At 38.3% G+C, this 128,268-nt stretch overlaps 6 protein-coding genes, 3 long non-coding RNA genes and 1 other non-coding gene across 20 annotated transcripts; 6 read left to right on the forward strand and 4 right to left on the reverse strand.

Moving 5' to 3' along the window:
• Positions 1-27,378: 27,378 nt before the first annotated feature.
• Positions 27,379-29,329, forward strand: LOC110931122 (uncharacterized membrane protein YuiD). The gene is made up of 3 exons (XM_022174529.2): positions 27,379-27,800; positions 28,019-28,330; positions 28,962-29,329. The coding sequence occupies exons 1-3, from the start codon at positions 27,540-27,542 to the stop codon at positions 29,121-29,123; spliced, it is 735 nt and encodes a 244-aa protein (XP_022030221.1). The 5' UTR covers positions 27,379-27,539; the 3' UTR covers positions 29,124-29,329.
• Positions 29,330-30,675: 1,346 nt separating this feature from the next.
• Positions 30,676-32,929, reverse strand: LOC110931121. Its single transcript, XM_022174528.2, has 2 exons — positions 32,585-32,929; positions 30,676-32,000 (listed from the first exon to the last, which is right to left on the reverse strand). The coding sequence occupies exons 1-2, from the start codon at positions 32,813-32,815 to the stop codon at positions 31,668-31,670; spliced, it is 564 nt and encodes a 187-aa protein (XP_022030220.1). The 5' UTR covers positions 32,816-32,929; the 3' UTR covers positions 30,676-31,667.
• Positions 32,930-36,930: 4,001 nt separating this feature from the next.
• Positions 36,931-40,280, forward strand: LOC118490293. Of its 10 annotated transcripts, none has more exons than XR_004889015.1 (7): positions 36,931-37,143; positions 37,234-37,328; positions 37,742-38,064; positions 38,220-38,275; positions 38,546-39,220; positions 39,733-39,828; positions 40,108-40,280. It is a non-coding gene; the product is annotated as an uncharacterized LOC118490293 (long non-coding RNA). The 10 variants fall into 10 exon arrangements; XR_004889016.1 differs by having other exon boundaries at positions 38,639-39,220; XR_004889014.1 differs by having other exon boundaries at positions 37,742-39,044; positions 39,127-39,220.
• A 1,108-nt stretch (positions 40,281-41,388) lies between these two features.
• Positions 41,389-43,654, forward strand: LOC110931120. 2 transcript variants are annotated; one of them, XM_035987821.1, is made up of 4 exons: positions 41,389-41,905; positions 42,030-42,189; positions 42,267-42,488; positions 42,613-43,654. In XM_035987821.1, exons 1-3 carry the CDS (start codon positions 41,435-41,437, stop codon positions 42,443-42,445), a joined length of 810 nt encoding a protein of 269 aa, XP_035843714.1. In that variant the 5' UTR covers positions 41,389-41,434; the 3' UTR covers positions 42,446-42,488; positions 42,613-43,654. The 2 variants fall into 2 exon arrangements, with proteins under 2 accessions (XP_035843714.1, XP_022030218.1); XM_022174526.2 differs by lacking the exon at positions 42,613-43,654 and having other exon boundaries at positions 42,267-42,587.
• On the reverse strand, positions 42,780-43,517 carry LOC110932670 (formin-like protein 20). Its single transcript, XM_022175990.1, has one exon. The coding sequence runs from the start codon at positions 43,515-43,517 to the stop codon at positions 42,780-42,782; it is 738 nt and encodes a 245-aa protein (XP_022031682.1).
• Positions 43,655-48,229: 4,575 nt separating the features above from the next.
• On the forward strand, positions 48,230-57,876 carry LOC110928392. Its single transcript, XR_002586338.2, has 3 exons — positions 48,230-48,291; positions 49,282-49,365; positions 57,535-57,876. It is a non-coding gene; the product is annotated as an uncharacterized LOC110928392 (long non-coding RNA).
• On the forward strand, positions 54,275-54,380 carry LOC118490952. Its single transcript, XR_004890177.1, has one exon. It is a non-coding gene; the product is annotated as a small nucleolar RNA R71 (small nucleolar RNA).
• A 6,178-nt stretch (positions 57,877-64,054) lies between the features above and the next one.
• On the forward strand, positions 64,055-66,050 carry LOC110931119 (cytochrome B5). Its single transcript, XM_022174525.2, has 4 exons — positions 64,055-64,195; positions 64,315-64,408; positions 64,571-64,637; positions 65,631-66,050. The coding sequence occupies exons 2-4, from the start codon at positions 64,322-64,324 to the stop codon at positions 65,873-65,875; spliced, it is 399 nt and encodes a 132-aa protein (XP_022030217.1). The 5' UTR covers positions 64,055-64,195; positions 64,315-64,321; the 3' UTR covers positions 65,876-66,050.
• A 191-nt stretch (positions 66,051-66,241) lies between these two features.
• On the reverse strand, positions 66,242-70,182 carry LOC110931118 (outer envelope pore protein 37, chloroplastic). The gene is made up of 8 exons (XM_022174523.2): positions 70,053-70,182; positions 69,899-69,924; positions 69,301-69,656; positions 67,413-67,499; positions 67,154-67,348; positions 66,975-67,069; positions 66,746-66,866; positions 66,242-66,615 (listed from the first exon to the last, which is right to left on the reverse strand). Exons 3-8 carry the CDS (start codon positions 69,643-69,645, stop codon positions 66,484-66,486), a joined length of 975 nt encoding a protein of 324 aa, XP_022030215.1. The 5' UTR covers positions 69,646-69,656; positions 69,899-69,924; positions 70,053-70,182; the 3' UTR covers positions 66,242-66,483.
• Positions 70,183-77,473: 7,291 nt separating this feature from the next.
• LOC110931117 lies at positions 77,474-91,261 on the reverse strand. Its single transcript, XR_002588185.2, has 2 exons — positions 91,219-91,261; positions 77,474-77,808 (listed from the first exon to the last, which is right to left on the reverse strand). It is a non-coding gene; the product is annotated as an uncharacterized LOC110931117 (long non-coding RNA).
• Between the last annotated feature and the right edge of the window lie 37,007 nt (positions 91,262-128,268).

Genomic DNA, 128,268 nt, shown 5'->3' on the forward strand with positions numbered 1-128,268 from the left:
TAGGTTAATTATAAACCTTTGTTCCAGATTAGGAAGCCCGGTAAAAGCTACCACCACTTATCGTTTGTGACTTATACTTACTCAGGTAAATACATTTTGACTTATTTTCCCTATACGGGCTTGGGGTACGGTATTTAAAATACCGCTTGATCGGGCGCACAAGTCCTGCTCCTTATAGGTGTTCAGTCTTGAATAGCTTGTGCGACTTCGTTTAAACAGTTTTGTCTTACTTAAAGGCTTTGGGGGGTTGTTGACCATGTCCCGGATATCCTTGGCATTATCTTACGAGATGGCCACGACCAGAGCACGGGGTGTAGGCGTACACCCGTCGTGTATAACTCTTTAATGTGGTGTGTCGATTAAATCTCTAGCCCGGACAGTAGATCCCGGGCCACCGGAGATATAAGTACATGTAATTCGTTCACAAGTTCATATTAAATGATTATCCCAAGTTAATAAAAATATTTATGCCTTGTGCATTTAAATCAATTTTCAATCATTTTCAAAATGAGTCAGTCGATTTGTATTTACCAGTGTAAACTGACGTATTTTTCCCAAAAGATTAAGTGCAGGTACTATACGGAAATAGGCTGGCTGTTTCCTAGAGAGCGTCCACAATAGTCTCGCAAACTCGGACGACATTTATCTGTTGAACTATTTATTTCTATTTTTATTTGATCCGCCTGTGGATCCATTTCAACTACTGTGATATTTATTATTACACTTTATTTAAAAGTTGAAATGTTTCTATTCTGCTTCCGCTGTGCATTATTATATTGTGTTGATTGTCTATGACGATGCCAACTACGTCACTGTACCCCACACCGGGCCCACCGGTGACACGTGGAAAATGGGGGTGTGACAACAACCTTCTTTCATCCCTCTCCAGCGGTCCAACTCTCACCATTCCTTCAATGACCCGACACCTTTCTTCCAAAGCCGGTTCAACCCGGCAAACTACATTGAAGAACCAGTGGGTTTTAACCCACTAGGACCTGAAGACCACTTTTCTGGCGACCATGCGATGGACATGGACGAAGACACGGATCCCACCGAGCCTCCAACCGGGACTCCTACTCACCCCATCGAGATCTCTGATGGGTCATCTTTCCATGGATCACCATATCGTGGTCCAGACAGTTACCAGGCGAGATTCGCCCAATATGATTCGGTGTTTACCCCTTCTTACCACTCCTCGCCTCACCACCAGCAGCAGCAGCAACAACAGCAGTAGGATCCCTCTGAGGATTCTCGTTTTGTCGCGGTCACTCCACCGCCACCACCACCAGTTCAACAGCCGCCTCCGGAGCCACCGAGGCGAAGAAGATCTATGACACCCCAGGAAAACCAGGAAACCAACGCAACATAACTAGCTTCCTCAGTAACCACGAGCTAAATTTCGGGACAAAATTTTCTTAACAGGGGGAGAATGTGACAACCCTCATAATTCCATGTATTCGTACAATTTATTAATGATAATTAAAGTGCTTGATGACTGTGCTGAATCATTTAACTGCTTTCTGATTTCTGTGTTATACTTACATGTGCTTGTTAACATACTAGTAGTGTACGAAAAGTTACTAAATAGTCCGGTATGCTTTCCTCAGTGTTGAAAAATAAAAATGTCACTAAAAATATTATAAGAGACACCTTACGGATTAATTAAGCACTTTAACGGAACAACACCCAACCGAACAACCGGACTTTACCCAGAACAAAAAAATATTGTCAAACACATTGTTCTTATTTTTCTGAGCTAGTTAGGGTCCCCGAACACCCTAACACGCTATATATTTAATAACACACCATAACACACTAACTAAACACTTGATTTCCAACTATATCCCTAACTACCCATTACTACCCAACTAGACACCCCCCTTGGGACAGTCACATGGGGTCTCACACCCCTTTGATTTCTTTGATTATTTAAATGGATTGTGTTGGATCATTAGGAGACACAAAGACCACTAGGTAATACCATGTTGGGGGATTATAAGAATGACCTTAAGTTTGGAACTAACACCTCACATCCTCATATCAACAAACACAAGAACTCTCTCCCTCTTCCTTGAGTTTGGCCGAAACCATCCACCACCCTACCACCATCATTCGACTTTGTTTCATCCATTCTATTACTATACAAGGGTGTAAGGAGGCATATAAGGAAGCTTGGTGTTCTCGGAAGTTGAAGGACCTCCTCTACTTGCTATTAACCACCACTTTTCCTCTCTTGAACTTCCCTAGTCTTGAACTAGTGGTAAGAGCTTAGATCCTTGCATTTTACATGTTGTTTAAGTGGTTAAAGTAGGTTACTTGATGATAAACTTAAAGAACACTAAGAAACTTGAACTTGAAACATGAACATAAGCTAAAGTTATGATGAAATCATGTTCTTTAGTGTTGATATGCTGGTTGATCATTGTTTGTTAGTAGAAATGATGTGAATCACCATGTAGTCTTGCTAGATCATGATTAAAAACATGATCTAGCAAGATGAGAAAGTTAGAAATGTGTAGGATGATGGAATCATCCACACATAAACTATGAACTTGAATAAAGAAATGTTTTCTTGAAAAATAAAGATCAAAGTAGGTTATAATCATACAGATCTAAAGGTCCATGAGTGGTTTCTCAAAAGAACCAAGTGAAAAATATAAGTTTCATTAAATATTGGACCTTACAAAAACTAATCACATTTTTTATGGATAAACAAGTGTAGAAACACTTGTGTAACTAGAAACTTTCATGAAGAAATATTTTTAGAAAATATGGTGGAAGTTGTAAACACTTAAAGTCTTTAAAAATAAAGTTTTTAAAGAACTAATCACATTTTAAAAGGTAACAAGACTTACTAAGTATGCTAGTAAGTTACTACATACTTTTATAAATTTTCAAGTTCATAAGTTTATAGTTTATGCTTGTTTTTGACAAGTTGGGTAAATAGAGATTGTATGTTGATGATTGAGAATTGTTCGAATGAATTTTTGAAAAGAAAATGATATGCTAGTAAGCATGGACACCTCTATTTACAAAGGAAACTCTAGCGAAATTTTCTAAAATCCCAACACTTAGAAAATATTTTTCTAAAACAAGCGTTACGAGTGTATTTTATAACTTGCTTTTCGAATATAAACTTCGCCATTATTTTTGTAACAAAACACCAAGTATCGGAGGTTGACTTTCGTAAATAAATTTTGATAAATATATATTTAAAATATATATTGTATACTAAAACCCTTGTGTGAATATTTGTTTATCTTACCGTTATATTATTTTAGGGTAAAATAATATATAACTTAACAAAGTGTGTTAACGTTTAAATTGTGTGATATATGATAAAAGTAATGGGTAGATAAACCATACGTGTTGTGCATGAGAAATTGATTGTTATCTGTACCTTATTAGGACGTGCTTGATTTTCTAATTATTAGAGTAACTAATCTAACCGAGCAAACCGAGGTGAGTTCACACTTTTCTACAAAGCATGGTAATTCCCGGTGGGAATGGGAATGGGTTCAAGAATAGGGATTCCTCGTCCTTGGGACGTGTTCAGGAATGAGAATTCCTTGTCCTGTTGAGAAGGAATTAGACTTACTGGATTAGAACTCTATCATCGAAGTCCCTCCCTTTATATCGACTTAATCGCCGAGGCTATGGCGAGCGGGTCATTAGTTAATAGCGCTATTAGGTTTAACAAACCTCACACCGTGCCAGTCGGACGGGCGTGTACTAATGGACTATGGCACGTCGGTGATGATAGACACCGACGCTAGGGCACAATTAATTTTCGTTAGCAGTCGATATGATAAACGAGTCTGGTAGTTTAAATAATGGGGTAGCCCCCACAGCCGGAGTGCCGGGCTGGATAGCCAGGGAAGGTGGACATGGGATGGTTAACTGATAATGTGACACCCCAGGAAAATCAGTGAACAGTACAGTTTACCTAGCTTCCTCAGTGAGTGCATACCAAATTTCGGGACGAAATTTCCAATTAGTTGGGGATAATGTGACAACTCGTACTTTACCGTCTCGTACATTACGTGTAACCATTGAACTAGTGTGATTACGTGATTACATTTATTGAATGAATGTTGTGTTATGTGCTTGATGTTTACTAAATTGTACATGTATGAATCGGACCGCACAACACACCCACACTCGCACAAGCCCATTCGGGCCTTATGCTTTGCACACGGGTTATTAGGGCAGCCCATGTGGGTTCGGCCCACTCCCCACTCGCAACACAAAACCGGAACAAGGGGCTTGTTTCACCACTTTTGCAAAACACAAACACACACAAGAAAACCCTAGCTAGTTTCCTCTCTCTCTCGGCTTGTTTAGAACTCGACGGCAGGACCATCACCTCGATCGGATCACACTCTCGTTACTTGTAATCGGTTAGTATATTATCTATGATTATGTGTTTTATGCTTAGGTGATGCCATGATAAATCGGATTGTATGATTTAGTATTCGGTTGGTATGAGTTATTTGATTGTGCTCTTGTTAATCGGTTTCTGTGAATGATGATCATGTTTTCATACGAAATAGGTTGCATGAGTGATTTGTTAATTGGTCCGAGTTGATGTTTGTAATCGGCTGAGATGATTCTGTTTGTACATGCGAATTAGGGTGCATGCTAGGATGGTGTTATGATTAGGATTCGGTTTAGTGTTGGTTGATAATCCGATTATTGATTTGATACGGTTATGAATTTGCTAAATGATGAAGGTTTGAAGACATTATGAATATGATTGAATGTTGTTTAATCCTTGTTTGATCTGATTTCCGAAACTGCCTAAGTGTTTGCTGAAATCACGGAGTTTAATTGACTAGAATTATGGAAACCAGTTACACAGCCGGTTGCGACTCAGATTGCGAGTCGAAACCTCCCCGTCTCGACTCGAAACCACAAACAGCACCAGCCGAAACCACGGTTGCGAGTCCCGTTGCGACTCGTAACCAGACCATGATGAACCGAGATCTCCGTTGCGACTCGCAACCAGCTGTTGCGACTCGTAATCTCCGGTTGCGACTCGAGATCTCCGTTGCGACTCGAGACCACCCTTTACACGCACACTGTTGGGCCTTCACTGTCACGGGCCCAATCTATTGAGCCCAACGATTTGAATTGTGGACTGTTTATTAATGAACTTGTATGCGTTTGCTATTTGGGCCGATTGAGAATCTGGACTGTTTTGTTATTGGGCTGCTTATGTTATTGGGCCGGGTATTGTTGGACTTAGACAATTGGACCCTCACATGCTATGTCTTATCTGCTGACGTGCGTACATGTTTGCCATGATTATACGTGATTACTATATACGTACTATATACGAACCTGACTCGTATAATAACCATGATAGGACGTGAGTGATCATTTACTTGCTACTTGTACTTTCTGTGTATCTGCCGAGCAAACCAAGGTGAGTTCACACAGCCAAGGCATGGGATTCCCGGGTTGGGAATTGGGTTGGATATGTTATTGTAAAAGGAAATTACTCGTACTTACGCATATACCAGACTATAGACCATCGTCCTCAGGATAGTCAGGACACGTTACGTAAAGCCTACGTAACCCAGTATATTTGCCATATGTCTCCCGGGTCGGGAGGACACGTTACGTAAAGCCTACGTAACCCAATACCATCCACTGGCTTCCAGATCGGAAGGCCACGCTGCGTAAAGCCTACGTAGCCCTCACGCGTACCACTGTCCTCGGGGAAGGGCACGTCACGTAAAGCCTACGTGACCCTGTACGTTTTCCTGTTCTCGGTAAAGAAGAACACATGGTCGGAAGTTAGTCTAGTAAGTACCGTTAATGAGAAGCCCTCATTAGCCAGGATGAACATGGGAAGCCCCCACCTTTAGTACACACTAGTATGGGAAGCCCCCACTAGCCATTCTTATGCATTACGTTATGAACTTACTTTCTGTGAACTCGCTCAACTAGTTTGTTGATTATTTGCTGCATGCCTTGCAGGACCTTAGGTATACTTGGAGCTTGCACCAGAGGAGAAGCGGGTCGTTGTGGACAAGAACTCGTGAATGCTTATTAAACACTTTTACATTCACACATTGATACTTATGTTTTGGGTTTTACATTTAATGCTTCCGCTACTTAAACAGTGTTTGGTTTTGAACATCAATTATGTCTTTGATTTCTATTAAATGCTATGTTTGATATAATTGGTGGCTTGATCCTGGTCAGTCACGCCTCCAAGCGGTGGTACTCCGCGTGTGGGATTTTGGGGGTGTGACAGATAAACATTTTCGAACTATGGGGTAACCCCCATAGCTGGATAGCTGATTAAGATTAAACTACGTTTTTTGGAAACAACTCTAAAATGGACAACCAATCGTGGACTCACTCAACTTTGTTGTTGACTCGTTGTTACATGCTTTGAAGGTCGCTAGATGCTATGGGGCTTGCACATGGAGGTGGTCGTTGTGGGATGCGAACTACTATGTCCCGTACTTAATAAATAAACTTTATGATCTTATGAAACTTATGTTTTGGGAACTACGAACTTATGTTTTGTTTTAACGTCTTAAGCTTCTGCTGTTTAAATTGAACTTGGTTAACTTCCTTGTGGTCACCAAATTGTATTGTGGTTGGTCTCATTTACTTAAATACGTTGTTCAATATGATTGGTGGCTCGATCCTGGTCATGTCACGCCTCCAAGCGGTGATACTCCGCATGGTAGATTTTGGGGGTGTGACAAGATCAAACGCACGGATGTCCGTGCGAGTAGGAGTGCGCAACAGCACCCCTCAACCTTCAAGTGGCAGCCACTACCCGCCACTCCATGAAGACCCGTAGATGGGTGGGCCTTCAAACCCCGCCTCCGAGGTAGACTCCGCGCCTGTCGCGCCACCACGGTTGGGTTATGATAACCCAATTCCTGCATACGCCGGCTCAGCGGCGTATAATCGCTTTGAGCAGTCGGCCCACACCAACTACAATTATGCTGAGGTTGACCCATACCAGGCAGCATGGGACTACAATGCTCTCCACCCTGAGGGGCCCTATGGAGCTCCCTGGGGAGTTGGATACCCAGCTTATGGGTACCAACAACCGCCGCCTCCTCAACCTCCACATCAGCAACCACCGCAGCCGCAATTGATACCACCAGAACGACAACAGGAGGTCCTCGAAAGGTTGAGCCAGGTAGAGCGGGAAGTCCAAGAAGAACGCAGAACAACCGCGGATTCTTCAAAGGTTTGGCAAGCCTAATCAAGGGGAAGACCAAGAGAAGGGATTTTTGAAGATCCTTGTTTATTTATTTATGTTGTAATCAAGTCCCTGCGTGGACATCTGTTTCTGTATTCAGCCCTTGCGTGGGCATGTCTTTCTGTTTAACCCGTACGTGGGTATGTTATGTTTGTTTAGCCCTTGCGCGGGCGAGTTATTTCTCTTCAAGTCCCGTTTAGGGCAAATCTGTACTTTTAATTTTTGTAGCGGAATGATTAAATTTAAATTTTCATTTTTAATTATATGCATAAACATAAAATATGAAATAAATGGAAAATAACATTCCTTTTATAAGATCTACCATTATAATAAAATGACAAATTCTAAAAAGGACAAGACCTAGCCCATGTGTCATTTTAAGACAGGGCCAAGATGGTAGTTCCTCAATTAGATTCAGATCCTTATTAATATCTCAATTTAGGATTGTTCTGCGTTAAATATTAAAAAAATAATATTAAAGGTAAAACCTAGCCTATATGTCATTTCAGACATGGCCAAGATGGTAAAACCTATTCAAAAGATTCAAATCCTTGTTAACATCTGAAAACATGTTAACATTCTTGGCAAAATGTGATTCGATAAAATCACATAAGTCATCCTTAAATTGGGTTATTCCAATTTCCCTTATTTATATAATCATCCATTAGGGATGAAGTGCCTAAGGGCCATAATTAATGTCCTTTGAGACTAAAGACAGTAGTGGTCTACGACTCTCTATCAAGAAAAGGTAATGAACTTTGATTCAAGCCTTAATGCCTTGATTCTATAAAATCCTGGCTTATAAATTAAATCTGTCCATGTGACTTGGCCTTTTGTGCTATTATTAAATTATAACTAGGGATTATAATAAAGATCCTGAATATATATATACTTAACAAATTAACCAAAATGGTTATTAATACCATGGTTAATAAATCGTCAAGAACGATAGTACTGTATAAGCTTCTAAATAAACCTTGTCATTATTTTTCTTTTATGTAGCATTTAAGCTACATGGCTGGGTCAGAAGAAGTAAACAGTCATCCCCTGGAAAACCATGAGAATACTAGGATTAATATAACCAGGGAAGAGCTCCGAACACTGATTGATACAACTATATATAAAGCTGTGGATAGGCAATTCAGGGAATCTAGTGGGACGCAGATAATCACTTTTTCATCCAAACACTTTTTTTAGATTATTTATGTTTTACAAATGCAATAATCAAAAAATCACTTCAAAATGTAATCCCAAACACCCTCTTAATCATTGTAATTACAACTTTGAAAACAAGTAGGGTTTTGAAAGCAATTTGATAAAAAGAATAATGACTCACATTGTAACTTTAGGGTTTAACTACAAGCCTCCTGGTATAATCTTTGGTATAACTCCTGATCTCTTAATAAAATATACAATGCACTCGTGTTAGTGTAATAATCCAATTCAACTTTATCAATAAATCATGAGATCAGAACCCCAACGTAGTTAGCAAAGCATAGCCTTATTCAGGCATCGCCTTGACATCTGTTTGCTGGGTTCAAGATCAATCGGACAGGGTATCAAATCAGTGATCAGGGGTTAAAATACTTACAACGGGGCAGAGCTTTGTAGGATTTATGGGGGTAATACTAAAGAAAAATAGAGGTATAATATAGCAGAGAGAGAGGGGGTGAGAGAGAAAGAAACAGGTGTGAGCAGTTTGAAAGGCATCACAACTGCTTCTATTTACAGTGAATTGGGAAACTTGGAGATCACGAAGGAAATTTATTCCTTCTGATCTTGTAAGACACGTACACAATTTACATTTTGTATGTAAGTTTTAATTTATTATTATTTTTATTATTATAATTAATTCAGCTACTTCACTCATTTATCGTTTATAACTTCTAAAATATGACGTTTTATAAAACAATGAATATGTCATCAGAACGAGCATATTTTTATCTATATTTTGACCTAAGTTTCGTTAAAAACGGAGTAAGGTCAATTATAATGTATTTTTATTATTTAATTATTAAACGGTTCCTATGTTCGTCTAAATATCTCATATTTCTAACAGTCAACTTACTCGTAATCTACCTGTTTAATAATATATAAGTTTTTTTATATTTGTTTTAATTTATAAGAAAAAAATTTGGAAATGTTACAGGTATTATTATTATAACACCTAAATAGTTTAAACCAGTGGCTCTGTGTTACGTATCTTATTTATTTTATATTTTAGTTTTATTATTATTGTTAAGTCAAGGAATTAGGATGTTATTTTGGTTTAGTTTGGGGGTGTCTTGTGTAAGTGTCTTGTTTATTTAATTGGTTTACGTATGGAATGGAAATCAGCCAGAATTTGAGTCAAATTTCCTTCTATCTCTTAGCTTTCTTCTTCCCCAAGGTTTAAACACTATCAAGGGTATCAGAGCATTCCAGTCGATCCTTATCGGAAAAATTCCAATCACCATGACGAACACCAGGAACCAAGAGGTCGACAAAGCAATCAAGGATCATGGCAAGGCCATATCCGAACTTCAAGCAACATTAGCGACAATGATGAGCCAACAAGAACAGATTCTAAAGGCGCTGAACGAGAATAAGACCATAACAATCGACCCTTCTGGTTCTGGAAAGAAGATTGAAGGGGATGAACGTTTTGGCAACCGGCTGATGCGGATCGGGAAAGTCGAGTTCCCTCGGTTCAACGGTGAGAATGTTGAAGGGTGGATCTACCGTTGTGAGCACTTCTTCAACATCGACGAGACCCCCGACAATCTTAAACTCAGGCACGCGACCATACATCTCGAGGGAGATGCGATCGAGTGGCATCAATCATTTATGAAAACAAAGGGTGTTACTGTGGCTGAATTTCCATGGCCATTACTTCCCGTTTTTCCAATGCCATGTTTGAAGACGCAATGGAAGAAATCGCATCGCTTACCTAGATAGGTTCATTGAAAGAGTATAATAGTTCCTTCGATAGTTTACTGAATAAGGTGAGTATTTGCGAAGCTTATGCTGTTAGCTTGTATCTAAAAGGGCTGAAACCTGAAATCAAAGGACCCGTAAAGATGTTCAAGCCACAAACTTTGCATAAGGCGTATGGCTTAGCAAGAATCCAAGATATTAACAATAAGAACTTGATGAATCAACTCACTGGTTTGGAGGATGGGTCGCGAATTGTCAAGAATGGGAATGAATCTGAGAAGATTACACCTCCGGTGAATGCTGCCAAACTTTCGTTGCTTCCAGATCCAACAGGAGTCCCTGGGCCACCAGCTTATAAACCAGCAACTATTAACGCGAAGCGCTTGTCAGGTGAGGAACTCGAGTTAAAAAGGTCAAAAGGAGAATGCTTTTGGTGCACTGAAAAGTTCGTTCCAGGACACAAGTGCAAAAAGAAACAACTTTTTGTGATTAATGTGGAAGGCGATGAGGAGACTGAACAAGACGACAATGGTTAAGGATGGAATTGAAGAGCTTACTTTTTAAGGGCAAAAAGTAGGTTAAGGGGGGAGTATTGTTACGTATCTTATTTATTTTATATTTTAGTTTTATTATTATTGTTAACTCAAGGGATTAGGATGTTATTTTGGTTTAGTTTGGGGGTGTCTTGTGTAAGTGTCTTGTTTATTTAATTGGTTTACGTATGGAATGGAAATCAGCCAGAATTTGAGTCAAATTTCCTTCTATCTCTTAGCTTTCTTCTTCCCCAAGGTTTAAACCCTATCACTCTGATACCACCTTTTGTCACAACCCTCGACCCGACCTTAGGCGAGTGCCGTGTGCAGATACAACAGTGGTACCGGTGTTTATTAAATTTGTAGCGAAAAATTTTCATCAGGACCGTAGTTAGGAAAAATATGAGAGTTATAAAACACCGAACTTTTATATATTAAACAGTTGGGATAAAACCCACATTACATCAAAAGGTTTTTATAGGGGTAAACCCTGGTTTTACAAAACACATTTTCTTTTCTTTATTTTGATGACATAGCCACTTTATTTAAGCTTCTGGTGCTTCGTAGCATTTTCCTTTCTTTCACAGTAAGTCACTTGAAACACATTTAAAACCTTTTTATCAGTGAAAAATACTGATGAGATCATTTATTTGTATAAAAAGACATCTTCTTATAATTACACCATTCAGGGTTTTTATATTTGTTTATATCTTACAAAATTACTATTGGCTAACTCATTGTCCAATAGCAAAGAAACCACTTTTAATAGTATTTGTCACTCGACAGTTCCTGTGACTGTGGTCATATCTCCGTTTGGCTAACTCGTTGTCCAAATAGCAACACTTATCAAGTAATGTATACAAAACCACACACACCGGCAGTAATTTCTAAGTAAGAATGTGAAGACTTAATCACTGCAATATAAGTAACCAGGGGTGTGCAAAAAACCGAATTAACCGAACCATAACCTAATTAACCGACAAAACCGAACCGAAAAAACGGAACCAAATAAAAAACCGGTGGGTCGTTTAATGGTTTTTTTGAAAACCGAAAGTAGCGGGTCGGTTATGGTTATCATTCTTTCCATACCCACCATAACTGAACCGAACCGACACGTAATAAATCTTTGTAGGATTTAGGACTTTTCACCATATTTTAAATATTTGATGTTTTTGACTGAAGATTTTTAGTACTTATGGGTTTTTCATATCATTTTGTGGTTTTGGTTGAATGTTTATTTGAATTTATGAAATGTATTATATCACTTTATTGGAATAGTCGATAATAATTAGTATTAATATTATAGATTATATGTATTTTTTAATACTATGTAATATACTAATATATACAAATATGTATTAACAATTTATTCCATGTAAAAAAAATTAAGCTATTCTTAGCTAAGCTAAGCTAAGCTAAATACACGGTTAACCACCCATAACCGACCCGCTATAACCATCAAAACCGAATAACCATAACCGATCGGTTATGGTTATGGTTATTCAATAACCGATATCGCGGTTATGGTTATGATTTTTGGTCAAAACCGACCCAAACCGACCCATGCACTCCCCTATAAGTAACCATTAGAAAACGTTTAGGGTTTTGAAAACATTTAAGTATCACATAATGTGAAGAAAAAGAGAATGTCTCACACTGCAGAATTAGGGTTTTGATTTTATAGCTTCCTGGTATTAAGCTTGGATTCCTAGTTAAACATACAATGCAACACGTATTAGTGTAAGAAACCCAATTCAAACTTTAATGATAATCACGAGATCAAAATCTCAATGTAGCTAACAAAGTATAGCCTTATTTAGGCAACATTTTAGCATCCATTGATTGGTTTTATGATCAATCGGATAGGGTATCGTACCAGTGATCAGGATTTAGTACACTTCCTACGAAGCAGGGTTTCGAGTTTTAGTGATTCAGGTATTTGAACGACATAATGAGAGAGAGATGTTGATTTTTTCGTCGATCAGGTACGACTGAACTCATCCCACCCTTCCCCTTATATAGCCCAGTCTAGACTCCCAGGCGCGTCACCGGAGAGGTACCCTGTAACACCTCGAATTTTTGTGTCCAATGATGTGTTAACACGTGTCGTTTGTTTACACGTGGCATCTATAATAAATAAAGGACTAATTTTGACAAACCTTGAAAGTATATAAATTCGAGGGTTATAAATGTCAACAAGGGTAAATATACTGTATAGTATCCCTAAATAATGCTTAAACCTTCAAACGAATAAATTATAGATCGTACAAATATAAAACGCGGAAGAAAGTGAGAGATTACAAACTACAGGGGTTAACTGTGTCAACATGTTTAATAATACCTCTGAGTGACCCTTTAACGTTCCAAAGACTTTGTAACGGTATTATACCCTCACTAAAATAATATATATGAATTTCGCGAAGTTTCGATATGAAACGAGGAAGTTACGATCGAATTCGTAGAAGAAGGGTTAAAAGCGTCAACAGTGAAAGTTAAGGCTTTCCAATATAATAAATAAATAAACCGGGGACTTAATAATGCGGGTAAATAACACGAGGCCCCTATCGGTAAATAACCGAGGGCCAAACCGCAAAGTTACCCCTTCAAACCCGAAAGGTCAGGCAAATCATTACGAAAGATTTCGTTATTAATGGCCCGATTCTGTAATCATTATAAAAGATTTGAAAAATTCAGAAAATATAACCTCACGCGACCCGCGTAAGGTTTAAACATAAGTTGAGGCGGGCCGCGAGCCTCCTCTATTACGCGTCTAATTTTCTGATCCCAGGCGACCCGCGTAAGAGTTGCATGGAATGTCCATGCGGGTCGCGTACGACGCCCAGATGCAGAAAGTTGTAGTTTCTTGACTTTTGGAGCTTGTGAACGATCATGCACATAATTATGGGGCATGGGCACCCTATGCTCAACCCATACACTTAGGGGACATCTACCCATCAGCTCTGGACTGATTGTAGTGCTTGTAATGATCATAAGTTGCTTCCTTTGGCTATAAATAGCCACACCTTGTGCATAACAAATCACACAACACAAAACACTTACAACTGATCATTTCAAGAGCTCCCTAGCATTCTCTTCTGTTCTCTAAATCAAGAGTTAACTTCTGTAAGTCGTTCATAACCATTTTGGTTTCACATTTCCATAGTTATAGCCTATAAACGCAACCGTCGTAACTAACGGTTGTCATTGCAATATCTTGCAAATGGTTCAGTCTTATGACGAATCAAAAATGGTTATGAGTTGGTATTTATGTGGGTATTAAACCTCTAAAATGGTTCCCCCTGATCACCACTCTAACTATGTCAATTATCGAGTCAAACGTGCGGTTAAAAAGTCAACAGAAAGCTATTTTAGCGATTTAAGCACAATCTGTAATGTATATGTTATGGAACCTGTTTTGACAATCATAAAACATGATAATAAGTATATAAACTTGTTTGCGCTCGTTTGAATCGATCATTTACTATGTAGAACCGGTTCGGAGCCGAAAGTCGCAAAAGTTTGACTTTTGCTTTGACTTCAGTTCTGACCCGTTTTAGTGAGGTATAAATATACCTTAGGACTCTCTTAGGACCAGGTCACATGTTGGTATAAGCCTCTGTGGTCGGTTCATGAGTTATCCGAGTCTTTAGCGCATTTCCGTCATTCGCCTAAAAGTTGACCGTAACGGCCTTTTAAAATTAAAGCAAGTATTTCGGACACGTGAACGGACCAGAACCTTGCTTGTTAAATTATAAGCATGTCCCTAAAGTTTCACGTCAATCCGAGGTCTAGAATGAGAGTTATGCTAAAAGGCGCACTTTTAAGAAAGTTTTGTAATTAACGGCGCAATTAGCATAACGCTCATCTAACCCAAGTTTTCGGCACCAAAACTTTTACCCACTGTGGTAAAATAATATTTTGGGAATTTTAAAGATTTTTAATAATTTTTACCTTGCTCATAACCTGCGGTTATGGCTACGGTTCGGTAAATACCGAATATGCCCTTTTTGGCCAAAACGGGAGTTCTACAAGGTCTTTTGACCCGATTCCAGTTGCTACTGATTTTAAATAATAAATAAAGTATTTTAAGCTTTATAAACTGTTCGGGAAACTCAGATTTCCTGTAGAACTCGAAAATCCCTTTTAAAGTCTTTAAAATGACCGAAAAGCCCCTACGGGGCATAATATTAACCTAAACTCGTTACGGGCGTCACGGAAGGTATCCTACTGATACCACAACCCATTTAAGGCATATTGACTTAGGAAATAAGCGTACGACTCTCATGGTTAACCGTTTCGCCTATTGCGCGCACGGTTCGGCCTATGAAACTAGTTTTCATACATTAGCCAATACGGGTCAAATTATGTTATTTGAACCCCAAAATCCAGAGTATGAACTATAAACCCATATAAAACAAGTCACTGAACTTGTTGGGTCCAAATCATACTCCATTCTCGGTTTTCGCCTTTTCGTGCGAATTAACCATATCTATATATCGGAATCAACCGGTTTAAGCTACGGCTAATACAAGGACCGTTAGGATTCTAAGAGGTTAATTAAAACCTTCGTTCCAGATTAGGAGCCCCAGTAAAAGCTATCGGTGACTTGATCTAAATTAAGGATTAATACTTGCAAAGGTAAATACTTTTGACTTATTTCCCCTATATGGGCTTGGGTTACGGTATACTAATACCGCTTGATTGAGCATTATATACTTCCATCGCTTAGGTGGTTAATTGATTAAATATGATTGGCTCATTTAAACAGTTTTGTTGCTTATAAGCCTTTGGGGGGTTTAATGACCGTTGTCCCGGATATCCTCGGCATCATTTTACGAAATGGCCACGACCATCGACATCCCGGTGTAGGCGTACACCCGGTATAAAGTGTCGACATTAAAACTAAAAGACGTAGCCGTTGGTTTTCATACTACGGTTTTACGCAAACGTGGTGTGTCTATAAATCTTTAACCCGGCACGACCCGGGCTACTGAACGCATAAAAGAACATGTAAAACGTTCACAAGATCATTATGAATTTTCCCAAGTTATAAAAGAGTTTGTGCCTTGTGCATTCAAATCAATTTTAATAAACATTTTCAAATGTGTCAGTTGAATGTATTTACCAGTGTAAACTGACGTATTTTCCCCAAAAAGATTAAGTGCAGGTACCTAAACGTAATTGGCTGGTATTAGCTCCCTAGCGTCGGGATAAGCCTCGCAAGCTTGATTGCAGTATCTAATGGAACAATACTTTATCTGTATTTACGATCCACTGTGGATATTCAACTTCTGTAATACGTTTTGATATTACAATCAGAGGTTGAAATTATATATTTAAATTATGCTTCCGCTGTGCATTATATAATTGTGTGGTTTGACTATATTATTGCCAACATCGTCACGGTAATCCCCCACCGGGCCCACCGGTGAGACACGTGGAAATCGGGGTGTGACAGGTTGGTATCAGAGCCAACATTGAGTGAATTAAACACTATCCTATTGTGTTTAATCTCAGTGACACAATTGCACATACTTGAGTCTAGACAAGAACTTAGGACAAATTCGGATTAATACTCCTTTTTGTCTTTATCTTTCGATTTGATTTTTAATAAGTTTTGGAGCAGGAAAATGCCACCTGTTATATTCCGAGGAAGAGGAAGGGGAAGAAGAGGCCGAGGAGAAATCGTGACACATCACGATCAAGAAGCTGGACCATCTGGTACAAGACATCCTTCGATGACAAGGAGCGAAGAGCCACAACGACGAAGAGATCTTTACGAACCCGCGAGGCATTCCACTTCGCACAGCTCAACGCCATCCTACCGGCACTCCTTTGGGCCAGATTCAGAAAATAATCCCAACAACCCACAACCTTCCTTCATACCTCTACAACGTTCGGTTTCGCACCGGAACTACGACGACCCTATTCCATACTACGTAGCTCAGTTTAATCCGGCTGACTACATACAGGAACCTTCAGGTTTTGTTCCACTAGGGCCTCAAGACCATTTTTCTGAAGATCCCATGGAGGAAGATGAGGATCCAACTGAACCAGCTCGTGGTACGCCCACGCATCCGATAGAAGTATCTGATGGATCTTCATATCATGGTCCGCAGTATCAAGGCCCAGACAGCTTTATGGCCTTGTTTGACCGACATGAGTGGTACAACACTCCATCTCATCAGACACAACAACCGAGACATCCACAGGATCCCTCTGAGGATTCACGCTTTGAGGCAGTTACGCCACCACCTCCGCCACCGGCACAACCAGTTATACCTGATCCGCCGAGGCGTAGGAGGACCAATGCTCGTATGTCTACACGAGGAGGAGGGGGTAACCACTTCAGCACTCCTCGACATTCTAGTAGTAGCCACTATCCGCCACTACATGAAGAAGGACCTTCAAGTCCTATACAAGAAGCGAACTCCGCACCTACTGCACGAAATTCGCCACCATTTGGGTATGACCAACCCATACCAGCTTACACAGGTCCAACGGCTTACAACCCGTTTGAACCGTCACAAGCACAATACAACTACGGCTATGAGCGCGACCCATATGTGGTGTCGGCTAGATATAATGCGCGCTACCCTGACGGGGCACATGGAAACATGGGACCACCGGACTACTCAGCTCATGGGTATCCAATACCTCCCAGACCTCCCGTTCCGCATCAAGCGCAACAACCACGTTTTTCTCCTCCTGAACAGGAAGAAATACTCCATCGACTAGATCGTGTGGAGAGAGAGTTCGAGGAAGAGAAGAAAAGCCACCGAGGATTTCTCAAGGGCTTGGCGAACCTACTAAAGGGCAAAAAGAAGAAACGTGACCACTAGCCCTTAATAGTAGTACGAATGTAATTTCTACTTTAAAAATAAGTCCCTGTGTGGACAACTTATCGTATTTCAGTCCCTACGTGGACTTATCTTTAGTCCTTGCATGGACACTTATCTTATATTAGTCCCTGCGTGGACTTGTCACTTATTTTAAAACCTCTCTGGAGGTATGTATTATTTGAAAGACCCGTTTAGGGCAATATGTAATTGTATTTGAGATTTTGGAATGTATGTTATGAGTTTTGTTTTAATATATATAAAAATAAATCAAAACTATTCCTTTTATATTGATCTGCCTAATAAAGAATCTTAAGGGGGTGAAACCTAGCTTGGGGTCTTTTAAGATCAGTCAAGATGGTACGACCTAGCTGAAAAAGATTCTGATTCCCTGTTAACCTCTGTACGCATGTTAACATTCATGGCAGATGTGATTCGTTATAATCACGCACGTCATCCTTATACAATAATCCTTTGAGGATTTCAAAACCCAACTAAATGATATATAGATCGTGGGTTAAATCACCAATGAAGGTGATCAATATTATAAAGACATCCATTTAGTGATGCAATGCCTACGGGCCAGTACTATAAAGACATCCATTTAGTGATGCAATGCCTACGGGCCAGTACTATAAAGACATCCATTTAGCGATGCAATGCCTACGGGCCAGTATTATAAAGACATCCATTTAGTGATGCAATGCCTACGGGCCAGTACTATAAAGACATCCATTTAGCGATGCAATGCCTACGGGCCAGTACTATAAAGACATCCATTTAGTGATGCAATGCCTACGGGCCAGTACTATAAAGACATCCATTTAGTGATGCAATGCCTACGGGCCAGTATTATAAAAACATCCATTAGTGATGCAGTGCCTACGGGCCAGTATTAATAAAACATCCATTAGTGATGCAGTGCCTACGGGCCAGAATTATTAAAACATCCATTAGTGATGTAGTGCCTACGGGCCAATATTATCAAAACATCCATTAGTGATGTAGTGCCTACGGGCCAACCATATTAAGACATCCATTAGAGGTGTAGTGCCTATGGGCCATAATAATTGTCTTATAACGACAAAAGACAGTGGTGGTCTATGACTCCCTGTCAGAAAGAGATAAAAGAACTACGGTTCAATTCTCTATGCCTGTGATTCTATGAAATCTCGGCTAATATTATAAAACATCATCATGATTAGGCTTTATGCCGCCAATACTATTTATATAGTTGAAATAGGAGATATTCAAATCCTAATATATAATGAATTAAAAAGTTAACCAAATATGGTCTCTGTACCATGGTTGACAAATTGTCATAAAAGACAATTATATAATAATCTCCTAAATTAAAATTTTGTTATCTTCTGTAACAGATTCAAGTTACAATGGCGGATCCCAACGGAGAAAACAGCCACACAAACGAAGATGACTATGACAATGCGTCAGTACATTTGACAGGCGCACAGCTAAAGGCTCTGATCAACAATGCTGTCCAGGCAGCTATTGATCGTCAACATACTGAGTCTCAAGGCAGATCTGTGTCAAAACCACCCTCTAAACCAAAGACACACTCCAAACCACCCTCTGAACCCAAGAAAGATGACGACAAGCATTCGTCTACTGAGCACAGCGTTCACCGCGATAGAGAATATACTGATGCGTCCAGTGCTAAGGGTTGCACCTACAAATACTTTGTAGCATGTAAGCCCCGTGAATTCACAGGGGAGAAAGGTGCGGTTGATTGTATCACCTGGCTGGACGAGATGGACACGATTGTGGACATCAGCGGGTGCGCTGAGAGGGACGTGGTTAAGTTTGTGTCCCAGTCATTCAAGGGCGAGGCCCTGGCGTGGTGGAGAGCTCTGGTGCAGGCTTCAGGTAAGTCTGCCTTGTACAAAATGTCATGGGGGGAGTTTATTACCCTCATAAAAGAAAACTACTGCCCTCAGCACGAGGTTGAGAAGATTGAGGCTGATTTTGTCTCACTAGTGATGACAAACCTGGATTGTCAAGCTTATCTGACAAGCTTTAACACTATGTCACGCCTGGTGCCATATCTTGTGACACCAGAACCACGAAGGATTGCCCGATTCATTGGGGGCTTAGAGCCGGCGATTAAGGCCAGCGTAAAAGCCTCTAGGCCAACGACCTTCAGGTCAGTTACTGACCTCTCCTTGTCTCTTACACTTGATGCTGTCCGTCTGAGGGCACAAAGGAGCAAGGAGGCTGAGAAGCGAAAGCGTGAGGATGATACCTCACGAAAGTCCGGTAAAAAGCACCGTGGAAACGGTGAGGGCAAGAAAGGGTCGGAGGCAAGGAAGGAGGGGCAAGCTGATGGAAGACCTTACTGCAAGGTCTGCAAGAAACCTCACTCCGGGAAGTGTAGGTTTGCGTCTGGTTCACAGTCGCAACAAAGGACTCCACCCTGTGGGCTATGCAAGTCCAAGGATCATAAGACAGTGGAGTGCAAAAAGATAAAGGACGCAACCTGCTTTAATTGCAATGAAAAGGGGCACATAAAGAGTAATTGCCCGAAGTATGCCAAGAAGGCAGAAGAGACTAAGAAGACAAATGCGAGAGTTTTTCGCTTGGATGCAAAGGAAGCGGTCAAGGACGACAATGTGCTTACAGGTACTTTTCTCGTAAATAATATATTTGCAAGAGTACTGTTCGATTCTGGCGCTGACAAGTCCTTTGTAGACCAGAAATTTTGCCAACTACTAAATATGCCAATCAAAACCCTAGACGTAAATTACGAAGTAGAGTTGGCAGACGGCACGATAGAAACCGTCTCTACCGTTCTAGAAGGATGTGAAATATCCATTAGGAACCATTCTTTTCCTTTATCTCTACTTCCTTTCAAACTTGCGGGTTTTGACATCGTGCTAGGCATGGACTGGTTATCCCATAACCAGGCCCAAATCATTTGCGGCAAGAGGCAAATAGTTTTAAAGACTCCGAGTGGTGAATCTCTTACCATTCGAGGGGATACGCATTACGGATTGCCCGAAGACGTATCTATGCTGAAAGCTTCAAGGTGTTTGAACAGAGGCTGTGTAATTTACATGGCTCAGGTGACAATTGAAGAACCAAAGCCGAAGATCGAGGATCTTCCGGTCATTTCTGAATACCCCGAGGTTTTTCCTGAAGAACTACCTGGTTTGCCACCAGATAGACAAGTGGAGTTCAGAATTGACATCATTCCTGGAGCGGCTCCGATAGCAAGAGCACCTTACAGATTAGCGCCAACGGAAATGAAAGAACTGAGAACCCAGTTGGATGAACTGCTGGCGAAAGGTTTTATCAGACCTAGTTCATCTCCCTGGGGAGCTCCTGTCCTATTTGTAAAGAAGAAGGACGGATCGATGCGGTTGTGCATCGACTATAGAGAGCTGAATAAAGTTACCATAAAGAATAGATATCCTTTACCAAGGATCGATGATCTATTCGATCAGCTGCAAGGAGCAAGCTACTTCTCCAAGATCGACTTAAGGTCGGGTTATCATCAACTAAGGGTCAGAGATGAAGATGTACACAAGACTGCATTTAGGACTCGCTATGGTCATTACGAGTTCCTAGTGATGCCTTTTGGGCTCACAAATGCACCGGCTGCGTTCATGGACCTCATGAATCGCGTTTGCAAGCCATACTTGGATAAATTCGTCATAGTCTTCATCGACGATATCCTTATCTATTCTAAAAGCCAAGATGACCACGAGAAGCACCTTCGTTGCATTCTCGAATTACTACAGCGTGAGAAACTCTACGCCAAATTCTCGAAATGTGAATTCTGGCTACGAGAAGTTCAGTTTTTAGGACACGTTGTGAGTGAGCGTGGTATCCAAGTGGATCCCGCTAAGGTAGAGGCAGTCATGAACTGGCAAGAGCCAAAGACGCCTACCGAAATCCGTAGTTTCCTCGGATTAGCAGGATATTACCGGAGATTTATTGAAAATTTTTCAAGGATTGCTGCGCCCTTGACTTCCTTGACCAAGAAGAAAGAAAAGTACATTTGGGGCCCGAAGCAGCAAGAGTCCTTCGAAATACTGAAGCAAAAGCTAAGCAACGCACCTGTGTTGACATTACCGGAAGGTACAGATGAATTCGTAGTTTACTGCGATGCATCACATACAGGCATGGGGTGTGTGCTTATGCAGAAGGGCAAAGTGATTGCCTATGCTTCAAGGCAATTAAAGGTGCATGAAAAGAATTACACCACCCATGATTTGGAGTTGGGTGCTGTTGTATTTGCACTAAAGTTGTGGAGGCACTACCTTTATGGTATTAAATTTGTGATTTATTCTGATCACAAAAGTCTCCAGCACTTGTTCAACCAGAAGGAGTTGAACATGAGACAGCGCCGTTGGATGGAAACCCTGAATGATTATGACTGTGAAATCAGGTACCATCCTGGCAAGGCGAATGTGGTCGCCGATGCATTGAGCAGGAAAGAAAGGGTAAAACCCATTCGAGTCAATGCCAAGAGCATTGAAGTTAAAAATAATTTGATTGAAAGGATATTGGCTGCACAGCGAGAGGCTGTGTTGGAAGCTAATTATCCTAATGAAAAGCTGGGAGTAACTGAGGAGCAGTTGACTCTTAGCAAGGATGGAATTCTTAGGCTGAATGGACGTATATGGGTTCCGATTTATGGGGGACTACGAGATGTTGTTCTCCAGGAAGCCCATAGTTCCAAATACTCAGTCCATCCTGGTGCTGATAAAATGTACCAAGACTTAAAGGCGAATTATTGGTGGATAGGCTTGAAAAAGTCTGTAGCCGCCCATGTAGCAAAGTGCTTGACTTGTGCTCAGGTCAAAGCCGAGCACCAAAAGCCGTCTGGTTTGCTACAACAGCCTGAACTTCCCGAGTGGAAGTGGGAATGCGTAACTATGGACTTCATAACCAAGTTACCCAAGACCAGGAAAGGAAACGATACAATATGGGTCATAGTCGATAGGCTGACTAAATCAGCTCATTTTCTACCCATCAAGGAGACGTATAGCTCCGATATGTTAGCCCAACTTTATGTTGATAAGATTGTAGCCTTACACGGCATACCTGTGTCTATTATTTCCGACAGGGATACTAGATACACATCTCACTTCTGGAAGAGTTTCCAGCAATCTTTGGGCACGCGTTTAAATTTTAGTACGGCTTACCATCCACAGACGGACGGTCAAAGTGAGCGTACTATCCAAACGCTAGAAGACATGCTTCGTGCATGTGCAATCGATTTAGGCGGTAACTGGGATAAGAACCTACCCCTGATCGAGTTCTCCTACAATAATAGCTACCACACCAGCATAAAGGCTGCGCCTTTTGAGGCATTATATGGTAGGAAATGCAGATCGCCTGTTTGTTGGGCGGAAGTAGGAGAGGTCCAATTATCGGGACCAGAGATTGTTTTCCAGACAACGGACAAGATTGTCCAGATCCGGGAACGTCTCAAGGCTGCCCGCGATAGGCAGAAGAGCTACGCTGATCCAAAGCGTAAGGATTTTCACTTCGAAGTGGGTGAAAAGGTATTACTTAAGGTGTCACCCTGGAAGGGGGTGATGCGTTTCGGCAAGAAGGGCAAGCTGAGTCCGAGATACATAGGGCCTTTTGAGGTCATTGAACGAGTCGGATCAGTTGCCTATAAACTAAACTTGCCTGAAGAGCTCAATGGAATTCACAATGTGTTCCACATCTGCAATCTCAAAAAGTGCTTCGCCGACGAGTCGTTGGTGATTCCACACAAAGATGTGCATATAGATGAGAGCTTAAAGTTCATAGAAAAACCTTTGTCGATTGAAGATCGACAGGTGAAGAAGCTCCGCAGAAAGCACGTACCGATTGTAAAAGTCAAATGGGATGCTCGTAGAGGTCCTGAATATACGTGGGAAGTCGAAGCTACAATGAAAGAAAAATACCCCTATTTATTTGAGTAAATCTCGGGTCGAGATTTATTTTAAGGGGGTGAGGATGTAACACCTCGAATTTTTGTGTCCAATGATGTGTTAACACGTGTCGTTTGTTTACACGTGGCATCTATAATAAATAAAGGACTAATTTTGACAAACCTTGAAAGTATATAAATTCGAGGGTTATAAATGTCAACAAGGGTAAATATACTGTATAGTATCCCTAAATAATGCTTAAACCTTCAAACGAATAAATTATAGATCGTACAAATATAAAACGCGGAAGAAAGTGAGAGATTACAAACTACAGGGGTTAACTGTGTCAACATGTTTAATAATACCTCTGAGTGACCCTTTAACGTTCCAAAGACTTTGTAACGGTATTATACCCTCACTAAAATAATATATATGAATTTCGCGAAGTTTCGATATGAAACGAGGAAGTTACGATCGAATTCGTAGAAGAAGGGTTAAAAGCGTCAACAGTGAAAGTTAAGGCTTTCCAATATAATAAATAAATAAACCGGGGACTTAATAATGCGGGTAAATAACACGAGGCCCCTATCGGTAAATAACCGAGGGCCAAACCGCAAAGTTACCCCTTCAAACCCGAAAGGTCAGGCAAATCATTACGAAAGATTTCGTTATTAATGGCCCGATTCTGTAATCATTATAAAAGATTTGAAAAATTCAGAAAATATAACCTCACGCGACCCGCGTAAGGTTTAAACATAAGTTGAGGCGGGCCGCGAGCCTCCTCTATTACGCGTCTGATTTTCTGATCCCAGGCGACCCGCGTAAGAGTTGCATGGAATGTCCATGCGGGTCGCGTACGACGCCCAGATGCAGAAAGTTGTAGTTTCTTGACTTTTGGAGCTTGTGAACGATCATGCACATAATTATGGGGCATGGGCACCCTATGCTCAACCCATACACTTAGGGGACATCTACCCATCAGCTCTGGACTGATTGTAGTGCTTGTAATGATCATAAGTTGCTTCCTTTGGCTATAAATAGCCACACCTTGTGCATAACAAATCACACAACACAAAACACTTACAACTGATCATTTCAAGAGCTCCCTAGCATTCTCTTCTGTTCTCTAAATCAAGAGTTAACTTCTGTAAGTCGTTCATAACCATTTTGGTTTCACATTTCCATAGTTATAGCCTATAAACGCAACCGTCGTAACTAACGGTTGTCATTGCAATATCTTGCAAATGGTTCAGTCTTATGACGAATCAAAAATGGTTATGAGTTGGTATTTATGTGGGTATTAAACCTCTAAAATGGTTCCCCCTGATCACCACTCTAACTATGTCAATTATCGAGTCAAACGTGCGGTTAAAAAGTCAACAGAAAGCTATTTTAGCGATTTAAGCACAATCTGTAATGTATATGTTATGGAACCTGTTTTGACAATCATAAAACATGATAATAAGTATATAAACTTGTTTGCGCTCGTTTGAATCGATCATTTACTATGTAGAACCGGTTCGGAGCCGAAAGTCGCAAAAGTTTGACTTTTGCTTTGACTTCAGTTCTGACCCGTTTTAGTGAGGTATAAATATACCTTAGGACTCTCTTAGGACCAGGTCACATGTTGGTATAAGCCTCTGTGGTCGGTTCATGAGTTATCCGAGTCTTTAGCGCATTTCCGTCATTCGCCTAAAAGTTGACCGTAACGGCCTTTTAAAATTAAAGCAAGTATTTCGGACACGTGAACGGACCAGAACCTTGCTTGTTAAATTATAAGCATGTCCCTAAAGTTTCACGTCAATCCGAGGTCTAGAATGAGAGTTATGCTAAAAGGCGCACTTTTAAGAAAGTTTTGTAATTAACGGCGCAATTAGCATAACGCTCATCTAACCCAAGTTTTCGGCACCAAAACTTTTACCCACTGTGGTAAAATAATATTTTGGGAATTTTAAAGATTTTTAATAATTTTTACCTTGCTCATAACCTGCGGTTATGGCTACGGTTCGGTAAATACCGAATATGTCCTTTTTGGCCAAAACGGGAGTTCTACAAGGTCTTTTGACCCGATTCCAGTTGCTACTGATTTTAAATAATAAATAAAGTATTTTAAGCTTTATAAACTGTTCTCGAAACTCAGATTTCCTGTAGAACTCGAAAATCCCTTTTAAAGTCTTTAAAATGACCGAAAAGCCCCTACGGGGCATAATATTAACCTAAACTCGTTACGGGCGTCACGGAAGGTATCCTACTGATACCACAACCCATTTAAGGCATATTGACTTAGGAAATAAGCGTACGACTCTCATGGTTAACCGTTTCGCCTATTGCGCGCACGGTTCGGCCTATGAAACTAGTTTTCATAAATTAGCCAATACGGGTCAAATTATGTTATTTGAACCCCAAAATCCAGAGTATGAACTATAAACCCATATAAAACAAGTCACTGAACTTGTTGGGTCCAAATCATACTCCATTCTCGGTTTTCGCCTTTTCGTGCGAATTAACCATATCTATATATCGGAATCAACCGGTTTAAGCTACGGCTAATACAAGGACCGTTAGGATTCTAAGAGGTTAATTAAAACCTTCGTTCCAGATTAGGAGCCCCAGTAAAAGCTATCGGTGACTTGATCTAAATTAAGGATTAATACTTGCAAAGGTAAATACTTTTGACTTATTTCCCCTATATGGGCTTGGGTTACGGTATACTAATACCGCTTGATTGAGCATTATATACTTCCATCGCTTAGGTGGTTAATTGATTAAATATGATTGGCTCATTTAAACAGTTTTGTTGCTTATAAGCCTTTGGGGGGTTTAATGACCGTTGTCCCGGATATCCTCGGCATCATTTTACGAAATGGCCACGACCATCGACATCCCGGTGTAGGCGTACACCCGGTATAAAGTGTCGACATTAAAACTAAAAGACGTAGCCGTTGGTTTTCATACTACGGTTTTACGCAAACGTGGTGTGTCTATAAATCTTTAACCCGGCACGACCCGGGCTACTGAACGCATAAAAGAACATGTAAAACGTTCACAAGATCATTATGAATTTTCCCAAGTTATAAAAGAGTTTGTGCCTTGTGCATTCAAATCAATTTTAATAAACATTTTCAAATGTGTCAGTTGAATGTATTTACCAGTGTAAACTGACGTATTTTCCCCAAAAAGATTAAGTGCAGGTACCTAAACGTAATTGGCTGGTATTAGCTCCCTAGCATCGGGATAAGCCTCGCAAGCTTGATTGCAGTATCTAATGGAACAATACTTTATCTGTATTTACGATCCACTGTGAATATTCAACTTCTGTAATACGTTTTGATATTACAATCAGAGGTTGAAATTATATATTTAAATTATGCTTCCGCTGTGCATTATATAATTGTGTGGTTTGACTATATTATTGCCAACATCGTCACGGTAATCCCCCACCGGGCCCACCGGTGAGACACGTGGAAATCGGGGTGTGACATACCCCCCCCTCCTGCGTGGCGCCTGAGAAGCTGGTTATGGCTAGGTCAGCTTTGTCACATGTATAGCCTTGTTGTGCAACAGTGCCACATGTCTCGGTACCCTCTCGCGCGTCGCGAGAGAACAGGGGGTATCCCCCATGTGGCGCCTGAGAAGCCTGGTTTCAAAATTTTCATTTATCGTGTTGGGTTTCGTTGTGCATGTTCGGGGTTTCGCTTATGTTTCTTCAAAGGGTCTTTTCGGAGTTGTTACACAAGCCCCAACCTGTCCAAACACAACCACCGTATTAATTAGTTTTAAAATTTCATTTTTATTTTTAGAATATTTAAATAAAAAAATGTATAATTATTCAATTATTAGGTAATGATCGATGGGGCTTGAGATGGGGAATGGACACTTTTCTTTTAGTTATCGAAAAGAAAAGTCTTGCTCGGCCAAGTGAAAAAGAAAAAAAAACGCTGAATACAATAGTTAAAAAGAGGTTTGGGAACGGCGGAGGAGGTAGGAGGTGGGAGTCAAAGATAAGGTCTGAAGCATAAACCCGAAGGCATTCCAGGATATTCGTTCTTTCTTTCTCCCGCTGTTTCTTCTTTCTTATATCAATCCCTCTCTTTCTTTCTTTCTTTCTTTCGATGCAGAAGGTTTCATGGACCCTCTCATCATAACATACCGCCACACCCCCCTATCCCTGTCTCCCATCAACAAACTCTCTCTTTCTTCTTCTTCTTCTTCAAACCCCCCTACTACATCTTTATGTCAAAAATCCATCCAAAAGTTGGGATCCTTCCTACACGGGTTAAAAACTTCCATGAATCAATGGGGGGCTGAGGCTGATGGACCACCTTACCTCCTCAATGGAGGCGCCCTCGGTATGGCTCTCTTGAGTAGTGTAACCTCAAATGCAAAGGTTAGCTTAGCTTAGCTTAGCTTAGCTTGCTTCCATCTAATTAATGTTTTGTTTTGTATATAATATTCCCCTCCCTGGCTGCAACCTAAGCTTGGAATGTATTGTATTAGCTACTTATATATATATATACACACACGACACGCTGGCTTTGTATCCATAAACACTACATCTTTCATTTTCTATTTCATTTCTTCAAACGAAATGTTTGATTTTTGAAGGTTCGTATTAGCCCCTTTGTCGCAACACTAGCTGCAAATCCAACTTTTGTTTCTGGGTTTTTTGCCTGGCTCATGGCACAGTCTTTCAAAGTGGTGTTGCATTTTTGCTTTGAGAAGAAATTGGATTTACGAATAATGTGTTCGTCTGGGGGTATGCCCTCCTCGCATTCATCTTTGTGCACAGCTTTGACTACTTCCGTCGCAATATGCCATGGAGTGGCGGATTCTTTATTTCCTGTCTCTTTGGGGTTCAGTTTAATTGTCATGTATGATGCCATCGGCGTTCGCCGTCATGCTGGGATGCAAGCAGAGGTAAGTAAGAAAGATCAGCCATTTATGTAGCTAGCTAGTTTTTATTGATATCAACCTCAAAATGAAATTGACTTGGTTACAAACGGTTTGCCCGTTTAGTGATTGCTATGATCGTAAAGCTGATGTTAGTGTCATAATTTTCAATAGCGATTGCTACATAGCGTATAGGTCCAGTGTCGCTATTTGGGTTGTAGCGATGGATAGCGAGAAAAGGGAAATAGATGGTTCTTGTACTTTGTGACCCAATACGAGGGATATAAATAGGTTTCGTTAACATAAAAACCGTTGGCTTACTTTTGTCTTAAATAGCATGAACCATTCACATGTGAACAGATCATATCACATATGAACTAAACTGTAATTCTGTGGTTTTTAAGTTTTTGGTGCTTTTCATTGGACTCTTCCAATATATCAAGTCATTCATTCTTATTTATTAAACCTCCCCATATGTGTGTGCTAGCATAGCATAGCATAGCATTACTTTGATGTATGCATAAACAGGGTAGTAGGAAAATTCATATGCTACAGTGGAGGGATATTCATAGTATGTCTTCAACATGATAAGAAACCGTAGCCTGAGTTTTGCTGTATTCTGTGTTATATATAATTAAAATTGGTATGGCCCATTCAGGTTCTGAATCTGATAGTCGAGGACTTGTTCCAAGGCCATCCCATCAGTAAGAGGAAGCTGAAGGAGCTACTTGGACACACCCCATCACAGGTTATTGCCGGGGCATTACTTGGGATCCTGGTTGCTTGTTTTTGTTGTCAAGGTTGCTTCGGTGCGACCTGATGCCGCCTGCCATCTAGATAGCAAATAGCGAGTGTTATGCTCCTTTTATTTACACCACCCATTGCAATGTACAACTTCTTTTTGTACAAGGGACATTCATGCTTTAGTAAGCGAATTTATACGACACTCGTTGTATCACACTCTTAATGTGAAAAGCTGTTACATTATATAGGAAGCTGTAACGGTCTGGTTTGGTTCGGTTGCGACTTGCGCTATTTATATAATAATACTAGTGGGAAAGCCCGTGCGTTGCTACGGGTACTTATTTGTTAATATCAATTTGCTAAGACAACTAATGTATCAATTCACAAACAACAATCAAGTATAAACAAAAAATATTTACATAATAAAAAACAATATAAGAGATGGTAGACTACGTTACTGAAATATCTTTAAGAGACTATAAAAATGGCAAGAGTTTGCATTGAGAGGTGATGTTTAGCGTAGATTACGTTAAGAACTCTTCAAATGGGCTTCTTTTTACTCACGAGCTTATAGAAAACTCAGCTATTTCATATTATTAAAAGCGTTATCTTAAAACAAGTGATACCTGTGAAAGACAAATTGCATCAATTAAAAAGTATTGAAGAATAGTAAGTGTTAATTCTAGAGATTTAAAAGGGACGGGTTGAGCGACGAATCAATTGTGGTAACTTTATATTATAGGTAGCCTTTGTTTGACCCAAGAACAATTTGTATCCGTTATTAAGAGCATTAAATATGATGGTAAAGGATCAAATAGAAATAAAATTAACGTACGAATTAAGAGCATTAAATATGATGGTAAAGGATCAAATAAAAATAAAATTAACGTACGAATTGGGGGAAAAAGCAAAAAAGTGGCGGTGTCATTTTGGTAATTATCAGCAACTTCAATATTACTGGGGAAAAAGCAAAAGGTGTCTTGTAGAGTAATTTTGAGCATCTATAGAGTAATTTTGGGAAATGTAGGGTAATTATCAAATTACTCTAGTAGAGTAATTTTGACAATTTTGGAAAATGTCTTGTAGAGTTATTTTGTTAGCATTTAGTTATGGGGTTTAGCTTTATGGTTTAGTTTTTAGCTTTTAGTTGGGGGGGGGGGGGGGGGGTTAGTGTAATTTTGATAATTACCCTACAGTTTTGATAATTACCCTACATGACCAAAATTACTCTACATGAACATTTACAATGGTTTAGGTTTTTGGGGGGTGGGGGGTGGTTTAGTTTTTTTTTTTTTTTTTTTTTTGGGGGGGGGGGGGAGGGTTGTGTAATTTTGATAATTACCCTACACGACCAAAATTACTCTACATGAACATTTATAAAATTACTCTACAGAAGCTCAAAATGACTCTACTAGAGTAATTTTGAAGTTGCTGATAATTACCAAAATGACACCGCCACGTTTTGCTTTTTCCCCCAATTCGTACGTTTCGTACGTTTACTTTATTTTTACAAGAACTTTAACTCTAAATATGATTACAAAATTGATATTAGTGATAGTAATCTAATACTTTACACTATTTCCATGTAGATAGAAAAAAAATTATTCACCAATTTGACCCGTTTGAAATTACAAATAACATCTTCTTGATCGTCTATTGTTACCAATATTCATATTTGGAGATGACAAACAATTTTGGTTCGAAATATAAATTATCAAATGATTAGCCCAAACATGACCAATAACACAAAATAAAACACGAAAACCAAAATTGCTTATGACTTTCCTGTTGCCATTGGGCCTGGACTGCAGTTGTTTCAATAAGCAAAACCGCACCCATTCATGGGCCTTCAACATCCTACGAAATGGATCCCGACAAAACAAACCCATCTGATCGAGGTCTTTATCTAATAAGAGAGAGGCAGCCCAGCGCAACAGCATTTTCAGCGATAATAAACCTGGAGCCAAACCTCGAAGACTATACTTGAAAATTAACCCGGTAACAACATAGCATGGACCCAATCCCCGGAACCAGCACCGCTGCAACTACATGGATAACAAACCCGGGACCAAATCACAGCAACTAAACTCGGCAACCAAGACCCGGCACAACAAACCCGAAACCCAAACGCAGCTAAGCCAAGCATCCGGCATAGCCAGTACTGAGTCACCCTATTAATGTAGCTTATGAATCCTGTCAACATGCAAAACCCGGACCCTAAGCATAGTCACACTCACACAGCCCAGATTGGCACCAGCAAAACGGGCCACGATCATCAAGATTTTATAGTTCACCTGGGCCATAAAGCTTAAATAGAAAATGACCAGCACTATAACCATCTTATGGCAACAGACACAGCAGATCCAAACTATAAAATCAGGCCAGATCCCTACTCTGCAGAACTTCTGATGACGCCAGCTCTCCGAGTAAAAAACGGAGACCAAGATCCACCAACATCAAACTGAAACACTTGTCCCTAACCAGCCTATTTGCAGCAGCCCAAACCTTTTTTACCCCTATACCCGCTGGTAAATCTTTACAACTGTAACCCCTATGATGCATACGCCAAACATGATGCTTCCAGCTCTCACGGGTCCAGTCTTTGTACATCAGCCACCTTCTAAGAGACCGATACATCAAATGCCGATTCTGCCACCATTTTATCCAACTTTGACCAGGGGTATTTGCGGAAGACTTGTACCATGGACAATACATAGGGACCAAGAAACTTGTGACTGTTCCGGACTGCCAGCACAGAATCCAAAACCCCCGAACATCTGCCATATCCCCAGCCTTTTAGCAGAGGACCAGTAGACAGATTCACAACATATATTCCTTTCAACCACGTGTTATTCCACTCCGATGTATTCTCATTGCCCACAGATTCCAAATGATCAAGTCTGACCCAACACCATTGTGCTTGAAGACGCTTAGCCTTACTCCCATCTTCCAACTGATTTGTTGCAAATTAAAACACACTGATTATCTAAACATTTTCCGATAAAAAAAAATTCCAATCAATCAACATAATAACAATCAAGTACTGCATTTATATAATTAGAACCCTAACAAACTAAATTCAAATTAAAACACACTGACTAACAAAATTATTTCCTATAAAACAACTTATACCGTTCCAATCAATACAATAACAATCAAGCAAACTAACTGCAAAGTAAAAGACACTGATTAACATATTATTTACCGTTTTCATTGCCGGAATCCATTTGTTTACCAATTCCCTGCATTACAATTATTAAAGGCATGCGAACTAATTTCACTTTCAACTGAAAGTGAACAACAAAACTGAAACAATCCATACTCCTGAGGTAAGAACATCTCAATTTCAAATGGATAGGAACACAAGATCGAAATCAAATAGCTAGCTGATAACTAATTAGAATTCAATTTGCAAGGATCACAATCATTTATGTTTCAAAACTGAATATCTGGTGATATATTAGATAGTTTTTAAGAAATTTTTGAAAGACTGAACAATAAAAACCTTAATTCACAAATCTGAACACAAACACATACCTTCTCGTATAGATTGTAATTGTTGTATGACACTGGTGATTTATCTGGCCAACAGTTTGGTTGCCCAGATAAATGGAATAAGATTTTTGTTGATCTTTCAAAAAAAAAAAAAACCTTCTCGTATAGATTCTCACGTGCACGTTCTTCAATTCGAGTGTGTGATCTTGATTTCCGATGCAGAGTTCTTAAGAAGGGGTTCTGGAAACGGAACAGGCGATTCAGGTGATACATGGAAGAGACAAGGGCAACGTTTCGATTACCTTATTCATCAATCCCAATACATTCTTGAAACTGTCTAAACCGTCACGACCTTCACATTACTGAACCGTCCATTTGAATGGCAGATTTAATTGTATCATTGGTGCCATTGTCTTTAGAGTTAAATGCTTGGTTTGCAAAAATTTCAGACTTGGTCCTAGTGGTTTACTATTTACACGCGTGGTCCCAAAACTTGTCAAAAATGCACTCGGTTGGTCCCCAGCTCTAACCTCAGTTAAATTTCTCAGTTAACTATGTGTGAATTGACTATATTACCCTTAGAACAATTAAGAGAAATAAAAATATATAAAAAACAATATATCTCCTGCCTCCTTCTTCTTCTACCCTAAACCACCACCACCATCTCTCCTGCACCACCACCGAACACCCACCACCATCTCACCTTCACCACCATTGAACACCCACCACCACCACCTTCCCTCCACCTCCAATACGTCGTCCATCGTAAGATTCATAACCCCCAAATCAACAATCGAACCCTGCTTAAAGTCTCCGAGCTCACATCCCTCTCTCAAATCGACCCAATCAACCTCTTATCTGCCAACTCAATCGATATTTCCCAACCTGTTCTTGCATCGACAGTCTTCGCAAATCTGTAACAACCCATCACAAAACAAGACCTTCTGATACGTTATCCAACATCGCGGATGCTGTGTATGGTGGATCGGGGAACAATCGGCTCCACCGGCTCCAGAGGCCCAATCGATGGCGGATTGAAGGGCGGAATCTTCAGTGTTGTTCTTGGCTACACACCAGAGGTTGAGTGAAACGCCGTGGTGTAGAGTGGTGGCGGTGGAGAGAGGGAGTGCGGCGGAGGAGGGTGAGAGATGATGATGGTGATGAAGACATTATTGAAGTGGAGACATTGTTGAAGTGTGTGGGGGTAGGGTTTTTGTGAGGGTGGGAGATGATGATGGTGATGAAGATGATGTAGTGGGTTTTGTTAATAATCAAGGGTATTTTGGTCATTTAACATGGACTTAACTGAAAAATTTAACTGATGTTAGGGCTGGGGACCAACCGAGTACATTTTTGACAAGTTTTGAGACCACGCGTGTAATTAGTAAACCACTAGGACCAAGTCTGCAATTTTGAAAAACCACAAGGACCTTTGTGAGGGTGGGAGATGATGATGGTGATGAAGATGATGTAGTGGGTTTTGTTAATAATCAAGGGTATTTTGGTCATTTAACATGGACTTAACTGAAAAATTTAACTGATGTTAGGGCTGGGGACCAACCGAGTACATTTTTGACAAGTTTTGAGACCACGCGTGTAATTAGTAAACCACTAGGACCAAGTCTGCAATTTTGAAAAACCACAAGGACCAACCAAGCATTTAACTCTTGTCTTTATTATCTATGTTTATGTCCCTTACGATTAATATCATAAATCATTTCTAATTTATTAAATGGATTTATGCCTACTTAATAAGAAGGACAATTATGCCCCCGACTAAGGTAATTAAGTGTTGTATCATAAGCACTATAAATTGTAATTACTTAATTTTTACAGGTATCCTAGGTAAATGTTTTATAATATAGTATAGATATTATTACATAGCAAATATAACACACCAATATATTTGTGCTAACTACAAAATAGATATATAAAATGGAGTTTGAGCGTATAAAGTTATTCATGGACAAGTATAGGGATGGCAATGGGTCGGGTATTGGTAATCCGATACCCATACCCATACAAAATCGCATCCCATACCCGCCCCAATACCCGTCGGGTAATTACCCGTCGGGTATTAGGTATATCCACGAGTATCGGGTATACCTATTAGTTTGTGAAAAGATATACATTGGGATTTCTAAACATATTTTTTTTACTATTATAATTATTATATTATTTTATTTATACAACTATTATAAATTAAAAATTTACATTACATACATATAAGTTTTATCATAAATTAATAATAATTTTATAAAACTTATAAACTTACGTGTATATAGTTCACAACATACAAAATATAAATATTATTATCAAATGCATATACAAAAGAAAAGTTATTTTTTCACATTATAATCGCACTAAAATAAATCACTAATGGACAAGGGATAATGGAAAATAAAATTTTAAAAAAATCGGGTATATAGTTCGGGTAAACGGGTATGTGGTTTCGGGTAATCGGGTCGGGTATCACCTAATCCCATAACCGACCCATACCCGAGAAAATTTTTAAAACTAATCCCATACCCGGCCCAATACCCGTTGGGTATCGGGTATACCCGTCCCATTTGTGTCGGATTTCGGGTATACCCGTCGGGCTCGGGTATTTTTGCCATCTCTAGACAAGTATTTCATGTTTATAGGTAAAAGATCAAATACAAATAAAGTTAACGTACAAAACGTACGAACTGAAGGAAAAGACAAAAAAACGCGGTGGCATTTTTGTAATAATCAGAAACTATCAAACTTACTCTACAAATGATCCTGTAGAGTAATTTTGATCTTTTAGAGTAATTTTGTTCTTGTAGGGTAATTATCAAAATTACTCTACAAGTGTATCAAAATTACTCTGCATCAAAATTACTTTACAAGTGAATCAAAATTACCCTTCAAGATTATCAAACAACATACAATTCAAAATTACTCTACAAATGATCCTGTAGAGTAATTTTGATATTGTAGAGTAATTTTGTAAAATGATCCTGTAGAGTAATTTTGATCTTGTAGAGTAATTTTGTAAAATGATCATGTAGAGTAATTTTGTTAGCATTTAGTTATGGGGTATAGCTTTATGGTTTAGTTTTAGCTTTTAGTTTAGGTGGGGGTAGATTTTTTTTTTTTGGGAGGGGGGAGGTAGTGTAATTTTGATAATTACCCTACAAGATCAAAATTACTCTACAAGAACATTTTACAAAATTACTCTACAAGTAATTTTGATAATTACTCTACAAGCAGATAATTACAAAAAATACCACCGTGTGCTTTTTGCTTTTTCATGCTATTCGTACGTTTAGTACGTTAACTTTATTTGTACAGTAACTTTCCCCATGTTTATAATATGAATTAATAGTAAGTCTTCCTTTTTGGCTTGAGCTTTGAGTTAAAGGTTCCCATGGCCATACTTTTGTAAACCCGACAAATCTCATGTATATGAATGTTAGGGGTGTGCACGGTTCGGTCCGGTTCGGTTTTTGGGTAAAACCAAAACCGTAACCAAAAGTCCGGTTTTTGGTTTTTAAAAACCGTTCGGTTTCGGTTTTTTCGGTTTCAATTATTTCGGTTTTAGCAACGGTTCGGTTCGGTTTTTCGGTTTTTGAAACAAATTATGTAAGAGTCAAAACTTAAAAGTATAATTCAAAGTTTAAGAATCTTTCTTAAATGTTTACATTTAAGTTAATATACTTAGTCTTTTAATTTATTATTATTCACATTAACCTAACCTTTTAATCTATTTTAATGTTTCTCTAAATTTTTTGTTAAGACGTTTTCTTTTATAATACTTTGAAAACCATTTAACTTTTATATTAAACTTTGTTAGTTCTTGTAAACAATAGATAATTTTAATGATAAATAAACATGATAATTTTCTTATTATAAATATTTAACAAACAAGAATAAAATTAATAATTCTTAGTAGTATGGGTAAACACTTAAACATAAAAATATATAGATTTGGTATACTATTAAAATTTATCGGTTCAGTTCGGTTATTTTCGGTTATTGAAGATGATTATCCGAAAACCGAACCGAAAGTTTCGGTTATTAAAAATCTGAAAACCGAAACGTCGGTTTTTGTCTCGGTTCGAATTTTTTTTTGTTATACGAGAGAATATATTGAGAGAGAGAGAGAATACATGGAGAGAATCTCGAACGGACTAATCTATATATATTAATAAATGAAAAGAATTTGCGCCACGTGGCATGTTATGGTGGAGCTATAGGCTGACATGGCATGTTATGGTCAAACATTTAGGTGGGAAGCTATCTCATTGTTCCTTTCTCTATTTGGACGCGGGATCCGCCAAGGGATCCATTTTGTAGTTCGGGTTGTATGATGGATTCGGATCCTTTATATATTATTTTAACGCTTTCTTCCTTCACCCAGTTCCAAATTTTCACAAACCCTAAATCTGTGCTCTTCATCTGCTTCTCTTTTCTTTGCAATCTTATACTCTATCCTCCACCGCTTCATCGCAATCCTCACAAACTTTGTTTCTTTTTGATCGAAGTATGGAAGACAATGATGGTGGTGTTTAGGTTGGAGAAACGACGATGTGAGCAATGGTCGGAGACGAAGGGGATTCATATCACTCGATTATGTTAGTTTTGGATGATGCTTTTGTAATAGTTCTTTTGGTTTTCACCTCTTCGAAACCCTTTTCAAAATTGTTATTATATTTTATTTATAGGGTTTTGTATTGGTACACATTGGATACGGGAGCAGCACAAGCGATGAAGAGAATTCCACAAATCAAGTTTGTACAACATCATTCTAAGCCTTTTGGTTTGTATTCTTTTTTATCTTCTCATTTTTTTGTTAAGACGTTTGATTTGTTTGTGTTAATGTGTGGATAAGTTATTTATTGTTAGTTTAGGTTTCTGATTATTATTTTTTTAGATAAGATTTCAGAAAAAATGTGTTATTTGTTAAGTTAGGGTTAATGACTTAGGGTTGGAATAAGAGAATTAGATTTGCTAATCTGATTCGGTAAGAATTGATTTGAAGAACATGATACATGACCTGAACCGTTTGAAAACAAGGCTTAGACGGTTCACCAGAACATTGCTCTGTCAGCCACGGCTCGCTTGCTTCTACACATTATGTGCTTTTAACTTGTGCTTTGGATTTGGTTAATATGAATAACAATTTAAAAATGGAAGATATTTTGACTTGATAGTTAATTTTTGTTATGGCAGGTGCTACTTAATGTATGGGTACTTAGAGAGCTTAGATGAAGAAACAAAAAGGAGCTGTAACTTGCATCTGTTGAAGGAATTGGAGCCAAATTATGTTGAAAAGATAGTTTAAGGATTATTTGATTATTGTATGTAAGGCATGTAAAAACGGGTCGAGTCAAATAAATTTGATTATTTTGTTTTTCTGAATGCATGCAGGTTCCAGAAACATTGAATGAAGAAGTTCTTGGGAAAATGATTACGCCACCAAAGTGTGACGTACCGGTAATTACAAGAAATGATCTCTTTGAAGGGAAATGTTTTCTGGTTGCCAACAAGATTTGGTATGATGTCTGGTATTCCTTTTATTTTCTAATTAAAATTACATAAAGAACCAGTGAATCGAACATGTTTAAAGTATATCACAAGCACGTCTCTGCATTGTTGTCAACATTCTACTATGGTAAAAACCGATACCGGTGGTCGTTTTAATATGCAGCCATGTATATTACATGCATGGAGATGCATACAAGGAAGGCAGAATTGATGCTACAGGTAAGCATTCATTATACTTATCCTTAATTAAGAACGACCTCTTTTGAAATATATTGAAGTTTTGAGGATCAACTACAGTTTTAGCATTTCGAACAAATTAAACCATTGATTGAAAATTTAGTTTAACAAAACTAACCATCAATTGAGCAATGGGTCTGAGTATTTGAACAAATCAGATCATTGATTGGGCAAATTTGACCAGAGATGATGAAAACATCTTTTTTCACAGTGTTTAAAAGTTATTGAGTTAAATATTATCTCATTTTTTAGTATTCTTAACAATGAAGACCCTTGCATATGCGATACGTGTATATTGCGCATTGGATTTTGGTTATCAGCGAATTGAGGTTTTGATGAATGTAGAGCACTCGAGCATATTAGCAAATCAAATTATTCGTTTGTCCCAATAACAAATATCCTGGATCATATATCTGGTTTCCTCAATGCTGGCATGTCTGGTATGTTTTTCTATTGTTCCTGTGTTTGTGGCATGGCTTTTGTATTCGAGGTAATCACACGAAGATCATTGAGCTGGATCATAGCTTTGTTTTACGTTTATTAAAAGTTTTGTTTTACAATTGGATAAAGGTTTGTTTAAATGTCAGAAGCCTCCTTCTTTTCATGAACGATTAGAGTCATGGATCTTTTTGTGGAGATCTCTCTACGACTATGGAATATATAGCACGAGATGATGTAATTCCAAGAGCTTATTCCATCAGGCCATCTTAAGAACTTTAAGCACATTGCTTGCCTAAATCGGCTTTTCCAGGTGATTAAAGAACACTGATACTGAGTCAAATGTTTAAAAGAATTTATAATACAACATGAACTGTTATTCTGCATGTTGCAAGCATTCAGAAAGTTTACTCAGGGGACGTTAAAGATGATGAGACAGAGTAGAAGAAGATCGTTGTTTTCCCTAATGAGCTGGGGAAAGTTTATGAGGTAACTATAAACTTAATTGCACCTAAATCATCTCTAAATGAAACCAAAAAGCACGCTCATACTATGTTCACATACTATTTTGAGGTTTATACGGCCTGGTTCATGGATTTCGGTTTTGAAAATCGTGTTTAACGTATAGGCTCACATTTTGAAATTTGAAACTATATTTATCTTTATTGTTATTTTTTTGCACTTTTGGAGTATGTGGTTATGCATGAGCCGCTTCTAACCATCCCAACTATTTTGGTCGGTTCGCCTGACCCATCCCGATCGATTTGCTTTGCCTTATTTGAAAATTGTAATTAGCATAACAAAGAACAAATTATTGATGCCGCTCACCTTAATCGCTCCAACAAGGTTTAGTTTTCGTTACTTCCTCATCTAATTGGTTCAAGATCTTAAACTGCATCTCATTAGTTCGATATCATGTTATTGTTTTGTTCGTTGTTGTTTGATGGATATGATTTGTTATATATTTGGTCAACAATCTCCCTATGAACATGTATTTGCAGCCCTGAAGTTATGCATTTGTCACATTGACACTAACGTCTACGGTATGAAGGTTTGGGATTCCGGCGAGACTTCAATTAATTCCGACGAGTTCTACGGTATTCCCCGTTTTTCTTCCCTGTTTTACTTTTGGTTAGATTGGCTCCTCACGAGTTTTAATCCATGGAATGTATACTTAAAGTCATACAAAAGGTATGGCATTAAATAACTTGAATATAGATTTTGCACTTTTGAATTAGAACATACATGTGAATATTAGGAAAATATCCACATCTTATTAGTGAACCTGCTTTTTTTTATACTTTTTGTGAACATATCTTTCACTAGGAGCTTTGTTACCTTGTGTTGTTATTTAATGTTTGTCTTTTAATTTGCAGATCTATAATGATGGCTATAGCAGGAAAAATTCTAGATGGCCATAGCAAGTAATCTATGTAATGTGTTACTTTTGTATTTATATTATTTATACACTTATTGATAATGTAGATTAACTTTTCTAACCCGCGAAGTTCGCGGGTGATAACCTAGTATATATATATATATATATATATATATATATATATATATATATATATATATATATATATATAGAGAGAGAGAGAGAGAGAGAGAAACAATACATGGAGAGCATCTTCAATGGCTAGTCTGTTGGAGAGGTTTGCTCAACAAACCACAACTCAAACAAACCTTCTTGTTGGAGGTGGTGGTCTGCTCAACCGGACAGGTATGGTTTGGAATGAGTGGGGACTAGCCATTACTTTCTTTCGTGTAAAAAAATAGGGTGTGATGTATTTATGTGGAGGTTTGATATGGTTTATTATTGGAGAAAAAAATGGAGTTTGAAATGATAGGGATTGCTGATTAGGCACTTTGGAGTTTGAGCTTAGTCGGTTGTGTGGATGCTCTTATTAAATAATAACACCGTAAGTGTGTAATGATTTATTTTTTTTAACTTTCATATCATAAAGTGTCCTGGTATTGCTTGTCCATCATCCATTAAAAAAATATTTAAATTATATAAATTTAAAAACTTAAAAAAGATGGTGGGCTGTTTCGGCCGGCCCTGAGAATTCATATACCCTGTTTGAGCTCGAAAAAACGTGTTCTTAGGCCTTAACGAAATTGAGTATTGGGCTCACTAAAGGTCTAAACCTAATGCCAATGAGCTAATAACTAATCTAAATCATAAAAATAGTTTTGTAAGTGGGCCTATGTTGGTGTTTGTATGGGTACACCCTATTAATTTATTTATTTTTACATATACATATAGGAGTTTTTTAAAAAATAAAGTACCCTTCGAAATATTGGGCCCTGGCCGGTGATCCGCCCCACCACCTTCAATAAGGCCGGCCATGCTGTTTCCTTTTCAACCCATCAAACATTTTATTTTTAATTTATTAAATTTAAATACTACGTTAATGAATGATTGGTAGTGGAAATTTGTGACATGAAATGTAACACATACTCTAGGAAGGAAGGAGAGCGTTCATAAGCAGGTGTGTGTGCGAGCGAAAGAAAGAAAGAAAAAAAGAAAAAGTGAATGTATGTATGTATGTATGTATGCGTGTATAACGTAATCCAGATAAGCCAATCAGAAGATGATCCCTATCATCCTCACATCTTTCATTACCTCCTCCTCCTTATCTCCTCATTCTACTCTACTCTCTCAAAAACAAACAAACACCAGAGAGAGTGAGAGAGAATATGGCAGCCACACTCGCTTTTCTTCAAATCCCTACTACAATAGTAATTCCCAGCTCTAAATCATCATCATCATCATCACAGCCTCAGCTATTCATTCCCAGCTCTAAATCATCATCATCACATTCACAGCTATTCATTTCCACCACCAAAAGCCTTTCTCTCCCTCTGGCAGCAGCAGTGACGTTGTTAAACCCACAAGATGCCCTTGCTGCCGGTGGTGAATTCGGGATTTTGGAGGGGAGATCACTCGCCTTGATCCATCCCATTGTCATGGGCGGTCTCTTCCTTTACACACTCTATGCTGGCTATTTGGGATGGCAATGGAGGCGGGTCAGAACCCTACAGGATGAGATTAATGACTTGAAGAAGCAAGAAAAACCTGTTGCTGTTGCTACTGCCGTTCCTGCTCCTGAAGGAACTCCACAAGTTGCCCCCTCCCCAATTCAACTCAAGATTCAGCAACTGTCTGAGGTAGGTTCTATATATATATATTACTACTATTACTCTCTTTTAGCCCATCACCTTCTCCACCTCCTCTGAAATGTTGTTTTTTGAATTGAAACCAATTATCCTACCTACCACCATATATTTGCAGGAGAGGAAAGAGTTGATCAAGGGGCAATACAAGGACAAACACTTCAATGCAGGTTCAATTTTGCTGGCCTTTGGTGTCTTCGAGTCCATTGGTGGGGGAGTCAACACTTATCTCAGGACAGGAAAACTATTTCCGGGGCCCCATCTATTTGCTGGCGCAGGTAACTTCAAACAAAGTGAGTCTTTGTTTAATCCCCTGTTAGTTTTAACTGAACCCATATGTTGTGGACTGGAACAGCAATAACGGTGCTCTGGGCCACAGCTGCTGCACTAGTACCCCCTATGCAGAAAGGAAATGAAACTGCTAGAAGCCTTCATATTGCGTTGAACGCCATAAATGTTCTCCTTTTTATATGGCAGATCCCAACCGGTTGGGATATCGTTCTTAAGGTCTTTGAGTTCACAAAATGGCCCTGAACAACTAGTTATTATCTTGATCATCCATTCTTTTGTATTCTAGGTATCATTTAATTCTACTCATACTAATAATAAATACATAATGAAGCATGTTTGACTAGTCACAAAGATATATAAATCAAGTATTATTGTTTGTTATTCATCTTGAACATATATCATATATATAGGGACTGGACTGGACTGGACTGGACCTAAAAAGAATCAGAATCCATGCCTTTTAAGTAGACCGTTGACTGACTGGTCATATTATTCACTCTCTCACAATAATACTAATACCATTACCTAAATGATGACATGATAAAGGAACACAACAAGCAGTTGATGGTTTATTTGCTCACTGAGTTGGGCTGGGCTTTCTCGAGAAAGAAAGATGAACGCCAGGGTCATGATGATTGGTGGAGCTATTCAAGAGAATCGAATTGTTTACACCCTGGACATTGCTATTCATGATTGCCCTCATCAGTGGCGACTTCAATTTCTGATCCTTCTTCCTTGCGTTTGATTTTCCTTCCGAATTGCTTCCTGACTTGTTTTCATCGCCGCTTGAAGGTGTAGGGTTGTCTTTCTTTTTGCCCAAGTCCATGATGGCTCCTTTGTTTTCACCTGCAATTGTTATAATCTTCATTCCCACATCATCAGAATCCGAGGCATTGGTGGTATCTTTTGGGTTACGGGAACCCCAGCCCACATGCCTACCACTGCCCAAACCTTTTGTTTCTTGCGTGATCACGGCCTTCTCCTCATATTTAGGCTGTGGTGGAGGGAGAACCAATGGAGATTGAGGCTTAGAGATGGTAGGCGGAGTGGAAACACGTGCGGCTTTTGGTGTGGCTTTAGCCACGGGCGGTGATGTTGGGGTGGAAACACGAGTCGTGGGTGATGTCGGCGCTGCAGCATTGGGAGGACGTGGCACAGGTGGTGGGGCTTGACTAAATGCTGGGAGGATAAATGCTGGCCTTGGTGGAGGCGGGGCCTGATCAGGCTGTTGAGTTGGGGGTGGGGGTGGGGGTGGGCGAACCATAGTGGCTAAGCGGAACCATGGACGAGACGGGGCTCCTTGCTGGGTTGCCATTGTACTGGTAAAGGCCAATGCTTGCAATCAAAGTAGTAGAGAGAGACATTGTTTATATAGAGTAGAATAAAAAAAAAAAAAAACTCACTCAGGGACAGGGAAAGAATCAGATTCTGAAAGTTGGCATTTTTTTACTACGACTACTACTACTACTAATAAGTAGTAGCACATGAATTAAGATTGGTATCAAATCCCAATTGCTACTGCAGGTTGTTCTCTCATGACGAATGGCGGACAAGTTTTATGGCAACACTCATTGGTGACCGTGGATGTTCATCAGAAAGAATATATGTTTCTTCACGCTGACATCTGAAACAATTAATTCATATTCACAAAACAAGCTTTAATTCTTTCTTTCTTTCTTTTTTTCTTAACCGAAGTTGCACTCAGTTTAGAATATGTAAAAGTCAAGCCCACTGCAAAAAGAAAAAAAAAATTCTATTTGTTTTGCCAAACTTCAGCCGCACTTTTCCATTTTCTATCAAATCATACGTACGCTGAAACTACTGTTCCATTTGCAACTACAAGATTCCCAAGGAATTTTAGTTTAAACAAACATGTGGAGTAATAGTTTTAAGCATGTTTCCCTAGCTAGTTTCAACTAAGTCAACTTCTATGGTGTATATGTATGTTGCATCAACTAGTCTGAAAAGCTTCTCAAGTGCATTATCAATATATTGTTTTTTCTTTTCTTTTTTTTTTTTTTATAAAAATGAATTAGTAAACCCCAAGTGCATATCACTATATTGTTTTTTTTTCTCTTTTTCATAAAAAAAAAGAATTAGTAAACATTTTCTTAAATGTATCGTGTTCTAAAATATTTTGTAACCCCATGTTTTACCAAGATTATGAATATGAAAGCATTTGATCCATTAATTAGAGAATTTGCATCATCAACTTTCTCATAAGTTTAGAAGTCACACGAACATACAATTGCATGTTCAACTTTGTCATAAATTTCAATAATAACAACTGTTGTTTATGATGTTTTTTTATAACCGATTCAAAAATATATCTTGATGAGGCATGGAAAATCAAATCCATAATAATTTGGTTTCTAGAAATAAAAGTTATTAGAATCTTAATTAAATGATTAAAATATATATAGGGAAATAAAGTAATGACAATCTAATATGTGGTCATAGTATTTAAAATAAATATATTAAATAACAAACATTTAGAAAAATAGTTGTAACAACTCATATTTACAGGCCTAGGATCATATACAAACATCATTTTTCATAAAAACTCTAATAATTAATTAGAGTTTGACACATGTTATAAATTAATAAATCTCAATGAGGATAATTTAGTTATTGCCAACATTTAATATTTATATATAATCTATACATATAATAAAGGAAACCACTTTGAGGACACTTGTCATCATATTAAGCCATGTCTTAGAGATAATTATAATTTTAGTTTAATCTCTTCTAATTAATTATAGATAATCTTCCTACTAAATATTATTTACTAAATATTATTACTTTTATATTTATCTATTTACTTTAAATTCAAACTTAGTTATCTAATTTGATAATAGAGTAATTTACGATTTTGGCCCCTGTGGTTATATCACTTTTACCCTTTTAACCCAAAAAGGATTTTTTTTTAACATCTGAACCCTCAACGTATTTTTTCTAACCCTTTTGGACCCCAACGTCTTTTTTTCTAACCCTTTTGGTAGGGGACAAAAGGTTAGAAAAAAGACGTTGTGGGCTCAGATGTTAAAAGATTCATTTTTTTGGCTAAAAGGGTAAAAGTGATATCACCATAAGGGCCAAAATCGTAATTTACTCTTGATATTAACTATATATTTGAACGTTTTGTTTAGTTTGGTATCAAATAGATTTTACGAAACTTGAAATAAAATTAACTAATATTATTTATCATTTCTACATTTACAAGTTTTAAATAAATGGTTAAATTTATTGAGTATTTGAACGTTTTGTTTAGTTTGGTATCAAATAGATTTTACGAAACTTGAAATAAAATTAACTAATATTATTTATCATTTCTACATTTACAAGTTTTAAATAAATGGTTAAATTTATTGAGACTTCGTTACATTTACAAGTTTTAAATAAATGGTTAAATTTATTGAGGCTTTATTAACAAATTTTACTACAATATAATAATCTATTTATATCAATATAAATATATATTTATACTATACTATATAATAAAACAATAATATGTAACACCTATCATTCATTGTAAGCATTTATTTTATGCTTTTCTCGCCTCACTTCCAAACTTATCTTATATTAGTTAAATAAATGAATAATGAGCTAATATTAAATTTCATCCTACTTTAAAATTTGAATACCATTCTTCTATTTTTCTATTAAAATATTATTCTAAAATTTAAATTGTTAATTTAGGATATTTTTAAATAAAACAAATTATTTATCACGAAAACCAAACTTTGTATCAATATATGAAATCTTACATAATTTATAAATCAATTTGTCGGAATTGGTACCAACATTTTATCACTCAAATAGATGTTGATTTGCTTCTTGAATAACATATCTTCTTTTCAAGAACCATCTTCACAATCACCATATCCATCGCGTATCGAGTATTATCCATTAGTATATTGAAAGATATGACTTTTTTTATTATTGATATATAAAATTAGATTTATTATACCCATTTAATACACGTGGTTTTTTATAGATATACCCTTTTTATTATTTACTATACAAAATTACATTTATTCGACTCGTGTAATAGAGGAGGTTTTTTAAGATATAACTTTTTTGTTATTTGATATATAAAATTAGAATTTATTCAATTCGTACAATACATGAGGTTTTTTGAGGATATATACTTTTTATTATTTACTAAAGGAAATTACATTTATTCAACCCGTGTAATACACATATTTTTAAAGATGTAACTTTTTTATTATTTGGTATATAAAATTACATTTATTCAACCCGTGTAATAAAGGAGGTTTCTTAAAGATGTATTATTTTATTATTTAATAAACAATATTACATTTATTCAACTCGTGTAAAACAAGTGGTTTTAAAGTTATAACTTTTTTTTATTTGGTATATAAAATTATATTTATTCAACCCGTGCAATAAAAGAGGGTTTTTAAAGATATATTGTTTTACTATTTAGTATATAAAATTCATTTATTCGACCCTGTAATACACAGGGTTATAACTTAGTTTCTTTAATATAACAATCATAAAATTAGTTAGATTATCCCTACTTTCGAGCACTTTAGATTTTATATATATGGAAAGCTTTGAGTAAATGGATGTGTTGATATCACATATATGGTCGTGCTGATTATAAAAATATATTTGTTTTTAATAAGTTGATGTGCTGATTATACATGCATGTTTATAATTTATGCCAACAAATATAATTAACAATTTTAGTTGATTGTGTTGATGTGTTAATTAGAACAAACAAAACTAACACAAACATGTTCGAAATTAGCACAAACACTATTGAAACCAGCACACTGAGCTTCGAAATCAGTACATACAAAATCAGCACAAAACAAACTTGAAACTAATACTGAAGTAGCCAACAAAATCAAAATCAGCACAACAACTTTGAAGTGCTAATTTTAGTACTTTTTAAAACTATCATTTTTGAAAAAAAAATACATATAATAATATTATACTCATATTAAAGATAAAAAAAATTTTAATTTATGGTGTATTTTTAAATAATAAAGTATATTTATTTTATTTTTAAAAAATATTGGTGAAACTAGTTGGAAAAAGTAAACATAACTAAATTGTAGTTTTAATCCTTATATTTAATATAATTAGTTAACTTACTAAACTATCCTTAAAACTACTAATTGATATAAATAATATTAAGGACTTATATGTAATCAGTAACATCCATTAATTACAAATTTACATGGCTTCTTACAGTTTTTATATTAGTATAGTTTGTACCGGCATAACTCCGTATTTACATGCTATTAATTAGCAAATTATACCTCATGCGTTGGGGGTTTATAAAAAAAAAGTTGGAGAAAATTACGAAAATAGCCAAGACCAGGGTTGAATTACGAAAAATAGCCACCTCATGCGTCCTTGGAGTGGCGCATCACGGATTCAAATGCGTGGGATGCGTCTGGAAGTCTTGGGATGCGTCTTTGGAGCGAAACCCAATAGAAAATGGACATGTGGCGGCAGACTCATGCGTCCTTGGAGTGGCGCATCACGGATTCAAATGCGTGGGATGCGTCTGGAAGTCTCGGGATGCGTCTTTGGAGCGAAACCCAATAGAAAATGGACACGTGGCGGCAGACTCTTCCAAGGGGTCAGGCCTGACGCCTTGGATCTCACACTCGGAGGAGTCTGCCTGACTCATTGGAGGAGTCTGTCTGACCCCTTGGAGGAGTCTGTCTGTAACGCCCCAAAATCCCTTTATCGACCCAAGTGGGTGTTTAAATAATTTAACATGATGTTGGATAACTAGGAACAAATAACCTAGTTAAATGCAATGTTAACTTTTAAGAGTAAGGAAGAAAATTATGGGAGAAGAGATAAGATGGCAAACTAGAGGGACTAAATTGTAACACGGGAAAACCCATGTTTTATAAAACATGAATTTAACACACAACACACACATCGTGTGTGTGTGTGTGTGTGTGTCTGGAATGTTCAGAAGAACACAAGGGGAGCCAAACCCTAGTTATGAAAGATCTTCAAATTGAACGGTGAATCAAAGCTCAAACCTATAAATGAACATGAATTAATGATCACCTACACAAGGGGATCATGAGGTATGTCTTGAAACTTAGATTGATGATCTTGTATGAAGTGGGTTATGTTTAATCCGCGAATTAGTATGAAATTGATCATGTATAGGTGTTGGAATCACCATACAGAACATGAATTATGCATGATTTTGCTTAATTTGATGTTTTAAGGTGAAACCCAATTGTTATGGTGAAGATTGTGACATGGATATATCATCCATGTCCAATTCTTGTTCAATATTGATGTATCATGTTATGTATGATGGATTCTTGTTAGATGAACTGAAAGAAATTGGTGTTTGATATGATGTCTATGTGTGAATGATACTTATTGATTAGTAAGAAGATTTTATGAACTAAGTAAGAGCTTAGAAGATTATGCGTGAATTAGTTGTACATTGTGCTTAGATAGCAGTGTGCACACCAGGTGTATGATGAAATGTCTAAGTGAAGTTAGGATGCGAAATTGTATGAAACGACTTGATATATATATATATATATATGAATGATATATGATAATGATGCTGAGATTATGTTAAATTACTAGTTTGAATGTGGTTGTAATCACATTTGCGTCGTGAATATGAAATGTATATAACGTCATTTCTATAGCCTATTATGATGTCACGGATGTATGAGGTTAAGTGAAAGTTCATATGATAAACTGTTGACTTCTGAAAGTCAACTGCGCATAAGAAGCATGGTTGGACTTGTTGTCACAATTGTAAGATTATAGAAAGTTATATGGTACGTGTTATATCAATGTGTGTTATATGCGATGACGTGATGAATTATATGAGTTGAAGAGATATGATTGTGGGAATATGCCGTATGTTTGTTAGAATTGACTAGTGAAGGTCAAATGTGGAATATGAATTTGATATGATCATTAATACATATATATATATATATATATATATATATATATATATATATATATATATATATATATATATATATATATATAATCATGTATACTAACATGAATGTGAATGCAATGACATGAAATTATAGGGATCATGTCAAGATGGATGGAAGCATGGAAGGCTAAAGGGTCAAAAGGAAGCAAGGAAACAGATACGAATACAAACGTTTAAGGTAAGTGATTTATGGAATCACTTCTTCTTTAATAAATGAAGTTTGGTTTGTTGAATATAGGGAACCATGTAAAAAGATTATGGGTAAGAGTAAGTACCAAAGTAAGAAGTGTTATGGTTAATTGAAGATAGTTGTTTATGTCAAAACTACACAGTAGAAACGAACGGGTCAAAATGTAGAAAGAAGTATGGCGTGATGTAGTAGCTGGTTTGATCACGAGATTAAGATTTAGAAGGATATGGAGCTTGATTATGATTAAATGAAAGTACATGGAAGTTCGATTTGTACAAGGTTTGAATTCTTTGTTGATGCTTGCCATAGCATACGGCTGGCATACCGACAGGGTGAAATAAACGTATGGGCTGTGACAATTCGTCTAGGTTATGCCTGATAACCTAGATGACCAGATAACTCGTCTGGGTTATGCCTGATAACCTAGATGACCAGGTAACTCCTCTGGGTTATGCCTGATAACCTAGATGACCAGGTAACTCCTTTGGGTTATGCCTGATAACCTAGATGACCATGTAACTCGTCTGGGTTATGCCTGATAACCTAGATGACCAGGTAACTCGTCTGGGTTATGCCTGATAACCTAGATGACCATGTAACTAGTCTGGGTTATGCCTGATGACCTAGATGACCATGTAACCAGTCTGGGTTATGCCTGATAACCTAGATGACCAGGTAACTTGTCTGGGTTATACCTTGACGTGATGTCGTGGTCACAATCAAATTTAATCCCAATAACAACTATATAGATAGTGGCAAGTGGGTATCGAACACAGGGAGTTTGTGGAATATGTGTTATTTGAAAGTTTGTCTAATTTAACTAAATTAATCTAATTGCAAAAGAAATAAAATTCAAGAGTTTATGTGAGTGAATTGGTTTTAGACTAAATTAAACTAAATAAATTGCAAGAGAAGAGTTTGGTTGTAAGCAAATTAGAGACAAATGACCATCCTAGATTTCCGGTTTGTTTCGACATTCATATTATCATTCCACTAGAAAGAACTACATAGACATAGCTCATGTGTGATTACTTGCAGTGATGAAAGGGAACTAAGTACTCAGATTCCTAGAACGTGAGGTTGTTACCCGATGATCAATCAACCCTTACCCAATCCTAATTATACCCATGATATCTCGATTGCCAACGGCACCAAGAACGTATGGTTTCAAACTAGATTAACATAAGAATTAACAAGCTACTAACAAACAATCACACACCATAACAAACCAACCATAAAGATAAGGATTGCTATTCTAGAAATTAGGAAATCAAATACAAAATGTCTCAAGCAAACCTTCAATCTAGGACGATCATAAAGTGTTTAGCCACACATGGCTTGAAGCAACATCATAATAAAAGTAATATTGTTCATCAAGATCAAAGACAATTAACTTATGATTCCAATGTGTTCTCCACACCAAAAAGTCTCCAAGAAGTCCCCAAATTCGTTCACCAACCAAGCATAACCGATTGGCAATGATAAGTCCTCATAAATCCCCTCAAAGTGGCCATTAAATGAGGAAGTTACACTTTTGGATCAGTCGGAGCCGTAAGCTACGCCTCCCAGCCGTAGCTTACGGCGAGCAGCCAAGTCATACGGTCCTTGTCTTCTGTCTTACGGCAGGCAATGCTGAAAACTTGTTTTTAGCATAACTTTTTCGTTTCAACTCCGTTTTCTTCACCGTTTTCGCCTACGTTCTCGTAATTTCATCCTCTATCATGCTATCCTCTTAATTCTTCAATTCCAAAAATTGATTTTTTATTGATGCTCCAAATTCTTTCCCTTTTATGCTCCATTTGCACCTACACGTCCAAACAACTAATAGTTACCAAGTTCAAACAATTAAACGTGTAAAGCATGGGATTTTAATCTTTTTAAGGCACTTAAGGGTTGTCCTATGGACCACCCGTCACATCCCCACACTTACTCGTTGCTTGTCCCAAGCAACCTATTCAAAAACCATTTCAAAACCACAAGCGATCAACATGCAAACCAAGCTAAAATGTATCGTCCTTTTACTAACCTTCAATCGTACCACAAGACACCCCCTCACAAAATTCTCTCGGTGACAAGAAAAATTAGCATGTTGTGCTAATCCACTCAATGCGTATATGTGTGTGTGCGTGACAATAAGCTTGTATGAAAATCAAGTTTCCTCCCAACAAATATTTAGCATGCTTCTGAATCAAAGAAACTTACGGGTTGAAACGGGGCTAGGTGCAAAGGTAGGAAAATGGTGGAATACATATGAAAAAGCTAATTGATTTGACCCGATTTTTATTTCTACTACTAAAAAAAAAAGTAAACATCAACTGTATACACAACTTCATCAACATTTTCAACTACTATCGCAACTAATAACTTCTTTTTGTATTTTTCTCATATTTTTCTTTGTTTTTTTTTCTTTCCCTTTTTTCTTTCTTTTTTTTTTCATAACACATCAACTCAACAATATATACAAGAACATCAACAATCACAAACTAAATTTCTAAACCGAGTCATCTCAATAGGGTATAATTTATATAAGAAGTAAGCTTTGGGTTTCAATCGAATGGTTTAAGGCTCAAAGTGGCTTTCTAAGGACCAAACCCCCACCCCTCACAATACCAAGCTCATATATGTAACGTATGAGGTCCAACCCACCAATTCCCGCACTCTCACACATCTAGACGAGGCATCCTAAAAGTCCCTTATCATCTTCAAAAGCATGCCAACTCTAGGATTTAACAAGCATTCACACACAAGTTCTATTTACACACTACACACACCGCCACTCAAGCAAAGAATTAACTCTCATATGTGGTTCAATTCTCACCAAGAAAAAGCTAAGAACGGGTGTCGGTGTGTTAAATGGTACAATATCAAGTTTTCAAATTTTTACACTTTTCGCTTGGATTTGCAAAAATTTTTGAATTTCTCAAAAATTTCCCCTATCCCCACACTTGGGATACATTGTCCCAATGTATGGTTTTGAGGGAAAGATCGCTTTCAACAAAAACACCCACATTTGCTTTGCATCTTGAACCCCAATTTTTTTTTTATTTTTTATTTTTTATTTTTTTTATTTTATTTCTAAGAACACCACCAACTTTCACAACCCAACAAACACATCAACATCAAAACACCACCCTACCTCCCAACCATAAACTAAAGCAAACAACTAACTATCAATATTTCAAAGCTAAAGAACACAACAAGACTAAGGAAAGAGTACATTGACCTGGTGAAGTTTGATACAACAAATGTTGTAGAAAATCCGACTTCCTATCACTACCTTCACACCAATCTCCGCACATCTTCCCCACACTTGAGTGTTGCCATGGCCCTGAATCATAGAAAGATAAAAATAGCAAGATCAATATAAAACCCCGGGTTGCCTCCCGAGCAGCGCTAAGTTTCGAGTCTTCAGCCAGACCATGCCACCCTCATTTAAGGTGGCTCAAAGAATCGGTTCCTGCCATCTCCATCACTTCCTTGTGCCATTGAGCAAAATGCATTCATCTTGTTTTGACTCGGTGGGTAATCAAATACGCTCTTGCTTGAACCCATATGCTTTTCTTCACGATCCGGTGGGTGATTTCTTCGCATTCTTTGGAACATCTTTTCACTAAACCCGCTATCATCCGCCTTAACAAACTCGTAACTAATCATCTTCGTCTGAACATTAAATGACAACTTACGGTTCTTTTCGGTCATATTAATGATTCCTTCTCTACAATCAATTTGAGCATTTGCCATATAGAGAAACGGTCGACCCAAAATCACCTTTTGTTGTGACGCCATCGTGGTAGTAGCATAATCTAAAACCAGAAAATCCACTGGGTATTCGAATTCTCCCAACCGAATCATAACATTCTTAATTATTCCTCGTGGACGCCTCCAACTCTCATCCGCCAAGCTCACCATGGTGTCTACATCTTCAAGCGGACCGAAATCGTACATGTCATATAAATCGCCTGGTAGCACACTCATGCTTGCCCCATAGTCCAACAATGCGTGAGGGATTTTTAATTTTCCCACACGGATAGGCACAATTGGTGCTCCATGCTCTCTGTCCATTTCAACTTCGGCATCCTTTTTCAAACCTGCGTTTATTTGACACGAAGAGGTTAGACATTTTTCATTAAATTCGGTACTAGGAACGGTGCTTACCACATTGATATTAACGCCTTTTATGTTCTTGGGATTTGTCACCGTATCACTTGGTAGCTGGCCTTTTGCTTTCTTCAAAATCGCCACTTCACTCGCAAGTTGACCCATTTGAGTAGTCAAAGTTTGAATAGCTTTATCACGGGCCTCGTCCTTTTGCATCCGAACCTCATCACGTTGATTCATTCGTTGCATTTCAACTTGCATCGCTTTCAACATCTCCATCACTTCGTTTCCACCCGAAGAGCTTTGACCCGTTTGATATTGCCTTTGAAATCCTTGGTTTCCTTGGAAATTCGGGTTAGCTTGATTTGACGGGTTCCCATACCGAAAGTTTGGGTGGTTTCTCAACCCGGGGTGGTAAGTGTTAGAATTCATATTATAGTTTCTACCACCCCCTCCTTGACCTTGCACAGCATGAACCTCTTCATATTGCCCATCACCTCCTTGGCAATTTTCAGCCGCATGACCTATTTCATTGCAAATAGCACAAACATCATAAATTTGATTAGTAGTTTGAACATTACCATCGTCAACTGCATGAACTTGCGATCTCGTGACAGCCGGTCGTGCTCTCCTTGATGCTTGGGCTTTCCTCTTTGAGGTAATGGCCATTTGTTCCAAGAACTCCCAATCCTCATCTTCATAATTTGTGCCAAAAGTCCCATTTGTGATGGACATTAGATCACGTGCATCCTCGGCACACAACCCTTCGTGGAAGGCATTCATCAACTCCCAAAGTTCAATCCCATGATGAGGACAATTTTTGATCATCATATTAAAGCGCTCGAAGGCTTCATGGAACATTTCGCCTTGTTGTTGTTGGAAACTCCTCAACCCCTTCCTAGCATCATTGGTCTTTTGGGCGGTATAAAACTCGTCTAGGAAAATTTGTTGCATTTCCGCCCAAGTATAAATAGATGCTGAAGGCAAAGTGTAGAACCACTTCTTTGCCTTGTCCTCCAAAGAAAATTGAAATAATACCAACTTGATATCATCGGCCGAAAAACCTTGACTCCCAAGAGTATTGCAAATTGAGTCATATGCCTCCAAATGGAAATAAGGCTCCTCCGTTGCTAGCCCCTTGTATTTCGGCAAACTTTGTAAAGAATTGGTTCTTGCTTCAAAAGTTCTCCCTTGGTTGTTATGAGGAATGACTACCGGTGAAGGATTGTGAGTAATCACCGGTCTAAAATGTGCTTCAATTCCCCTTGCGTTTTCCCTAAGATGCCTCCTTGGCACACCAAATCGACCTCGTGGACGAACTTGACCCATTGGTCTTTGCATGGGCCCTTGTGGTACCATGGGTTGTTGAATTGGCCTTTGGAATGGCGGTTGCACATGTTGTGGTCGAACTTGTTGCAAAGGAACCGGACGTTGCAGTTGCGGCCCTTGTGGCCTTGGCCTAATATGTTGTGGTCTGAGTTGTTGTTGTTGTTGTGGAATCCCACCAACACTTGACATTCTTTGTGTTTGACCAGGTATATAAGTCAACTCCCCTTGATCTCCACTACCCACATAAGCATAACCCTCTTCCTCATAACCCTCGAAATCTTCATATCCTTTTTCATATCCATCTCCTTCTATACCCCCCGATGATGGCCCAAATGGAATAGATGAGTATTGAAAACCGGACTGGTTTGGTACTCCAAATGATGAAGTAGCATGCACAACAGTTGAGCCTTGTGGTAGTGTATAGGTGGATGATGATTGACCTGAAACTGGGAAGAAATGGGTGAGAGGTGGAATTGTAGAAGCAGGGCTAAAGGTAAGAGTAGGTTCAGTTTGAGTATTGGTAGGTAATGTGGTATTGGGTGGTGGAATATCAAATGGTGAAGTAAATTCGGTAGTAGAACTGGGCATGGTGGTATTTGGTGAAGGTTGAGTGGATGTTGGTATAAATGGTGGAGCAGGTTCACCCGTAGTGGGTGGTGGTGGTGGTGGATCTCTATCCATGTATCGAAGTGGTGTAATGGGTGTAATTGGCGTTGTTGGTGAACCACTGATGGTATTTTCCCTTAACAAAATTCGATTAGCTCGCAAAGTTCGCTCAATTTCTGGATCAAACACTAGTGGTGAAAGCTTGTGAGAGCTTCTAGTACGCATGCACCTGTAAATACCTGCACACTAAACACACCTCGCATAAACCAGAAAAAAATAACAAACTCAAAGCAAGAACAAAAATAACACACGTTGCGCACTACTCCCTGGCAACGGCGCCAAAATTTGACGTGATGTCGTGGTCACAATCAAATTTAATCCCAATAACAACTATATAGATAGTGGCAAGTGGGTATCGAACACAGGGAGTTTGTGGAATATGTGTTATTTGAAAGTTTGTCTAATTTAACTAAATTAATCTAATTGCAAAAGAAATAAAATTCAAGAGTTTATGTGAGTGAATTGGTTTTAGACTAAATTAAACTAAATAAATTGCAAGAGAAGAGTTTGGTTGTAAGCAAATTAGAGACAAATGACCATCCTAGATTTCCGGTTTGTTTCGACATTCATATTATCATTCCACTAGAAAGAACTACATAGACATAGCTCATGTGTGATTACTTGCAGTGATGAAAGGGAACTAAGTACTCAGATTCCTAGAACGTGAGGTTGTTACCCGATGATCAATCAACCCTTACCCAATCCTAATTATACCCATGATATCTCGATTGCCAACGGCACCAAGAACGTATGGTTTCAAACTAGATTAACATAAGAATTAACAAGCTACTAACAAACAATCACACACCATAACAAACCAACCATAAAGATAAGGATTGCTATTCTAGAAATTAGGAAATCAAATACAAAATGTCTCAAGCAAACCTTCAATCTAGGACGATCATAAAGTGTTTAGCCACACATGGCTTGAAGCAACATCATAATAAAAGTAATATTGTTCATCAAGATCAAAGACAATTAACTTATGATTCCAATGTGTTCTCCACACCAAAAAGTCTCCAAGAAGTCCCCAAATTCGTTCACCAACCAAGCATAACCGATTGGCAATGATAAGTCCTCATAAATCCCCTCAAAGTGGCCATTAAATGAGGAAGTTACACTTTTGGATCAGTCGGAGCCGTAAGCTACGCCTCCCAGCCGTAGCTTACGGCGAGCAGCCAAGTCATACGGTCCTTGTCTTCTGTCTTACGGCAGGCAATGCTGAAAACTTGTTTTTAGCATAACTTTTTCGTTTCAACTCCGTTTTCTTCACCGTTTTCGCCTACGTTCTCGTAATTTCATCCTCTATCATGCTATCCTCTTAATTCTTCAATTCCAAAAATTGATTTTTTATTGATGCTCCAAATTCTTTCCCTTTTATGCTCCATTTGCACCTACACGTCCAAACAACTAATAGTTACCAAGTTCAAACAATTAAACGTGTAAAGCATGGGATTTTAATCTTTTTAAGGCACTTAAGGGTTGTCCTATGGACCACCCGTCATACCTCAGAGATTAACTGATAAGGTATTGATGTTGAACCAGATATAGAAGTTAGAAGAGATTTGACATTTATACCCGTTAGAAAGTAGATTGAAGAAATATTAAAGAAAGGATTATCATTACACAAATTCATTGAAGAGTGTTTATGAGGTGTGATGAGCGTGTACAAAAGTATGTGTGGGAATGAATTAAGTCTAGAGGCATGTATAAGTATGGGTATGGATTTACCTACATGTTAGTAATGGAATCCATAGTTAAGCACGATTAGAAATAAGTATGCATGTAGCTTGATTCGTATGAGACTTATTTATATGGATGTTTGTGACTAGGATGTGTTAGTATACTCATGTGGGAATGTAAGTGGTATGTAAGAGCTTGTATGGATGTATGTATGTTTGTAGGTATGTATGTGTGTATAAATATACGTATGAATGTACGTATGCACGGAGTAGGATTTATTGTTTATGAAAGAATGGGCTTGTATATATGTATACATGGCTTCAATACATTTGAGTATTCATGTTACTAATCGTGTGCCTTGAGAATGAAATGAAAATGCAGGTATACTATTGTGTCCTTATGAAGATTTGATGATTGGATGCAAGATTGTACTCGGAAAGATAAACATAAAAGAATAGCATGAATAGAAGAATGCGGAATGGTCATTTAATTGCGTATGTCTAGATTAAGGATGATGTCAACAAATATTAATGACGCGCATGTATGTGGTGATTGCAGGTTGCACGGAATTAACATCATTGTGGTTGAAGATCGAGTCGAAGAGCAAGGATTGTACGGGAAGAACGGTCTCATAGCTTGTATTTATGGTATCACATTTAACGCGTTAATCAAGAATGAATGTTGTAAATCCTTTCAAGAAGTGTCCGACAGATTATAAATGAACTTCCGAGTATGTCATATAGACAATATAAGAAAGAATTTTTGAGTCGGTATTTCCGCTGCGTCTCTTATGGCCAAAACGTTTTAGGGTGTTACACTGTCTGACCCCTTGGAGGAGTCTGCCGCCACGTGTCCATTTTCTATTGGGTTTCGCTCCAAAGACCCATCCCATTGTTTCCAGACGCATCCCGCGCATTTGAATCCGTGATGCGCCACTCCAATGACGCATGAGGTGGCTATTTTCGTAAGTCAACCCTGGCCTTTGGTTATTTTCGTAATTTTCTCAAAAAGTTATATTCTACTTCTAACTCCAAAACTTTTTATCTTTTGCAATTTTAACCTCACAAAATTTGTTTTTTAATTTTAACCTAAAACTTTTCATTATTTACAATTTAACTTCACAATTTTTTAACTTTTAACTTTGATCTCCTATTGTCTTCATAGTTTGCAAATTTCGGTTTATGTTTTGTTCTAAATATTGCAAGTTAACACGGCGCAATGTGTGTGTGTGGTTTAAAGTTTCGCTTTACGTTTCATTCAAAATTTTGCGAGTTAACACGACGCAACGTGCGTTTGTGGTTCAACGTTTTTACGTTTCGAATAAAAGCAACGTATGTTTTGAAAAATTATACTAATTTTTTGACAACCCTTTTATGGGCGGTGGAAAACGAGTGTTGGGTGTTGATCGATGGTGAATGGTGATGGTTGCAGAACAATGTCGTATTGGACAGACGTGGCCAATAAGTTGAAGACAAAGGGATTGACACAAAGAAATGAAAGAATCAATAGAGGAAAACACATAACGTGAGGTCACATTACTACAGAACGAGAAGATGTGTGGCTAGAATGTGACTCTTGTGATGACACCCGGTCGACATGCACAACCCATCACCGCTCAGTTACACCAATTAAATGCATTACTATAATACCATATCATCTCTAACATAATAAAAGATATTTTTTTATAAATTTATACAAGGATATTTTAAAATAATAAAATTTTCTTTAACTTTAAAACATGATTTTTTTATTGACTCTTAAACACCTTAATCCATAAAAGTGTAATATTATATAGGGTAGGGATATGGTAAAAAGTGTCTAAAATGTAAGAAGGGTAAGAAGTGTTTTAAACCATTGGATATTTGATCTAATGGTTGAGATCAATAGGGTATAAAAATGTAAATTGTGTTTTAATTAGAGGGACCTTATGTAAAATTGAAGGGCAAGAGAGTCTTTTTCAATGTTTGAAATATGGTAACCATATCATACACGACCAAAACCTCCTACATTCATTCCTTTTTCCTTAAATATAGGAATTAATGATTCACCTTAATTGTAGGAGGTCTTTGGTTACATATTCGTCATACATTATCATAAAGAGAATTGTAATCAGATTCATGGCGTGGTGTTTTAAAACAACTGGATAAAATTGACTATGATTCAAGTCATGGTGTTTTATCTGGAGACATTGTTCATGGCGTGGTGTTTTAAACATCTATGATTCAAGTCATGGTGTTTTATCTGGAGACATTGTTCATGGCGTGGTGTTTTATCAAAACAAAACATTCCCAGATTTTAAAACACCATGACTATGATTCAAGTCATGGTGTTTTATCTGGAGACATTGTTCATGTCGTGGTGTTTTAAACATCTATGATTCAAGTCATAGATAAAACACCACGCCATGAACAATGTCTCCAGATAAAACACCATGACTTGAATCATAGTCAACGTCTCCCGTTTTTTAAAACACCACGCCATGAACAATGTATGATTCAAGTCATAGATAAAACACCACGCCATGAACAATGTCTCCAGATAAAACACCATGACTTGAATCATAGTCAATGTCTCCAGTTTTTTAAAACACCACGCCATGAACAATGTATGATTAAAAGATGTTGCGATTAAAAGATGATGAAGAATATAAAACAATCAGATGTATAATGTTTCCTAAAATTTCTCCTAATTCAAAATTCGATTCAAACCTTAAAAGCTCAGCGGCAGTTTTTTTTTTGGCAGTTATTCTTGGAAATCAATTAAATGATAAAAATGTCAAATTACTAATATACCCTTTTGAATTAATTAGGATAAAGGACACTTGTCATTCCCAAATTATTTCTCACACTTCTCACAAAAGTCTCACTTTTTACAGGATCCTCTACCATATTATATATACTTAAATAGTAATAATCTAAATATAGCCGAAAACCATTTACGATACAAAAACATTATATTTCGAATGTTACTCCGTTTATAGAAAAAAAAAGAAATTAATATATTATGCATTTAGATTTTAAGAACAATTATAAAATAAAAGTTGTTAGAGAAAATTCAAATTAAATGATAAAAAATAATTTATTATATAAATATATACTATCAATAAGAAGAAGAAAAATCGAAGCTGGTTTGGAAGGGTTTGGAGAAGATGATTTTTAGGGTAATGATCATTTTGCTTCTGAGAAAAAAGACAAAATAACATGATTTTATTAGTCATACCAGATGATTTCATTTTTGGAGCAAAATAACAATAAAAATGAAACTATAAGGACCAAGATTTAAAATGTTTGAATTTTAGAATAAAGTGAAAATAACAATAAAAGTGAAACTACGAGGACCAAGATTTAAAATGTTTGAATTTTAGAATAAAGTGGTAAAAGTGACCAAACGTCAAGGACCAAAATGAGAGTTACTCTAGAATAAAGTACTAGAAAGAGAAAAATGCTCGGATAGTCCCTGTGGTTTCGCTTATTTTCACTTTTAGTCCCTAACTTTCTAAAATTACTTGAATAGTTCCCAACTTTTCATTTTTTGTTCCCGGATAGTCCCTGGGTCTAACTTCAGTTTGTTTTCTCTGTTAAGAGAATGTGAAATGACAAAAATACCCTTTTCTTAAAAAGGCCAAACCACAGGGACTATCCGGGCATCTTCTTCATTTTTATTTATAAAACCCCACCACCACACTTCATCTTCAATCTCCACCCAAGAGGTTTCGAGTATTGTTTCTGAGGTCTCGACTAATCACGGTCTCGACTCATCTTCACCAGCAATCATCTCCGTTCTCGCAACCATCTTCCCCGTTTATCATCTTCTCCGTTAAACTTTTTTGATCGTCATTATCAACCAGCTCCGATTTCGTACATCTGATCATCGTCTCTCGTCACCACTATCTCTTGTCAATCCTACACCAACCACCTACAACCTGCAACTCCGGTCATCTTCTCCGACTCCGACCTTCTCCGTCGATCTCCGTTCACAACCATCCATCATCTCCAATCTTATTGCCGGAAATCTCCATCATAACCATCCTCCAATAACAGATTTTGTCGCTACCATCATCTCTGGTCGTCGTCGTTCACCACCTCACCATTCACCGGCCATCATATCTCTGGGAACCACCTCCGTCCATCACATCTCCGTCATTCTCCAACCGCCGGTCATCACCTTCATCATCGTAATCGTATCTTCTCCACTGTTTCACCGTTTACCAGCTTTCCGACGTCCTTCACTCCATCACCTCCGGTCACCTATAACAACCACAGAACACTACCATCGAATTTCTATTGTTTTCATTGAGTTGATGGTGTTAACAAAGGAGAGACATATTTGAAACATTAACTGAAAGTTATGTTCATTTGGTACAGGTTTTATTATATATAATAATTATAATATTAATAATCATTTAGTAATCATTACTTAATCATCAATATATATTATAATAGTTTTTAATAAAAACTAATTTTTATATTAAAAAGAGTGAATTGCAAGGATTGTCCTTTATCTTTATACCTATTTGTAGGCGCTGTCCTTTATGTTTAAAATTGACGAGTTTTGTACTTTATGTTTTCAAATCATACACGTTTTGTCCTTTAGCCCTAACTCAGTTAGATTTTTCGGTCAAATCTGGTCATGTGCAATGCACATGAGGGTAAAATTGCCTTTTCACCATATTCTTTAAAAATACATAAAAAAGAAAAAAAATTTATATATCATAACAAAACCCTCTTCTTCCCCAAGTCAATCCCATTTCAAAACCCTAATTTCTCTTCAATAACCTGCAACAATTCTGAACCGTGAAATATAACCCGTACTCGAATCGTGACCCGACGTGAACCAAGCTAAAACCCAAACCAAAACTTGAATCACCCGTAACTGAACTGGGCTTGAACCGAAGTTAAAACTCATACCCGAACGAAACCAGATCTGATCCGAACCGAGACGTCACCTATAAACCCAAAACCCGTCTCGAACTAAACCACCTCCACTGTCCCCGTCGCCCACTGCCGCAGACGGCGGCGACGCAGCCGCCGTCGTCGTCACCACCATCATCGATCATCATCAACAGCAACAGCAACATCACTATCATCATCATAATTTTTCAGAAAACAAAAGATGAGTGGCTAGGATTAGGATTTATGGTCATGTGGTGTAATTCTTTTCGTTCTTATGGCTGGATATCTTCCTTTTTCTGTTCTTTGCTTTAAACCTTGCTTTGATCCTTTTAAATCAAGAGAGAGAGAGAGAGAGAGAGAGAGAGAGAGAGAGAGAGAGAGAGAGAGAGAGAGAGAGAGAGAGAGAGAGAGAGTTGAGATATGATATATAATATTTTTTTCTTTTATATGTATTTTTAAAGAATATGGTGAAAAGGCAATTTTACCCTCATGTGCATTGCATATGATTAGATTTGACTGAAAAATCTAACTGGGTTAGGGTTAAAGGACAAAACGTGTATGATTTGAAAACATAAAGTACAAAACTCGTCAATTTTAAACATAAAGGACAACGCCTGCAAATGGGTATAAAGATAAAGGACAATCCTTGCAATTCACTCTATTAAAAAATTAAGATGGTGGGTGGAGGTTGAAGATGAAGTGTGGTGGTGGGGTTTTATAAATAAAATGAAGAAGATGCCCGGATAGTCCCTGTGGTTTGGCCTTTTTAAGGAAAGGGTATTTTTGTCATTTCACACCCTCTTAACAGAGAAAACAAACTGAAGTTAGACCCAGGGACTATCCGGGAACAAAAAATGAAAAGTTGAGGACTATTCAAGTAATTTTAGAAAAGGGACTAAAGGTGAAAATAGGTGAAACCACAGAGACTATCCGAACATTTTTCTCTGAGTTAAATGCTTGGTTGGTCCCTGTGGTTTGCAAAAATTTCAGACTTGGTCCTAGTGGTTTACTAATTACACGTGTGGTCCCAAAACTTGTCAAAAATGCACTCGGTTGGTCCCCAGCTCTAACCTCAGTTAAATTTCTCAGTTAACTATGTGTGAATTGACTATATTACCCTTAGAACAATTAAAAGAAATAAAAATATATAAAAAACAATATATCTCCTGCCTCCTTCTTCTTCTACCCTAAACCACCACCACCATCTCTCCGGCACCACCACCGAACACCCACCACCATCTCACCTTCACCACCACTGAACACCCACCACCACCACCTTCCCTCCTCCACCACTGAACACTCCCCTCCACCTCCAATACGTCGTCCATCGTAAGATTCATAACCCCCAAATCAACAATCGAACCCTGCTTAAAGTCTCCGAGCTCACATCCCTCTTTTAAATCGACCCAATCAACCTCTTATCTGCCAACTCAATCGATATTTCCCAACCTGTTCTTGCATCGACAGTCTTCGCAAATCTGTAACAACCCATCATAAAACAAGACCTTCTGATACGTTATCCAACATCGCGGATGCTGTGTATGGTGGATCGGGGAACAATCGGCTCCACCGGCTCCACAGGCCCAATCGATGGCGGATTGAAGGGCGGAATCTTTAGTGTTGTTCTTGGCTACACACCAGAGGTTGAGTGAAACGCCGTGATGTAGAGTGGTGGCGGTGGAGAGAGGGAGTGCGGCGGAGGAGGGTGAGAGATGATGATGGTGATGAAGACATTGTTGAAGTGGAGACATTGTTGAAGTGGAGATTTACAGGTGTGAGGTGTGGGGGTAGGGTTTTTGTGAGGGTGGGAGATGATGATGGTGATGAAGATGATGTAGTGGGTTTTGTTAATAAGCAAGGGGATTTTGGTCATTTAACATGGACTTAACTGAAAATTTTAACTGATGTTAGGGCTGGGGACCAACCGAGTGCATTTTTGACAAGTTTTAGAACCACACATGTAATTAGTAAACCACTAGGACCAAATCTGCAATTTTTGAAAACCACAGGGACCAACCAAGCATTTAACTCTTTTTCTCCGGTAGAAATGAAATAGATGTATGTTTTGGTTTCTTCTTCCTCCTACTTAACCTAACAGTTGAAGAAGTCGTGTTGTTTAGATCCGCAGCGCTGCTATCTACTCCTTCCAGGTAACCATTTTCGTATCCCTAATTTTATTTTAGACTACACTCAACTTTGATCTATCTGTTAGGCTTTGAAATACAACCCTAGGTAATCGATTTAGTAGTACTACTTCTTTCCATGGCAGATCAGAAATGGGTTCAGAGGCCAAACTTCTTTCACTCCACGAGGTTTCAAAGCACGATAACAAGAATGATTGTTGGCTTATTATTTCAGGGAAGGTAACCTCCTCAACAACATTCAATCTTTTCATCCAACTGTGTAATTGAGTCACTGGTTTCATCATGAATCTAATGTTTGTTGGTTACATTAGTGAAAACCTTCTACTGTATAATATATATCATCCATCCATTGCATTGGGTTATTGATGTTTTGTACTGTAGGTGTACGATATTACACCATTTCTGGATGATCATCCAGGAGGTGATGAAGTCCTGCTGTTAGCCACTAGTAAGACCGCCTGCCTCTTTTTCTTTACTATCATCCTCACATTCTTGGTTTTAAATAGGGATCGCAATGGGTCGGGTTTAGGTAATCCCAAACCCAAACCCGGTTAGATAAGCTTGTCCCAAACCCGTCCCAAAACCCGTCGGGTTTCTAGCGGGTAAATACCCATCGGGTATCGGGTAAACCCGTTAATTTAAAAAGATTACTCGTTGGGTATACTCATCTCAAAACCCATTGGGTATCTATCGGGTAACTACTAACCGGTTACATTTTGTATTGTCATTATAAAAATATATATCAAATAACTACAATGTTTACGGAATAGAATACCTATATGTGTAAAAATGGATGTATCATATATATACATATTTAATAATATAAAAGAAGTTATATCGGGTATACAATCGGGTAAACGGGTACACTTTATCGGGTAATTGGGTCGGGTAACGGGTATATCACTAAATCCCAAACCCGTGAAAAAAAATAAAAACTATTCCCAAACCCGTCCCAAACCCGATGAACCGACCCCAAACCCGTCCCAAATGTGTCGGGTTTCGGGTTTACCTAGCGGATTCGGGTTTGATTGCCATTCCTAGTTTTAAAATGCGTGTAGCGATCCGATGCGTGTGGATCCCAAAATCTGATGCGTGAAGCGCACGCATCACGTATGCGAGGTGTTCTTTATTCAAAAATACTAAAAATATATATAGCTAATATTTTAACTTGTGAACCTTTAAACACTAAAATATAATATATTCTCATCATCTTTAGTCAGATTTGTTCAATTAAAGATCTAAGTTGTTCAAATACTGGTCAACTGCATAAGGCGCCACATTATACTGCATCATGTGATGCGCGCATTATGGAACCGCAACACGCGATGCGATCTCATTATTGCGTCATGTGATGCGCGCATTATGCGCTCCTGATGCGAGCATTTTAAAACCAAGCAGTCACATTTCTTTCTTATACATAATAATCATATATATTTTGCAGAGAAAGATGCTACAGAGGATTTTGAAGATGTGGGCCACAGTCAGAATGCAAGAAACATGCTGGCAGATTACTATGTAGGTGACATTGATATCAACTCTATGCCCCAAAAAGGTAAGCAGCCGCCTACAGGTGCTTCTGGAGCAGCTTCTTCTGGGGGGAGCTCAATACTCATGTTTGTTCTACCCTTACTGATGTTGGTGTTGGCGTATGGTCTCTATTATTATGCCAATCATGCTTCAGTTTGAGTGAGTGAGTGGATGGTAGGTATTAAAAACTACCATGTTATTATGTATGGATGGTTAAATTATACTTTGATCATGAACAAGGTTTTGTTGTGTTTGAGTTGTCTGAAGAACCTAATTGCATTATTATGTTTTGCTACTCAGTTTTGAGCTTTATGAATTCGAGTTCACATAAAAATTCAAGTATTCATAACTTGTCTTACAAACGTTCATGTCCCCATTCAAAGCTAGCGTGATGGAGTTTGGGTTTTCAAAAAAAAAAAAAAAAAAAAAAAAACAGATATGTTAATTAAAAATGATATTGGTGTACATCAAAAGACAATATTAGCTTTTGCCATTACGCAACCTATTTCTGGACTCATATTACAGTAGTCATCAGTCTCTCTTCATATTAGAAAATTGGCTAGTAATTAATCAAGGTTTATTGAACACAATGCCCAACATTAATTAATAAAAACAAAATCATAAACATTTAAACCCATCGTCTCTAAGTGAGTTGGAGGAAAGTATTATGGATACACAAAATGTTCATTCATTACACAGTTGGAGAGATTAGCCAGCCTATGATGGATGGCCGGGGACGTTGAAGAACAACCAACTTGTGAAGGCAACTAAATGTCCCACCTCTTTTTCACACGGAACATCAAGGCTGATGATTGTATATCATCTTTCGGTACTTGGAGCATCAATTGCACCTTCGTCTTCATTGGTGCTGTTTTTGCCTTCCCATCTTCATCACCAACCTACACAGCCCAATGTAACTGTCATCTATCCCTTTCCTTTTGTACAAGTACATAGCAAAGCCTCATGTGTGTGCGTGTTACTTTAGTAGTCTCACTCACATATAACTCAATTTAGCATTCAAAAGCTTACCCAGATAGATGCCCAACCTAATCGTATTTCTGAGTCATAACCAGCTTTCACTTTGTAGTCCTTGCCAACCGTGTGTTTATATACAGCGCTCCAGTAATTTGTATCGAAGTTGTACAGATAACTGAAAATATATATATATATATTGTTAGAAGAAGCTGTAAATTGTTGCCTCAGAATGGTAATCATCAACTAGTCCATTGATTGATTATTAAAATCACTTTGTTTGTACCTCAACTTGTCAGAAGGACTAAAGCGACGCTTGAAGGAGACGGATAATGCATTTGAAGGCAGAGAAATGCTTGGGATGAAGGTTGTTTGTTCATCCTGCAACAAGAAGCAACTCATGACATAACTACACCAAAGGGAAAGGGTAATTAATTCTAAGACAAGAAACACGTATGTATGTACCTTGAAGGAGTATCTTAAATTCAACATATCTTCCCTGTACTGAGCATTGAGAATTCCCTTATGAACTTGAGCTTTAAGTATTCCACTAAATGCTAACTTTGGAGCTGCATCCACCTCCTCTTCCTCTTCCTCTTCCTGATCCTCATTCTCCTCAAATGACACTTCACCAAAGGGAAATTTTAAGGCTGCTTTTGGCTGCACACCAACACAAGATCCTCAGACAATGAATTACGCAAATATGGACATAATAGATACTCACCAAACCAACAGATGGAAGGAGAGAAGTCAACTCGAGTTTGCAAGAAGGAGCAAGATCAGCAACCATCGTCACTTGTCCTAGTTGCGCCTGTAAAACCAAAAGAACAAGTTAACAACCATTGGAATGTATATCAGATTAGGGTTTCTAGTATTGAGCCTATGGACGGACCCATTAGGTTTCTTTGTAATGTCTATAAATTCTAAGGTAACCTATCCAGCAATAAAATTCAGTCTTTCATACTTCTACATGGTATCAGAGCTGGCCTAGCCTCTCTAACGTCACCACCCATGTGGTACTTCATTATACCATATAGATAAGATCCATCTGTATAGATATCACCATCTACATCCAGAAAGCCGTATGCTTTGGAAGAAGCTTGTACAGTTTGGGAAGGGGTTTTGATTGATAAAAAAGAAGACCATCGCGCCATGTACAAACAAGGAAACCTTGATAAACCTATTTAAGGGTTGGTCGGAATTCAATCACGCACATTCCCGTCTAGCTGGTTTTTCGTTATGACGAAGTTTTTTTGACCAGACTTGTGCCTGATATACCGGTCAATATCACCAATAACATTGATACCTATATTCTGACCGACAAGGTTTAAAAAGGCGGAAACGGGTATCGAGGTGTTTTCCCTTAGCCTCACGAGGCGTAAGCCTCAAAACATTATTAAAAAAATTAAAAAAATATATATCTCATAAAATCACAAATTACCATAAAACAAACATCATAAATATAAAATAGGAAAACAAACAAGGTTTAACATAAAACAAACATCATAAAATAGTTCGAACAACTTAAATTAGTAATGTTATGACATCTAAATATCATAGAACTCGTTTTCCTCCGCATCATCATCCTCAAAGTTTTCATCTGGCGTATTTAGATCGTCATCGTCATCAACCAAATTAATAACTCTTTTCCTTTTCCTCCTAGATGATGAACTCTCACCTTTTTCCTCATTTGACATTTTGACCCGCCAACTCCACCAATGCCTTCTTCATCCCCACTCGGGTTAGCTATCCACTCATCATCCGACAAAACATCATCGGCAACTATCAGGACTTCATCATCTTTTAGATTCGTCTTCTTTATAAACTTTTGCTTCAATCTCCTAGTGTGCATAACGATAACATACACCAACCTGTTCATCCTATTCGTGCCCAACAGATATCTTCTTTTTATTAGGTTTTTTTAACCTAATAGATGTTTTTTAAGTGAACTATTGGGTTGGCTCACCAATGAAGCCTAATAAACACTAAATGGGTCTAAAATAAAGTCCAAAAAACCTAAAATTTTCCATTTTCACAAGGTCTGGTGAGGCTTTAGCCTCACCGCCTCGCCTCACCGCCTCAGTGCTTCGGACAGCCTCGGATGACTGAGGCCTAGGTTTCAGTTGACCCCTATGAGGCTAAGCCTTTAAGGCGTTTTTTCATAGCCTCAGCCGAGGCGTAAGCCTCGAGGCGGGACTCGGAAAACCTTTTTAAACCATGCTGACCGATATTTGACACCGATTTTTACATGGGGACCGATAACCGATATATCTCACCGATATTAACTGCATTGATTACGGGATCATTGGCATTGAAGACTATGAATGGAATATGGATTTGTTGGCAGAAATTTGGACTTCCGAGTTGCAAACCGAGATCAAACCTACCTTTTCTTATTATTTATTTAAGTTTACCAGTCTGAGGTTATGGTTTTCTTCCACTCAGACTGTGGGGGAGTATTGAAATGTATATCAGATTAAAGTTTCTAGTATTGGGCCAATAGGGTTTCCTTGTAATGTCTACAAATCGTAACCGTAAGGTAACCTATTCAATAATGGAATTCAGTCTTATATAGTCTTACAACAACATATAATTGGTGATGAAATGAATACCTTGACATCATGAGCGGCAGTGATCTGCAAACCAGGTGCAATATCAAAAGAGCCATTGAGGAGAGCATTGTGTTCATGGAGGTCGTAGTGGCAGGATATGCGTTTGGAAATGAAGCTCAACTGAGGGTCAGAGACATGTCCCTTGCTGTTGTTCTGAAACGACAGCTTAAGCTTGGCAAGGTTGTCGAACAACTTGCAGGATACCTTGTGGAAGAAAAGAGACGTGTCGCTATCGTACTCGGTCGTCACTCGAATAGACGGACGCGGCGGAACCCAACGACGTTGTGGAAGCTCAGAATTAGGGTTTGAAGATACTGATTCTGCCATCTCCCTCAAATCGGACATAACCTTCACTTCTGAAAACAGTAAAGATCAACAAACTTTAACCTAATCTACGGTACTTGCAGATTTAAAATTGTGCATTCTTGAATGGTCGTTTCAAGTATAAATTAAAAATTAGAAGCAAAACCACAAGAGATTGCTGCAATTGACAGAAAGGTCAGTTGGTTGTGGCATATAAACAAACACCTAGAGTGCAGAGTAACAAAATCAACACAAATCTGAACGAAACCCAAAATAAAGAGAAAGAAAAACATACTGTGTTGGTTGAAGTGGATGCTCTACCTGCGAATTGAGAGAAGTGATTTAGGGTTGGAGATATGAGTAAATCGCAAATCAAAACAGTCAAGATTACAAATGGCCTACACCAATAACCTACCAATTTCGAAAGAAAAGAAAAGAAAAGAACATACCACATTGAAAACTTCATCAAGCAGATACAGATAGAAGCAAGTGAACAAAATCCTAAGCTACTTAAACCCAAGAGTAGCAGCAATTACGTAAAAGAAAAGAAAGAAAACGCACTGAAAAGAAATCGAACCCGGGTCTTTACAGACACAACCAACCACTAAGTACCACATCACCAAAACAAATTACGTGAAGAGTATCGGTTCGAGTCTCGTTAAGAGCAAAATTGGTATTGGTTGACCCAAAAGTTATACTACAGTGGGTCTTTAGACGGTACGCTTCCCTAGAATGATGGTGGGCCAGGTCACTAGCCCCACTTGCGTTCGTGAGCGTGAATGGGCTTTTGCCATTGAGTTTACCCCGATGATCGAGCTTTTGATAGTTGTTCGCAAAGGAAAAATTGTATGTAACGTGGCAACAACACCCACTAATCACAAGCAAACACTCTAGACCGTGATGAAAAATGTAGGATAGGATAATATCTACTACGTCATCCGAGTAAGTGTATTTTTTTTTATATTAACTCATATAAAAGATTGAACTTATTGGAACTAGTCATTACACATATGCATGGATTACATGTATCTAATATAGCATAGGGGACGATTCAAATGAAAACCACTAGTTAATGTGAAAACTCGAGAACTAACTAGAAAAAGCCTAAAAAAACATACCAATTTTTTATACCAATTTACGCTAGTTTTTGTGTATAAAAAAACTTTTTTCAAAAAAAAAATTGTAGTGCAAAATTTTTTTATATAAAAAAGAGAGATTTTTAATAAAAAAAAATTGTAGAAAAAATATGGTATGTTTTTTAGGCTTTTTTAGTTAGTTCTCGAGTTCTCACGATAAAAGGAGTTTTCATTTGAACCTTCTCCATATATATATATATAGGGGCTGGTTAACGTACAAATGCGCTTATCATACATTACGTACGCTACAATCTCAGCCGTCAGATCATCTTCTGGCATTGAAAATCGCATGTTGTTTTTTGTAACAATTTCGCATGTTTGTTTTTTAACATGCGATTTCTTCAAAATTACCACACGCGAAATTGTTACAAAAACCAACATGCTATTTCATCAAAATTATCACATGCGAAATTGAATTACCACATGCGAAATTGTTACAAAAAAACAACTTGCTATTTCATCAAAATTATCACATGCGAAATTGTTACAAAAAACAACCTTCTATTTCATCAAAATTATCACATGCGAAATTGAATTAACACATGCGAAATTGTTAAAAAACCACCTGCTATTTCATCAAATTTATCACATGCGAAATTATTACAAAAAAAAAAACAACATGCGATTTTCATTGCGGGAAGATGATCTGACGGCTGAGATTATAGCGTACGTAATGTACGATAAGGGAATTTGTACAGTACCCTTTACCTATATATATATATATATATAAAAGTAGGGTTCGCACGGAAAGTGTGTTTTTCCTAGAAAGTCTAGGAAGCGATCTGGTCCATCCGATTGGTGTGTTTAAGGGTTGAGATTAAATCAATGGCAATCTTGTAATATTTGAGTTTAATTAATTGATTGTTTTTAATGAATAGGGGCAATTTTGTCAAATGGCCGTTTTTTTTAAATCAATTAGATAACTGCAATCCCTACTTTCATGGGATTTTCCCTCTCTCTCTCCATTATTGATTTGATTTTCTCTCTTTCTCTCTCCAATCCAACCCTAAACATAATAAAACCTGCGATCTCTACTCCCCTTTGCTGTTGGCGACGCAAAACAGGACCCCAAAAGCATTCAGATTTCGGTTCCAAGGCTTGTTGATACCCCTTTTCTTCACTAGGTATTCATATCTTGTGTTGTGATTAAAGTTCTTGAAGTGCATATACGTTTTTGGTCTTAATCTGCTTGTAACTTGGCTGTGTTTTTTCTGTTTTAATTGATGATTGTAGAGAGGCATGTAAAACACAGCGTCAAGAATCTGCTTGCTGTTAAAACACAGCGTCAAGAATCTGCTTGCTGTTAAAACACAGCGTCAAGAATCTGCTTGCTGTTAAAACACAGCGTCAAGAATCTGCTTGCTGTTAAAACACAATGGCCTGCTTGCTGTTAAAACACAATGTCAATAATCTGCTTGCTGTTAAAACACAATATCAAGAATCCTCCAGCAAATCTGCTGACTTAAAACACAATCAGATTTGTTAAACTCCAGTATAAAAACAAACTGTTGTAAAACACATTATGATGTAATGTAATCATCAAAAACACAATGTGATGTAATGTGACATAGACAATAACATAAAACACATTCAGAGTGTTAAAATGCAAAATAACTGTTAGAACACAACCTGATTATATATTGACTTCAGCTTGTTAAAACACACTGACTTCAACCTCTTTGTCTGGTAAAACACATCACCAAGAACATGCTGATAGTTTCAGATAAACACATTGACTTGCAGATTTGAATTCGAAAAAAATAAAAATTCCGAAAATCATGGAATTTTAGTTAATGAAGATACATTCCAAAAATAAATTTAAAATGTGAAATTACATGATAGTCTTTCTACTTAAAATCCCTCAATGACACATGTCCAAATCTTATTCCTTCCTAGACTTTCTAGGAAAAATAGACTTTCCACCCAACTCCTACTCATATATATAGACTTTCTGCGGAAAGTGTGTTTTTCGTAGAAAGTCTAGGAAGCGATCTGGGCATCCAATGGGTGTGTTTAATGGTTAAGATGAAGTCAATGGCAATCTTGTAATTTTTTAGTTTATTTAATTCATTGTTTTAAAAGAATAGGGGCAATTTTGTCAATATATCGTGTTTTAAATCAATTAGATAACCGTCAGTCAAACCCAGTCCCTAATTTCACGCTATTTCCCTCTCTCTCTCCAAACCCATCTTCGAAACCCCAACCCCTACAAAAAATAACTATAATCATGGAAGAAGATAACTTTAGAAAGGATGGAGAGCACCGGATCAAATTAAAACACTTCTCCATCTCCACCATCTTCGAGTTCATCATCACCATTCAAATACTGTTTGTATCATCTCCGTTTTGTTGACGATGTGTTTTAACAGCAAGCAGATTAATACAGTTGTGTTTTAGCAGCAAGAAGATTCATACAGTTGTGTTTTAGCATTCAGATTCATACAGTTGTGTTTTAACAGCAAGCAGATTCATACAGTTGTGTTTTAGCATTCAGATTCATACAGTTGTGTTTTAAGAGCAAGCAGATTCATACAGTTGTGTTTTAACAGCAAGCAGATTCATACAGTTATGTTTTAGCATTCAGATTCATACAGTTGTGTTTTAACAGCAAGCAGATTCATACGCTGTGTTTTACCATCCATGCTGGTAATGCTGAAGGATTTCTTAACGCTGTGTTTTAACAGCAAGCATATTACAAAACAGTAATCTGCCAATTACAAAACCATCTTTATATTATGAGATCTATAAAAAAAATTGACTTTAGCCCTGTAAACTGTTAAAACACAGCACCAAGAACATGCTGATAATTTCCAGTAATCTTCTGAACAATGGAATATGCGATTGGTTTAGCTTTCAAAAACAAATTATTTAGAAAATCATGGAGAAAAACGGTTACAAAATATGGACATGGGTAGTTAGTTAATGAAGATAAATTCCAAAAATAAAAATAGAATGTGAAAGTACACAATTGCCCTTCTAGTTAAAAATCTTCAATTCCACATGTCACATTCTGATTGCTTCCTAGACTTTCTAGGAAAAACCCACTTTCTACCCAACCCCTACTCTCTCTCTCTCTCTCTCTATATATATATATATATATAGGGTTGAGTTCATTTCAGAACTATAAATAACTACAGAACTTTCAGAACTCCTAATAAACAATCATTTTATATATAAGTTTTTGTATTTAGGATCTTTTTATCATCTATTATATGTATTTCTTTTATTACATATATGTTAAAGGTAGTTTACATATGTTTAATTGCCAAAATTATATATATGTGTCATAACTAATTACATATATGTAAATAAACTAGTTTACATATGTGTAATTATAAAATTACATATAAAAAATGATAAAATTACTCTTAACATGTATATAATCGTAAAAATACACATAATAAATGATAAAATTATCCTAAACATAAAAATATATAAATAAAAAGATTGTTTATTAGGAGTTCTGCGAGTTCTGTAAATATTTATGGTTCTAAAATGATCCTGGCCCTATATATATATAGGGCAAGGATAAATTGAAAACCCACTTGAGTTGAATAAACCCTGAAAACCCAATAATAGCCATTGATTAATCAGATTGATTGATAAGATCATTTTGGTCTTGCCCCCTTTTACTTTTTAATATAAATATTAATGAGAGGTACAAGAAGAGTATATTTGGAAATGTTACAATTTCTCTCTCCTGACAGAAAGTGTAAATCTGTCTACTTTCCTCTCTCCTCTCTCTCTCTCTATAATTTTGATCTTTTATGTGTACTTTTGTATACGTACACTACAAAAAAAAGGGTTACAAATATCACCTATTTATGTTTTTTTTAGAATTTTTAAATATCTAACTGACAAAACATATTAGAATTGTTACATTACTAGAACTCAGCTATGTTGTTACATAAAGATGTTACACAAAAAAAGTGTATCATCACCAAAGAACAATTTATTTTTTATTACATTATTATCACCCAGTTGTTACATATAGAGGACCGCAAAAATGAAAACCACCTCCAGTTGTAAGAACAGAGAGAACCACTTTCTAACCTTTAGATCAAGAAGATGGATGGATGAGATTGAAAGTAATTAAAATTAATATTAAATAGATTTTGTCTTATTATGTCTTTAATATTTTAATCTAGGTAGTTTAGTAAAATTACTTTATTTTGTCTTTTTGTCTATATTATTTTTTATTACTTTTTATTTTTTAAAAAGATATTTTTTTTATTAAAAACATTTTTAAATTCAGATTTTTTTAACAAAGACAATTTTAACGCGCCGTTTTTTACGTCCCGTTTTACCGCGGCGTTTTCAAGCGCCGTTTTTTTAACGCCCGTTTTACCGCACGTTGTTTTTTACGCTCGGCGTTTTCAAGCGTCATTTTTTTAACGCACCAATTTTACGTCCCGTTTTACCGCGGCGTTTTTACATCCCGTTTTACCGCGGCGTTTTCAAGCGTCGTTTTTTAATGCGCCGTTTTTTACGTCACGTTTTACCGCGGCGTTTTTACGTCCCTTTTTTCCGTGGCGTTTTTATGCGCCGCATTCACGTCACTTGTTTTTAGGTGCCGTTTTATCACACGGTTTACGTTAAACTTTTTACGTTTTACGTTTTATGTTAAACTTTTTACGGTTTACCTTTTACGTTAAACTTTTTAAAATTTTTACGTTTTACGTTAAACTTTTTAAAATTTTTACGTTTTACACCTTACGTAGAAAAAGTTTTACCTTTTACGTTTTACGTTAAACTTTTTACGTTTTACGTGATACGTGAAACTTTTTACGGTTTACGTTTTACGTTAAACTTTTTAAAATTTTTACATTTTACGTTTTATGTTCTACGTAAAACTTTTAACGTTTTACGATTTGCGTAAAACTTTTTACGTTTTACGTTAAACTTTTTACGTTTTACGTTAAAGTTTTACGTTTTACGTTTTTACGTTTTACGTAAAAGTTTTATGTTACATTTTTACGTTAAACTTTTTACGTTCTTACGCTAAAAAAATTTACGTTTTACGTAAAAAAGTTTACGGTTTAAGCGTTTTTTTTTCAAACAATTTTACACAAAAACAAACGCACCCAGAAATCGCAACTCGGTAGGTGTCTCAGATATATTGTGATCATCATCGACTGAGGAAAAAAAAATAAAAAATCAACAACAAAAATCAAAAACAAATGTTTGGATTCTTGAAAAAAGGGGTTTGGCTCAGATTTTTTTCGATAATCAAAGGTTGCAAAGTGGGGGTGCAGTTTCAAAAATCTACCATCCACCAACCGTGCCGCGCCATCGTCATCAAAATATACGTTTTTTTTTGCGTCATCACCGCCCGAATCCAAAAACGGATCAAAACCCACATAGATCACTGTTCGAAAAACTACCAAAAAGCACCAGCAAAACCCACAGATTCAAATATTCAAAATCACCAGCAAACCCAGCAAAAATCACTGATCGAATCTACCAAAAATCACTGTTCAAACATTCAAACAAAACCCAGCAAAAATCAGTGTTCGAAATCTACCAAAATCACTATCCAAAATTTCAAAGAAAATACCAACAGATCAATACCAACAACAAGAAATACCAACAGATCTAAACCCACATTTTTTAACAGATCAAACCAAAATTCAAACGCACAAAAATCAAACCTGCATCTGGCTTCACCGGCTCAGCCACCGCCTTCCCCCGAGCTCAACCACCATCTCCAACGCCACCGCCACCAACCCCAACGCCACCACCACCAAACACCAGTCACAAAGAGGGCGGCAGAGAGGAAAGGGAGGCAGAAGATGCCGCCGGATAACAGCCACCACCACCGCCATCACTGTCTTCCGCCACCTCCCACCACCTCCCACCAACGACTTGGTCACCGGAGTATGCCAAACATCCCTATCACCATCTTCCGCCACCTCCCACCAACGTCTTCCCCACCAACACCTCCCCACCTCCCTCCACCGTCTATCTCTCTCTCACTCTCCGATCTCCTTCTCCGGTTCCCCTAACGCAGAAGATTTTCGAACAAGATGAGAGATGGTGGTGAGAGTATTTCAAGAAATAGAGAGAGATGAGGGATAAAAGGAGATATGAGAGATTGGAACTAGATCTTGTCTAGTAAGCTTGTATTTCAATCGAATACTGGAATTTGATTCACAGCTGTTCAAAATTGAAAATGGAGAGAGAGGAAAGTGATATAAAGACATAGGAGAGATGGGAGAGGCAATAAAGTCTGGTGACTTTAAATGGAGATTTGACATTTATAGTGAATGACTAAAATACCCTTTATTCTGATTGGTTGAGAGTGGTTCTCGTGGTTCTTACAACTGGGGATGGTTTCTATTTTAGCGGCTCCATATATATATATATATATATATATATATATATATATATATATATATATATATATATATATAGGGTTGAGTTCATTTCAGAACTCTAAATAACTACAGAACTTTCAGAACTCCTAATAAACAATTATTTTGTATATAAGTTTTTGTATTTAGAATCTTTTTATCATCTATTTTATGTATTTCTTTGATTAAATACATGTTAAAAGTAGTTTACATATGTTTAATTGCCTAAATTATATATATGTGTCATAACTAATTACATATATGTAAAAAAACTAGTTTACATATGTGTAATTATAAAATTACATATAAAAAACGATAAAATTATGTTACACCCTAATTCATATTTGACAAAAAGTCGCAGCGGAAACTCATGCCATAAAATTTCTTTCATTATTAACGTCATGACTTACTTGAAAGTACGTTTTAATATGTATCTTTTACAAAAAAATAAAGCATAAGCCCTGATTACTAATAATACATATTCAGTTATTCCCGTACAATCTAGCTTGTGACTCGCTCTTCGAGCTCTATTCCTCGTGATAACCACCCGTGATTCGTACAACCTGCACTCACCACATACATTCATCACATTAGTATACAATACATAAACAAGACTCAATACATGTACACTTTCCATTCAGCTTTCTCTCTAACTTTAAGCATATCATTAGCGTATCCATTCCCTTGTGAGTCTTCAATAATGTACTTGCGTAAATCTTCGTTTTCCAGGTACATGATTAATATCATTAACACTTAACGTATCCAAAATCATACTTACATATACTCTTGCATACATCCATACCTCAATACATACATGCCTGCACTCATACGTATCTTCATATATTCATAAATACACTTCTACATATGTACCTACATTCATACGTCTCTACATTCATGCCTACGATCGCACGTACTCCCATACATACACAAATACACATTTGCATACATACGTACATTTCTACGCCTTCACATATATACATACTATCATACGTATCTTCATATATACATAAATACGCTTCTACATACGTACCTACATTCATACGTCTCTACATTCATGCCTACGATCACACGTACTCCCATACATACACAAATACACATTTGCATATATACATACATTTCTACGCCTTCACATATATACATACTATCATACGTATCTTCATATATACATAAATACGCTTCTACATACGTACCTACATTCATACGTCTCTACATTCATGCCTACGATCACACGTACTTCCATACATACACCAATACACATTTGCATACATACATACACCTCTACATATGTCACACCCCGATCTCCACGTGTCCCCGGTGGGCCCGGTGTGGGGTATCGTGACGTAGTTGGCGTCATCATAGACAAACAACACAATATAATAATGCATAGCGGAAGCAAAAGATAAATATAATATGATCCGGATATAAAGTAATATCAAGTATTACAACGGAAAGTAGAGGATCCACAGGCGGATCAAATAAAATAAGATAAATGTTCAACAGACTTTAGACGCCTAGAACTTGCAAGATTCCTTACTGACGCCCTGAGCAGCTTCCAGCCTATTACGTACTTGTACCTGTCACTTAGACTTTGGAAAATACGTCAGTTTTCACTGGTAAATACACTCAACTGACTCATTTGAAAAGAGTTTATGAAAATTGGTTTAGGCGCACAAGGCACAAAACTATTTTGACACTTGATTAAGATGCACAAGGCAAGATTAATCTTTTATACTTGGGACAAACTATATCTCATGTTATCAGTTTTACATAACTTGCTCTACATGCGGGGCCCGGTCCTATGCCGGTTCAAGATTAACCGACACACCACTATTCCCCTATTGGGAATCCCATATTGGGTATAATCAAATAATAAGCATAAAGCATCTGTCAGGTGTATGCCTACACCCCGTGCTTAGGTCGTGGCCATTGCAATTAATGAGTCAAGGATATCCAGGACACGGTCGCATTAACCCCCAATGTTTCAGTCAAGCAATACGAATTAAAACAGGTTATTTGAATTTCCCGACACATTGGTCTTCGAATCCCATACCTGACCATGCGGTATTTATATTACCGTATCCCAAGCCCGTAATAGGGAAAATAAGTTAAGAGTATTTACCTGAGCTAGCTCCTGTCTTAAATAGCAAGAGTTATAATAACTCAGCCGTATTCACTTAAGTAAGCGTAGGTACAATTTACCGGAAGGCTCTAGTCTGGAACGATGGTATAAATAACCAATTAGAATACTAACGGGTCTTTAATTAAGCCTAAGCTTAGACCGGTTAGTTTTAAGGAAATATACGGTTCAAGCGCATGATTAAGCGAAGACCGGATAGAACGTGATTTAGACCCGACAAGTTTGAATACTTGTATAATATGGGTATACTAAATACACTCTGGATTTTGAGACAAAAATGATAACGTTTGTCCCGCTTCGGTCAATTTATGCAAACTAGTCACATAAACCGAACCGAGCGCTAAAAGAGCGTTACGGGTAGGTAAAGGAGTCATATGCAAGTTCCCTGAGATAATATGCTTTAAATATGATATAATATCAGCAAGTTATGTTCTATTATGCCCCGAATAAATTTAAACTCAATTTATGCCTCATAAGGGCATTTTGGTCATTTAAAAGATTATAAAAGAGTCAAATTAGAAATCTGAGTTCCGGGTCTGGTTTATACAGTAAATATACTTCATTTAACATATTATAACAGTAGGGTATGACCCATATACCAAACTTAACATTTAAAATCAAACTATGCACCGTAGGGGTATTTTAGTAATTTCACAAGGGCTAAAAATGCCAAAACTGGAAATCTGAGTTCAAATATTTATACTTACTGTTATTTTATAAAAATACACTAATTACATCAGTAGGTATGAGTCTTATATGTTTAAAATGAGTATAACGCCTATTATGCGTTAAAACGCTAAAAATGCGATTTAGAGCCGTTTCCGGGTTTTCAAAAGAAAGCTGAGATTTTTATATTTCCAGAATGCTCAAAATAATTTATTTAACATATAAAATCAGTAGAAAAAGATTTCGGGTCAAAAGAATGTATAAAACTCATTTTATGGCTTAAACGGTCAAAACCGGCATTAACCGAATCGACTAAGCGACGGATGATCCGATCAGCCAAAAATTAAATAAAAATCATCAAAAATCCCAAAATAATATATAACATCAGTGGGTAAAAAGTTTTATACCAAAACGGGGCCTGAAATGGGTTATACGCAAAATGCGCCGATTATGTAATAATAAGATATAGTTTTACGCTATTGGCCATAACTCAAAATCTGGACCACCAACTGGTCACAAATTTTCGGTGCAAGTTTATATATTAGAAATAAAGATTTCTACTCTTTCACTTTTCCAAAAATCACGTTTTATATCAAAAAGGGCAAAATAGTCAACTTTAAGCATAAATCGGAAACATGCATATGAATCGGCTAAGCATAGACTCAAACAACAAAAATTCCAGAAAGTTATACTAAAATAAAAATGGTCAAAAGTACTCTCCAGTACAGATCTCAAACATGCATGTACGAATCCGAATCGATAGTCTACGAAATAGTCGTTTTACAAGACTTTCGGTTCCGATTCGTATTTATATCAAAGATTGTCGAGTTGATGAATATAAAACACACTCTTGTATCCATTATAGGTTATTTTCAATGATCAAACAGATTGCATGTCATCTACATTACCATTTAAGCTTATTTTGCCAAAAACAACTTCTGTTGACTTTTTAGAACAAGTTTGACTCGACAATTAACATGCATATAGTGGGAATCAGAGAACACCCTTTTGAGGGTTTGTTTCCCACATAATTACCAACATAAGTGTGGTTTCAATTTGAGAAATGACTGAGTAAAACTCGCTTAATCAGAAAGTCAAAGCATAAGAACAATAGTTTGACTTTTAGCAATTAATCGATGCAAGAACGAATTAGAGACTGAATTAGGAGCTTACAAAGGTCCTATTGATGCTTAGTTATCACTAGGATGTTGCCTTGACGTTCAGAAATGCTCCAGGAAGTTGTCTTGAGAGTTTTACAAGTTGGATGTTCTTGATCACAATGTATGAGCTCAAAGAAATGAGCTTTTGATCTGTTTTATGGATGAAATCAGAGGTAGTAGCAAGTTCTCAGTAGCCTAGGCATGCAAGGACTTTCATTGGATCAAAAGAGAGGTGATAACAGCTGTTTACAACTTCAAATTCGGACCCAAAATGGTCATTTTCTCGATTTCTGTTACTGGAAGTCCCACGCGGCCCGCCTGGGCATGTCCAGGCGGGTCGCCTGACCCTCTGATCAGCCAAACAAGTTTCAAACATGGCAGATTTGGTCCCTGCACTTGCACGCGATGTTTCGGCTACTTATTTTGACTCGTAAACCCCCAAACTTGGTTTTTAAGAACCTTAGGACATTTACCAACATGGTAATGTCCTCGGATAACTTTGCGCTCAACCGAAAAGCCATGAAATTCGACGTTGACGCTTTTAGTCCTTCAAGTACGGTTTTGGCCATAACTTTCTCATACGTTGACGAAACTTCATGAAATTTTTACCACATATTCTAGTGAGTATATTTTAGCATTACAATGCTTCGGGTCTGCCAAAAGTTCACTCAGAGGTATAAATTAAACATGTTGACACTTTTGGCCCCTATAGTTTGCAATTCCTCACTTTTGTGCAAATTTCTACGTCGTATGATCCATGAACCACCCGTTTAAAGTTATGAACATTATGTAGGGTTATCATAGAGTCTATTTATCCATTTTTGACACTTTGGACCCTTACGTTCCATAGTTTTCACTGTTTGTCACTTTTAGTCCCTCTAAAGTCTGTTTTCACATACCGGAACCTTATGACACGTGTCAAGACATTATTGGACGAAATTTTTCGAGGTGTTACATCCTCACCCCCTTAAAAGAAATCTCGACCTCGAGATTTACTGAAACAAATGGGGATATTTTTCTTGCATCGTGGATTCCACTTCCCACGTGTATTCGGGACCTCTACGGGTATCCCACTTGACCTTGACAATAGGTGCATGCTTCCTTCGAAGCTTCTTTACCTGTCGATCCTCAATCGATAAAGGTTTTTCCACGAACTTCATACTCTCATCTATGTGTATATCTGTATGCGGTATAATCAGTGACTCGTCAGCGAAACACTTCTTCAAATTACAGATGCGGAACACATTAGGTATAGCGCTAAGTTCTTCAGACAAGTTTAACTTATAAGCAACTGACCCGATACGTTCGATGATCTTGAAAGGTCCTATGCATCTCGGGCTTAGCTTGCCTTTCTTACCAAATCGCATCACCCCTTTCCAAGGTGATACCTTAAGCAATACCTTATCACCTACATCGAAGTGAAAATCCTTGCGCTTCGGATCCGCATAACTTTTCTGCCTATCCCTGGCAGCTTTCAAACGATCGCGAATCTGCACGATCTTGTCCGTCGTCTCAAAGACGATATCTGGTCCTGACAATTGGACATCTCCAACTTCTGCCCAACAAATGGGCGATCTACACTTTCTACCGTATAAGACCTCCAAAGGCGCGGCCCTAATACTAGTAGGGTAGCTATTTTTATAGGAGAATTCTATCAAGGGTAGGTGGTTATCCCAACTGCCACCTAAATTAATCACACATGCTCGAAGCATGTCTTCCAATGTTTGGATGGTACGCTCACTCTGTCCGTCCGTCTGCCAACCGTTATGTGATAGTGCTCCTTGACTTATTGGCGGAACATATCCTTAAATCCTTGGGGTGCAATACATCGCGAGCTCCACCAAGCTCCTTAAATAGGTTTTAGCTCATAGGTTATTTGATCTTGATATATTCGATTACATCGAATGATTTCATATATTCAGAGCTTACTAGCCTGACAATTAACAGATTGGCACACCTTTCCAGGGTGATATCTTTTGTTGAACCTTATTTCTTAACAAGAACTTAGGAGGTTTGCTATTTCCATGAATCCTTGATTCTCTGCCGAACACTGGCAACTTATAGATGGTTATGGATTTGCTCGATCTTATTCGTTGTTTCCAAGGCAACTTTTAGATCCTGATAATTGGACTTACCAATTTTCTGTCTAGCAATAGATGTTTAACATCTATCTATACAAGGTCTCCCAAAGGAGCAGCGTTGATACTTATATAACAACTGTTATAGACAAGCTAATCTTAAGGTGAGATGGTTATTCCAATCACTGCTTAAAACTAACCTTAAGGGGTAGCTAATCCTTTAAGTCAGTCGAATAAATCGACGATCCTGGGCGGCAATTGGGGATTCCTAGATATTGCCTAAATAGGGTTGCGGTAATCAATGCATAAGCAAGATGAACCGTCTTTCTTATTTACGAAAAAAAATCGGAGTTCTTAGAACCTTGAATTTTGGCTTTACGAAACCTTATCCAAAGCTTATTTATTTGGCTCTTAGTTCTTCCTATTTCGTTGGTAATAACAGATATAAGATTCTTACAATAACTGTAGCCCTAAGCGGGATGTTTGTTTTAACATCCTCTTGCCTCTCAGAAGGTAAACATGGTAATTCTTATAAAGAAGCTAATTGTGACACATAGAGATGTCAGAGATTTCCGTATTCTCAGACTTTAGCTTATCTATCGCTTTCGGTGTCAGATAAATGACATATTCCCTTTACCATTACAAGGATGCCCTAAGTAGAGATACTTATAAGGACATTTTTATATTGGATATCTCCTTTGAATACTACTAGTCGACTTTAGTACAATATGATCATTGGGATATCTTCGGGGATCCCATGCATTAAACCTCCATACTGATCAGGCATGGAAGTAATCTATGGGACACACTAGGATACGCAATTCCTCATATGGTACTTTTATCAAACATAGTTTGGCATTCGCAGACGATAGAAAACAATGAGAAAAAATAATAAAATAAAATAAATAATATATATATTGTCGTACTCTTTCTGGGGAAGAGTACTCCAGATTCTTATGAAAGGATTTTCTCCGAGGATGGGAGAGAGGTCATTAAAGATTCCATTGGTAACTTATACCTCATATTTAATATATGGAGTCTTTATGAGTGTAATTCATAGTTTGCTAAGCTTATGATTTGCTAAAGGTTTATTATCCCTTGCATCAATGTAAAAATACTTGGCAGTCACTATCAATGCTAAACGGTAAAGGACGTACCTAATGCTATTATCGATGTGCACTGTCTCAGGTATTCAACCGGTAGTCTAGGCGGTTCCTTTCTTATCCTTTCCAGACCTAGCTGCTCCTTTCTTGGCAGCCTTAGGGCAATTAGTACTGATGTGCCCCTTTTCACCACATCTGAAACAGTTTGCATCCTTCATGTCCCTACATTCGTGGGACTAGTGGCCAGTTCTTTTACAGATGCCACATTGCTTTATCTTTTGGCTTAATCGACACTGCCCCCAATGTCTTCTTTTGCAGGTTTTGCATGTAGGCTTTTTGTTGGAATCCTGATGGTTATTGTTGAGCTTGGATTTGCTCTTCTTAGGATTCTGAGAGTTATCCTCCTCCCTTTGTCTTTTGTCATTAGTTTCATTCATGAACGACTTTTGTCTCACTACATCTAGAGTGAGAGACAAGGATAGATCTACAGCTGATCTGTAGTTGTTTGGCCTTGAAGCCTTAACATCCGCTTTTATTTCTGGTGCCAAACCACCGATGAAACGCGCAATGCGTTTTGGTTCCGGGGTAATTAAATAGGGTACCAGTCTAGATAGGGAGTTAAAGTCGGTAACATATTGCTGGCAATTTAGGTTTTTCATTGTGAGATTCAGAAAATCTGTCTCCACCTTTTCCACTTCGTGCTGTGGACAGTAGTTCTCTTTGATAAGGTCCGCAAACTTGGACCATCCCATAAGGTATAGGGGAATTTTCCCCGTGGACTGCATCATGGCCTTCCACCATACAAGAGCCTCTCCTTTAAAAGATTGTGAAACAAATTATACTACATCCTTATCAGGACAATCGCTGATGTCCACAACCGTTTCCATTTCCTCAAGCCATTCCATAGCATCAATTGCTCCTTTTTCGCCATTGAAATTTCTGGGTTTGCATGAGACGAAATATTTGTAGGTGCACCCGCCCTCAGCTGAACGGGGCTTATCATAGAGTACTAACTCCTGAGGTTCGCTCTTTTCATCTGAAGAGTGAACGGAGCTCTCCTTACGAGCTGGTGTATTCGTTTCCGTATGGATCTTCGAGTGAGTGACACTCGGTTCCTTTTTGTTCTCAAGTACCTTATCCACAACTTCACTAATTGCTGCGCTAATCAAGGCCTGAAGAGTAGTGCCATTAACATTTATATTTATACTTGCATCCTTGTTTTTAGCCGCTGCACTGCTGTGCGCTTCGTCGGAAACCTCCATTCTGGAGCTTTGGTACTAACACCAAAATAACATATGCTTAGATGCAAGTTATTATGGAATCATCGTAACGGATGATTTATAAAGTCATGGTATTACTAAACCATAATGGCGTGACGTAGTTGGCGTATCGTGACGTAGTTGGCGTCATCATAGACAAACAACACAATATAATAATGCACAGCGGAAGCAAAAGATAAATATAATACGATCCGGATATAAAGTAATATCAAGTATTACAACGGAAAGTAGAGGATCCACAGGCGGATCAAATAAAATAAGATAAATGTTCAACAGACTTTAGACGCCTAGAACTTGCAAGATTCCTTACTGACGCCCTGAGCAGCTTCCAGCCTATTACGTACTTGTACCTGTCACTTAGACTTTGGAAAATACGTCAGTTTTCACTGGTAAATACACTCAACTGACTCATTTGAAAAGAGTTTATGAAAATTGGTTTAGGCGCACAAGGCACAAAACTATTTTGACACTTGATTAAGATGCACAAGGCAAGATTAATCTTTTATACTTGGGACAAACTATATCTCATGTTATCAGTTTTACATAACTTGCTCTACATGCGGGGCCCGGTCCTATGCCGGTTCAAGATTAACCGACACACCACTATTCCCCTATTGGGAATCCCATATTGGGTATAATCAAATAATAAGCATAAAGCATCTGTCAGGTGTATGCCTACACCCCGTGCTTAGGTCGTGGCCATTGCAATTAATGAGTCAAGGATATCCAGGACACGGTCGCATTAACCCCCAATGTTTCAGTCAAGCAATACGAATTAAAACAGGTTATTTGAATTTCCCGACACATTGGTCTTCGAATCCCATACCTGACTATGCGGTATTTATATTACCGTATCCCAAGCCCGTAATAGGGAAAATAAGTTAAGAGTATTTACCTGAGCTAGCTCCTGTCTTAAATAGCAAGAGTTATAATAACTCAGCCGTATTCACTTAAGTAAGCGTAGGTACAATTTACCGGAAGGCTCTAGTCTGGAACGATGGTATAAATAACCAATTAGAATACTAACGGGTCTTTAATTAAGCCTAAGCTTAGACCGGTTAGTTTTAAGGAAATATACGGTTCAAGCGCATGATTAAGCGAAGACCGGATAGAACGTGATTTAGACCCGACAAGTTTGAATACTTGTATAATATGGGTATACTAAATACACTCTGGATTTTGAGACAAAAATGATAACGTTTGTCCCGCTTCGGTCAATTTATGCAAACTAGTCACATAAACCGAACCGAGCGCCCCTTGTGGGAACGGAATCCAGAACCTATTCGTCACAAAGTCTTATCTTACCCCTAAGATGTCACTAGGCTATAGCCATGAACCATTGGCAAAGACAATACCTTTAAACACACCTTGAGAGAAGGTCTTGAGTTCAAGTCTCACACATAACAGTAATTTCAAAAAGAAAGGTTTAGGTTTTATTCCACCCGAAAATCATAAAAATGAGAAAAATTATAAACCAAAAACTGTTTTTGTATCGCACACCTGCCTGGGAGGCCGCGATGGAAATATGATACATGATATAAACGAACGATGAAATTACAACTTTTTTCTTTAAAATAATAATTTGACTTACTTTTCTACCGTCCCACGTCATTAAAACTCACGCATGTTTTGAAAACCTTGTATTGTTGTAAAACCGGTAAGTTTAGCATGACAATCAACTCAAAAACAATTACTATTTATTCTCATTTTTCAATCATATCATTCAATAGATCAAACTACAAATTCAATCTGGACTAAACCAACATCAAATGTAGTAATTGAAGAAATTGATGAGAATGCCCCATCAGTTGGGAATGTGCTAGAGCTAAACCTAGAGCATGTGTTGGAAGACTTGCACTAGGGTGGATGGATGACGTGCCTTATGCGGTTGACCCGTCAATGGCAATGGGTCTGATTTTTCAAATCTGATTGAACAAAATTAGCCATTAAGCAACGGGTTAATTTTTTCGTATTCATTAAAAATTAACGTCTCTCCGGCACGTAAGCGTCACGTAGATTGAGTGTGAGGATGTGGCAAAGAGGATGGAGGTAAGGAAATGGGGGATAAGCCTAAAATATATATATGTATATATTGTATGTATAGGTATGTGACCCGGTTCGGAACCGAATGTCGCAAAAGTTGACTTTTGCTTTGACCTCAGTTCTGACCCGTTTTAGTGCAATGTAGATATGCCTTAGGAAACTTGCACCGAAAATTTGTGACCAGTTGGTGGTCCAGATTTTGAGTTATGGCCAATAGCGTAAAACTATATCTTATTATTACATAATCGGCGCATTTTGCGTATAACCCATTTCAGGCCCCGTTTTGGTATAAAACTTTTTACCCACTGATGTTATATATTATTTTGGGATTTTTGATGATTTTTATTTAATTTTTGGCTGATCGGATCATACGTCGCTTAGTCGATTCGGTTAATGCCGGTTTTGACCGTTTAAGCCATAAAATGAGTTTTATACATTCTTTTGACCCGAAATCTTTTTCTACTGATTTTATATGTTAAATAAATTATTTTGAGCATTCTGGAAATATAAAAATCTCAGCTTTCTTTTGAAAACCCGGAAACGGCTCTAAATCGCATTTTTAGCGTTTTTAACGCATAATAGGCGTTATACTCATTTTAAACATATAAGACTCATACCTACTGATGTAATTAGTGTATTTTTATAAAATAACAGTAAGTATAAATATTTGAACTCAGATTTCCAGTTTTGGCATTTTTAGCCCTTGTGAAATTACTAAAATACCCCTACGGTGCATAGTTTGATTTTAAATGTTAAGTTTGGTATATGGGTCATACCCTACTGTTATAATATGTTAAATGAAGTATATTTACTGTATAAACCAGACCCGGAACTCAGATTTCTAATTTGACTCTTTTATAATCTTTTAAATGACCAAAATGCCCTTATGAGGCATAAATTGAGTTTAAATTTATTCGGGGCATAATAGAACATAACTTGCTGATATTATATCATATTTAGAAATAAAGATTTCTACTCTTTCACTTTTCCAAAAATCACGTTTTATATCAAAAAGGGCAAAATAGTCAACTTTAAGCATAAATCGGAAACATGCATATGAATCGGCTAAGCATAGACTCAAACAACAAAAATTCCAGAAAGATATACTAAAATAAAAATGGTCAAAAGTACTCTCCAGTACAGATCTCAAACATGCATGTACGAATCCGAATCGATAGTCTACGAAATAGTCGTTTTACAAGACTTTCGGTTCCGATTCGTATTTATATCAAAGATTGTCGAGTTGATGAATATAAAACACATTCTTGTATCCATTATAGGTTATTTTCAATGATCAAACAGATTGCATGTCATCTACATTACCATTTAAGCTTATTTTGCCAAAAACAACTTCTGTTGACTTTTTAGAACAAGTTTGACTCGACAATTAACATGCATATAGTGGGAATCAGAGAACACCCTTTTGAGGGTTTGTTTCCCTCATAATTACCAACATAAGTGTGGTTTCAATTTGAGAAATGACTGAGTAAAACTCGCTTAATCAGAAAGTCAAAGCATAAGAACAATAGTTTGACTTTTAGCAATTAATCGATGCAAGAACGAATTAGAGACTGAATTAGGAGCTTACAAAGGTCCTATTGATGCTTAGTTATCACTAGGATGTTGCCTTGACGTTCAAAAATGCTCCAGGAAGTTGTCTTGAGAGTTTTACAAGTTGGATGTTCTTGATCACAATGTATGAGCTCAAAGAAATGAGCTTTTGATCTGTTTTATGGATGAAATCAGAGGTAGTAGCAAGTTCTCAGTAGCCTAGGCATGCAAGGACTTTCATTGGATCAAAAGAGAGGTGATAACAGCTGTTTACAACTTCAAATTCGGACCCAAAATGGTCATTTTCGCGATTTCTGTTACTGGCAGTCCCACACGGCCCGCCTGGGCATGTCCAGGCGGGTCGCCTGACCCTCTGATCAGCCAAACAAGTTTCAAACATGGCAGATTTGGTCCCTGCACTTGCACGCGATGTTTCGGCTACTTATTTTGACTCGTAAACCCCCAAACTTGGTTTTTAAGAACCTTAGGACATTTACCAACATGGTAATGTCCTCGGATAACTTTGCGCACAACCGAAAAGCCATGAAATTCGACGTTGACGCTTTTAGTCCTTCAAGTACGGTTTTGGCCATAACTTTCTCATACGTTGACGAAACTTCATGAAATTTTTACCACATATTCTAGTGAGTATATTTTAGCATTACAATGCTTCGGGTCTGCCAAAAGTTCACTCAGAGGTATAAATTAAACATGTTGACACTTTTGGCCCCTATAGTTTGCAATTCCTCACTTTTGTGCAAATTTCTACGTCGTATGATCCATGAACCACCCGTTTAAAGTTATGAACATTATGTAGGGTTATCATAGAGTCTATTTATCCATTGTTGACACTTTGGACCCTTACGTTCCGTAGTTTTCACTGTTTGTCACTTTTAGTCCCTCTAAAGTCTGTTTTCACATACCGGAACCTTATGACACGTGTCAAGACATTATTGGACGAAATTTTTCGAGGTGTTACAACATACATACATACCCTTCCTACATCGTTACGTACATGCATACACTCGTACATATCTTTATACATACATACATACACATCTACATACGTACATACTTTAACGAACACGTACTAGATCACGCGTACCTCTTACATAATCATACATTATGAACATGGGTCTTAGACTTAGCTTTATAGCCCATAAACATCTAAGGAACCATCAAAATCATGTTTGGAAAGTCCACCATAGTCCACGGATATCAAACCGAAGCCCACGGTACATAAATTAACTTAAATAACAAGATTTCAGCTTTTGGGACTTGGGAAGGCCGTCGCCGACGCCCCTAGGGCCGTCGGCGACGGGCCTTGCATTTACCCGTAGCCCAAAAACCCGTAGACAGGTAATTAACCCTCTAGTTTTTGCAGTTTTCTGCAGGTTCGTTTCGTCGTCCGTACGCACTAAAACGCGCGTAACTTTTGAACCGTTTACCCGTTTGACCTCCCGTTTCTTCCTACATGCTTGTAAATTCACATTCTATCATATGAAGTTAAAATCCCATATCCGGATTAAGGAAATTCTTAACTTACACGCTATCGCCTTATTATGATTTATTCGACCCGTTCATGCCTTCATCCACAAAACTTGTTTGTTTGACCAAGACTTCTTATGAACCTAATAATGTCAACATTGTATATCATACAAGATTAAATTCTCGGATGTCTTGCATCCTCTTGACCCATTTTCGCTCAAGAGCTTATTTTGACCCGTTAAGGGTATTTGCGCATTTTAAGGTCTTTAGCTTACGACAACCATACTTCTCGCTTTCTTGCTTTTTCAAAACATTCATTTAATCAAATAGCTTGTTTGTAATCAACTTTTAAGACCATTTGCTTGTTTTACCCATCAAGGGCGTTTTTGTCAACTTTGCTCTATCCTTAACAACAAAGGACTCCCTTGCATAAGTAACCAATCCTACTACTTAGCTACAGTTCTTAATCACACATACCTCGCTCGGATCAAAACTAAGATCCGTTTAATACTTCATCGGTCTCATACAATTCTTTCCTACTTGACCTCGATCATCATACTTAATTAAATTGCACATAACTTTACATAAACAACTAAGAAGTGATTACAAAAATCACTTACCTCGTGCGTCCATGTTCATACTCGTTTCCTCGCCACTTTTGACCCGTTAGCCTTCCGTGCTTGATTCCGTCTCGACATGATTCCTATACTTCCATGTCATCGAAATCACATTCTTATTAGCATACATAATTGTGCATGTTAACGATCATATCGATCGCATAATTCCTATTTGACTTTCATTAGTTACTTCTTGCAAGCATAATACATGTGACCAAATTCATATCATTTCAAACTCATGTAAACCATCATGTCATCGCATTAAACACACATTCGTCAAACACGCTCCATATAACTTACCTTAATCTTACAATTATGACAACTCGTCTAACCATCCTTCTTATACACGGTTGACTTTTAGAAGTCAACGGTTCATTTAGTTTAACTTTTGACCTATCATTATATACCCGTAACATCATAATCGACTACACGGACGACAATACATACATTTTATCATACGATTGTGGTGCGTACCATCTTTTAAGCATAACGTACAACTAATTTATGCACAATCTTCTAAATTCATACATAGTTCATCAAATCCTTCTACTAATCAACATGTGGTATTTAAAATTAAACATCATACATATTATCATCACATTTTGTTCACTTCATCTAACAACAATTCACCATTTCTTATCCAATTTCTTTAAACACTCACACACATGTATGATTCCTAACATTGTTAACATAAGCAAATCATCAATTTACATTACATCATCTAAAACCCACTTCATAACTACTTATTAATCACTTACAAGTGATCTAATCTTAAGTTCTTCATAATTTCATCATACTTTTGATATGTGTACTAGCTTGTAAGCATAGTGTACAACTAGTTCATGCATATCCTTCTAATTTCATACATAATTCATCAATTTCTTCCTTCTAATCAACATGAATCATACATGCATAAACATCAAACATACTAGTATCACATTTCTTTCAATTCCCCTCATAAGAATCCATCTTACAAATCAAAATACATCAATTTTAAGCAAGAATTTAGACATAGATGATTTACCCATGTCATCATCTTCACCTTAACAAACGGGTTTCACCCTTAAACATCAAATTAACCTAAACCATGCATAATCCATGTTCCAAATGATGAATCTAACACATACTCATGCTCAATTTTATACCAATTCATGATCTACAACATAACCCACTTCGTGGGTAATCATCAAATCTAGAATCTAAGACATACCTTATGATCCCCTAGTGTAGGTGATCACAAATTCGCGTTCGGTTCTGAATTTGAGCTTCATTTATCCTTCCAATTTGATGAAAAGGATGAAGCTAGGGTTCTTGGCTCCATGGGAGCTTCCTGCTCATTCTCGAACACACGATATGTGTGTTTGTGTGTGAGAGTTTTGTTATTTAGTAACTTAACTTTCATCTTGTTCCATTTGGCCCCTCATCTTTGTCACTTAACATAAATTGCACTATTTTGGTCATTTAAGACTTTTAACCACACACTTAACTAGGTTAATTAGCCTAGTTAGTTATTTCATACTAAGTTATATAGGAACATACGACAAGAATAAACATTCGGGTTTTGGGGTGTTACAAGTCTACCCCCCTTAAATAAGGTTTCGTCCCCGAAACCTCTCTCATTTCCTCTTACACACACACACATTTATGTTTGACTTAATAGTCACATCAAGAGTTCTAACATAATCATCAACAATTTAGCAGTTAGCATATTTCATTCGAACATTCATTAGACTAGATGATTATTCGTCTATAATCCTTTTACAACATCTTATGTACATGCTATTACACATTCCATGTTTCATTCCTTAAGGTTACTTATTTTGCCTATCTTTGTAGTTTGACCTCTTAAGGTAAACTGACTTTTCTTACTTATCATAGATGCATTGGGGTACACATTCGTACTTCCTTCCATTCATGCTTACTTATAAAGGCATTCATTAGATCCTTTTTATGTTTTAAATCCGTCCCACGGATTTAAATGTAACATCCATACCCTTCATTCCTTCTATGTTTGAATCCATCTAGCGGTTTCAAACATATCATTCGTACCTTTTCTTCCTTACATGTGTTTAACAAAAACTTAAAGTTTTACCTACCTTCAGCAACAAGATTTTAAAGTTAGTCATCTCAGTTGTCGAATCATAATCACTTCATTTTAGTTCCATCCATATATGAGCTTTCTTCTTTCTTACACATTCGACTACCCAAGTAATTGGGTTCGGCATAAACACTCTCAATGAGAGTTAAGCATACACATTCGACTACCCAAGTAATTGGGTTTGGCATAAACACTCTCAATGAGAGTTAAGCATACACATTCGACTACCCAAGTAATTGGGTTTGGCATAAACACTCTCAATGAGAGTTAAGCATACACATTCTACTACCCAAGTAATTGGGTTTTTCGCTTTTAACATAAATTCTTCTTTCTATCCGTATAACGGATTAAGCTTCTAGCATTCATTATAGCATTCAAAGTCACCCGTTCAAAACGGATGGTAGCTTATTCTTGCTCGACTTGTTCGCTAGAACCGGTCGGCTCGCATAGCTTATCATAACCTTCGTTAGCATAACCAAATCCGCAATGGGTTTGCTATTTCGCATTCGCTACAACATAGCGCCCACCTGCTAGCCAGTTCTACCGGACATACCTGCAATAATTGCCACGGTCTCACGAACGTCATATGCTTCTTGCGTACTGGCCAGGTGTGCAATCCACACACTAGTTTCGTGCCTTCGTGTAATCATCGCCTTATGCCCGAGAGATGGGTTTCAGTTTCGTGCATATTTCTAAAACTTCCCCAAGACCACATCATTGTCTTTCGTTTAATAATTACTCTCCCAAGGAGACCCCTTCCTTTTTCTTTTGACATCGGTACTCATACATATTAGTATTGTGTACCTGGGGTTAATTTGCCTATTTGCACCTTCGCCCGCCTTGGCGTTCATCCTATTCTGCATTCACGGATCACCCTCTTCAAACTCTTAAGCTTACCTTGCACATAACATACTATTAGTTTCCTTCAAATACATAATCTAATACATACTTACATTTGCTTTTGCATTTAGGCCTCGATCGAGTCTTGGATTGTACGGGTTCTTGGTCACGAGAGCACACCGGTTTGAGTTCAAGTATTTACCTCCTTTTACTTGATTCTCTCAAACCAGGGCTCTGATACCAACTTGTTACACCCTAATTCATATTTGACAAAAAGTCGCAGCGGAAACTCATGCCATAAAATTTCTTTCATTATTAACGTCATGACTTACTTGAAGTACGTTTTAATATGTATCTTTTACAAAAAAACAAAGCATAAGCCCTGATTACTAATAATACATATTCAGTTATTCCCGTACAATCTAGCTTGCGACTCGCTCTTCGAGCTCTATTCCTCGTGATAACCACCCGTGATTCGTACAACCTGCACTCACCACATACATTCATCACATTAGTATACAATACATAAACAAGACTCAATACATGTACACTTTCCATTCAGCTTTCTCTCTAACTTTAAGCATATCATTAGCGTATCCATTCCCTTGTGAGTCTTCAATAATGTACCTGCGTAAATCTTCGTTTTCCAGGTACATGATTAATATCATTAACACTTAACGTATCCAAAATCATACTTACATATACTCTTGCATACATCCATACCTCAATACATACATGCCTGCACTCATACGTATCTTCATATATTCATAAATACACTTCTACATATGTACCTACATTCATACGTCTCTACATTCATGCCTACGATCGCACGTACTCCCATACATACACAAATACACATTTGCATACATACGTACATTTCTACGCCTTCACATATATACATACTATCATACGTATCTTCATATATACATAAATACGCTTCTACATACGTACCTACATTCATACGTCTCTACATTCATGCCTACGATCACACGTACTCCCATACATACACAAATACACATTTGCATACATACATACATTTCTACGCCTTCACATATATACATACTATCATACGTATCTTCATATATACATAAATACGCTTCTACATACGTACCTACATTCATACGTCTCTACATTCATGCCTACGATCACACGTACTTCCATACATACACCAATACACATTTGCATACATACATACACCTCTACATACATACATACCCTTCCTACATCGTTACGTACATGCATACACTCGTACATATCTTTATACATACATACATACACATCTACATACGTACATACTTTAACGAACACGTACTAGATCACGCGTACCTCTTACATAATCATACATTATGAACATGGGTCTTAGACTTAGCTTTATAGCCCATAAACATCTAAGGAACCATCAAAATCATGTTTGGAAAGTCCACCGTAGTCCACGGATATCAAACCGAAGCCCACGGTACATAAATTAACTTAAATAACAAGATTTCAGCTTTTGGGACATGGGAAGGCCGTCGCCGACGCCCCTAGGGCCGTCGGCGACGGGCCTTGCATTTACCCGTAGCCTAAAAACCCGTAGACAGGTAATTAACCCGTCAGCACAAAAACTGATTTTCCCTTGCCCGTCGGCGACGGCCCCCTACCCGTCGGCGACGCCCTCTAGTTTTTGCAGTTTTCTGCAGGTTCGTTTCGTCGTCCGTACGCACTAAAACGCGCGTAACTTTTGAACCGTTTACCCGTTTGACCTCCCGTTTCTTCCTACATGCTTGTAAATTCACATTCTATCATATGAAGTTAAAATCCCATATCCGGATTAAGGAAATTCTTAACTTACACGCTATCGCCTTATTATTCATTTATGATTTATTCGACCCGTTCATGCCTTCATCCACAAAACTTGTTTGTTTGACCAAGACTTCTTATGAACCTAATAATGTCAACATTGTATATCATACAAGATTAAATTCTCGGATGTCTTGCATCCTCTTGACCCATTTTCGCTCAAGAGCTTATTTTGACCCGTTAAGGGTATTTGCGCATTTTAAGGTCTTTAGCTTACGACAACCATACTTCTCGCTTTCTTGCTTTTTCAAAACATTCATTTAATCAAATAGCTTGTTTGTAATCAACTTTTAAGACCATTTGCTTGTTTTACCCATCAAGGGCGTTTTTGTCAACTTTGCTCTATCCTTAACAACAAAGGACTCCCTTGCATAAGTAACCAATCCTACTACTTAGCTACAGTTCTTAATCACACATACCTCGCTCGGATCAAAACTAAGATCCGTTTAATACTTCATCGGTCTCATACAATTCTTTCCTACTTGACCTCGATCATCATACTTAATTAAATTGCACATAACTTTACATAAACAACTAAGAAGTGATTACAAAAATCACTTACCTCGTGCGTCCATGTTCATACTCGTTTCCTCGCCACTTTTGACCCGTTAGCCTTCCGTGCTTGATTCCGTCTCGACATGATTCCTATACTTCCATGTCATCGAAATCACATTCTTATTAGCATACATAATTGTGCATGTTAACGATCATATCGATCGCATAATTCCTATTTGACTTTCATTAGTTACTTCTTGCAAGCATAATACATGTGACCAAATTCATATCATTTCAAACTCATGTAAACCATCATGTCATCGCATTAAACACACATTCGTCAAACACGCTCCATATAACTTACCTTAATCTTACAATTATGACAACTCGTCTAACCATCCTTCTTATACACGGTTGACTTTTAGAAGTCAACGGTTCATTTAGTTTAACTTTTGACCTATCATTATATACCCGCAACATCATAATCGACTACACGGACGACAATACATACATTTTATCATACGATTGTGGTGCGTACCATCTTTTAAGCATAACGTACAACTAATTTATGCACAATCTTCTAAATTCATACATAGTTCATCAAATCCTTCTACTAATCAACATGTGGTATTTAAAATTAAACATCATACATATTATCATCACATTTTGTTCACTTCATCTAACAACAATTCACCATTTCTTATCCAATTTCTTTAAACACTCACACACATGTATGATTCCTAACATTGTTAACATAAGCAAATCATCAATTTACATTACATCATCTAAAACCCACTTCATAACTACTTATTAATCACTTACAAGTGATCTAATCTTAAGTTCTTCATAATTTCATCATACTTTTGATATGTGTACTAGCTTGTAAGCATAGTGTACAACTAGTTCATGCATATCCTTCTAATTTCATACATAATTCATCAATTTCTTCCTTCTAATCAACATGAATCATACATGCATAAACATCAAACATACTAGTATCACATTTCTTTCAATTCCCCTCATAAGAATCCATCTTACAAATCAAAATACATCAATTTTAAGCAAGAATTTAGACATAGATGATTTACCCATGTCATCATCTTCACCTTAACAAACGGGTTTCACCCTTAAACATCAAATTAACCTAAACCATGCATAATCCATGTTCCAAATGATGAATCTAACACATACTCATGCTCAATTTTATACCAATTCATGATCTACAACATAACCCACTTCGTGGGTAATCATCAAATCTAGAATCTAAGACATACCTTATGATCCCCTAGTGTAGGTGATCACAAATTCGCGTTCGGTTCTGAATTTGAGCTTCATTTATCCTTCCAATTTGATGAAAAGGATGAAGCTAGGGTTCTTGGCTCCATGGGAGCTTCCTGCTCATTCTCGAACACACGATATGTGTGTTTGTGTGTGAGAGTTTTGTTATTTAGTAACTTAACTTTCATCTTGTTCCATTTGGCCCCTCATCTTTGTCACTTAACATAAATTGCACTATTTTGGTCATTTAAGACTTTTAACCACACACTTAACTAGGTTAATTAGCCTAGTTAGTTATTTCATACTAAGTTATATAGGAACATACGACAAGTATAAACATTCGGGTTTTGGGGTGTTACAAATTACTCTTAACATGTATGTAATCGTAAAAATACACATAATAAATGATAAAATTATCCTAAACATAAAAATATATAAATAAAAAGATTGTTTATTAGGAGTTCTGCGAGTTCTGTAAATATTTATTGTTCTAAAATAATCCTGGCCCTATATATATATAGGCAAAGTGCAAAATACAATATCCCTTAACGTACATTACGTACGATATAGTGAAATCACATGTTATAAATTAACATGTATGAAATCGCATGTGATAATTTTGATGAAATCGAATGTTGGTTTTTTGTAACAATTTCGCATGTGATAATTTTGATGAAATCGCATGTTGGTTTTTTGTAACAATTTCGCATGTGGTAATTTTGATGAAATCGCATGTTAAAAAACCAACATGCGAAATTGTTACAAAAAACCAACATGCGATTTCAATGTGGGATGAAGATTTGACGGCTGAGATGATAGCGTACGTAATGTACGATAAGGGCATTTGTACGTTAACTTAACCCTATATATATATATATATATATATATATATATATATATATATATATATATATATATATATAGGGGATGGTTCAAATGAAAACCACTTTTATTGTGAAAACTCGAAAACTAACTAAAAAAAAGCCTAAAAAACACACAAATTTTTTTTTTCAATTTTTTTAATAAAAATCGCTGGTTTTTATATATAAAAAAAAACTTTTTTTCAAAAAAAAAAAAAAATTTTTTTTGTGTAGTGCACATGTGTAATAATACACATGTGTAGTACACATACACATGTGTAGTATTACACATATGCACTACACAAAAACTTTTTTTTTTTTGAATTTTTTTTATATAAAAAACTTGCGAAATTTGGTTTGCAAAAAAAAAAAAAAAATTGTATGTTTTTTTGGCTTTTTTTAATTAGTTTTCGAGTTTTCACAATAACTAGTGGTTTTCATTTGAACCTTCCCCTATATATATATGTATATATATATATATATATATAATATATATATATATATATATAGGACAAAGATCCGTTAGAAACCACCCTTTATTGCGAGAACCGCGAGAACCAATGTGAACACAACCAAAAATGCCTAAAAATAGCTAAAAAACACACAATTTTTTTTTAATATTTTTTATAAAAAAATCGCTACTTTTAGGAGCCAAAAAATTTTTTTTTTGGCTACTAAAAGTAGCGATTTTAACATAAGAAAATATTAAAAAAAATTAGATTTTTTTTTGATTTTTTTAGGTTTTTTGGGGGTTTAGTTTTTAGCATTTTAGCTGTCACACCCCGATTTCCACGTGTCTCACCGGTGGGGGATTACCGTGACGTAGTTGGCAACGATATAGTCAAACCACACAATTATAAGAATGCACAGCGGAAGCATAAAGATAAATATATTTCAACATTTATTGTAATATCAAAGTATCACCATTGTTGAAATAAAATCCACAGGGGATCAATAATAAGATAAAAATAATTGTTCAACAGACGTAGGCATCTTAAGCTTGCGAGACTCTTTATTGATGCTAAGGAGAAATATCCAGTCAATTACGCTTAGTACCTGCATTTAATCTTTTTGGGAAAATACGTCAGTTTACACTGGTAAATACATTCAACCGACACTTTTGTAAAAATGTTTATTAAAATTGATTTGAATGCACAAGGCACAAACTCTTTTATAACTTGGGAGAATTACTTAAATTTATAATCTTGTGAACGGATTACATGTTCCATATGCGTTCAGTAGCCCGGATCTTGTCCGGATTAAAGATTAATAGACACACCACATAGCATAAAACCGTGGCGGGTAAACCAACGGCTATACACCTTTATAATTATGGACATAATGCCGGGTGTACGCCTACACCCGGATGTCAAGGTCGTGGCCATTTCGTAAAATGCTGCCAAGGATATCCGGGACATGGTCATTAACCCCCTAAAGGCTTTAAGTAACAAGACTGTTTAAACGAGCCGATCAAATTTATTCAATTACCCACTCAACGGTGGAGAATTTGATGCCCGATCAAGCGGTATGCTATATACCGTAACCCAAGCCCGTATAACGGAAAATAAGTTAAAAGTATTTACCTTTGCAAGTATAAATCCTTAATCGAATAAATTGCAAATAGCTTTTACTGGTCTCCTATTCTGGAACGAAGGTTTAAAATAACCTATTAGAATCCTAACGGGTCTTTAATTTAGCCGTAGCTTAGACCGGTCAGTTTCAAAGGATAGTTACGGTTTAATCGCGTGAAAGGCGAAAACCGGGAATGGAATGTGATTTGGACCCAACAAGTTTGAAGACTTGTTTTATATGGGTATAATAACCACACTCTGGATTTTGGGGTCAAAACAATATGGTTTGACCCGTTTCGGCTAGTTTATGTAAACTAGTTACATAAGCCGAACCGTGCGCGCAAAAAGGCGCAACGGGTAACCGTAAGAGTCCTACACTGGTTTCCTAAGTCAATATGCTTTAAAGAGGTTGTGGTATCAGTAGGATACCTTCCATAATGCCCGTAACGAGTTTAAATCCATTTTTATGCCCCGTAGGGGTATTCCGGTCATTTTAAAGATTTATAAAGAGGTTTCTGAGTTCTACAGGAAATCTGAGTTTCCCGAACAGTTTATAAAGTCCAAAATACTTTATTTATTATTTAAAATCAGTAGCAACTGGAATCGGGTCAAAAGACCTTGTAGAACTCAAGTTATGTCCGAAAAGGGTATATTCGGTATTTACCGAACCGATGCCATAACCGCAGGTTATGAGCAGGTTAAAAATAATTAAAAATCTTTAAAAATTCCAAAATATTATTTTACATCAGTGTGTAAAAGGTTTGGTGTCGAAATCTGGGTTTAGATAGGCGTTATGTTAATTGCGCTATTTAATTACTAAAGTTTCCGTAATTTGCGCTATTTAGCATAGCTCCTATTCTGGACCTCGGATTGACGTGAAGTTTTAGGGACATGCTTAGAAATCAGTAACTAAGGTTATGGTCCTTTCACATGTCCGAAATTCTTGTTTTAAATTAAAAAGGGCGTTACGGTCAACTTTTAAGCATTTAACGGAAATGTGTAAAAGACTCGGATAAACAACGAACCGGTCACAGAGGGTTATACCATCATGTAACCTGGTCCTAAAAGAGTCCTAAGGCATATCTAAATCATACTTTAACGGGTCAGAACTGAAGTCAAAGCAAAAGTCAAAGTTTTGCTACTTTCGGCTCCGAACCGGGTCAAAACAGTAAATGGTCGGATCAAACAAGCTTAGACTAGTTAATATACTTATTATCATGTTTTATGAGTGTTTAAATAGGTTACACACCATCTACATTACTGGTTATGCATGAAATCGCAAAATAGCATTTCTGTTGACTTTTTCTAAGCACGTTTGACTCGACATTCGGACTAGTTAGAGTGGGAATCAGAGGGTGCCCTTTTAGGGGTTTAAAGCCCACTTGATTACCAACATATAACTACCTTTGATTCGACAAACCACTGGACCATTTGTGATTTATTGTAAAGTCAATCGTTAATTACGACGGATTGACTTTTAAGCTAAACTATGCAAAAACTAAGCCATAAAAGGGTAGGCATACTTACAGAAGCTTGGTGCACGACCAAAGGTGTTAGAAGAATGCTTTAGAGCTCCAGAAGTGAACTAGAAGGCAGGTTTGAGGTGTGTTGAACATTGGTGCATCACATTGCCTTTTATAGTGAAAAATGATGCACAAGATCATTACAACTCATCCTACAATTGTTCATGGATGATCAGCAGGTGTCCTATAGTGCTAGGGGACATGTAGAGGGCGCCCATGCTTCAATTAATGCACACAAGATCGTTCACAAGCTCAAACAGTGAATCTGCCCATGTTTTCTGCATCTGGGACTGTTACGCGGCCCGCATTAAGATTCAGGCTAGGCTCATGCGGGCCGCCTGAATCTTAATGTCAGTAACCGTATGAACAGATGGCTCGCGGCCCGCCTGAACTTCCTTGTTTCGCTAATGCGGGCCGCCTGAGGCATGTAATTCAAGATTTTCAAATCTTTTGTAATCATTAACCTGACCTTTCGGTTTCGAAGGGGTAACTTTGCGATTTGGCCCTCGACTATTTACGAATAAGGGCCTCGTGACTATTACCCGCATTGTTAAGCCCCTGGTTAGTTTAATTACTATCCGAGAAGCCTTAACTTTTATTGTTGACGCTTTCAACCCCTCGCACACGAATTTGATCATAACTTTCTCATTTTGAAACGGAACTTCGCGAAATTTATATCAAATATTCTAGTGAGCGTCTTTTACTGTTACATAGCCTTGGGTTCGTCAAAGGGTCACTCAGAGGTATAAATTAAACATCTTGACACAATTAACCCCTGTAGTTTGTAATCTCTCACTTTCTTCCGCATTTCGCTCCGTACGATCCATGATTCATTCGTCTGAAGGTACGAGCATCATTTAGGGTTACTATACAGTATATTTACCCCTCGTTGACATTTTTAACCCTCGAACTTACATACTTTCAAGGTTTGTCAACTTCAGTCCTTTATTTAATATTTAATGCCACGTGTAACTCATGACACGTGTCAACACATTATTGGACACAAAATTTCGAGGTGTTACATCCTCACCCCCTTAAAATAAATCTCGACCCGAGATTTACTGAAATAAATAAGGGTATTTTTCTTTCATCGTGGATTCAACCTCCCACGTGAATTCGGGACCTCTACGGGCATCCCATTTGACCTTAACAATAGGTACATGCTTCCTTCGAAGCTTCTTTACTTGTCGATCTTCAATCGACAAAGGTTTTTCCACAAATTTTAAGCTCTCATCTATATGCACATCTGTATGTGGTATCACCAGTGATTCATCAGCGAAGCACCTCTTCAGATTGCAGATGTGGAACACATTGTGAATTCCATTGAGCTCTTCCGGTAAGTTTAACTTATAGGCACCTGACCCGACACGTTCGATAACCTCGAAAGGTCCTATGTATCTCGGGCTTAGTTTGCCTTTCTTACCGAAACGCATCACTGTCACACCCCGATTTCCACGTGTCTCACCGGTGGGCCCGGTGGGGGATTACCGTGACGTAGTTGGCAACAATATAGTCAAACCACACAATTATATGAATGCACAACGGAAGCATAAAGATAAATATAATTCAACCATTGATTGTAATATCGAATGTATCACAAATAGTCGAATGGTATCCACAGGGGGATCAAAATAATAAAAAGTATTGTTCAACAGACAAGGCATCAAAAGCTTGCGAGACTCTTTAGGATGCTGAGGAGCTATAGCCAGCCTATTACGTTTAGTACCTGCACTTAATCTTTTTGGGAAAATACGTCAGTTTACACTGGTAAATACATTCAACCGACACTTCTGTAAAATGTTTATTAAAATTGATTTGAATGCACAAGGCACAAACTCTTTTATAAGTTGGGATAATTTATAATTAAATCTTGTAAAGAATTACATGTTTGCTATGCGTTCGGTCGCCCGGGTCGTGCCGGGTTAAAGTTTAATAGACACACCACATAGCGTAAAACCGAGGTGGGTAAACCAACGGTTACACCTTTAATTAATATAGACATAATGCCGGGTGTACGCCTACACCCGGATGTCGAGGTCGTGGCCATTTCAGAGTTCTACAGGAAATCTGAGTTTCCCGATCAGTTTATAAAGTTCAAAATACTTTATTTATTATTTAAAATCAGTAGCAACTGGAATCGGGTCAAAAGACCTTATAGAACTCAAGTTATGGCCGAAAATGGTATATTCAGTATTTACCGAACCGTTGCCATAACCGCAGGTTATGTGCAAGTTAAAAATAATTAAAAATCTTTAAAAATCCCAAAATATTATTTTACATTAGTGAGTAAAAGGTTTGGTGTCGAAATCCGGGTTTAGATAGGCGTTATGCTAATTGCGCTTATTTAATTACTAAAGTTTCGCAATTTGCGCTATTTAGCATAACTCCTATTCTGGACCTCGGATTGACACGAAATTTTAGGGACATGCTTAGAATTTAGTAAGCAAGGTTATGATCCCTTCACGTGTCCGAAATACTCGTTTTATTTTGATAAGGGCGTTACGGTCAACGTTTAAGCAATTAACGGAAATGCGTAAAAGACTCGGACAAACAACGAACCGGTCACAGAGGTTTACACCATCATGTAACCTGGTCCTAAGAGAGTCCTAAGGCATATCTAAATCGAACTTTAACGGGTCAGAACTGAAGTCAAAGCAAAAGTCAAACTTTTGCGACATTCGGCTCCGAACCGGGTCAATATAGCAAATGGCCGGATCAAACAAGCTTAGACGTATTAATATACTTATTATCATGTTTTATGAGTGTTCAAATAGGTTGAATACCATCTACATTACAGATTATATGTAAAATCGCAAAATAGCTTTCTGTTGACTTTTTCTAAGCATGTTTGACTCTCCGTTTGAACTAGTTAGATTGGTGATCAGGGGGAACCCTTTTAAGGGTTTATTACCCACATAAATACCAACACATAACTACTTTTGATTCGACAATTCACTGGACCATTCGTGATTTATCGCAAAGTCAATCGTTAGTTACGATGGATTGACTTTTAAGCTAAACTAAGCGAAAACAAAGCCATAGAAGGTTTGGCATACTTACAGAGGCTTAGTGCACGACTTAGGATGATAGAAGAAAGCCTTGGAGCTCCAGGAATGATCAGAAGATGTGTTTAGAGGTGTGATTCAATTGTGAACTATGCATGGCCTTTTATAGTGCAAAATGAGACTTAGGATCATCACAACTCATCCTATAATGGAGTATGGATGATCAGCAGGTGGCCCTGGATGCTAGGGGGCAAGTAGAGGGCACCCATGCTTCATTTATTGCCTTTTTGGTCGTTCACAACTTCAAACAACAAGTCTGTCCAAAGGTTCTGCATCTGGGTGGTTCCCGCGGCCCGCATGGGAGATCAGGCAGCCTTGTATGCGGGCCGCCTGGATCTTTATATCAGACGCGTATAAGCAGGAGGCTCGCGGCCCGCGTTAACTTACCCAAATCCTTAACGCGGCCCGCATTAGGTCAGTTTTTCAAGATTTCTAAATCTTTTATAATCATTAATGAAATCTTTGTAATTAATAACCTGACCTTTCGGGTTTGAAGGGGTAACTTTGCGATATGGCCCTCGGTTATTTACAATTAAGGGCCTCGTGCCATTTACCCGTACTGTCAAGCCCCCGGTTAGTTTAATTACTATCCGAAAAGCCTTAACTTTCATTGTTGACGCTTTTAGCCCTTCTCGTACGAATTTGATCATAACTTTCTCGTTTTAAAACAGAACTTCGCGGAATTTATACAGTACATTCTAGTGAGCGTATTTTACTGTTACAAAGCCTCGGGTTCATCAAAGGGTCACTCAGAGGTATAATTAAACATGTTAACACAGTTAACCCCTGCAGCTCGTAATCTCTCACTTTCTTCCGCGTTTCGCTTCCGTACGATCCATGATTTATTCGTTCGAAGGTACGAGCGTCGTTTAGGGTTACTATACAGTATATTTACCCTATGTTTATATTTATAACCCTCGAATTTACATACTTTCAAGGTTTGTCAACATTAGTCCTTTATTTAATATTTGATGCCACGTGTAAACTCATGATACGTGTCAACACATTATTGGACACAAAATTTCGAGGTGTTACAGTCACCCCCTTCTAGGGTGATACCTTAAGCAACACTTTTTCACCTACTTCGAAGTGAAAATCTTTACGCTTTGGATCTGCGTAACTTTTCTGCCTATCTCGGGCAGCCTTGAGACGGTCTCGAATCTGGACAATCTTGTCCGTCGTTTCGAAGACTATCTCTGGTCCTGTTAATTGCACATCTCCAACTTCCGCCCAACAAACGGGCGATCTACACTTTCTACCGTATAATGCCTCGAAGGGCGCAGCCTTAATACTGGTATGGTAGCTGAGTGAGGGACAAGGATAAGTCGGTCACAGATCTGAAGGTCGTTGGCCGAGAGGCCTTCACATTTGCCTTAATCTCGGGGGCTAACCCACCGATGAAACGAGCGATTCTCTTTGGCTCCGGGGTTACCAGATATGGAACCAACCGAGACATCGTGTTGAAGCTCGTTAGGTAAGCTTGGCAGTCAAGGTTTGTCATCACCAATGATACAAAGTTGGATTCTATCTTTTCCACCTCTTGTTGAGGGCAGTAATTTTCTTTAATGAGAGAAATGAATTCCTCCCATGTCATGCTGTATAGCACAGTCTTTCCCGAGGCCTGAACCAACGCCCTCCACCAAGCCAGAGCCTCGCCCTTAAACGATTGCGACACAAACTTTACCACATCCCTTTCCGCACAGCCACTGATGTCCACCACGGTGTCCATCTCATCCAGCCACGTCATACAATCGACGGCACCTTTCTCCCCCATGAAGTCTCGGGGTTTACAAGACACAAAGTACTTGTAGGTGCAGCCCCTGGCACGGGATGCATCAGTATACTCCCTTTCACGACGAACACTGTTTTCATTGGACGAGTGATTATCATCGTCCTTTTTGGGCTTGGACAGTGGTTTGCTGTGGGATTTTGTGTGTGTTTTCGGCTTGGAGAGTGGTTTGGATACGGTTCTTCTTCGAGATTCGGTATATTGTCGATATAGAGCTGCCTGAACAGCGTTGTCGACGAGAGCTTTTAATTGAGCGCCCGTTAAATGTACTTGGGCGTTATCATATTCATCTTCACTCGTATGACTATTTTCTCCATTAGGATCCGCCATGGTAACTTGAATCTGTTACAGAAGATAACGAAAATTTTATTTAGGAGTTTATTATTGAATTGTCTTTTATGGCAATTCATTTACCATGGTAACGAAGACCATATCTGGTTAATTTGTTACTCCCTTTTTATTTAGGATTTGATCATACTTATCCTAATTACAAATAATATTGCTAGTGGCATAAAAGCCTAGTCATGAGGACATTATTATAATATTAGCCGAGATTATAGAGAATCTAGGTACGAAGGTTTGAACCGTAGTTCTTTTACCCTTTCTGACAGGGAGTCGCAGACCACCACTGTCTTTTGTCTTATTTGACAATAATTATGGCCCTTAGGCACTACATCTCTAATGGATGTTTAACAAGTGATCACCTTTATTGATGATTTAACCCATGATTTACAAATCATTAATTTGGGCTTTGGAACCCTTAGAAGGATTCTTACACAGGAATGACGCGTGCGATTTTTAACGAATCACATCTGCCATGAACGTTAACATGATTACAGAGGTTAACAGGGAATCTGAATCTTTTAATTAGGTCTTACCATTTTGGCCAGATCTTAAAAGACACCTGGCTAGGTTTCACTCTTAATATTCTTTATTTAGGCAGATCAAATTAAAAGGAATGATTTTTGTTTTATTTCATATATAATAACCAAATGCAATTTATAATATAACATTCCATAACTTCAAACACGATTACACGCTGCCCTAAATGGGACTTTTTAAACAAGTACATACCTACATAGAGGTTAATAGAAGACAAGTCCGCGCAGGGACTAATACAAGATAGGTGTCCGCACAGGGACTATAAAGATAAGTCCGCGTAGGGACTGAAATGCGATAAATGTCCACGCAGGGACTTGATTTAAAATAGACAATACATTAGAACATATATAAGGACTAATGGTCACGTTTCTTCTTTTGCCTTTCAACAGGTTTGCTAGACCCTTAAGGAATCCCCTGTTGTTCTTTCGTTCTTCTTCGAAATCTTTTTCCACACGACTTAAATGGTGCAGGATCTCTTCTTGTTCAGGAGGAGAGAAACGTGGTTGTGGCGCCGCTTGCGGAACTGGAGGTCTAGGAGGTGCTGGATACCCATGAGCTGAGTAGTCCGGTATTCCCATGTTTCCAAGAGCTCCGTCGGGATAGCGGGCATTATACCTAGCCGCTATCACATATGGGTCGCGATCATAGTTGTAATTGTAATGTGCGTGCGACGACGGTTCGAACGAGTTGTATGCCGTTGGACCCGTGTACGCAGGTATTGGGTGGTCATACCCAAATGGTGGCGAAGATGGTGCAACTGGTGCGGAGTTCGCCTCTTGTACTGGACTTGAAGGTCCTTCTTCAGGTACTGACGGATAGTGACTAGCACTCGAGTGGCGAGGGGTGCTGAAATGAAATTCCCCTCCTCGGGTAGACATCCGTGCGCCTGATCTTCTACGCCTTGGTGGATCTGGAACTACTGGTTGAACCGGTGGCGGTGGTGGTGGCGTAACTGCCACGTAACGTGGATCCTCGGAGGGATCTTGTTGTTGTTGCTGCTCGTGTTGTGATGTCTGATGAGATGGTGTATAGTGCCACTCATGTTGGTTGAACAACGTCTGGAAGCTATCTGGGCCCTGATAAGGTGTCCCATGAAAAGAAGATCCATCTGAGATCTCGATAGGATGCGTGGGCGTACCACGAGCAGGTTCTATTGGATCAGTGTCCTCATCCATATGGTCTTCTGAGAAGTGATCCTGTGGTCCCAACGGGACAAAGCCTGCAGGTTCCTGAATGTAATCTGCTGGGTTAAACTGGCTTCTGAAGTAAGGAGTGGGATCGTCAAAAGCACGGTGCGATACCGAACGCTGTAGAGGTATGTAGGAGGGTTGAGGGTTATTGGGATCATTTTCGGAATCTGGCCCGAACGAGTGACGGTACGATGGTGTTGAGCTGTGCAAGGTAGAATGTCTCGCAGGTTCGAAAAGGTTTCTCCGTCTTTGTGGTTCTTCACTCCTTGTGGTCAAAGGAGCTCGCGTATTCGAAGGTCCAGCTTCGTGATCATTGTGAGTAATGTCCGTTCCTCTGCCTCTTCCTCTTCCTCGGAATATTACAGGTGGCATATTTCCTGCTTTCAAAACTTTAAATAACAATAACAATAAAAAGACAAACTTGGAATAACAATTCGAATTTGTCCTAGGTTCTTGTCTAGACTCAAGTATGTGCAATTGTGTCACTGAGATTAAACACAAAGGCTAGTGTTTAATTCACTCAGCGTTGGCTTTGATACCAACCTGTCACACCCCGATTTCCACGTGTCTCACCGGTGGGCCCGGTGGGGGATTACCGTGACGTAGTTGGCAACAATATAGTCAAACCACACAATTATATGAATGCACAGCGGAAGCATAAAGATAAATATAATTCAACCATTGATTGTAATATCGAATGTATCACAAATAGTCGAATGGTATCCACAGGGGGATCAAAATAATAAAAAGTATTGTTCAACAGACAAGGCATCAAAAGCTTGCGAGACTCTTTAGGATGCTAAGGAGCTATAGCCAGCCGATTACGTTTAGTACCTGCACTTAATCTTTTTGGGAAAATACGTCAGTTTACACTGGTAAATACATTCAACCGACACTTTTGTAAAATGTTTATTAAAATTGATTTGAATGCACAAGGCACAAACTCTTTTATAACTTGGGATAATTTATAATTAAATCTTGTAAAGAATTACATGTTTGCTATGCGTTCGGTCGCCCGGGTCGTGCCGGGTTAAAGTTTAATAGACACACCACATAGCGTAAAACCGAGGTGGGTAAACCAACGGTTACACCTTTAATTAACATAGACATAATGCCGGGTGTACGCCTACACCCGGATGTCGAGGTCGTGGCCATTTCGTAAAATGATGCCAAGGATATCCGGGACATGGTCATTAAGCCCTCAAAGGCGTTAAGCCAACAAAACAAATTTTTAAACGGGTCACATTGATAATACCCAACTACTAACGAATTGGGGTCAATTGCCCGACCAAGCGGTATTTTAGATACCGTAACCCAAGCCCGTATAACGGAAAATAAGTTAAAAGTATTTACCTTTGCAAGTATTGTCCTTAATTGATTAAATCACAGATATCTTTTACTGGGCTCCTATTCTGGAACGAAGGTTTTAAAATAACCTATTAGAATCCTAACGGGTCTTTATATTAGCCGTAGCCTAGACCGGTCAGTTTCGAAGGATAGATACGGTTTAATCGCGTGAAAGGCGAAAACCGGGAATGGAATGTGATTCTGACCCAACAAGTTTGAAGGCTTGTTTTATATGGGTTTAATATTCACACTCAGGATTTTGGGGTCAAAATAATATGGTTTGACCCGTATCGGCTAATTTATGTAAACTAGTTACATAAGCCGAACCGTGCGCGCAAAAGGCGCAACGGGTAACCGTAAGAGTCCTACACTTGTTTCCTAAGTCAATATGCCTTAAAGAGGTTGTGGTATCAGTAGGATACCTTCCGTGATGCCCGTAACGAGTTTAAGTTCATTTTATGCCCCGTAGGGGTATTTCGGTCTTTTTAAAGATTATAAAAGAGGTTTCTGAGTTCTACAGGAAATCTGAGTTTCTCGATCAGTTTATAAAGTTCAAAATACTTTATTTATTATTTAAAATCAGTAGCAACTGGAATCGGGTCAAAAGACCTTATAGAACTCAAGTTATGGCCGAAAAGGGTATATTCGGTATTTACCGAACCGTTGCCATAACCGCAGGTTATGAGCAAGTTAAAAATAATTAAAAATCTTTAAAAATCCCAAAATATTATTTTACATTAGTGAGTAAAAGGTTTGGTGTCGAAATCAGGGTTTAGATAGGCGTTATGCTAATTGCGCTTATTTAATTACTAAAGTTTCGCAATTTGCGCTATTTAGCATAACTCCTATTCTGGACCTCGGATTGACACGAAATTTTAGGGACATGCTTAGAATTTAGTAAGCAAGGTTATGGTCCCTTCACGTTTCCGAAATACTCGTTTTATTTTGATAAGGGCGTTACGGTCAAAGTTTAAGCAATTAACGGAAATGCGTAAAAGACTCGGACAAACAACGAACCGGTCACAGAGGTTTACACCATCATGTAACCTGGTCCTAAGAGAGTCCTAAGGCATATCTAAATCGAACCTTAACGGGTCATAACTGAAGTGAAAGCAAAAGTCAAACTTTTGCGACATTCGGCTCCGAACCGGGTCAATATAGCAAATGGCCGGATCAAATAAGCTTAGACGTATTAATATACTTATTATCATGTTTTATGAGTGTTCAAACAGGTTGCATACCATCTACATTACAGATTATATGTAAAATCGCAAAATAGCTTTCTGGTGACTTTTTCTAAGCATGTTTGACTCTCCGTTTGAACTAGTTAGAGTGGTGATCAGGGGAACCCTTTTAAGGGTTTATTACCCACATAAATACCAACACATAACTACTTTTGATTCGACAATTCACTGGACCATTCGTGATTTTTCGCAAAGTCAATCGTTAGTTACGACGGATTGACTTTTAAGCTAAACTAAGCGAAAACAAAGACATAGAAGGTTTGGCATACTTACAGAGGCTTGGTGCACGACTTAGGATGATAGAAGAAAGCCTTGGAGCTCCAGGAATGATCAGAAGATGTGTTTAGAGGTGTTATTCAATTGTGAACTATGCATGGCCTTTTATAGTGCAAAATGAGGCTTAGGATCATCACAACTCATCCTATAATGGAGTATGGATGATCAGCAGGTGGCCCTGGATGCTAGGGGGCAAGTAGAGGGCACCCATGCTTCATTTATTTCCTTTTTGGTCATTCACAACTTCAAACAACAAGTCTGTCCAAAGGTTCTGCATCTGGGTGGTTCACGCGGCCCGCATGGGAGATCAGGCAGCCTTGTACGCGGGCCACCTGGATCTTTATATCAGACGCGTATAAGCAGGAGGCTCGCGGCCCGCGTTAACTTACCCAAATCCTTAACGCGGCCCGCGTTAGGTCAGTTTTTCAAGATTTCTAAATCTTTTATAATCATTAACGAAATCTTTGTAATTAATAACCTGACCTTTCGGGTTTGAAGGGGTAACTTTGCGATATGGCCCTCGGTTATTTACAATTAAGGGCCTCGTGCCATTTACCCATACTGTCAAGCCCCCGGTTAGTTTAATTACTATCCGAAAAGCCTTAACTTTCATTGTTGACGCTTTTAGCCCTTCTCGTACGAATTTGATCATAACTTTCTTGTTTTAAAACGGAACTTCGCGGAATTTATACAGTACATTCTAGTGAGCGTATTTTACTGTTACAAAGCCTCGGGTTCGTCAAAGGGTCACTCAGAGGTATAATTAAACATGTTGACACAGTTAACCCCTGCAGCTCGTAATCTCTCACTTTCTTCCGCGTTTCGCTTTCGTACGATCCATGATTTATTCGTTCGAAGGTACGAGCATCGTTTAGGGTTACTACACAGTATATTTACCCTATGTTGATATTTATAACCCTCGAATTTACATACTTTCAAGGTTTGTCAACATTAGTCCTTTATTTAATATTTAATGCCACGTGTAAACTCATGATACGTGTCAACACATTATTGGACACAAAATTTCGAGGTGTTACAATCACCCCCTTCCAGGGTGATACCTTAAGCAACACTTTTTCACCTACTTCGAAGTGAAAATCTTTACGCTTTGGATCTGCGTAACTTTTCTGCCTATCTCGGGCAGCCTTGAGACGGTCTCGAATCTGGACAATCTTGTCCGTCGTTTCGAAGACTATCTCTGGTCCTGTTAATTGCACATCTCCAACTTCCGCCCAACAAACGGGCGATCTACACTTTCTACCGTATAATGCCTCGAAGGGCGCAGCCTTAATGCTGGTATGGTAGCTATTGTTGTAGGAGAATTCGATTAATGGTAGGTTCTTATCCCAACTACCACCCAAGTCGATCGCACATGCACGTAGCATGTCTTCCAACGTCTGAATAGTACACTCACTCTGACCGTCTGTCTGAGGGTGGTAAGCCGTACTGAAATTCAAACGTGTGCCCAAAGATTGTTGGAATTTTTTCCAAAAATGCGACATGTATCTAGTATCTCTGTCAGAGATAATAGACACAGGTATGCCATGTAAGGCTACAATCTTATCAACGTATAACTGGGCTAACATGTCGGAGCTATAAGTCTCCTTGATGGGTAAGAAATGTGCTGACTTAGTCAGTCTATCAACTATAACCCATATTGTATCATTTCCTTTCCTCGTCTTGGGTAACTTGGTAATAAAATCCATAGTTACACATTCCCACTTCCATTCGGGAAGTTCAGGCTGTTGTAGCAAGCCTGATGGCTTTTGATGCTCAGCTTTGACTTGCGCACAAGTCAAGCATTTGGCTACATAAGCGGCTACAGACTTTTTCAAGCCTATCCACCAATAATTTGCCTTTAGATCCTGATACATCTTATCAGCTCCAGGGTGAACATAATATTTGGAACTATGGGCTTCCTGGAGGATAACATCTCGTAGTCCCCCATAAATTGGAACCCATATTCGTCCATTTAATTGTAAAATTCTGTCCTTGCTAAGAGTTAACTGCTCCTCAGTTACTCCTAGCTTTTCTTTAGGATAGTTAGCTTCCAACACAACTTCCCTCTGTGCAGCTAACAACCTTTCAATCAAATTATTCTTCACTTCAATGCTCTTGGCATTGATTCGGATGGGTTTCACCCTTTCCTTTCGACTTAAGGCATCAGCGACTACATTCGCCTTGCCGGGATGATATCTGATTTCACAATCATAATCATTTAAAGTCTCCATCCAACGGCGCTGCCTCATGTTTAAATCCTTCTGATTAAACAGATGTTGAAGGCTCTTATGATCAGAATAGATCACAAACTTGATACCATACAGATAATGCCTCCACAGTTTTAGTGCGAACACAACGGCACCCAGCTCCAAGTCATGGGTGGTGTAATTCTTTTCATGCACCTTTAACTGTCTTGAAGCATAGGCAATAACCTTGCCTTTCTGCATAAGCACACACCCCATGCCAGTGTGCGATGCATCGCAGTAAACTACGAACTCTTCGGTACCTTCAGGCAATGTCAGTACAGGAGCGTTGCTCAACTTCTGTTTCAGAATATCAAAGGACTCTTGCTGCTTAGGGCCCCAAACGAACTTTACTTTCTTCTTGGTCAAGGAAGTTAAGGGCGCAGCAATCCTTGAAAAATTTTCAATGAAACGCCTGTAATATCCTGCTAACCCCAGGAAACTACGAATCTCTGTAGGCGTCTTTGGCTCATGCCAATTCATGACAGCTTCTACTTTAGCGGGATCCACTTGGATACCACGCTCGCTGACAACATGTCCAAGGAATTGAACTTCTCGAAGCCAGAATTCGCACTTAGAGAATTTGGCATAGAGTTTCTCATGATGCAGGAGTTTGAGAATACAGCGAAGGTGTTTCTTATGGTCAGCTCCGTTCTTCGAGTAGATAAGAATATCGGCGATGAAAACGATGACGAATTTGTCTAAGTACGGCTTGCAAACGCGATTCATGAGATCCATGAACGCAGCCGGTGCATTAGTGAGCCCAAAAGGCATCACTAGGAACTCATAATGACCATAACGAGTCCTAAATGCAGTTTTATGTACGTCTTCATCTCTGACTTTCAGTTGATGGTAGCCTGACCTCAAGTCAATCTTCGAGAAATAACTTGCCCCTTGTAATTGATCGAACAAATCATCAATCCTCGGCAAAGGATACCTATTCTTTATCGTGACTTTATTAAGCTCGCGATAATCGATGCACAGACGCATCGATCCGTCCTTCTTTTTGACAAACAAGACTGGTGCTCCCCAAGGAGACGAACTAGGTTTAATGAAACCTTTAGCTAGCAGTTCATCCAGTTGTGTCCTTAACTCCTTCATTTCGGTTGGTGCTAACCTGTAAGGTACTCTAGCAACAGGTGCTGCTCCAGGGATGATATCAATCCTGAATTCCACTTGCCTATCTGGTGGCAGACCAGGTAGATCTTCCGGGAAAACTTCTAGGTATTCCGAAATGACGGGAATGTCTTCTATCTTCGGTTTTGGCTCTTCAATAATCACTTGTGCCATGTAGATGACACAACCCTTCTTTAAACATTTTGAAGTTTTGAGCATAGTCACTTGCTCAGGCAATCCATACTGGGTATCTCCCCGAATGGTAAGTGATTCACCAGACAGAGTCTTTATCACCACTTGCTTTCTGTTGCAGACGATTTGGGCCTGGTTGTGAGATAACCAGTCCATACCCAATACTATGTCAAAACCGGCCAATTTAAAGGGAAGTAGAGACAGAGGAAAAGAGTGGTTCTTAATGGACATCACACATCCATCTAACACAGTGGAGACGGTTTCTATGGTGCCATATGCTAACTCTACCTCATAGTTTACACTCAAGGTTTTGACAGGCATGTTCAGCAATTTGCAAAATTTATGATCTACGAAAGACTTATCAGCGCCTGAATCAAAAAGTACTCTTGCAAAGACATCATTTACGAGGAAAGTACCCATGATCACGTTATCGTCTAGCACTGCTTCTTTCGCATCCATCCTGAAGACTCTTGCATTGGTCTTCTTGGCCTCTTTAGGCTTCTTGGCATTTTTAGGGCTGTTGGTTCTAATGTGCCCCTTCTCATTGCAACTGTAGCAAGTTGCATCCTTTAGCTTTTTGCAATCCAAGGTCTTGTGGTCCTTGGACTTGCATATTCCGCAAGCAAATGACTTTGACTGAGTCTGCGAGTTTGATTCGAGTCTACACTTTCCAAAGTGATGTCTCTTGCAATTCTTGCACTTGGGCTTCTCACTAGATTGTTGCCCATCTCTCCTTGACTCAGACCCTTTCTTGTTGTCACCGTTTCCACGGTGCTTCTTGCTCGATCTTCGTGAAGTATCGTCTTCACGTTTTCTCTTCTCAGCTTCTTTGTTCCTCAGCGATCTTTGTCTGACCGCATCCAGAGTGAGGGACAAAGATATGTCAGTTACAGATCTAAAGGTAGCTGGCCGAGAGGCCTTTACGCTTGCCTTTATCTGCGGGGCTAAACCACCGATAAAACGAGCTATTCTCTTTGGTTCCGGGGTTACCAGATACGGAACCAACCGGGACATTGTGTTGAAGCTTGTGAGGTAAGCTTGACAGTCAAGGTTTGTCATAACCAACGATAGAAAATCAGACTCTATCTTTTCAACCTCATGTTGAGGGCAGTAATTTTCCTTGATGAGAGAAATGAATTCCTCCCACGTCATGCTATACAAAACAGCTTTCCCCGAGGCCTGAACCAACGACCTCCACCAAGCCAGGGCTTCGCCCTTGAATGATTGCGAAACAAACTTTACCACGTCTCTCTCTGCACAACCACTGATGTCCATCTCGTATAACCATGTCATACAATCTACCGCGCCCTTCTCCCCAGTGAAATCTCGGGGTTTGCAAGATACGAAATACTTGTAGGTGCAACCCCTGGCGCGAGATGCATTAGTATACACTTTTTCCTTAGGATGAACACTGTTTTCATTGGATGAATGCTTATCATCGTCCTTCTTAGGCTTAGAGGGTGGTTTGCTGTGAGATTTTGAGTGGGGTTTTGGCTTTGAGTGTGGTTTAGATATGGTTCTGCTCCGGGACTCAGTGTATTCTTCATACTGTCGATCCAAGGCTGCCTTAACAGCACCGTCGACTAGAGCTTTTAATTCAGCGCCCGTCAAATGAACCTGGGCGTTATCATATTCATCTTCTTTCGAATGACTATTCACCTCATTTGGATCAGCCATTGTAACTTGAATCTGCTACAGAAGATAATGACAAAGTTTTATTTAGGAGTTTATTATGGAATTGTCTTTTATGGCAATTCATTAACCATGGTAACATAGACCATATCTGGTTAATTTGTTACTCATATTTATTTAGGATTTGAATATAACTTATCCTAATTACAAACAATATTGTTAGTGGCATAAAAGCCTAGTCACAAGGACGTTTTTATAATATTAGCCGGGATTACAGAGAATCAAGGCATGAAGGTTTGAACCGTAGTCCTTTTACCCTTTTCTGACAGGGAGTCATAGACTACAACTGCCTTTTGTCTTATATGACAATAAGTATGGCCCGTAGGCACTACATCACTAATGGATGTTTAATAAGTTTGGCCCATAGGCACTACATCACTAATGGATGTTTAATAAATGAATCATCTTTATTGACAATTTTAACCCATGATTTACAAATCATTAATTTGGCCTTTGGAATCCTTAGAAGGATTCTTATATAAGAATGACGCGTGCGATTTTAACGAATCACCTCTGCCAAGAACGTTAACATGTTTACAGAGGTTAACAGGGAATCTGAATCTTTTAATCAGGTCTTACCATCTTGGCCGGGTCTTATAATGACACCTGGCTAGGTTTCACTCTTAAGATTCTTTATTTAGGCAGATTAATTTAAAAAGGAATGATTTTTGATTTATTTCATATATAATAACAAAAACATAACATTCCATTAATTATAATAATGATTACACGCTGCCCTAAACGGGACCCTTTAAATAATTAAATACCTACGCAGAGGTTTACAGAAAGTAAGTCCACGCAGGGACCAAATACATAGATAGATGTTCGCACAGGGACTAAAAGATAAGTCCATGCAGGAACTGAAAGTAATTGTCCGCGTAGGGACTAAACACGATAAATGTCCACGCAAGGACTAAATTGTAATAGTAAATACAACAATACATAAGGAGACTAATGATCTCGTTTCTTCCTCCCTTTTAGTAGGTTTGCTAGGCCATTGAGGAATCCACGATTACTCTTACGTTCTTGTTCGAAGTCTCGTTCCACACGGTTTAAACGGTGTAGGATTTCTTCTTGCTCCGGTGGAGAAAAACGTGGCTGCTGTACCGGAGGTCTAGGAGGTATTGGATACCCATGAGCTGAGTAATCTGGTCTCCAAGAGGTTCCATGGAGGGCATTGTAATTAGCCGCTACCACGTATGGATCGGCATCATAGTTATAGTTGTAGTGCGTGTGAGTCGGCTGCTCAAACGGGTTGTACGCGGTGGAACCGCCGTACGCTGGTATCGGATTGTCATATCCGAAAGGTGGCGGAGGTGGTGCAACTGGTGCAGAATTCACCTCTGCAGGGTGACCCGAAGGTTCACCTAATTGTGGTTCTTCAGGCACTGACGGAAAGTGACTCGCACTCGAGTGGTGAGGGGGTGCTGAAATGGAATTTCCCTCCTCGGGTGGACATCCGCGCGCCTGATCTTCTACGCCTTGGCGGATCAAGGAGTACTGGTTGAACTGGTGGCGGTGGAGGCGGTGGCGTAACTGCCACGAACCGCGAATCCTTGGAAGGATCCTTTTGCTGTTGTTGGTCATGAGGTGAGAAATGATGAGAAGGTGTGAAGTACCAATCACATTGGTCAAACCTCGCCTGATAACTGTCAGGACCTTGATAGGGTGTTCCATGAAAGGATGACCCATCAGAGATCTCGATTGGATGGTTGGGAGTACCTCGTGCAGGTTCTATGGGATCCGTGTCTTCATCCATATCTACCGCATTATCTTCGGAGAAATGGTCTTCAGGTCCTAATGGGTTATAACCTATCGGTTCTTGGACATAATCAGCCGGGTTAAATCGGCCTTGAAAGAAAGGAGTAGGATCGCCATAGGAACGGTGCGAATCAGATCGCTGGAGAGGTATAAACGAAGGTTGAGGGTTATTGGGTTCATTTTCTGAGTTTGGTCCAAAAGAATGACGGTATGAAGGTGTCGAACTGTGCGAGGTAGAATGTCTAGCAGGTTCAAAGAGGTTCCTTCTACGCCTCTGTGGTTCCTCACTTCTCGTACTGGAAGGAGCTCGCATGTTTGAAGGTCCAGCCTCGTGATCATTGTGAGTAATGATCGGCCCTTTGCCTCTTCCTCCTCTTCCTCTTCTAATTGCTGGTGGCATATTTCCTGCTTTCAAAACTTTAAATCACAATAAACAATAAAAAGACAAACCGGAAAGTAAGTTAAAAGTATTTACCTTTGCAAGTATAAATCCTTAATCGAATAAATTGCAAATAGCTTTTACTGGTCTCCTATTCTGGAACGAAGGTTTAAAATAACCTATTAGAATCCTAATGGGTCTTTAATTTAGCCGTAGCTTAGACCGGTCAGTTTCAAAGGATAGTTACGGTTTAATCGCGTGAAAGGCGAAAACCGGGAATGGAATGTGATTTGGACCCAACAAGTTTGAAGACTTGTTTTATATGAGTATGTATAATAACCACACTCTGGATTTTGGGGTCAAAACAATATGGTTTGACCCATTTCGGCTAGTTTATGTAAACTAGTTACATAAGCCGAACCGTGCGCGCAAAAAGGCGCAACGGGTAACCGTAAGATTCCTACACTGGTTTCCTAAGTAAATATGCTTTAAAGAGGTTGTGGTATCAGTAGGATACCTTCCATAATGCCCGTAACGAGTTTAAATCAATTTTTATGCCCCGTAGGGGTATTCCGGTCATTTTAAAGATTTATAAAGAGGTTTCTGAGTTCTACAGGAAATCTGAGTTTCCCGAACAGTTTATAAAGTCCAAAATACTTTATTTATTATTTAAAATCAGTAGCAACTGGAATCGGGTCAAAAGACCTTGTAGAACTCAAGTTATGTCCGAAAAGGGTATATTCGGTATTTACCGAACCGATGCCATAACCGCAGGTTATGAGGAGGTTAAAAATAATTAAAAATCTTTAAAAATCCCAAAATATTATTTTACATCAGTGTGTAAAAGGTTTGGTGTCAAAATCTGGGTTTAGATAGGCGTTATGCTAATTGCGTTATTTAATTACTAAAGTTTCCGTAATTTGCGCTATTTAGCATAGCTCCTATTCTGGACCTCGGATTGACGTGAAGTTTTAGGGACATGCTTAGAAATCAGTAACTAAGGTTATGGTCCTTTCACATGTCCGAAATTCTTGTTTTAAATTAAAAAGGGCGTTACGGTCAACTTTTAAGCATTTAACGGAAATGTGTAAAAGACTCGGATAAACAACGAACCGGTCACAGAGGGTTATACCATCATGTAACCTGGTCCTAAGAGAGTCCTAAGGCATATCTAAATCATACTTTAACGGGTCAGAACTGAAGTCAAAGCAAAAGTCAAAGTTTTGCTACTTTCGGCTCCGAACCGGGTCAAAACAGTAAATGGTCGGATCAAACAAGCTTAGACTAGTTAATATACTTATTATCATGTTTTATGAGTGTTTAAACAGGTTACACACCATCTACATTACTGGTTATGCATGAAATCGCAAAATAGCATTTCTGTTGACTTTTTCTAAGCACGTTTGACTCGACATTCGGACTAGTTAGAGTGGGAATCAGAGGGTGCCCTTTTAGGGGTTTAAAGCCCACTTGATTACCAACATATAACTACCTTTGATTCGACAAACCACTGGACCATTTGTGATTTATCGTAAAGTCAATCGTTAATTACAACGGATTGACTTTTAAGCTAAACTATGCAAAAACTAAGCCATAAAAGGGTAGGCATACTTACAGAAGCTTGGTGCACGACCAAAGGTGTTAGAAGAATGCTTTAGAGCTCCAGAAGTGAACTAGAAGGCAGGTTTGAGGTGTGTTGAACATTGGTGCATCACATTGCCTTTTATAGTGAAAAATGATGCACAAGATCATTACAACTCATCCTGCAATTGTTCATGGATGATCAGCAGGTGTCCTATAGTGCTAGGGGACATGTAGAGGGCGCCCATGCTTCAATTAATGCACACAAGATCGTTCACAAGATCAAACAGTGAATCTGCCCATGTTTTCTGCATCTGGGACTGTCACGCGGCCCGCATTAAGATTCAGGCTAGGCTCATGCGGGCCGCCTGAATCTTAATGTCAATAACCGTATGAACAGATGGCTCGCGGCCCGCCTGAACTTCCTTGTTTCACTAATGCGGGCCGCCTGAGGCCTGTAATTCAAGATTTTCAAATCTTCTATAATCATTAACCTGACCTTTCGGTTTCGAAGGGGTAACTTTACGATTTGGCCCTCGATTATTTACGAATAAGGGCCTTGTGACTATTACCCGCATTGTTAAGCCCCTGGTTAGTTTAATTACTATCCGAGAAGCCTTAACTTTTATTGTTGATGCTTTCAACCCCTCGCACACGAATTTGATCATAACTTTCTCGTTTTGAAACGGAACTTCGCGAAATTTATATCGAATATTCTAGTGAGCGTATTTTACTGTTACAAAGCCTCGGGTTCGTCAAAGGGTCACTCAGAGGTATTAATTAAATATGTTGACACAATTAACCCCTGTAGTTTGTAATCTCTCACTTTCTTCCGCATTTCGCTCCATACGATCCATGATTCATTCGTCTGAAGGTACGAGCATCATTTAGGGTTACTATACAGTATATTTACCCCTCGTTGACATTTTTAACCCTCGAACTTACATACTTTCAAGGTTTGTCAACTTCAGTCCTTTATTTAATATTTAATGCCACGTGTAACTCATGACACGTGTCAACACATTATTGGACACAAAATTTTGAGGTGTTACATTAGCTGGGGGGGGGGGTGTCACACCCCAACCGATGGCGGAATTATCGGGGCACGACACTGAGCGAAACAGATTGTCCAGAAGTTTCCATAACAATTATCATTACTATTCAATTTAAAGTAACATGTCCCATACCATGTCTCGAATAGTAAACAAATTATTACAGACAAAATCTAGGCAAATAATTCTGTCCCGACAACTCAGATTTAAATATAGCAATTGTTTATCTGCTTCTAGAGACCCTTGATTTAATTACTACAAACAACTATTTGTTGGATTCTAGAGCTTTATTCTAGCCTCACTTTCCTAGCAGATAAGCATCATAATTACCTGTCACATACGTTAAAATAAAAGTCAATACACATAGTGTAAAGGCGAGTATACAAGTTTGATAATAGCATATAGAGTTCAAAATAGTTTACGCATAACCATCACGTACACAGCGGAAAACGAAGCATGTTAATTATCGACACGGATCTATCGATACCAATGACTGCGGGTTGACTGCCCGAGGAAGTTCGTAATACATGATCACCACTGTAATCCATGCAAATAATTGTCCTTAACAACCCCCACATGAGCATGTGCTGAGTCCAAACTATAGTACTATCGTCATTAAGGCAGGTAGAAAGCAATCCATGTATAAACATAACAAACAAGCATTCATTAAGTCACGTATAACATGCGGTAACGGTTAGCGTTTAAAAGTATTGCGTAGTGTGTTCGATGTGATTTCGTATATGTAACGTATGTAACACCCAAAAGTGCATAAAGCAAAAGGGATCGAGTATACTTACAGCGGTTGATGGATTGAAGGGAGCGCTTGAGAGTATGGTTAGCCTGAACAGTTCGATAGTATAACGATAAGCAATGCGTAAAACGGAAACAAGTGTCGATGGATCGGACAGCTGGTCGATCGGACGGTAGTCCGATCGGACGGCTGACCGTTCGGTTGGCAGTCCGTTCAGACAGTTGTCCCATCGGACGGGAGCCCGATCGGGTGGCTGTTCGAGTGGATTGTTTCTTCCTTTGAGTAAGATGTGTTTGCATATGATGGTTGACTTTTGAAGTTTTCGTTGTAGTATTTGAAGACCTTAAAGTATCTCTGCCTTTCAGGTCGGTCGATCGGACGATCGGTCGATCGGACGATCGTTCGATCGATCGGCTGGTACTTCAGTTAAGAACATGTACTCAGCAAGAGGTCACTCGATCGCACAGTAGTTCGATCGGGTGGCATTTCCATGCATCAAACATGTTGAAAAATCGATTAAGTATTTAAAGTCAAGTATCTCATGATCCGAAGAGTAATCCGATCGGATGGCAGTCCGATCGGATAGCAGTTCGTTCAATACTCACTTCAATTAGGTTGATTAAGTGTGGGACCCAAGTGCTAGAATATCGACTGGCCAGTCGTTCGGCTTGTCTGTCCGTTCGGACAGCATTCCGATCGGACAACACCTTGTCCTGGTCGGCCTGTTCGTCTAACACTTGGTTGTTTTGATTTGTCGTTTTAGCGAGGTATTTTGAGAATGAGTCAAATAACTGAACCTCGTCACTACTTGGTCCTCCTGTTCAGACAGGAATCACCCAAATCCGTCTAGCGAACGTTTCGGAACGTTGTTTCATGTTTAACCCGAAATCGGTGAACCTCGTGGATAGTATCCGGATCTTAGGCCACGCAACCACCGGAATGATTAGCAAGTTGGCACAAGCTCCGTTTCTACTGATTTTGAAGACATTGAGTGTAAAAGAGTTGAAAGAAGGTCGGAAATCCATCTTTCAATCTCTTTCACTGTGAATATGTTTAGATATGTGAAAGATCTTTGTTTGTTTATGTGGAAATCGGTTAGATCCAAGTTATTCTGGGTGGATTGAGGCCAAAACATGAAGTTATTCAAGAACACCATGATGACATCATCCTAGAACACTTAAATCTTGATGATTTCACGGTTAAAAGTTAAGATTTAAAAGATAGAAAGGTGTAGGAGTGCGTGTAGGTTAAGAAAGTACAAGATTTAGGACGAGATCTTAGCGGAATCGTGAGAAATCTGAGAAAAGGTGGAGAGCATGAGCTGGTCGGTCAGAGGGTTTCCAAAAGTGGAAAGGATGACAATGACAGGGGTATTTATAGGCTTCCAAATGAGGAAAGTGTTGGCCGATCGGCCAGGCAGCTCGATCGGACAGCCTGTCCGATCGGACAGCAGTCCGATCGGCTGGCTGTTTGATCGGCTGGTAGCTTGATCGATCAGTTGCCTGATTCGAGTGTTTGGTGCGATGATTTTTGATATTACGATTTCGATTGCGATTGATGCGAATGCGATAGAGTTTCCTATTCAAATTACTTTTAATCCCAACTACTCATATCAAGCACTATCATTTCTCCACTAATTATCATGATTCGATTTCGATTGAGTTCGATTGCGATTGAGTTTCGATTGCGATTCGATTGATTACCACATATAACATAAATAAACACGCACAAGTAACACATAAGGCACACGCACACGTATAACAGTAATCCCAAAATGTGTATATTCGAGTTTGCGAGCGCGATGATGATTAGATTAGTTCAATTTTCGTTTAATTAACTTTATCGCATTGTTACTTCCTATTATTCACAGTCGTAAAGTGGTTCGTATTGAGAAATATACTTCGATTACTTTGATTGTAATTAATTACTACACATAATACAACTAACGTAAAAACATAAAATAGACTAACTACAATCAAAGAAGTCAAAACAGGGATTGAGCAAAGAGAGACAGATTGCTATTAGCGATCTTTTCGTAGCTTTGACTTCAATCTTGACTTTGACTTTGACTTCCAAAACACTGGGGTGTTACAGGGGGTGGGGGGGTTTAGGTTTTTTTTTTTTTTTTTTTTTTTTTTTGGGGGGGGGGTGGGGGAGGGGGTTTAGGTTTTTTTTGGGGGGGGGGATTAGGTTTTTTTTAGGTTTTTTGGGGGTTTTAGTTTTTAGCATTTAGCTAGGGGGGGGGGTGGGGGGTTTAGCTTTTTTTTGGGGGGGTGGGGGTGGGGGTGGGGGTTAGGTTTTTTCAGCTTTTTTTAGCTATTTTAGGTTATGTTTACATTGGTTCTCGCGGTTCTCGCAATAAAGGTGGTTATCGCATGAACCTTACCCTACATATATATATATATATATATATATATATATATATATATATATATATATATATATATATATATATATATATATGTAGGGTCGGGTTCTTTATAGAACTTACTTTTTATACAAAACTCTTAAGAACCATTTATAGCCATTGATCTATCAATCAATGGTTGAAATAAGTGATGGTATATTTCTAATTAAAAGGACAATAAAAGAGTTATATTTTAATTAAATAAGGGTATAAATGTAAACATATACCACTCCATGCCATCATTTATTTAGACTTTTTATTGCTTCGATTAAAAAGGAAAATGATATTTTATCTATATATATTCATCAAATGGTTACTTTTTTCGATTAAAAAAGAAATTAGGCCGAAGCCGTAACAAACAATTGCGGGTACTTTGCCTTCATGTCACTTTCGAGTTCCCAAGTGAACTCTGCGCCTCGTTTGCCTTCCCATCAGACCTTCACGATAGGAATGCGCGAGCGCCTGAGCTGCTTGGTTTGGCGATCCATGATTTCAACAGGCTTTTCCACGAAGTGCAGTGTTTCGTTTATTTGGAGGTCATCGAGCGGTACAATTAAATCATGCTCAGCCAGGCACTTTCGGAGGTTTGACACATGGAAAGTCGGGTGGACGTTACTAAGTCTCTCCGGTAGTTCGAGTCTGTAGGCGACTTTTCCGATCCTTTCCAGAATCTTAAAAGGTCCAACATATCGAGGCGCTAGTTTCCCTTTCTTGCCGAATCTGACCACACCCTTCCAAGGTGATACCTTTAGGAGTACGTAGTCGCCAACGTCAAATTCAAGGGGCTTGCGTCGTCTATCGGCATAACTTTTCTGTCTACTCCGAGCTTTCAACAAGTTGTCTCGAATTTGGAGGACTTTGTCAGTCGTTTCTTGCAATAGCTTAGGACCGGTTAATTGCGGTGACCGATCTCGTGCCACACAATAGGCGATCGACATCTTCTTCCATATAAAGCCTCGAATGGTGCCATTTGGATGCTGGTATGATAACTGTTGTTATACGAGAATTCGACTAATGGCAGGTATTTGTCCCAATTACCACCGAAGTCTATGACACACGAACGGAGCATATCTTCAAGAGTACGAATCGTTCTCTCAGTCTGGCTGTCGGTCTGAGGATGGAATGCGGTACTCAGGTTAAGCGTAGTACCAAGAGCAGCTTGAAACGTTTCCCACAATCGCAAGGTAAACCGAGCATCACGGTCAGAGATGATGTCACGAGGCGTCCCATGATTACAAATGATCTCATCGGTGTAGATTCGGGCTAGTCGTTCCACCTTGTAGTCTTCTCGTATTGTCAGAAAGTGGGCTGATTTGGTTAAACGATCAACAACAACCCAAATGTTGTCGTTACCTGATGACGTGAGCAGAAGCTTTGTTATGAAGTGCATAGCTATACTCTCCCATTTCCACATAGGGATTGGGGGTTGCTCGAGTAAGCCAGAGGGCCTTTGATGTTCAGCCTTGACCTTGCATAAGTCAGGCACTTCCCAACGTAGAGAGCGATATCCCTTTTCATTCCCGGCCACCAGTACTTGTAACGGAGATCCTGGTACATTTTATCGGCACCGGGATGGATAGAATACTGGGATTTGTGGGCTTCGTCCATCAAAATCTTTCGCAATTCAGTCCGCTTAGGGATCCAAATTCGGTCCAGAAAATAGAAGATCCCATTCGATTTGCTTACAAGCTAGCTCCATCGTGATAGATTCTCTCCCTCTTCAAGGTGCGTTCATTAAAACAGGCGTGCTGGGCATCGCGGATGAGAGTTTCGAGATCGTATTGGGCTTGGGTATTACGAATGCTGAGCAAATAACTCCGTCTGCTGAGTGCGTCGGCAACGACATTTGCTCTGCCTGGGTGATAACGAATCTCACAGTCGTAATCGTTGGGAAGTTCTACCCATCGGCATTGACGCATATCAAGTTCTTTCTGATCAAAGATATGTTGCAGGCTCCTCTGATCGATGAAGATCGTACACTTGGTACCATACAGGTAGTGTCGCCAAATCTTTAACGCAAAAACAACTGCGCCTAGCTCGAGATCATGGGTTGTATAGTTCTTCTCGTGGATTTTGAGCTGTCGAGAAGCGTAAGCTATAACCTTGTCTCGTTGCATGAGAACACAACCAAGACCGAGGTTGGAAGCATCACAATAGACAATGAAACCGTCGTTTCCATCGGGCAACGTGAGAACAGGAACATTGCAAAGCATATGCTTGAGGGTTTGGAAATCAGACTCTTGTTCAGTTCCCCAAACAAAAGACCTGTCTCTATGCGTAAGAGCGGTAAGCGGCACAACGATCTTTGGGAATCCTTCGATAAATCGTCGATAACAGCCCGCTAGTCCGAGAAAAGAACAGACTTCAGACGAGTTCTTTGGCGTAATCCAACTCTTAACTGCTTCAATCTTCGCAGGATCGACATGGATACCCTGACTATTAACTATGTGACCCAGAAACTGAACCTTCTCCAACCAGAATTCACACTTTGAGAACTTGGCATAGAATTGATTCCCCTGGAGTAGTTCGAGAACCAAACGTAGATGTTGCGCGTGTTCGGCTTTCGATTTGGAATAGATCAAGACATTGTCGATGAACACGATGACAAAACGGTCAAGATACGGTTTGCACACGCGATTCATCAGATCCATGAAGACCGCGGGTGCATTGGTGAAGCCAAAAGGCATAACAACGAACTCGTAGTGGCCGTAGCGAGTGCGAAAAGCGGTTTTGGGTATATCCTCCTCTTGAATACGTAGCTGGTGATAGCCTGAACGAAGACCGATCTTCGAGAAACACGTAGCACCTTGCAGCTGATCAAACAAATCGTCGATGCGAGGTAGGGGATAGCGGTTCTTGATGGTTAGCTTATTCAATTCCCGGTAGTCGATGCACATCCTGAATGACCCATCCTTCTTTTTAACGAAGAGGACTGGCGCGCCCCAAGGAGAGGTGCTTAGGCGAATAAAGCCTTTCTCAAGTAATTCATGGAGTTGATTCGAGAGTTCACGCATTTCGGACGGTGCGAGTCGGTAAGGAGCTTTGGCAACAGGATTGGCTCCAGGAATGAGGTCGATACGGAAGTCGACATCATGACTTGGCGGTAGTCCAGGAAGATCATCAGGGAACACCTGAGGAAATTCACGGACCACAGGAACGTCTTTGACTTCTGTCTTCCTTTTCTTTTCCTTCTCCGCTACTACAATGTTGGCCAAGAAAGCTCTGTATTCCTTGCGGAGATACTTGCTAGCTTGAACACACGACATGAGTTTGAGACACTTCGAAGGGGTTTCGCCATAAACACACAGTAAATCACCATTCGCGAGCGAGAATCGAATCATCTTGTCGAAGCACACAACTTCAGCATGGTTTTCACGAAGAAAGTCCATGCCTATTATGACGTCGAAACTTCCGAGCTGCATCGGAATAAGGTCGATTGGGAAGATGTGATTGTTGAGCTCAAGAGTACGATCACGGAGAACAGAATTGAAGGCGACGGTTCTTCCAGTAGTGACTTCAACATCAAATGACGAGGGCAGATAAGAGCGCTTAAGACTAAGGAGCTTTTCAAATTCGAACGCC

The sequence above is a fragment of the Helianthus annuus genome, chromosome 3 (assembly GCF_002127325.2).
Source record: "Helianthus annuus cultivar XRQ/B chromosome 3, HanXRQr2.0-SUNRISE, whole genome shotgun sequence".
NCBI classification, from domain to species: Eukaryota; Viridiplantae; Streptophyta; class Magnoliopsida; order Asterales; family Asteraceae; genus Helianthus; species Helianthus annuus.

Coding starts and splice junctions, on each gene's coding strand:
- LOC110931122 (XM_022174529.2), top strand. CDS start 27,540: ATGGACCCTCTCATCATAACATACCGCCACACCCCCCTATCCCTGTCT. Junction 27,801..28,018: donor GTGTAACCTCAAATGCAAAG/GTTAGCTTAGCT, acceptor TGATTTTTGAAG/GTTCGTATTAGCCCCTTTGT. Junction 28,331..28,961: donor ATGCTGGGATGCAAGCAGAG/GTAAGTAAGAAA, acceptor TGGCCCATTCAG/GTTCTGAATCTGATAGTCGA.
- LOC110931121 (XM_022174528.2), bottom strand. CDS start 32,815: ATGTATCACCTGAATCGCCTGTTCCGTTTCCAGAACCCCTTCTTAAGA. Junction 32,001..32,584: donor ATTACAATCTATACGAGAAG/GTATGTGTTTGT, acceptor GCAACAAATCAG/TTGGAAGATGGGAGTAAGGC.
- LOC110931120 (XM_035987821.1), top strand. CDS start 41,435: ATGGCAGCCACACTCGCTTTTCTTCAAATCCCTACTACAATAGTAATT. Junction 41,906..42,029: donor AGATTCAGCAACTGTCTGAG/GTAGGTTCTATA, acceptor ATATATTTGCAG/GAGAGGAAAGAGTTGATCAA. Junction 42,190..42,266: donor CCATCTATTTGCTGGCGCAG/GTAACTTCAAAC, acceptor GGACTGGAACAG/CAATAACGGTGCTCTGGGCC.
- LOC110932670 (XM_022175990.1), bottom strand. CDS start 43,517: ATGGCAACCCAGCAAGGAGCCCCGTCTCGTCCATGGTTCCGCTTAGCC.
- LOC110931119 (XM_022174525.2), top strand. CDS start 64,322: ATGGGTTCAGAGGCCAAACTTCTTTCACTCCACGAGGTTTCAAAGCAC. Junction 64,409..64,570: donor GGCTTATTATTTCAGGGAAG/GTAACCTCCTCA, acceptor TTTGTACTGTAG/GTGTACGATATTACACCATT. Junction 64,638..65,630: donor AGTCCTGCTGTTAGCCACTA/GTAAGACCGCCT, acceptor TATATTTTGCAG/AGAAAGATGCTACAGAGGAT.
- LOC110931118 (XM_022174523.2), bottom strand. CDS start 69,645: ATGTCCGATTTGAGGGAGATGGCAGAATCAGTATCTTCAAACCCTAAT. Junction 67,349..67,412: donor TCCTTCCATCTGTTGGTTTG/GTGAGTATCTAT, acceptor GTTGGTGTGCAG/CCAAAAGCAGCCTTAAAATT. Junction 67,070..67,153: donor ATTTAAGATACTCCTTCAAG/GTACATACATAC, acceptor TTCTTGTTGCAG/GATGAACAAACAACCTTCAT.